At 33.0% G+C, this 144,179-nt stretch overlaps 2 long non-coding RNA genes across 2 annotated transcripts; both read left to right on the top strand.

Annotated features, from left to right (window-relative positions):
• Window positions 1–29,410: 29,410 nt before the first annotated feature.
• LOC120242496 lies at window positions 29,411–33,141 on the top strand. Its single transcript, XR_005531094.1, has 5 exons — window positions 29,411–29,440; window positions 29,572–29,685; window positions 30,142–30,366; window positions 30,531–30,709; window positions 32,770–33,141. It is a non-coding gene; the product is annotated as an uncharacterized LOC120242496 (long non-coding RNA).
• A 16,539-nt stretch (window positions 33,142–49,680) lies between these two features.
• On the top strand, window positions 49,681–131,885 carry LOC120242497. Its single transcript, XR_005531095.1, has 3 exons — window positions 49,681–50,280; window positions 53,163–53,359; window positions 131,839–131,885. It is a non-coding gene; the product is annotated as an uncharacterized LOC120242497 (long non-coding RNA).
• Window positions 131,886–144,179: the final 12,294 nt, after the last annotated feature.

The raw sequence follows: 144,179 nt of genomic DNA, 5'->3' as shown, positions 1-144,179 counted from the left end.
AGATCATAATGCTTTGAAACTTGAAATCAATCACAGGAAGAAGCCTGGAAAACCCCCAAAAACATGAAGGTTAAAGACCACTCTACTAAAGAATGAATGGGCCAATCAGGCAATTAGGGATGAAATTAAAAAATATATGGAAACAAACGAAAATGAAAACACAACAATCCAAAATCTATGGGATCCGGCAAAGGCAGTCCTAAGAGGAAAGTACCTTGCACTCCAGGACGATTTCAAGAAACTAGAAAAAGCCCAAGTCCAAAATCTAACAGCTCACCTAAAGGAACTAGAGGCAGAGCAACAAGAACGCCCTAAACCCAGTAGAAGAAGAGAAATAGTAAAAATTAGAGCAGAAATTAACAACATAGAGACCAAAGAAATAATTGAACAGATCAATGAAACCAAGACTTGGTTTTTTGAAAAAATAAACAAAATTGACAAACCTCTAGCCAGGCTTCTCAAAAAGAAAAGAGAGAGCACTCAGATACACAAAATCATGAATGAAAATGGAATTATTACAACCAACCCCTCAGAAATACAGGCTATTATCAGGGAATACTATGAAAAATTATATGCCAACAAATTGGACAACTTAGAAGAAATGGACAAATTCCTAAACGCACACCCACTACCAAAATTCACACGGGAAGAGGTAGGAAATCTGAACAGACCCATAACTAGTGAGGAAATCAAATCAGTGATCAAAAATCTCCCAACAAATAAGAGCCCAGGACCAGATGGCTTTTTTATTTCCTTGTTAAATTTTTTTAATGTTTTTATTTATTTCTGAGAGAGAGACAGCATGTGTAGGGGAGGGTCAGAGAGAGCGAGAGATACAGAATCTGAAACAGGCTCCAGCACTAACAACATGACTCCTACTCATAATGCTTACTAGCCAGCCAATACTACATATCAAAAGAAATTCTTGCTCGAAAAAAATTATACATCACAATACTTATCCTCCTACAACTATTCCTAATCATGACCTTTACCGCTACAGAACTTATCATATGCTATATTCTATTTGAAGCCCTCTGAGCTGGCAGTCAGCACAGAGCCCAATGCGGTGCTCAAACCCACAAGCCGTGAGATCATGACATGAGCTGAAGTCAGGCGCTTAACTGATTAAGCCACCCAGGTGCCCCTAGAGTTTTATTTCCTAGTATATTATAAATTCCTTGCCTTTTCAAAGGTCCTGCCAGGTATAGGAGTTTGCCTGAAACCCAGTCTTTAGGGGGGTCCTGGGTGCTATGGATATTAAAATTCAAATATTTTAAAGTACTTTGAATTTCTTTTGGGCTGTTGATTATTGTATATACTCTTTCAAAGGGCAGAGGAAAAGTGATGGCTTTCTAAATTTCTGATTTTCAACTATATATATGTTCCTTCTTTTCTTCTAACACATGGAGTCTCACCCTTGAACTGATCAAGGCATTGTCTCTATCTCAGCATTGGACCAATATCAATGATGGGGAATGTTATGAGTGAAGAGAAAAGAAAGATAATTAGAGTGACATACAGTAGCCTCTCCTCTGGTGTTGATTTTTAGGGAGAGATTGCTAAAAAAAAATGTGAATTAATCAAGAATGGTAAGGCCTCACTGTTCCTTTTGGAAGATCTATTTTCCGCTTTTATTCCAATTATCCTTGTCAAAATGCTTCCTCCTTTATACCTGATTTTGAGCATTTTCAATCACTTTCCACAAGCTTTTCCTTTTAAACATAATTATGCTCAATTTTTTTGCATCTTAAATTATATAGCTATCATTCAGACTTTGATTTCTATCACACTGTTCTCTATACATTTGAGCTAAACATGAGTTTGAATTTAAATACTCATACTGTAAACATACATGTAAATATATCTTCTTAAAGTATTAAAGGTCTGACAAGACAGAATGGACACAGTGGGCCAAAAACTGTGTGCATATATAAAGAAGAGAAGTATAACTCACTTACCCTGACAGCAATGCTGTTATCCGGCAAACTTCAACTTTGTTTTTCTCATGGAATGTAGTGGGTAGAAGACCAAGTTCAGTGTCCAAACAAGATTAAGACTCAAAAGGGTCAGCAAAAAATAACAGAGCAAGTACCTCTGAAAATTTTCTCCTCCATAAAAGCAACAACAAAATGGCAACAATTGTCAGAATTAACACTTTTCAAAACTCTGGAAATCAACTAAAAGTTTGAAGCAATCTAAGATAAGTTTTTTCAAGAAAAAATATTGGTAAATCTCTGTAAGAACAAATAGCTTTATGGTGTTTTAACATCCTATTTCCACTGTTCCTCTCTGTATCTGCTGTAACCTTAAATTCAACAGCTGCAACTATAGCAAAATTCCAGCACCTTGGCAAACACTGGAGATGGCAAATTTAGGCTGGGGCTCCATCTTTACTCATTATCAGAGAAATGTCATTATTTGACTAGTCTGTTGGTTCCCTGAAAGACTCCCCTTTCATCTAGAAAGACTGCCTTTATTTGATCTGACTGTAAACTCACCCAGTGTGAAGAGTCTTTTTCCCTGGGGACATTGATCAAAATTAAGGATGATTGTTTTACTTTTCAGCTGCCTGAGATAGTGGATAACAGTAAACTATAAAAAAAACACAGAAAATAACAAGTTTTGGCAAGAATGTGGAAAAACTGGAAACTTAATCCATTGTTGGTAGGAATTTAAAATGCAGCCACTGTGGAAACCACTTTGTCATTTCTTCAAAAAATAAAACATACCAAACTTACAGGAATAAAAATTAGTACAGTAACTCAAAAAATAAATTTATATTATCTAATATGCTGAAGATGTTGGTATCTAAATCCATAATCTATAATAGAGGTCTATAATATTTATTCACATATCTACTGAAAGAGTTTTGCACATTATATATAACTACACAATTGTTTTTTACACTAATATCTTAAATTTTCACAGTAAGTATAAAATTATTCTCATTTATACACTGTGATAATATATTAAACATTTTTATAAATGTTTATAATGTTTATATATACATTATATATTTATATATATTATATGTTTATATATAATTTATTTATATATGTTTATGTATAAATTTATTTATATATACATAATTTATTTATATATATTTATTTATATATTATATGTATTATATATTTATATAAATTTATATATTTTTATTATATTATTATATATAATAAATTGATATATATTTATATATATTTTTATATTAAAAATATATAAATGTATAAAATGTTTATAATGATAAAAAAACATTTTATAATAAAACTATGGCTTTTAAGAAGAGAGATTTAATTTTGTTTTGTCTTTTAGTTACGAATTCATTAAATGACTCTGGCTGCTGCATGGAATAACTGAACTATATGAGGCAGGATGAAGACTATTCTATTATGTCACCATTATTAAACAATAAGACATTGACAGTGGTTTACATGAGTTGTATCCCTAATAAATTTTCATTATATTGAAGACAGCATTATTTCTAACATGTCTTCATATCTTTAAAGATACATATATCAATTTGATAAATTAATTAAGTGAAAAGAAAATAAACTTTACTCATCATTGTTTGGAAGTAAACTATTTCAAACTTAAGTGCCTGTCAAGTATGAGGAACTGGTGGACATTGGCTTAGGTATAAATTTGCTTATATTAATCAATATCATACATTTAATTTTATTTCCTCTCTTTGATTTTTGGTGGTGTTATTCAAAGAGAAAAATTATAGTTTCTGTAATCTGAAATTCATTTGTGATGATTATCTCAATATATCTTATTGGAAAATATGTGGGGGTAATTTATGTTTAATTGTTGGAATGTATTAATAGCAAGTAAGTGTGTCTCAACCAAATAGCCACATAGGGGAGCTCTAACATAGCAAAAGAATAAATCACCTGCTCAATAGGATACCACAATATTTTTCTTCCTTCACAAGAGAATTGAAGGAGAGTTTTAGCAATTTGTACGTTATTCCAATTACATTTTTTTTTTGCCTCTCAGAAATAGGTTTGCCTGAAGATTATATAAGTCACATTCAAAATAAATTACAGCAAAGGGCAGGGTTTTTTTTTTCCCCTTTTCCAACTAACCAGTGTCACATTCTGCATTAGCATGGAATTACTTGGAATGGCTTGAGATTTAACTTCAAAGCAATTGTGCTTAATGAAAATGACTGAATTCAAGCAACTGCACTGATAGGCTGCAGTAGCTGAGGAAAGGGAGGGCCTGTAAATTGTGTAAAGATGAAAGCAACAGAGCATATCTTTAATAATGCATATTTAATTGCCTTAGTAAAATGACTTTTTTTTTTTTTTAACTCTCTGTCCTATATGGGGTATATATTTTAACAATCCCTGTCACTGCGGTAATTTTAAATAAACTAGAATGTGTTTGTTGCATTATACAATGAAATATAAACTGAGTGACTTAAAACATCATTATATACATTTATTTTAAATGACTGAAAATCATCTTTTAATGCACAGAACATTTAACAACTTAGTATTTGTTAGTTTTAACTCATTTTATTCCATAAGCATTTCTAAATGATTTCAGCAAAATATAGATTAAAAAATACTATTGGGGATTACTTTCTGAATGGAAATGTGAGATTCTCCACAGACCCTCTCAAGAAAATCAACCATAACTTGTGGAAGTTACTGAAAATTAAAAACCTGTAAAAGTTTTCGAAATTATCCTAAGAGCATACAGCAAATAAAGAAACATTTATTCAAAACAAATATAATAAAACTTGATAAGAAGAGTGAGAGTCTGGCATTTAGGCTATAAGCCCACCGCCTAGTTCTGAATCATCATGACTAAAACTTCACCCCGGCTTGATGTGGCTAGGAAAAATGTGGCTTCTCCTTGTCTCTGCTTCTCTTCAAGGGTTACAGTACCCAATGGGTAGGGAAATTACAACTATGATTTCTTTTAACCCCCAACTCTATGTTTCAGAGGCTAGTTCCAGGTAAGCTCAGCCAAAGGGCTGGGGGCTCCCTTCTAACCAGCTCCAACTTGTATGACTGAGGCTTTACATACGGTTAGCAGCCAAAAAAAAAAAAAAAAAAAATAGTGGGGTTAGCTCTAATTTCCACTGCTCACCCAAGTTGGTGATACCATGTCAAAAGGCACAGGCTATAACCATCAGAGTCTACAAACAAACAAACAAACAAACAAAACAAGCCCTCATCAAACTCCAAAGAGAGGGAAGATTATTTTCCAGTTTGACATATTATTTAACTTGTCTAGTTTTTGACGTCAACAACAAAATTCTAGGACACATAAAGAGAGGAAAGTAACCTTACACAGGAAGGGGCAGGAAGAAAAGAGAAAAAAGAAAAGAAAAGAGGAAGAAAAAGAGGAAACTACTTACTAAACAAAATACATATATTTGAAAGCAAATATATTTAAAGAACTAAAGGAAATCATGCATAAATAAGTAGAGGAATTCATGATGACAATATATCACCAAATACTGAATATCAATAAGGAGATATTCTTTAAAAATTAAAGTCATAGAGTTTATTAGAATGAGAAAAAAATACACTACTAGAGAGATACTAAAAGTAGATTTCAAGGACAGAAGAGTCCTAGAACTTGATGATAGATTGTTAGTGATTATACAAGGTATACAAAAAAGGAAAAAAGAATACAAAATAAAGAATAAAAATGAAAGATATTAATCACACCAACATATGAATATACTGAGTACTAGGAGGAGAGGAGAGAGAGAAAGGTACAGAGAAATATTCAAAGAATTGCTGAGAATTTCTGAAACTGGATGAATAAAACTAATTTTCCAAGAAGTTCTGTGATCTAATTATCAGGTAAATACAAGCAGATCCACACCCAGTCACATTATATTAAAAATTATCAAGGGCATTTACAAAGTAGAAAATCCTGAAGTGAAAAAAAAAAAAAAAAGACTCCTCACACACACACTGGAGCCCTTTCATAAGATAAAGAGCTGACCTAGGAAAAGCAAGTGAAGCCTGAAGGCAGTCAGATGACGTCTTTGAAGAGATAACAGGAAAGGAAAAAAATACTCACAAAAACTGTCAACCAAGAATCTTATATCAAACAAAGTGTTTTTCAGAAAAGAAGATGAAAAGATAAAGACATTCAAAAATAATTTTGAAATGAAGGTTATTTATTACTAGCAGACCTACCTTACAAGATTGAAAATAAGTGACCCACAATAATAATCTGAACACATGCAAACAGAGCAGTAGAAAAAAAATTCCATAATTATGAAAGACAACAAAATGCATGTTTTTTGCTCTCATGTTACTCAAGTTAAAAAGCAATAACATAAACAATATAATTGGATTTTGGGTCCTATAACATAATGAAATGTAACATCTTTGACAATAACAAATAAGGCACAAAGAAGGCAAGTGAGAGCAAAGCTGATGTGGAGTAAATAAAAAAAAAGGAAAGAAAAATACAGATACTAACTCAAATCCATAGGAACGAATGTGAAGGATAAATGGTAAATGAGAAAGTTAATACAACAAATTCTATAAAACATATTTGCTCTCAATTCTTCATTTGTTTTACTAAAACACATGAAATTATATAAGGTAATAATTACAACAAAATATTGATGAGTTTATAATATATTTAGATATATTATGTTTTATATGCTCAAAAAGGGGAGGAAGAATATAGCAAAGTAATATTTATCTCTCTACTGGACTATGTCACTATACCTCTGAAGTAGTCTGTGGTAAAATTAAAAACCATATAACAAGACTCAGAACAACCATTTAAGAAAATAACTCAGGAATACAGTGAAAATTCTTAAGGGAATTAAAAAGTTGAACTGGAAAATACTTAATGTAGACGAAAGCAGTTGAACTGGCTAGAGAACCACGAGACTTGAAGCATACAGAAAATAAAAAGTAAATTGACAGGCATAAATCAAATTATTCCAATGATAACATTCAAAGTGAATAGATTAAAAAAATTCAGATGAATGAATGAGAGGGATTGCCAATCAGATTTTTTTTAAAGTACTGTATGCTCTCTCCCAGAGATATGCTTTAAATGAAAAGAGAAATAATTCAAAAGTAAAAGGATGGAAAATATGTATAATGCTAATGGAAACCATAATAAAGCTGGAGTAGCTATACTAACATTAGGCAAAACAGATTTTAAAACAAAATTACTAGAGATAAATATACAATAATGATAAAGAGCAAATCCATAAGAAAGATATAATAATTATGTACATGTTGTTCCTAGAGAGGGATTCCACATATATAGGGAAAAAAATGAAAGAACTGAAGATGGGAAATTGTCAATCCAAAAGTAATAGTTTAATAATAGTTTATCTCACATTAAGTTATAAGTAGAATGAATTGGCAAAAGATCAAAAAGGAAATTGAAGATCTGAACAAAAAACTAATATAAAACTAATGAGACCTGAGTCAACAAAAATAGAATACCAATTCTCCAGTATGCATTTAATATTCTCCAGAATAGACCACATGGTAAGTCATAAAATAAGCTTCAGTGTATGTATTTATTTATTTATTTGATTTTTTTGGTTTATTTATTTTGAGAAAGAGAGAGAGCAGGTATGGGTCAGAAATGGAATCCCAAGTAGAATCCCAAGTAGGCTCTGTGCTGTCAGCATAGAGCCAGACAGGGGGCTTGGCCCCATGAAATGTAAGATCATGACTTGACCCAAAATCAAGAGAGGCATGCTTAACTGAAGAGCCACCGAGACACTTCAGTAAATTTAAAAGGAATTAAGTTCTTTAAGAATTTTTCTCTAATCATAATGAAATTAAATTAGAATTTAATGACAGAAGGAAAGTTGAAAATTCACAAATAAGTAGAAATTAACACAAACTGCTAAATAACCAATGTATCAAAGAAGAAACCACAAGAAATCTAAAAAATACCTTGAGGTGAAAAAAAAATGAAAAGACAACTTAACAAAACTTAAGAGATACAACTAAATTAGTGTCCAGAGAGAAATTTATAAATTTAATATGAATTTTAGAAATGCCCATATTTAAAAAAAGAAAGATAATGAGTATGATTAAAAATACTGTATTGTGTATTGGAAATTTTCTAATAGACTACTTTTTTATTTATTTCAGTATGGCTAATACATAATGTTATATTAGTTTCAGGTATACAACATAGTGATTCAAGATCTCTGTATCTTATGCTATGCTTACCACAAGTATCGCTACCATTCATCACCATACAATGCTATTACAATATCACTCACTATATTTCCTATGCTGTGCCTTTTATTCCCATGACTTCTTCATTCTGTATCTCTCACTTGCCTTCACACATTTGCCAATCCTCCTGTCTCTCTTCTCTCTGGCAAACATCAATTTTTGCTAAGAGAGTAAATCTTACATACTCTCATAATATCCACATATTTTTTAAAAAAACATCTATCATATTATCTTTGGTACACCTTAAATATGTACAAATTTGTCAGCTATAATTCAATAAAGCTGGAAAAAAGACAAGATTTCAAATTAATAACCAATCTTCCATTATAACAAACTAGATATAGACAGCAAATTAAACTCAAGGTAAGGAGAGGAACAAAATAATGATGATTAGTACAGAAATAACAGAATAAAAGATAAAGTCATTGAAACCAAATTTTTTTTCTGTGAAAAAAATGTAGCAGAAAATATGACAAACCTTTAGTTCTCCAGACCAAGAAAAAAAAGGTGCAAATTATGCATTTATATGATTCCATTATATATGAAATGTTCAAATTAGGTGATTGGCAGAAAAATAGACAGTTACAAACTTGATTAGTTTACCTAGAACAAGGTAGAAGAAGGGTTATCAGGAAATTAGGAACAACTGCTATTGTGTGTTTTGGTTTGGAGGATGTTGATGATGATGTTCTAAAATTTATTGTGGTAACAGTTGTGCAACTGTATGATTATACTAAAATGCACACTTTTAATGGGTGAGTCATATCTCTGAGTTGGATATAAAAATATCACCATGTAACTATCTGTCCCAGGCATAATTATTTAGTGTTGTATTAGTTCAGAGAAGATATGGCTATCCTTATCTGAAATAGAATAAATGGATTCCAATCCAACAAGGCAAAGAAAATACATATATTTTATCTAGAATAGCCAGGTGGCAGGGCTGCGGAGTAGCTCAGGCTCAGGTTATGTTCTCAAGGTTCCTGAGTTCAAGCCACGTGTTGGTCTCTGCACTAACAGCTTGGAGCCTGGACCTGCATCAGATTCTGTGTCTCCCACTATCTCTGCTCCTCCCCTACTCATGCTCTGTCCCTCTCAAAAATAAATAAACTTAAAAAAAATAGAATAGTCATGGGCACCTGGGTGGCTCAGTTGGCTGAGCACTGGACTTCAGCTCAGGCCATGATTTCACAGGTAATGAGTTCAAGCTCTGCATCAGGCTCTGTGTTGGCTGACAGCTCAGTCTGGAGCCTGCTTCAGGTACTGTGTCTTCCTCTTTCTCCCCTCTCCCACTCACACTCTTTCTTTCTCTCTCCCTCAAAAATAAATAAATATTAAAACAATTTAAAAAGAGTATATATATTATCAGCCTAATTGCTTGGTGGTGGCAATGCAATTGAAGCAATAATCACAGATGTCTCAATTCTGAAAGTCCAAAATGAAAATGCTGTGTTGTATATTAAATGTCCATTACAGCTCTTTTTACCTCATGCAAAAATTATAAATAAATACAATTTCTGTAGATAAGTATGCAATAGAAATTTCAAAATATTTGAACTTAAATTAAACTGATATATAACTGAATGGCTAGAGTTCTAATGCATTAAATCACTAAATTAAAGCCCCAATTGTGTTCAAATTCAAGATGAAAATATTCTTACTTCTAACATACTTTATAATCTGTATATATACATAGAAAACATAGATAAATGGGTATATTAAAACTTTAAAAACAGTAATTAACGCATGAAGTGACTATTTTAAAATGATATCTAGTAATGCCCAAATTATAAATATCCAAATATTCTGTCAATAATATAATCAGTCTTACATGAAAAGTATCATTTGTTTAGTGCACTATAAATTGAAAAGAAATATAATCACATTACACTAGTGTTTCAAACTATCACTATGAGTTGTTTGTAGCATTTTAATACTAACAGTTACCTTGTTTAGAAATGAAACAATTATATGAAGAAATCAATATTATTATTTGAAAAAAAATGTTTTTATATGAATTGGTTTCATGAACATTACTACATACTGGGCATTGGTAGTTTATGAAAATAGACCCTGTATGAATATCAAGCAGAATATATAATTCAAGGGAATTGTCTTCCCTGTAGCTCTAAGTTTTCCATGGCTCACTTCCAGCACTGAGGAATAAATCAAAGCAAAACATTGCTTTTGTTTGTTTGTTTGTTTTAAGGAAATCATTATCTTAGCTGATTCTAGGCACCAGGGGGAAAAGCAAGGGGTGGAAGTTTATCAACACATAAATGAGACAAGCCAAGGACAGATAGAAATCTAGTCAAGGCTTAGCTAGGCATTCTATTATAGATAATGTCTAGAAACTTATACTGAGATTTGCTGATGTTATTCCTCAGCATGCCTGTCTCCAAATAACTATTCTAATCTGAAAGATTAATTTCTTCATCTTATTTATAGCTGATATCCTGGAATTTCCCTTTCCTGTCAAACAGAGTCCTTTTGCTCCCCCTCTGTGATTTTTGGCTTGGGTATTTGTCATTTTAGTAAGATTCTCCTCTGTTCTGATGTTGCTGTTCAGAAACTTGACATTTTGTTTTTGCTCGTGTGGACAAATCATTACCCTAAACTCCTATACCTGTGGATAAATCATTACCCTAAACTCCTATACCTAATCAACCTCCAGGAACATGGTTACGGTACTCAGACTCTGAGTTCAAACTGGTGTCTTCCATATAAAAACCTTGGCTTTCTCTCCAGATAATAAAAGTCTAGATGTCTGCAAAGAGAGGAGCAGCAGCAGCTGCTCAACGTTGTAGGACAGGATGGGATTTTCTCAAACAGTTTACCAAATCCTCCTTGCCATTCTCTTCACCATCAGGTCCAAAGTAAAAATGTTTCCAGTTCCTATGCATTTTGAAAGTTTCTTTATTGAAATCCAGTACTCATCTTTTTCCACTCATAGCTTCGGTGTTTGATTTTTATTTTTTTCATCTAAGTGCTACAACATTAGTTATTTACTTCACATATGATAAAATTTGTGGCTGTTTCTTCCTTCCCTGCTTTCCCATCTTTGAGGTTTTTGGTCTTTTATAAAAGCTTTACTTTAGGTTTGTGGAGCTTTGATGAGCACATTCAGATATATATTTTTAGTCTGCTTCCTTAACTCAGAAATCACCAAATCCTATTTCTCTCCCCTCAGGATTATTTTTAAATTCTACTTCCTACATAAATATCACAGTAACTCATCATTTTCTCTTTATTTGATCACTATATCCTTTGTTCATCTGCAGATATTATGTAGTACCTGTTTACATGTTATATTTATTGTTCTATACATCTTCCTAGTTGTTGCTATTTTTTATTACCCACACGAGCTAGAAATTTCATGAATGAGAGGTATACAAACTTTTTTATTTTTTAAACCCAAACATGTGTAACAGTGTTTTCATAAATAAATGAAAATTGTGGGTGTTTATTATTATTTATATGAATATTAATAATAAAGGAAGAGCTAAGTTTTATGCTGTCAGGTTATAAATATTAAAAATCAGTTAAAGCTATTTTAGCCAATAAGTATACAATAAAGTTAGATTATTCATTTTAATTAATGTAATTTAGAACACTATATGAAGGTTCTTGATAGTTTACGAAGATAATCTTTTTCCATGATACTACTGAGCAAAAATGCTATTCCCAATTTCTTACAGTGTCCGCTAATAAATTGGCTAACTGATTTAATTTTCCTATCTCATTACAACCCTCAATAATCTGTGACAAGTTCAAAGTAGAGAAAAATAATTATAGACCATGAACAAGTTTGTTCAACAACAGTTAAATTTGCTTTGGAAGGGCCACCTGAGTGGCTCACTCGGTTAAGCGTCCAATTCTTGGTTTTGACCCAAGTAATGATTCCAGGGTTATAGGAGAAACTCTGCAATTGGGCTCCTTGTTGAGCATGGATCCTGCCTGGGATTCTCTTTCTCCCCACTCTCTGCCCCTCCCCCACTCATGCTTTCTCTCTCAAAAATAAAAAAAAAAAACATAAAAAAGGGATTTCTCATTAAGTGTGATGTTATTTAAAATTTTTTAAAGAAATTAAAATAATCTATTGAGATTTTAATATGTACAAACCTTACACATATTATATTTGAGAATCTTTTTGAAGTAAAAGCACCTGTATAGTAGGATATATGTCCAAATACATGAATATTCATTGCAAAATATATTTAACTGAATATTAAAAACAGACGTAATGCCTATCAACAATAGTGTCAATATGGTGATGGCTTAAAATGTATGGTACTCTATTTAGCATCTCTATATATAAGTAACAGTTTACACAATGTATCTATTATCTATCCATCTGCCTATCTAAAGTGATGACTTAGAGTAATGATTTTATTTTATAAATTTTTTAAAATATTTTATTTATTTCTGAGAGAGAAAGAGAGAGAGAAAGCAACACCGTGAGCAGAGCAGGATCAGAGAGAGAGGGAGACATAGAATCCGAAGCAGGCTCAACTCTGAGCTGTCAGCACGTAGCCCGACACCAGGCTCGAACCCACGAACCGTGAGATCATGACCTGAGCCGAAGTCAGATGCTTAACCTACTGAGCCACCTAGGCGCCCCAAGTAATAATTTTAAAAAGGAAGTTATACCAGTAGTAGTCATATTTGTATAGTCCAATACTGTTTGTTGAGAAAAACTAATTTTACCATGGAAATCTCAAAAACAAAGTTAAAATATTTTATTTTCTCAAAAAAAGAGGGAAAAACCATGGAAGATCTTATTTTTTTTTTTGAAAAAATTTTTTTTAATGTTTTATTTATTTCCAGGAGAGAGAGAGAGACAGCGTGAGCAGGGGAGGGTCAGAGAGAGAGGGATTCAGACTCTGAAACAGGCTCCAGGCTCTGAGCTGGCAGTCAGCACAGAGCCCGACGCGGGGCTCGAACCCACGAACCGCGAGATCATGACCTAAGCGAAAGTCGGACGCTTAACCGACTAAGCCACCCAGGCGCCCCGGAAGATCTTATTTTTTAATGTTTATTTATTTTTGAGAGAGAGAGAGCAGGGGAGAGGCAGAGAGAGAAAAAGACACAGAATCAGAAGCAGGCTCCAAGCTCTGAGTTGTTAGCACAGAGCCCAGTGCTTGGGGGTGTTGTGGGGGAGGGGCTTTCAACGAGGGGCTAGAACTCACAAATCAGGAGATCACCCTGAACCAAAGTCAGATGCTCAACTGAGGGAGTCACCCAAGCACCCCAAAAGATCTTAGAAGTAGCTTAATGACGGTTTCAGTGGGAAACCATGTTATCCAGATGGTGAAATTACACTTTTGAAAAGGATTAAATAAATTGGATCTTATTTCTCTAGACTGTTTTTACTTTGTATTCATTAAAATAGAAATAATTCTTTACTCTCTTTCATATTCATTGCAATGTATATATTATTTTGAGAACGGAAACAAACCACTTTTGGTCACTTTGGAGAAAGATAGTTCTGTGCTACCATTCATCATGAAATCAGGTTACATTTGATGAAGATCCATGTTCCATAGGTATCACTAAACCCTATTCTCCTCTTGTGATGAAACTGAACATTGGGTTTGCTAAGGTACTTAATGTATCAAGAAAACCCTTTATCTACACTGTTTTATGAGTCACAGACTCCATCACTCTCATATAATGACAGAAAATCATTGAAACAAAAATGCTTACTATCCTGCAATAGCAATAAAAAACACATTTGCCCTGAACCAATTCATCCTTTATCTTGTAAACTTAAAGATGTAAAGGGGAGATAAATTGAGACTACAAGACTCTTCAGCCTAAGTTATTCGTTCAGTATTTTTCATTGGTATAATTTCAAATCAGTGAGAAGACAAAAATGGTATTTTAGCTCTATTATTCATCATTTCAGCACTGTTTTTAAGAATTTCCATTGTAAGACCAGATAAAAAGATCTGTGGAATGCTATATGCCACATTGATTGGTAGTTATTGTAATCTAAACATAAAGCATAAATTAATTACTTTCTTCAATATAAAGAGAAAATGCAAGTATTAATTCAAAGTAACAAATAAAAACATGAAGACAATAGTTGCATTAGAATTAATGTAATTTTTATAAGTTTACTGTTTTTTGATCGCATTGTTAAATTTTAAGTCAGAACATCATCATAGTATTTCCATAGACTAATAATAGATTGAAGTTGGCTTACATCAAATCAAATTCTACTTTTGATTCAGCTCTAGCTGTAATATGGAAACAAAAGTTATTTTATATTTAATACTTGAAGTATTATCAGTCAATTCACATATAAATGCATATCTATTTATTCCAAGAAAAACTGTAATAATTATTTACTGACATAACTCTTAACTGTATGACTGAAGTGTTAAGAACTTTCAAAAGCTAAATAAATGAGAAAATAAGTAGACGGTTACTATGATTAGTTAGTGTAGTTAGCTAAAAACCACTAAGAATTAAGTACCCTCTTATAGTTTATGTTTCCCTCAGTGAAGAGAAAGATGCCAGGGTTGGCTGCAGATACTTTGTATGAGTCACGATCCTAGGAAACAAGACGGAGGATGAAGGGAGAAGGAAGTAGGTAGAGGAAAATACAATTAAAAAGTTGTTATTGTAATTATTGCTACATTAATGGCAGCTCACTAGCACCAGGTCTTTTTACCACTCCAAATCATGCACCGAAAGGAGGACGGCTGAAGCATTAATCCATAAGTCTTTGTTGGATATTTTCTCCCATCCATTCATTTTAACTACCTTTTATTTCTGATCAGCATTTCTAGCTGAGCATAGTCCTCTGATTTCAATGAAGTTCCTGAGACAGCAATTAGAATTTCTTTCTTTTAAGCTAACAGGTATGTATATCATTTATATAATAGTGCTTTTTAATATTGTTTGCATAACGTATCCTTTCCCATCCTTTTACTTTCAAACTACCTTATTATTACATTTAAAATAAATTTCATGGGGCTCCTGGGTGGCTCAGTCAGTTGAGTGTCCAAATTTTGGTTTGGACTCAGGTTGTTATCTCATGGTTTCATGGCATGGGTTTCAGCCCCATATCAGGCTCTGTGCTGACAGTGTGGAGCCTGCTTGGAACTCTATCTGTCTCCCTGCCCCTCTCCCACTCACACTATCTCTGACTCTCTCAAATAAATAAACCTTAAAATATTTTTTAAAAAATAAAATGAAATTTTATAAATTTTATATAGTTCATGTTTTTAAATCTACTAATATGTCTTTCAACAGTGTATTTCAACCATATATATTTATTGAAAGATACATTTATTGACAGGTTATGTCTAAATCTACCATTTTATTTTATTGTTTTATTTTATACCTCTCTGGTTTTTATTTATTCTCTTTATTCTATATTAATGAGAGTTGCTTGAACACTTTTTAAAAATTCTATTTTAATATATCTATAGGGATTATGTATGTATTGCTTTATAACTTTCAGTAGTTACTCTATGTGTTTTATTATACATACATAACTTATCACAGTCTACCGATACTCACATTTGATCGGTTTGAAAAAAGTGTAGAAATCTTATCTCATTGATGTCCTTTAATTTCCCCATTTATGGTATGATTGTCTTAAAAAATTTCCTCTCCATATATTTAAACCCATATATTTATATATTTATAACATCAAAGGATGTTTTAATTTTGGTTTCGACTATGAACTTTCTCCAGGATATGAGATCCAAGAGACCAAGTTGGTAATGTTATTAATGTCTTTTATGATGTAGTCTAAGAGGTCACTTTTCATTACTTCTTCAGCAATCAATTCATTATATAGGGACAGCCCTATATTGTGCAGATTACATAAGTGCATGAATATCATTAGCTCGGGACCATTCAGGCCTCCATAGAAATCCACTAATGAAAATACAATTTCACTAAAACACCATGTAATTCTGTTTATACTAAAGTATGTTTTGAAGCTTACTTGCAATGAATCTTTACTTTTAAAATTTAGATTTAAAAATACTAGTATAGATCAGAAGATGCAGTTTGTGAAATCATATTTCTGATAACAAAGATAATTAATACATAAAAATAGCATGTGGGTGACACAACAGAGTTGTCCAGGTTTCTTAACTTATATTTAGGAAATTCACTAACAATAATGAATATGCATAAATTACACATTTCAAAAACATTAATAAATGTCTAATATGTTCTACACTCTGAATTATGTCACTTTCAGGAAAAAAGGACAAAGTTTTATTTCTTTGTTAAAATGATTAGTTATGAACAATCATACAAAACTGTAACATGAAAAATAGAATCCCACCTCCATATCATTGTTGACTTCATCTAGATTTTATGTTGCTGATTACAGAATAAACAGATATTATTTCCATGAAATTATCATATATTCATATACAAATAAAATAGAGAAATAACATATGCAATGCTAAATACCCAAGAAAAGTTATCACATAAAGCTTAGATTATTCTTTGAAAATGATGAGTTTTATATCATGACCTTGAACATAATAGAGATTATGTTTTTCATAACATTGGGTCCCAGATGTCTCAAAAATCCGCTAGGATATAGTTATGAAAAAATTATTCAGATTTTTATTCTATGTTCTCTTGTTTATCAAACATGTTTATTTAAAAATATGTGTGGCCAAATATTATAAGAGTACCTAGTTTGCAAATTTAAAATATAATCACAGTATAATGTTGTTGATAAAATGCACATTATTATTATTCCGTACCAAATTACAGAAAATTTATATTCAAAGTCACAGGTGCCCATAGCACATATAAATAGTAATGGCTGTGCAAGGGCTCATAATTATGTAACTGGTGTATAAAGAATATTTCGTTAAGTTCTTCCTTTAGCAATAATCTAGGCAGAGCCTCCTCAAGGGAGGATCAGCTTCTATTCCGAAAGTTTAAGTTTAATTGTTAATTATCATATACAATCCTCTGTAATAATGCTAATTAATTTCTCAGTGGCTGTACAACTATCTTAAGAACTGTCACCTTGCCAGTCGACAAGAAAGATTGTGCTATTTTTAATGTTCTATGAGTACAACAGTGAAGAATACATGGTGAAGAGAAAGATTGTTGAATGGCAATTGGTAATTTGGAACCAGACAATCTTTTCACTTCTGTTCCGTTAAAATCTTCAATACTGTTTAATGAAGACTATAATAAAATTTTTGGAAATGCCTCTATAAAAAAGCATTCAGTACTCTATTATAATTTGGTATTTCATTATACTTGATTATTTAACTGCTTACTTTCACATTTATTTTTGTAAATTTTTATTTTAATCACCCACTGATCACAAGAATACTTCTTAATCCCTATCATTTATTTCACCCATTCCTATATTCACCTCTCTGATAACCATCAATTTTATTCTCTAGTTAAGAGTCTGTTTCTTGGTTCATCTCTCTCTCTTTTTTCTTTGGCTCATTTGTTTAGTTTCTTATATTTAACATATGAGTGAAATCATGTGGTACTTGTCTGTCTCTGACTGACATATTTTGCTTAGCATTATACTCTCTAGATCAATCCACCTCATTGCAAATGGTAATATTTAATTCTTTTTAAAGGCTGAATAATATTCATACATACATATATATATACATATATACACACATATGTATGCATGTATTTTGAATAAGTTATTTTGTATTTTTGAAGTAAATACTCAGTAGTGCAATTCCTAGATCATAGGGTGATTCTATTTTTAATTTTTTAAGATAAATCTTCATACTGTTTTCCACAGTGGCTAAACCAGTCTGCATTCTATGCAAGAGAGTTCCTTTTTCTCCACATTCTCACCAACACTCTTTTCTTGTGTTTTTGCTTTTAGCCACAATAGGGATGAGGTGATATCTCATTTAATTTTGATTTGCATTTTCCTGGTGATGAGTGATATTGAGCATCTTTTCACATGTCTGTTGGCCATCTTTATGTCTTCTTTAGAGAAATGTCTGTACATATCTTTTGCCTATTTTCAATTGGGTTATTTGTTTTCTGGATGTTGAGTTTTATAAGTTCTTTGTGTATTTTGGATACTATCAAATATGTCATTTGGAAATATCTTCTCCCATTTTGTAGGTTGCTTTTTAGTTTTGTTGATTGTTTTTTTCACTGTACAGAACCTTTTTATTTTGATGGAGTCCAGATAACTTATCTTTGCTTAGTTTCCCTTGTCTCAGGGGACCTATCTAGAAAAAAGTTGCTATAGCCGATTCCAGAGAAATTACTTCCTGTGCTCTCTCCTAAGGACTTTTATGATTATAGGACTCACATTTAGGTCAATCTTTAATCCTTGAGCTTATTTTTGTGTATGGTTTAAAAGGGTAGTCCAATCTCATTCTTTCATATGTTGCTGTTCAGTTTTTTTAAACCATTTGTTGAAAAGACTGTCTTTTTCCCATTGAATATTCTTTCCTCCTTAGACAAAGATTAATTGAGCATACAACTGTGGGTTTATTTCTGGATTTTCCATTATCTTCTATTGATCTATATGCATATTTTAGTGCCAGTATCATACTATTTTGGGCACTACAGCTTTGTAATATAAATTGAAATCCAGAGTTGCAATGCCTCCAGTTTTGCTTTATTCTTTTCCAAGATTGCTTTGGCTATTCAGAGTATTCTGTGGTTCTGTATAGATTTTAGGATCATTTATTGTAGTTCTGTGAAAAATGCCAATGGTATTTTGAAAGGGATTGCATTAAATGTGTGATTTCTTTAGGTAGTATAGACATTTTAACAATATTTTTTCCTGCAATCTATGAGCATGGAATGTCTTTCCTTTCTTTGTGTCATCTTCATTTTCCTTCATTGGTGTTTTATAGTTTTCAGAGTACAGGTCTATCAGCTCTTGGTTCCATTTATTCCAAGGGATCTTATTATTTTGAGTGCAGTTGTAAATGGTGCTGCTTTCTTAATTTTTCTTTCTGCTGCTTCACTATTAGTATATAGAAATGCAACAGATTTCTATACATTGATTTTGTAAATGAACTTGAACTGTACTAAATTTGTTTATGAGTTCTAGCAGATTTTCTTTTTTTTTTTCTTTTTGGTGGTCTTTCAGGTTTTCTATATAGTGTCATCTGTAAATAATGAAAATTTTACTTCTTTTGTACCATTTTGGATGTCTTCTATTTATTTTTCTTGTCTGATTCCTTAGTCTAGAACTTCCAGTGCTATTTTTAATAAAAATGGTGAAAGCGGACATCCTTGTCTTGTTCCTGACCTTAAGGAAAAGGCTCTCAGGTTTTGACCATTGAGGATAATGTTAACAGTAGGTTTTTCACATATAGCCTTTATTATGTGGAAGTACATTCCCACTAAACTGACTTTGTTGTTGTAGGTTTTGATCATAATGGATGTTACACTTCATCAAATGTTTTTCCTGAAATGATCATATAGTTTCTATATTTTCTCTTACTGAGGTGATATATCATGCTGATTGACTTGAGAATATTGTACCACTCTAGCAACCCAGGAATAAATCCCACTTGATTGTGGTGAATGATTTTTTAAATGTATTGTTGGATTTGGTTTTCTAGTATTTTGTTGAGAGGTTTTGCATTTAATGTTCATCAGAGATATTGGCCTGTAGTTCTCTTTTATGTAGTGTTTTTATCTGGTTTTGGTATCAGGGTAATTCTGGCTTTATAGAATGAATTTGGAAGTTTTTCTTCCTTTTCTATTTTTTGGGAATATTTTGAAAAGAATAGCTTTTAACTCTTTTTCAAAAGTTTGATAGAATTCACCTGTGAAACCAAATAGTCCTGGACTTTGTTGGGAGTTTTGTGATTATTGGTTCAAGTTCTTCCTTGGTTATCAGTCTTTTCAAATATTCTATTCCTTCCTGTTTCATTTTTGGTAGTTTTTGTATTTCTGGGAATTTATTCCTTTCTTCTAGGTTGTCCAATGGGTTGGAATATAGTTTTTCATAATTTTCTTTTATAATTTTTTTTTGTATTTCTGTGGTGTTGGTTATTTTTCCTCTCTCATTTAGGATTCCTTTCCTTTGAGTCCTTTCTTTATTCTTCTTCATAAGGCTGGCTACATGTTTATCAATTTTATTGATTTTTTAAAGAAGCAACACCTCATGTGATTGATCTGTTCTATTGTTTTTTAGTTTCTATATCATTTACTTCTGCTCTAATTCTTATTATTTCTATTATTCTGCTGGTTTTAGGGTTTTTGTTGTTGTTGTTGCTGCTGCTGTTGTTCTTTTTCTAACTCCTTTAGGTATAGGGTTATATTTTTTATTTGAGATTTTTCTTGCATATTGAAGTTGCCCTGTAAAGTTATAAACTTCCCTCTTACAGCTGTTTTTGCTGCAGCCCCAAACCATTATGTTTTCATTTTCACTTATTTACAAGTACTTTTTTATTTCTTCTTTTATTTTGTAGTTGGTCTATCCATTGTTTAGTAGCATGCTATTTAACTTCCATGCACTTGTCTTTCCAGATTTTTTCCTGTGATTGACTTTTAGTTTCTAATGCTGTAGTCAGAAAAGATGCATGGTATAACTTCAATCTTTTTAATTTGTTGAGGTTTGTTTTGTGGACTAATATGTGATATATTCTGGAGAATGTTCCATGTGCACTTGAAAAGAACCTGTATTCTGGTGTTTTAGAATGGAATTTTCTAAATATACCTGTGAAATACATTTGGTCAAGTGTATTATTTGAAGCCATTGTTTTTTTGTTGGTTTTCTGTTTAGACAATCTGTCCATTGATGTAAGTTTGTATTATTGTTATTGTATTACTACTATTATTTGTATTATTATCAATTAGTTCCTTGATGTTTGGTATTAATTGTTTTATGTATTTTGGTACTTTCAGGTTGGGTTCATAAATATTTACAACTGTCATATCTTATTTTTCTATTGCTCCCTTTGTTATTATATATTGTCCTTCTTTGTCTCTTGTTGCTGTCTTTGTTTTGCTTTACTTTTATTTACTTATTTATTTATTGCAGTTTTTTGTTTTAAAGTCTATTTTGTCCAATATAAGTATTGCTATCCTGGCTTTGTTGTGATGTCCATTAGCATGATAAATGTTTCTCCATCCTTTCACTTTCAATCTGCAGGTGGTCTTTAGGTCTAAAGCGAGTCCCCTTGGTCTTTAGGTCTAAAGCGAGTCCCCTGTACATAGTATATACATGTGTCTTATTTTTTTAATCCATTCTGTCACCCTATGTTTTGATTGGAGAATCTAGTCTCTTTACATTCAAAATAATTATTGACAGATATTTTATTACTTGTTTTGCCATTGTTTCTGAAGATTTTTCTTGATCCTTTCTTGTCTTTCTCACTTTCATGGTTTGCTGGTTTTCTTTAGTGATATATCTGTATTTGTATTCCTTTATTCTTCATATAGGTGTACTCTGGTATGCTTATAAAATGAGACCTATTGCCACCACCACCTGAACAAAGGCCTTGCAAAACTCCTCGGTCAGGAGACACAGTGTCAGCAAGGGTTTGGGCAGGTCTTCTGGGACATGGATCCCACCAAGTTGGGACTGAGTCAAACATTACTGGGAAGGACAATTCCACCAGAGTGCAGAGGGTGGGGTGCAGTGGGGCTTAATGTAAGCAATTTAGGTGGCAAGTGTCCATTCCATGCTGGCTTCTACAGGTGGCTCTGCATTTATGCTGAAGGTTAGAGGATGAAAATGGTGCTTGGCAGTTCCTTTCTTCTGGGGGGGGGGGATCTCCCTGTGATTGATGCCTCTCTGGGACACACTGTTAGATGAGCAACTAACCTACTCACAATTGCCCCAGGTCCTCTTCATATTGCTGTTTCGATGCTATATGTCTTTAGTATGTTTGCCCTGCCTTTTCTCCAAGAGCAGCCTCAATACCTTCTGAGCTCTTTCATAGCCAAGCACTCTGACCTTTACAACTCCAGACTTGGGGCACCTGGGTGCCTCAGTTGGTTAAGCATCTGACTCTTAATTTTGGCTCAAATCATGATCTCAGGTTTTCTAAGACTGAGCCCTGCATCAGGCTCCACACTGACAGTGCAGAACCTACTTGGGATTCTATTTCCCTCTCTCTATGACCCTCCTTTGCTTGGACATGCATTCTCTCAAAATAAATAAATAAACTTAAAAAAAAAAAAAAGTATAAAACTCCAGACCTTAAACCCTGCTGGTTTCAAGAACTTAAAATCAGACTGCCCCCAACTCAACTGCTATGGGGATTCCTTTTCACTATGTGGGCTCCTCTATTTGCTGGTCCATCTCTTGCCCTTCTCTGTGACTGTAGCTCCCTCCCCACAGTTGCCCTGATAGGTCCTCTCCCAAATCATATCTCTGCATTTCCTACCTTCTTCAATGTGGCCTCTTCTCTACTTTTAGTGGCAGAGTTTGTTCTGTCAGTCTTGAGATGAATTTCTGGAATGATCTGATAGCTATCTGGTTGTGTTCATGGGACAAGGTGAACCGATGATCCTCCAACTCTGCTGCCATTATCCCTCTAAACTCCTTACTTTTCACATTTTAAACATTGCTTGCATTTATTTTTCAAGAAATTTACCTTAGAAGAAAAGTCTGAGCCTATATACTTTTAGAATCTAATATGAATGTAAAAACTGCCTATCTACTTATTAGAAAAACAATAGATTTAAAAATTATGACAAATTATTTTATAACTATAGATTAAATCAGAAGCAAGTAACGGTTGGGGTGCCTGGGTGGCTCAGTTGGCTAAGCATCTGACTTCGGCTCAGGTCATGATCTCGCAGTTGGTAGGTTCAAGCCCCGCGTCGGGCTCTGTGCTGACAGCTAGCTCAGAGCCTGGAGCCTGTTTCAGATTCTGTATCTCCCTCAGTCTCTGATCCTTCCCTGCTCATGGTGTCTCTCTCTCTCTCTCTCTCTCAGAAATAAATAAAATATTAAAAGAAAAACAACAAGCAAGTTAAGGGCAAGTTTTATAGACATCTAAACTGATGTAACTTTCAAAATTTATGTTTTAATAATTCTATGCTTTGCCTAGAACTATAATTCATATATAATATAATATTGATTAGGATGATAATGGATAATTGAATTAAATGATGATAAAGGATTGAAAAAAAATGTCCAGATGCTAGATACTGCACTAACCATTAAATAGAAATCTAATTCACTTAGACTTTGTCAGGACCCAAATAATGAGCTAGATATGTAGTAATCCTGTACATCCTAGGCCAAAAAGTGAGCCTAAAGTTAACTGACAATGTGTTTCAATCAAAAATATGCTTGTCTTTCATTTCTACCATCCATATGTCCTGGAATCAAGTAAGGATAGAGAGAGATATTCTAGCTATGATAATTTAATTTATAGTCCTGGTACCACTGGACACTTAATTTTGGCAAAGTATGGACACTACATATTTCTTTTCGTATAAGCATATGAACATCTATGTAAGTGGTAAATTGAGGATAGTAAAAATAATTTAGAAGTATTAAAGTTGGAAAATAAAACAGATTGTTTTAATTTTACAATAGATAACATTGGAAACTCCCTTTGTGTCAAAATTTCACGAGATATGGCCCGATGTTGAAAGATATATATCTGGAAATCTCCTAAATTATGTTCTCCTTTTTTTCATAAAAATCATTTCTTTAAAATTATCTTCATTAGGGTATCATTCAAATTTATTAAAATTCACCAACTTCTGTAGGGTTTACAAATATATACAGTAATATCCACCATAAAATCATACTATATAAGAATTCTATTATCTTAGAAAATTCTCTAATGTACCTTGACAGTCAATTTGCCTTCCACCAACCTGGGTGTTGCCCAGGATGGCAACCAGTGCCATCCACTGACCTGCTTAGTGTAACAATATTCTTACATTATGTGCATTCTACAGTGTGTAATCTTTTTTGTTTAACTTTTCTCAGTTGTTATAATTAGAGATTTATTCATACTGAAATTATCATATGTATGGATTTAAATATTTTGTGGTTTTTGGAAAGCATTTAGCCATTATTTCTTTAATTTTTTGCTTCCTCATTTTACACATATGAAAGCCTGTATGATATTGTCACACAAGTCACTGAAGCTCTTGTGCTTTCAGACTTATTTCTGTGCTCTATTTTCAAGTTTACTGATTATTTTAACTTGGCATGGTCTAATATGTTATTCATTTTGTCTGTTGTATTTTTTGCAAATATTTTATCTTTCATCTTCAGAATTTCAATTTGATTTAAAATGTATTTCTCTTTGGCAAACCATGAGAAACTCTTGAATGGTGAGAACAAACTGAGGACTGATGGGGGGGAGGGGTGAGATGGGCATGGATGAGGGCACTTGTGGGGATGAGCACTGGGTGTTATATGGAAACCAACTTAACCATAAACTATTTGTAAAAATAAATAAATAAATAAAACCTAGGCTTTGATGTAACTGAAAAAAAGATATTTATTTCTTTTTATTAAAACCAATTTTCTAATTTATTAAACATACAAGGAATACTTATAATATCTATTTAAATGTTCTTGTCTTTTATTTATATCATTACTTCATTTTTATGTTTCTAATGTTTGTTTTTTTAAATTTTTTTATCATGATCATGAGTCATATTATCCTATTGCTTTGTGTACCTGATACTTCTATATTGGATGCCAAGAATTGTCAATTTTATATTGTCAGATGCTAAATTTTGTTTCATTCCTTTAAATAATATTAGATATAGAATACAAAGTTATTTGAATGCTTTTTTGCATGATTGACTTTTAGGCCTCATTACAGTGAAGTCTTAGAGTTCTTAGCTTAAATTTTTAGCTTGATTAAAGTTATATTAGTTCCCCTACTAAGTTTAGACACATTTGAGGGTATATACCTAACACCCTTTGTATTACAAACTCTCTCTGTTTGAATTGTGAAAGCACAGCCTCTTAAAAGACCTGTGGAAATCTGGGAATTATTTCGCTTACTACTTTCCTTTGGTTTTATCCCTGGCCTCAGGTGGTTTCTCCTTAGACCGGCCCAGATACATGCATCCACCTTGGCTTCTCTGATGTTAACCTTTGTCTTCTTTTATTCAACGGCACTGTTCCTGCAGTGTTGCATGGAAACTACAACTAGATGCCAAGCCTGAGCAATCAGAGAGATCACATTTATTTTCTTTATCTCATAGATTATTGCCACGTACTGTGTGTTGTCTAATTTGTGACCACATTGATTCATATTTTTCTCTGCTTAAGGAAAAAAATTAAGGCAAGAGTTTAAATCTTATCTCATTTATTCCATTATAGATGGAAGCAGAAATCAAGTTATTATTATGAATCTATTTAATTGCATAGTTCAACAATTCAAACACAATATGTATAATTTTTATACATCTAGAAACCAATCAACTTATGCAATGTGATATTTGGGTTACAGCATTCTTAGTGAAGTTAATCTGGTTCCTAAAAATCAATATGTCCTTTAAAAAGGATTTAAATGAGGCTATTTTAAACTTTTCTCAGATCTTGCTGAATGATTAACATTATCTTTACTAATTTTTAATTTGATAAATTCACATGATTTTCTTTTAATAATTAGAATTGCAGTTGCTTACTATTGTTTGTATATCTGTTATTACCAGCAAACATCTAAAACTTAATTGGATAGACAATTTTATTTCCATTTCCATTCATTATCTGTAGGACTATTTTCTGGAGAGAAATATATTCGATATAAATATTTAATTCACATGTATGAATATTGAATTCATATGTATTAGTTATATATTCTACTTAATCTTGTTACCTCATTCATATTTAACATATTTCATAATATTATTTGATTTACCATATATAGGCCGATAATTATTCTTTTTTAAATGTTTATTTATATTTGAGAGAGAGAAAGAGAGTATCAGCAGGGGAGGGCCAGAGACAGAGGGGGACAGAGGATCCGAAATGGGCTCTATGCTGACAGCAACAAGTCAAATGAGGGGCTCAAACTTAGGAACCTGTGAACTCATGGCCTGAGCCAACGTTCAACCATTTGAGACACCCAGCTGCCCTAAAGGTCAATAATTATTCTTGAGAACAAAGACAGAATCAACAAAACAATGCACAGTTCCTTATTCTCAGTGTTATATGCTGACATAATTTTTCCTAAAAGAGGTAACTTCTTTTTTAAAATTGTTTTTGTATGGAAATATGTTTTTAATTTAAAATTTTAGACTACAGATATAGAGGTTTATTTATCTTACTATTAAGTTCACAATATATCATATACACAGATTCAGGTAAAACCCTATATGATTTTATTTTTTTTCCATTTCATTGTTTCCTTTTTTCTTTTAAATGTTTATTTTTTTATTTTTGAGAGACAGAGAGAGACAGAGAGAAAGAGAGAGAGAGAAAAAGAGAGAGCACAAGCGGGGGAAGAGTGGAGAGAGAAACAGAGAATATGAAGCAAGCACCAGACCCTGAGCTATCAGTGCAGAGTCCGACACAGGGCTCAAACCGACGAACTATGAGATCATGACCTGAGCCAAAGTTGGATGCTCAGCCAACCAAGCCACCTGGGCACTTCATTCTGATTTCCTTTTATTTTCCGTCTACCCCCTCCAGGGCTGCCATACACACTTACTCTGACATCTTTGACAAAGTTCCTTAAGTATGCATTTGTCTATGCTAAATACATAATGGTGTTTTTGTTCCATAATTTTACTTTTGCATAGTTGGCTTTGTGCATTAAATTTAAAGATATTTCTATGTTTCTCTATGGACATATATGATATTTTACTAGATGCTGATTATTTCTTATTGATGGTCACTATGTTGCCCCCTTGCTAACACAAATAACATGAAACAGAGCATAGGTATACCTCTTTGGACCAGGATTGGCTCATTAGGTTAAAGGGCAATCATAATTAATTTACTTAAATATTTCAAAATTGTTTTTCAGAGTGTTCCAACTTACTAACTTTCTAAGAGTTTGTTATCTTTCTAAAGATTCTATATTTGTAAACTGTTCAATTTGAAAGCAACATTTTGATATACTGTTTACAGTCTCATATATATTTGATTCATGGAATTATATATGCTGTCATTGATTTTATCTGCCTTCTGTATTACAGTGGTTTAGACCATCTCTTTAAGTTGCTGCAGTATTTCAGAGCAATACTGAACAATTTCAGTGTTCACCTTCTGTGGTGTGAATATACTATTGGATTTCCTGAACTATCTGATTGGATTTCTATTCAGTTTATGCACTCAGTTTTCATTTCTATGTCAGTTGAGTACTTCTTTAATCCTATTGTTATTATTTCTTGTTTCCAATTTTTATAGTATCATTTTGGATTTCAAAATATTATTATGCATTTCTGTTCAATCGGTTTTCTCCATTTTTGTTTCATTTGTATAGGTTGTTTTTTTTATTTGACCATTTTCATTTTTATGTCCTCCCTAATTGTATGCTAAGTTTTCCCATGTGAACTCATCTTGATTTGCTTAATATTCTCCGTATTTAGGCTAGTGACACCTTCCTGTAGCCAAAAGTAGAGATGAAAATCTTAGTGAGACCCTAAAATGTGCTGTTCACATTAGTGGAGGAGGGGTGTAAATTTAAGATTTCAGTGAGTCCCACCATTCCATGTAAACCTTGCCTTGTATTGCTTCCAAATCACTGCATCATAGACCTTGTTCTTTAGCTTTAAGTTCAGTTATCCTCTTAATAATTCCCCATATTCTGGATTGGGTGAGTTTAGAGATCTGCAGGAACAGCCACCCCGAAACTCTTGTTTCTTTAGCCTAGTAATAGGCCAGCATTCCCTTAACATTACCCTACCTATTCGCTCTACTGGGTTGCTGCCTTCTTGATATGAATGGATCTGGCAAGAATCTAGGATTATAAGATCTGGGCCAGTGGTGCAAAATAAGTAAATTATTTTTTTATTTATACATTATGCTATCTTATGAGGTTTAGGGTACCATGAACATCCCCAGTAGCTTGCAAGTGTGAGTAAAATGTGGGACAGATTTTCAGCTTTAACCTCATAATGGCTTTGTCATACCTTTAGTTTTGGGCTTGCAGAGTCACAACATTAAAGACAGAAGGGAAACAATCCAGACTTTTCTTTCCCAGAATATTCTCAACAATCAAATCTCATAGTCCTCTCCTGATAAGGTTCCATCTCTTCCAACAATTGTTACTCTGTTTCCCATTATTTGGATCTGAATTTCATCAGAGTTCAAATAGTTTTTTTCTTTTCATTTCTAGATTTTTAGTGAGCAACTGGAACTACTAGCTAGTTCCTATTTGTTCTCTTATTGCACTAAACATTTCAATTCTGAACTAAGCAATAAATAACTCAAAACTTTTGCCTTTACCAGCCAATGCTAAGAATTAAATCACTGTCTTAAAAAGCTAAATCAGTCATGACTGATGAGCCACTACACTGGTCATTAATTTTACTTTCATCCACTCAAATTCAGGAACTGATGGGCCTTGGAGTTATTATGCACTATCAGGTCATACTTAAATTTTCTGAGAGATAAATTTCTCACATATATCTTGTCTTTGACTAAATGTGTAGGGCTAAACTTTTCTCCTTTTCCTTACATTCTCTTTTATTTCTCCTTCCTGAAAATTTTATTTTACTTAGCATGATGTTTTTACCTCAAGTCAACTAGAATGATTTTTATGGAATATGTTTACGTTCTCTCTCGTTAAAAAAAAATGCCTCATACCTGGTACACAGTTTACGTGATTAAGAAATCTTTATATATATATTTATATATATTTATATATTTATATATATTTATATTTATATATTAATATATATCATATATATATGATATATCATATTTTAATTTTTTTTGCTTATTCTAGAGAGAGAGAGAAAGACCACATATAGGAGGGAAGAGGGAGGGGGAAAGAATCTTTTTTTATTTTTAAGTTTTATCTATTTTTGAGAGAGAGTGAGCACATGAACAGGAGGGGAGCAGAGAGAGAAAGCAAGAGAGAAAATCCCAAGCAGCTTCCAAGCATTCAGAGCAGAGCCTGATGTAGGGCTCAAAGTCACAAACTGTGAGATCATGACCTGAGCTGAGATCAAGAGTCGGATGCCTAACTGATTCAGCCACCCAGGTGCCCCTAGAGAGAGAATCTTAGGCAGGTTCCATGCTCAGAATGGAGCCCATTGTGAGGCTCAATCCCACAACCCTGGGATCATGACTGGAGCTAAAATCAAGAGTCAGATGTTCAACCCACTGAGCCACCCAGGTGCCCTGGTTAAAAAATCTTTTTTAATTTCCTTCAATATCTTTGTCTTATTTTTAGTCTAAGTTTGAGTTCCCTTCTGGCTTCTAAGAATTGTTTATTTTTTTTAAATAAATTTATGTTCCATTCAACAGGTTTTTATTCCATTTGGTAGAATTCATTCAGTATATTCAGGAGGTTAAAGTTACACATGAGGAACTGGCCTATTTCATGGATTTCATGGATGAAGAACAATGGTCCTTATAAATGTAAGTTATATGTTTGAGTCAAGGCCCTAAAAGAATATGAGCATGTAGAAAAATCGGCTGAATATAATTTGGCTGGAACAAGGAATAGTTATGATTATACTTCAGTCAGTAAAACAACTAAAATTTACAATAAGTATCACTTGGTTTAACATTAGTATGAAAAAAATGAGCCTTCTAGCTGACAGAGGGTCCATCAGTGTGTTGCAAGTCCCAATAATGTATGCAATTTTCACTCTTTACTCAATATGTAGAATAAGGAAGATTATTATAAACAAGCTTTTGTTTGTTTCTTTCTCTGAAGTGTTGTCTGTCAAGGATAATGTACCAAAGATAGTGAAGATCAAAAGATTTGTCCAAAAACAGAAAATTTAAAGAAAGGAAAAAGCCATGTAAATATCATGCTTGTTTTCAAATAGATGAAACATTGTTTGGTAACAATAACTTTTATTTCCTCAGTGAAAATAGTCTACAATATATAAAAAATATATATATATAAGAAAATTTGACAGGATCCTGGAAAAGAAGCAACCAAATCAGGAATTCAATCGTATAAAATGGGATAACAAGGGATGACATGTTTATAAATCAGGCACAGAAACCTCAATCATGGAATGGATAATCATGGTCTGTTGCCCAAATGCTACTTCTGAGTAGGGAGAACAAAAACAGCAACAAATACAGGTATGAATCTAGAGGTTGGTCATGCAGCATTGTTTTCAGGAGGTCAAAATTTGAAAGGTTTAGATCAATCTGTGTCATCACAAAGGAAAAAATAATCTATGACATGTTGGTCATGATTATAGGAAAATAATATCAATGTAAAGGATGTTTTCTTTCTCCATTAGAGTAGTCATAACACTATATGATTGTCTGTGGAGTCTGAATTCTTCATACCTAATTGGTGGAGGAGAAAAGAGGAACTAGAGTTTCGGTACTACTTTGCTCTGCGTCTACACTGTCTTAAGAACTACAGGGGACAGACCCTACAGTAGGAACTTCTCTGAATCCACTTTGAAAAACAGAGGTAAGGAAAATGACGGGAAGCTGAAAATATGTGTTGATTTTAAGGCTATTAGTAAAAATACACTGCAGAATTTCAATATCTTTGTAGCTATAGTAATCTGATGACTCTACCACACTCATGGTTACTTTCCCAAATTAGCTTAGGCTCCTGCATGACACTTTTATTCTAATTGACTAACCTGTCATCATCCTTCCTGATATCGAGAGCTATAGGCAGCCTATTAAACCTGGCCTCACAAATCCTTAAATTAATTCACTGAAGCAATTTTCACTGCAGTCCACTTTAACTTCATATTCCATTGCCATACCAAGACGTTACCATAATCAGAAATCTGTAATCTTTGAACTCTTAAACTGCAACATTCTAAGTGGTTTAATATTAATCTATTCTCATCTAAGCCCTTAAGTTAATTCCCTTTCTATACTTACTTCTTTAATGCATTTAGTGGTGGACTACACCATATATAAAAATATGTACAATGTAAATGAACAATTTAAAGAGAAATAATATGAAAACTCAAGCACGCAGGAACAAGTGTCTATGTATGTGTGTGCAACTAGTATTTTATCCATACATGTATAGCATTTTGTATTTAAAAAGTGTATTTTGTACATTTCATATATAGTAATCTATAAAAAGAAATAAAATATATGTGTATATATATGTATGTACATGTGTTTGTATATGTATGTTTACATATAGGCATATGTACATGTACATCCACGCATATGTATATATCCAACATTTTGGAAAATACTTATACTCCACCTTATCACATACCTTTCTCCACTGATAATTGCTACTTTATTCTGTACTTTCTATATTCCAAGCTCTATTATAGACCTAAAAGGAAAGAAAATAAAATCAGTAGAAAAATTGAAGAAATACTTTGCCTTTGTTGATCTTACATTCAAATGTGTGCCTTTCAGAGCATGGGAAAGCATACAACAATTACACAAAAATACTTCGCTTTCTAAATGTCAATAAATACAATGCAGAAAATAAAGTGAACAGTCTCATAAAGATTGTTGATTGGGAGGGACTGGTAATTTTAAATGTGTTATTCAGAGACATTTCACTGAGTATGAAATGGGCCCTTCCACTTTTCATTCATTAGTCAGAGAGAAAAAAATTACCCACTCAGTTAACAAAAAGACTAAGAAGATATGTATTTGCAATACAAAATGCAAGACACTAAATTAAATACAATTTGAATAGATTCCTTGCCTATAGGAGACAAAAATTGAGATTGAAAGAGAGACAACAAAAAATCATTTGTTGTAAATTGGTATTGGACTCAACCAAATGTTCCCATGTACTCTACTTATATTTATCCAATTTAATTATCTGTTTCCTAGTTTCTCTTATCAGGGATGTTACAAACCATTTTTAAGTACAGAACCTAGTATCATTTCTGAAATGTAGCAAAGAATAAAAGAAGTTGTTAAATTGATAGACAAATGAACAAATTTACATTAGTGATAGATGAAACTAGTGTTTTAAAGTATCTTCCTCACATTTCATTTTGAAATCATGAAATATTGAAAAGTTGTTCCCTTTCTATTGTGTGTATATGTGAAAGAGAAAATATCCAAACCATTTTTTAAATTTATTTTCTCTGGACTTCAATTCTGGAAAAAAAAAAACAAGTATACTTCTTATATATGTGTTATATAAATTCTTAAGAGGATTATTGAAGTAGGCTAATAATTTCTGTTTAGATTTCATGCTTTCTTTGGCCACAAACATTTTTGAGCCTTCAGGGATTTTAGATGAAGATATCTGCCACAATTCACCACCACCCCCCCCCTCAAAAAATAAAAGATAAAGAGGATAACTGCTTAGCTTTGACTTGTGAGCGGAAATTGCTCTGACCACTCAGTGACACAGAACGCAATTGCTGAAACATTAACAATAAGAAAGGCAGCTGAGAAAATTACTAGAGTGGACAGTCACAAAATGCTTTTCCAGTCCATTAGACCACAGCATATTCAGCTAGATTTTAACAGATGTTCTGAGATTCATGTAAAATATTAAAATGTTCTTTAATTCAATCATAGCATTCCAACTGAGGAAACAGCCCGATTTATTGCACCTTTTTAAGCTAATACCAAAGATCCATTGAAGAAGTAGTGAAAGCACAAGGAAGCTCAGGGAAGCTCGGCCCCTCTGGCTACAGGCCAGAGCCTACTAGCTTGCCACTTGGAGTTATTGCGATGCAAATGCCTGGAAGCCAGGCACTCACTGAATCTGAATTAATACTGAAGGGGAGAGAGGAAGAAACAATAACAGCAATAAACAAAAACACAAACAGAATCACTGTGTGGAAAAAAAGCTTGGCATTTTGAGCCTATAATAAGAATCTAAATTGGTTCATTCAGCAGCACCAAAGAAAACAGGGCATATCAAAAGTACCTGGAGGGATTCTTGAAGTGATGATAACTTGAAAAAATATTTGAAAGAATAAAAGGAATATTTACTTCTTCTTTATTCAAATAGCTCATCTTACAGACTTTTTAAAACATTAAAAGTGTTAAAAAGGACATTGGTGGGATGCATCTAAAAATATAAGAACTTTACAAACGAAAACAGAAACATATTGATTATTCCAAAGGAAACTTGATTACTATATTCCAGGCAAATCACATACTGCTAATGTTTTTTACAAAAATACAATTGTCCAGGTTTAACTCCAGATCCCAAAGTAAAATGTTGTGTTTTTGAAATTTTAAGGATATGTTTTAAACTTTATGGATATGACAAAATGAAACTCCTGCAAATTTACAAATTTTACATCTTCAATTTTTCACTAACTACTCAAATATCACAAAATTAAATTTTTTGTAAAGCTTTATTAATAGTTGAAAGTAAAAGAGAGTATGTATTGTTAAAAAATGATGCTGAATAAGTCCTGGACTTTATTTGTTATGTATAGATCTTCATACTTTCTTTTGTGCTATTTATATATAAACAAACAATGTATTAGATATTAATGCTGTCCATCAAAATTTCTGGGTCATCACTTCATCGAAGCATATGATGGTGTTTCTCTCTCCCTTTAAAGTTAAGAATCAACTTGTGACTTGTTTTGGGCAATGGTATAGCAGTTTAAGTGATGGAAGACAATTCTGGGCAGAATCATCAGTAGCCATAACACAGCGCTATTTATCTAGTCCCTTTCTCCTGCCTTAGTGATCTTTGAAGCACTATCAAGATGAAAATGGGAATTGGTCTATATCCTCTTTTATATTCAAGGCTAATATGCAACAAAACAACTCATTTTGGAAAAGTAGTATGAATATGTAATAACTTTTGTTTCACTATCCACTGAAACGTGGAAGCAGTTTGCTAACTCCATGCAAGTGACCCCATCCTGATATGAACAGAAATAGGTAGTAACAGAAGGAAATACTGCTGTTACAGATAAGTACAATATGGGACATATTCTGAAAGTCCTACAGTGAGCAAAATGGGAGAAATTGTTATTGCAGCATGGAAAAATAGTGATTCAAGCAATATGGTGACAAAGAAACTAGTAAAATGGTTACTTCTGATAGCAAGGAAGACAGATCATGGATGTAATGACATTTTATCTTTTGAGTAACAGCTTGAAAAACAAAACGTTAGTAATGTGTGCCATTAGCTACTGACTCCAAAAAAGAAGTCAGAGATTAATTTCAGGTTTGCTAAAAAGAATGAAAAGGGATGGAAAGTACAAAACCATGATAATTTGAAGAAGCACATGCTTCTCACACCCATTTTCTAAAATCAAGAAAGCTCTGGCACCCAAAAACATTTAAAACTCATCATTACACTGATTATAAAACCAACTGTCTGCATATCACACTTATTCAAACTTCTGTCCAGATTATAAGGTTTCACATAAAGGGCTACTAATAGTGTGGTATACAGTGCTTTGTTTCAGTTGGACATTCTTCAGAGAAAATATATTAATTATTTATCCCATTCTAGCATTGTGGGCTTAAGCTATCTGAGTTTAAATCATAAGGGCTGTATAAAGTAAAAATGAGTATAGATATAAGAAGTAAATTATGTAAATTATCGAGTATAGTTATTATTGTGGGTGCTATTCTAAATAAAGAATAAATATGAAGCCGATTAAGTTTTAAAAAAAGTTATATTGATCAGTTTGTATTAATGAAGAGGCTAAGAATTTTAGAGATTTAAAGTTGCCTTGGGCCCCCCCTAATCTACTGGCAGGAAATAGGATAAATATGTTTTTTTTTTTTTTCTTATCAAGATACTAAGGCCAAAACAGTAAATGAGAGATATCATAGAAAGTGGAAACAGTGATTCTGGATAAAAACAAACATGTAAGCTTTTTCCAGAAAGCAGAACTAAGTTTTTATCAAGTGTCCCCCTTCTTTCATGAAGACACAAATCATTGTTCAGAGATTCTGGACTCTGAGTTCAGTCTCATAACTGAATAGAAAATTTGTCTTATTTGGGAACATTGTGCGTAAGTTGTTTACAGGGAAAGCAGATTTTTTTTTTTTTTTTTACAAATAGTTTATTGTCAAATCAGTTTCCACATAACACTCAGTGCTCATTCAAGAGCCTCTCATGGTTTGCCTCTCTCCGTTTCCCCCACCATTTACCCCCTTCTTCTCCAACTTGTTCCTCCGTCAAGTTCCTCCTAATCCTCCTATACGTGCAAACATATGATATTTGTCCTTCTCTGCCTGACTTATTTCGCTCAGCATAACACCTCAAGGTCCATCCATGTTGCTACACATGGCCAGATTTCATTCTTTCTCATTGCCATGTAGTATTCCATTGTATAGATAAACCACATCTTCTTGATCCATTCATCTGTTGATGGACACTTAGGCTCTTTCCATGTTTTAGCTATTGTGGAGAGTGCTGCTATGAACATTGGGGTACATGTGCTCCTATGCCTCAGCATTTCTGTATCCCTTGGGTAAATTCCTAGCAGTGCTATTGCTGGGTCATAGGGGAGTTCTATTGTTAGTTTCCTGAGGAACCTCCACACTGTTTTCCAGAGGGGCTGTACCAGTTTACATTCCCACCAACAGTGTAGGAGGGTGCCCGTTTCTCCACATCCTCGCCAGCATCTAGAGTTCTCTGATTTGCTCATTTTAGCCACTCTGACTGGCGTGAGGTGGTATCTCAGTGTGGTTTTGATTTGTATTTCCCTGATGAGGAGGGATGCTGAGCATCGTTTCATGTGTCTGTTGGCCATCTGGATGTCCTCTTTGGAGAAGTGTCTGTTCATGTCTTCTGCCCATTTCTTCACTGGGTTGTTTGTTTTTCGGGCGTGTAGTTTGGTGAGTTCCTTATAGATTCTGGATATTAACCCTTTATCTGATATGTCATTTGCAACTATCTTTTCCCATTCCGTTGGTTGCCTATTAATTTTCTGGGTTGTTTCCTTGGCTGTGCAGAAGCTTTTAATCTTGATGAGGTCCCAACAGTTTATTTTTGCTCTTGATTCCCTTGCTTTTGGGGATGTGTCAAGTAAGAAGTTGCTGCGGTGGAGGTCAAGGAGGTTGTTTCCTGCTTTCTCCTCTAGGGTGTTGATAGTTTCCTGTCTCACGTTCAGGTCCTTTATCCATTTTGAGTTGATTTTTGTGCATGGTGTGAGAAAATGATCTAGTTTCATTCTTCTGCATGTTGCTGTCCAGTTCTCCCAACACCATCTGTTAAAAAGGCTGTCTTTTTTCCATTGGATATTCTTTCCTGCTTTGTCAAAGATCAGTTGGCTGTATACTTTTGGGTCCACTTCTGAGTTCTCAATTCTGTTCCATTGGTCTATGTGTCTGTTTTTGTGCCAATACCATACTGTCTTGAGGATGACAGCTTTGTAGTAGAGGCTGAAGTCTGGGATGGTGATACCTCCCGTTTTGGTTTTATTTTTCAGTATTACTTTGGCTATTCGGGGTCTTTTGTGGTTCCATACAAATTTTTGGATAGTTTGTTCTAGTTTTGAGAAGTATGCTGGTGCAATTTTGATTGGAATTGCATTGAATGTGTAGAGTGCTTTAGGTAGTAATGACATCTTAACTATATTTATTCTTCCTATCCATGAGCATGGAATGTTTTTCCATTTCTTTGTGTCTTCTTCAATTTCCTTCATAAGTTTTCTATAGTTTTCATCATACAGATCTCTTGTATCCTTGGTTAGGTTTATTCCGAGGTATTTTATGGTTTTTTGTGCAATTGTGAATGGGATCAGTTTCTTGATTTCTCTTTCTGTTGCTTCATTATTGGTGTATAAAAATGCAACCGATTTCTGTACGTTGATTTTGTACCCTGCAACTTGGCTGAATTCTTGGATCAGTTCTAGTAGGCTTCTGGTGGAGTCTGTCGGGTTTTCTATGTAGAGTATCATGTCATCTGCGAAGAGTGAAAGTTTGACTTCCTCTTTGCCAATTCTGATGCCTTTGATTTCCTTTTGTTGTCTGATGGCTGATGCTAGGACTTCCAGCACTATGTTAAACAACAGTGGTGAGAGTGGACATCCCTGTCGTGTTCCTGATCTCAGGGGGAAAGCTCTCAGTTTTTCCCCGTTGAGGATGATGTTAGCTGAAGGCTTCTCATAGATGGCTTTGATGATGTTTAAGTAGGTTCCTTCTATCCCAACTTTCTCGAGAGTCTTTATTAAGAAGGGATGCTGTATTTTGTCAAATGCTTTTTCTGCATCTATTGACAGGATCATATGGTTTTTATCTTTTCTTTTATTGATATGATGGATCACATTGATTGATTTGCGAATGTTGAACCAGCCCTGTAACCCAGGAATGAATCCCACTTGATCTTGGTGGATGATTCTTTTTATATGCTGCTGGATTCGATTTGCAAGGATCTTGTTGAGAATTTTTGCATCCGTATTCATCAAGGATATTGGCCTGTAGTTCTCTTTTTTTGCTGGATCTCTGTCTGGCTTGGGAATCAGAGTGATGCTGGCTTCATAAAATGAGTCCGGGAGTTTTCCTTCGATTTCTATTTTTTGGAATAGCTTGAGAAGAATTGGGATTAATTCTGTTTTAAAGGTCTGGTAGAATTCCTCAGGGAAGCCATCAGGTCCAGGGTTCTTATTTGTTGGGAGATTTTTGGTAACATTCAATTTCTTCACTCTTTATGGGTCTGTTCAGGTTTTCTATTTCTACAGGGAAAGCAGATTAATGAGTGTTCATCAACTTAGATCTTGGACTGACTACTTGAACAGAGCCCCTTGCTAATATGCGCACAGTGGTAGTGAATAATAAGCCCTTAGTTACGTTACACTACTGTAATTCTGGAGTTGCTAGCAAATTTACAAATCTAGCCTTTAGTATGTGATAATGAACAAATATTCTTTAGTTTTCTATTTAAGAAATAAAATAATAATAAAAATAATGAATTGTGTTCTATACAAACTATTACTGTATAAATGGACTAATGAACAAAGCTAAAGCATAAAAAATAATATTGGGCACATTAAGTTGATCCTTTAGTTCTACTCATCAATTCTTATAACAAATTGCATTATCCAGTTATATTTTTTTCACTATAGCTTGGGACAAAAAGAGTGCACAACATAGTTAACAAATAACAGTACATTGTAAAAGGATGCAAAGTGCTATTGAGAGTAGGAGTGGCTCTGGTTCTAACAACATAACAAAGTAGCTAATCTGAAATTCTTATTGCAAGAACACCAAAAATCTGGGGTTGAAATAACCAAGCAGTCTTAAATATGCTGGTTAGTTTGCAAGAAAATAAGTACAAGGTTAAAATGCATAATTTTATGATGTGACACCTAGGGGAGTTTGCCCATCTTATTAACAAAAAAGCTTGTGTTGAATACCTATGACTGTATACCTATGATGTGTTTGCATGCCGGGGGTAGGGGGTGGGGATGCAAGTCAGGAGGTAAGGTTTTGGGACAAACTATGATAGGGAATTGTGTAACAAGGGTGGGAATTATAAGAAGTAATTATAAAGTATATATCTCTCAATTAAAGAGTGGTCTAGAGAAAGGAAACTTGCCTGTCTGCTTTGATTCCATGGGAGAAAACAAGAAATCATCACTAAGCAGGTATGTCTATTCAGAATCCTGTAACTGAGCAATTAATATACAAAGCAGTTACATCCTAGTGATGCACTTGATGTTCTAAGTGATGCAATTGACAGCAGAAGCTGTCACAAATGCACTTAAGTAAAATGTTACACAACTAATGATACAAGAGTCAACTCATCTGTCAGTATGATAAATACATACATAGATAGGTGTTGGGTATTGAGGAAGGCACTTGTGATGAGAACCAGATGTTATACATAAGGGATGAATCACTAAATTCTATACTTAAAAGTAATATCACACTGTATGTTAACTAACTGAAATTTGCATAAAAACTTGGGAAAAAATTTACATACATATATAAAAATAAAAAAAGTGAAAGGAAACAAAGTACACAAGTTTAGACATCGAGATATAAAATATGTATTTCTAAAATACTTAAATTAATTTAAAAAATAGAATATAACAAAAAAAGTACCTCTGTAAAAATAAATAAGTAAATAAGTGAATAAGTAAGTAAGTAAGTAAATAATATGGATTTGAAAAAGAAACACATCAAAATTAAATGTGCAATAGTGAACTGAATAGCAAATCAGGTATAATAGAGAATTGGTCAAATGCAGAAACCTCACAGAAACATTAAGAAACAGAATGAGAAAAGGTTATGAAAAATGAAGTACGTAATAGAAGTTGCTTCAAAAGAATGAGTAAAACCACCTTTAAACTGACATGCTAAGCATATTATAGATAAAATGAAACCATGTACTTTCAGATTTAGGAAGCACAGTTAATCTTGAGCGTTTTAAAAATAAACCAGCACCTATGCATCATCATAATTAATTACAGAAACACAATGGAATAAGAGACCAAATGGTATGCAAAATAAAATAATAACAATAATAACAATAATACATATTTTCTCCAAAGAACGATAGCTTGGCTGACAACTTTCTTGAACAAGAAAAATAAGAAGCTAAAATACAATGAAAAATCTCTTAAAATTCCTGAAAGATAATCATTACTATCTCACATTTCTATATAAAGATCAACACTAATTAAGAGTTAATTAACACCAAAATAGAAAGTTTAGCACTGGCAGAGTCTCATTTTAAGAACTAGCAAAAAGTGTGCAGGCAGAGAAAGAAATGACAGCATATGTAACTACTAACTCTTAAATGCTTCCTTCACAAGTAACGGTTGAGGGATGTATGAATAAAAGATCAAGTTATTCAAGTAGAAAGAAAATGAAGAATAGAGTAGGCATGAAAAGAATCATATTTCTGATAAATGAAAGATTATCCTGAGGTTGGGAAGTAGGATCATAGGGCAGACCTAGAGGATATATATAGATTCAGAATGATAAGCAACATAGCAGCCATATTCCAATGTCTTACATGTTGTTCCAGGAAGGTGTACTATTATTAACCAGGCAATGGAGAGGTAGGAAAAGGTCTTAAATAGAATACTGACATCCAGGTTGTTACCAAAATCAACATTACAGCAGGTACTGTAGCAATTTTATGGATAGATTTTAAGGGGAAGCAAATACACATGGAAAGCAAACTCTCAAAAAAAATTCCTAGGCAAGAGTAACGAAAGTGGGAATGAAAATTTTATAAATTTGAAAGAGTAAAGTTTTGTGAATCAATTTGAAAAAAAAAAAAGAAAGAAAGAAAAAGAAAGAAAGAAAGAAAGAAAAGAAGAAGAGGAGGAGGAGAATATGATGTCATTCATTTGGCCTGAGTGTCTGAGAGGGTATTAATCAACTTTACTGTGGTAGGAATTAACCAAAAGGAAAAAAATGTGGGATGACTGAATAGGAATGGGGAAAATGCTTTTACTGTTTTAAGGAATGAGTATATAAAAAAGAATGATAAGATCCCTTTGTTTTGAGGGAAAGGTGACAAATACCAAATTTATAATCATATAGCATCAAAGGCTAGTTGTTTTATACAAAAAGCACAATGTGGATAAGAGTCTGAAAAAAACAGGAATTTGACAAAGTAAAGCTTCATTAGGTTTGTATTCTTATTAAAAGCATTGAGAAGTCAAAGTTTTCTTTTCTGCCATACATACATACAATCTTAGCAAAACATAACCATAGTAATGATATTTTTATGTCTTTTTTAAACATTTTAATTATGGCATGATATAAGATAGAATAATATATCACATAAAGGAAACAAATAATTAAAAATTATTTTCTTCTATACAGATGCCCTATGAAAAAAATAGCTTTTAAAAATATATTTATCATTATTTCAAATAATTTACTCACACAGAAACCACCAAGGAAAATGACTTAGTGTTTTGGATGCTGCATATACACCTTGGTTACCACTTCTTTGCAATGCTTAGAGGTACTAATTCCATGTTCTAAGCAGTGACAGCAGAAACTCTTTGAGTCTCTTATCTTTCTGAAATGTAATCTCTATCTTACACGGATTGAGGGATGCTCAAGTGTAATGGAAATCTCTGGACTTGTTAGATTTAATTTGGCTGATGGGCTGAGCTCACTTTTACTAAGGTATACTGACTGCTAAGCAAAGAAAAAAAATTGTGGGCCATATCCAAAATGAAAAAAAAGGGGGGGGGGAGAAAAGCATTTCTTTGTAGGGAAATTGACATATATAGGCTATATAAGCATCACCTCCCACTCTGTTAATGTTGCCTAATACAAACTTAGGGTTCCTACTTAAGAACGGATCATGGTCAAATGGGAGCTACCTCACCCAGATCTCCCCTAATGCCTGAACGACACAGGGATAATCAAAGGGCAGTCCATTGCCTCAAGGTGGTAAATTGTACAATCTGTGTTCCAGAAATTGTATGTGTTTCTACAGCTAAAAATACACTCTTGTTCAACTTTCTTCTTTTACTCTTTCTTGCTTTTTCAATTCTCTTTCTCCCAAAGTGTTCCCCAAATAATATCTGAACTAGAATCCTTGCCTCAGGATCTACTCCAAGAAAATAAGTGACTTAAGTAAGCGTTTTTTTTTTTTCCCCTTTAAAGTGAGTAGTCTTGGGGCGCCTGGGTGGCTCAGTCAGTTAAACATCCGACTTTCGCTTAGGTCATGATCTCGCGGTTTGTGGGTTCAAGCCCTGCGTCGGGCTCTGTGCTGACTGCCAGCTCAGAGCCTGGAGCCTGTTTCAGAGTCTGTGACTCCCTCTCTCTCTGACCCTCCCCTGCTCACGCTGTCTCTCTCTCTCTCCTAGAAATAAACATTAAAAAAAATAAAAAAAAATAAAGTGAGTAGTCTCATTGAACATTATCACATTTAAATAAAATCCTTCCAGTCAAACAGGACAGAGCTTCCTGAGTTAAAACTCTTTGGGTTTTCTCACTCATAACTTTACATAAGAAATTGCATTTCTCCAGATTGCTGTCACGTCTTTGAGAACCAAATAGACATTGGTGCAAATGCTTCAGAGCTATGACAATGTCTGAATATCTCTGAAAGAGCAAATATTTCAGGGAGGTAACATCTATGTATCAACTCAAGTAACCCTAAATTTATATGTACAATTATTCATCTGAATGAAGCTAAGAAAGTCTTTTGGTATAGCCAGTGCAATGGAAGATTGGGTGTTAACCATCACATTTTTTGTTTTTGTTTTTGAAACATCTCTTGAGTTAATGTTATGACTGAAATAAAGTCCATTATTTTTTTAGAAATGTGTTAGTCAATTATGTAAAAATAGCATTTGACAAAAATCCATCACCTATCCATAATAAAAAGTCACAGTAAACTCTTTTCTCAACTTGATAAATAATATATGCCAAAATCCTACAGCTAATATCAAATGTAATTGTGAGAAACTTTAAGCTTTCCCACTAAAATCATGGAGTAGGCAAGGATATGCCCTCTTACCACTGCTTTCAACATCATATTAGAAGTCCTAGCTAATATAATAAGAAAGAATTGGGAAGGAAAAAATACAAGAGTATTTCTTGATAACATAATTTTCTATCTGTAAATCCAAAAGAATCTACTAAAAGTCTCCTGGAACTAATTGACTATAAGAAGGTTGCAGCATACAAAGCTAATACAAAAAGTGAATTGCTTTCTTATATATCAGCAGTAAGCTGGTAGAATTTGAAATGAAAAACACAATGCCATATACATTAATCTCACAAAAAACCAAAGTACTTAAGTATTAAAAAGTTTGGGCAGAATCTATATGAGAAAAATGATATAACTTTAATAAAATAGATCAAAGAAGAACTATATAAATGAAGGGATATTCCACATTCATGTATGGAAAGATTGAATACTGTTAATATGTCAGTTCTTCCCAGCTTGATCTATAAATTCAGTGCAATTCCAATCAAAATCTCAGCAAGTTATTTTGAGGATATAAAAAAATAAATGATTCTAAAGTTTACAAGGAGTGGCAAAAAACCTAGAGTATCCAAAACAATATTGTAGAACAAAGATGGAGGACTGACAATGCCCAATTTCAGGTTATACTATAAACACACAGTAATCAAGACCAATTGTACTGGCAAGAGAACAAAGAGATCAATAGAACATAACAGAGAGCCCAGAAATAGGTCCACATTAATAGGTGCAACTGATCTTCGACAAAGTAAAATGCAGTGTATTAAAGATCATCTTTTTAACAAATGCCACTGAAACAACTAGACATCTACATGCAAAAAAAAAAAAAAGGAAGAAAAAAGAAATAAAGAAGAGAAAGAGAGAAAGAAAGAAACTAGACACAGACTTAACATCCTTCACAAAATTAACTCATAATGAATCAACAGACCTAAATGAAAAACATAAAAGACAACATTAAAGATATGATCCATGAAAGAAAGAATTGATAAGGTGGAGTTTCTTAAAATTAAAACCTCTAGTCTGAAAAAGAAAGCATCAAGAGATTTACAAGACAAGCCACAGGCTAGGAGAAAATATTTGTAAGAGACAAATCTTATAAAGGATTGTTAATCAAAATATACAGTGAACCCATAAAATGAAACAAAAAGAAAGCAACCTGATTAAAAAATGGGCCAAAGACTTAATGACACTTACAAAATAAGATATAGATATGATAAATAAGTATATGAAAAGATATTCCACATCATATACTATCAGAGAACTATAAACTAAAATGACTATGAAATACCTTTAAGACTGGCAAAAATCCAAAAGAGTGACAATATTAAACGCTGGCAAGTATACAGAGCAACAGGAACTCTCATTCATTGGTAATAGGAAAACAAAATGGTATAGCCACTTTGGAATACAGTTTGAAGGTTTCTTATAAAACTAAACATACTCTTACCATAAGACCCATCTATTGATCTCCTGATATTTACCCAAAGGAATTTAAAACTTATGCTCACACAAAAACAACAAGATGTCCTTCAGTAGGGAAGTAGATAAGCGTGGTAATGCCAGATAATGGAATATTGTTCAGAATTAAAAAAGAAATGATATGGAGAAAATTTAAATGCACATTAGTGATTGGGAGGAGCTGGTGCGGAAAGGCTACACACTGTATGATTCCAACTATGTAACTATAGAGACAATAAAAAGATCAGGAATTGCCAGGGTTTGGGTGGGGTTAAAGGTGAATAGCTGTGGTGCAGAAAATTTTTATGGCAATGAAATTGTTCTGTATGATACTGTAATAAAGAATGCATGAGAAAATAAATAGCTCCATATCCTTATTGATAGCCTGTACAAAACCAAGAGTTGGTTTGGAGTGATAATGTGTCAATGTAGATTCATTGATTGTAACAAATGCACCACACTGGTGGCGGATTTTGATAATGGAGAAGACTATCCATGGAGGGGCAGGGGATATATGGGAACTCTATAACTTCCTCTTAATTTTGCTATGAACCTAAAACTACTCTAAAAATAAGTTCTATTAAAACAAATAGGAAGAGAATATATACCATGAGGAGGCTAATTTTCTTGGGTTATTACAGAATTTAGATTTGGGGGAGGCATAAAATACATACAAATATTTAAAATGATCAGTGTAGTAATATGGCAGCAAAGAGAAAGTGGTAATCACAGAAAACCAATCGATGTCAAATGCAGCTAATATGCTGAATGAACTGTAAAGTGAAACTTGTTATTAAATAAGCACAGTAGCTTCATTCTACTGTATGATAAACTCAAGGATCTGGCCTGGATTCAAGAGATTTCAATAGAAGAAAAAGAAAGACCATGTGAACTGAGCACTCTTTTTGATGATTTACTATATCACAGAAGCACATAAAAGGATATAGTGGTGCTTGGAGGAAGATATTAAGATTGTTATTTGTTCAATTGTTTTGTGTGACATATAATACAGTGTTTCCTAATGTTGATATGAACTGCTATTCAGGAAGAAAGGGAAACTTGCAAATCGGAATTTTTTTTTGTATAGATGCACCAGTGGGATTCAATGCACAAGTGGAGAATCTAATCTTGGATGGAAGCATTTATGATTCATCTAGTGTAACAGGGGAAAAGATAGAATAAAGAAGTTTAATAAATTTGGCACTGGATAGATGTGGGAAACTTCTTGATTGCCTGAATTAGCTCAGTGGTATAAGAAACAAAATTGTCAACTGACTTAGGACTGGGAAGATTTGGAGAATTAGTTTCATAGAAAAGTAGAAAAATGAATTCATAGGATAAGTATAGGAGACCCCACTTCAGAGTTACATTGATTTTAAAAAGTTGTGTGTGTGTGTGTGTGTGTGTGTGCGGCGTGCATGCATGTACCCCGCTATATTTACATGCTGCTTTACAAAGCAGAAAGTTTAATTCAAGTGAAGTTGTAGTCCACATACCCCAGCTTCAAGAGTTTAATCAAGAGAGACAGATCAAACTGGAGGGTACATGCAAGGGGATAATTAAACATGTGGACAATTGGTTCTAAGACCTCTCTGCAGAGAAGTGAGGATGTGAGAGGCTGATTGATGAAAAATGAAAAAATCAGTAGTTTGTAGGTCATGGAGAAGTCTATTAAAATTTTAGAATCAAGGCATTTGAAAGATTAAATTATAAAAATAGAAGGTGATAGGGAGATAACTGAAATTGAGATTCAGGAGGTGGTTTGGTTATGTTAATTAAAAATCTGGGGTGCCTGGCTGGCTCAGTTGGTTAAGCGTCCAACTTCAGCTCAGGTCATGGTCCCACAGTTCATGGGTTCGAGGCCTGTGTCAGGCTTTGTGCTGACAGCCAGCTCAGAGCCTGGAGCCCATTTTGGATTCTGTCTCTCTCTCTCTGACCCTCTCCTGCTCACACTGTTTCTCTCTCTCAAATAAATAAAAAAATTAAAAAAATTTTAAAAATCTACGTATGACAATTAGAATGTCTGAGGGAAGATAGAAGAAAAGTTCATTAAAAGAGAGGTGGTCAAGGGACGCCTGTGTGGCTCAGTTGGTTAAGTGTCTGACTTCGACTCAGGTCATGATCTCTCAGTTCATGAATTTGAGCCCTGTATTGGGCTCTGTGTTGACAGCTTAGCCTGGAGTCTGCTTCAGATTCTTTTTTCCCTCTTTCTGCCCTTACCCCACTCATACTCAGGCTCTCACTCTCTCTCTCTCTCTCAAAAAATAAATAAATAAATAAATAAATAAAATAAAACATTAAAAAAATAAGAGAGGAAATGCAGAAAGTATAGAGAATAGATAATATGTTTATACTGAATGATCATAAATGATAAAATATACAATTGGTGAAATACAATGAAATGCACTAAAACCCTCACTGAATGAGGAGAAATATTAAGGGAGGAGATGACTTCAGACAGGAAGAAATCAAGTTATATTATGTGAAGGCATAGAGATCAATCAACGTGCTGGTCATTTTGAGTGTCCAGATGTTAAGGAATTTGGGAAGCTTGAGGTATTTGTGGGAACTCAGAAAACCTAGAATGTAGGACATGATGAATCTAACTCCCTAGCTAAATTAGAGAATTAGTCACGGTGGTCATGTTTATGTGGCTTACATTGCTCTTTATAGTCTCCTTTATGGCAGTGGCTCTTCAGCAGAACATTTAGGTGGAAGTAAAGGAAAGTATAAGTCTCAGCAGGAATATAAGGAGTTCTCTGGGTCTTACTTCAACCATACTATCTTACTGTATGAAGGCAAGAAATGAAGAGGCTTAGAGAGTAAATGCTAGAACTTTATGAAAGCAATGACATCTCAAGCCATCCCATCAATTATTTAACAGAGCAAAGCTTAATGATAAGTCTTTCTTAAGCTAGTATTATATATGATAGGGTGTTGGCCGCATATTATTTTTATTAATATTTTTGAATATAATAATGACCTTGAATACTCACTGATTCATTATTTCAGGCATATCCCGATGTTATAAACATGTCTTCTTTGGGGAAACCAAGCAACTAAAAATGCAAAACAAAAATTTCAAAATTATTGAACATTCATAAATGAAGAATTGAACTTATCAAGTATCTTTCATGGTTTAGGAAATATTTTTTTGCACTAACTTTTTACTCTTCTCAAGCACCTGGACAATTTTTAAACAAGTATGTATTCCTTTTATTTCTTTTTTGTTTAATAAATCCAAAACTATTATGATGAGTATTACTTTAGTATAAATATATCAAAGAAGTACTGTGTTTCAATTCAGAATTTTTTTAAAGGTAGTTGAAAAGTTTCAATATTTAGGAAAAGAGAAATATGTATAGAAGGATATCAAATGGAAAAGCAATAGAAGTTGGACCAAATTTACAATTTATCTGAGTCACTCAAATGCAATGTTGTAAAAATAATTGATTTGGAAATACTACAACAAACTGTTCTTGGTAGAATAAAAACAGAGTTTTTAGAGTTACTAGCTCAGCCATGCTACGACTGTGACAGGTTCATTTATTCTCAAATATTATAGCTTTTCTATTCCCAGTGCCTTTGGGAAACAAGAGTAGGGATGCATGAAAATTTTATAGAGTATGAAATACAAGATATAACAGTTCTTTTAGGATATGAGTCTAAATAAAGGTTCAATTTAAGTGAAATAATATTAAAATCATTCTTTATTAGCATCATAGTTTTTGCTATGTAAAAAACTTATAAAAGAGGAGGATATTAATATGGCTGGTAAAAGTGCAACAAGGATCAAGTAAGTGTGAAACAATATTATAAGAGAAATGAATAGAACCATGTTTTCCTGCTTAAAATATTTTTTGATTCTATATCTTTTCATAAAATTGCAGTATTGGGATATAGGAATCAAGCATACTCATCTTAATTCAATTTAGGGGGTTTACTTCAGTTATGTTTTTAAAAGTTTATTTATTTTGAGAGAGAGAGAGAGAGAGAAAGAGAGCGAGCGAGTCAGCATAAGCCCTGGAAAGGCAAAGAGAGAGGCTGAGAGAGAATCCCAAGCAGGCTCCACACTGTCATTATAAAGCCGGACACAGGGCTTGAGCTCAGGAAATGTGAGATCAGGGCCCGAGCTGAAATCCATAGTTGAACGCTTAACCAACAGAGCCACCTAAGCACCCCATCAGCTATTTTGAATATAGAAAAGTTTATTGCCAAGAAGACACGTTTATTACCAAACAGCTATTTTTACTCTTTTTTTAAATATTACACTGAAAAAATACATATAATAATATTACTTTACTATTATTAGAATAAAAATAATTCCAGAAACTGAAAAACAAAACCTTTGGTTATTGGGTAGATTAGTTTCATTAAAAAAAAAAAAAATAGGGGTAATTTAGTTGTTTCAAAAAATTATTTGAGAGGCTGACCTCATAGTTTTAAAATTCCATGTACTGGGGAGTTCAGGGACTTAAGAAACAACACACACATGCATGCACACAGTACTTCTCCGGTAGATTTTTATACCGTACAGCACTTATCACTATTGCATTTATTATTAGGCGGGCTTTATTAGTCCAAAACATACCAAATTATAACTTGGGAGATTTGTGTCCTATTTCTGGCTCTTGCTAGTTCTGTTCTATAACCTTGAACTGACCATTACCCTTTGAATATTCTTTTCTATAGCAGGGATAATAATGATGCCCTCATCACATGCATATTATAATAGCTTAAGGAGCTTGGGAATGGCCTACAGTATAAAAATACAAGAGAATATTTTAACAATTATGAAACGCAATAGAAGTTCCAAAAACAGACCTTTGCCTGCTCCTGAATTGCCAGCATTCCTCTAGAGGGTTTTATTAAATGTCAAGACTTTAGGCATTTAAGTTTTATGTAAGCCTTGTGGTAACCAGAAAGCAACAACCTATCATGGGTAGTACAGGGTCTGTATGGAGTTGTTTTGGGCACTAGTCCTAACTTACAGAGAAACTTTTACACCGGCTGGAGTCCTTAATATCTGTAAATGGAGGATGTCCTCACGTTTCTTGCAGCAGACACCCACTTACGGAGCCCCAACTGTAAGGGCACAAGTTTAAACCAGACTGACCCCATAACAGGTTTTAAGTTTCCCCTCTAAGCTAGAAGGCCTAAGTTTCAGTTTCCCTGGAAGTATCAGGCAGCTACACATTGCCCAAGGCCAGAGAAACCGCCCACCACATCACTCCACCACACTACCCTTGCAACACCCAGTCAAGAAAGGCCAGCAACTATAGATACAACTCTGTTACCTACTGTTAAAGTTAACCCATTAGGCGCCAAACAAGACCCCAGGCTCGCTCTGTAATTGGTTGAATTTAAAAGCACTCTAAATGTTGTAACTGGGTCTCGCCAAAAGTAACGAATACTCTAGACAATGTGTATGGTCAAACCCGCTGTCAGTGATGTTGTATAATTATGGTTGGATCACTGTTCCCACGTCACAACTTCTGTAACTCCCCCGTCACAAACCCCATAAAAACCCTACTCTGCCCTTGCTCGGGGCTCTCAGCACGGATCCACGGCGCAGGTGAAGTCTGGGAGCCCGAGCTCGAGCCCGTAATAAAGCCCTTTGCCTTTGCATGCGTGACTCGGTCCCCCAGGTGGTCTCTGGTCGGTGAGGATACTGCGATGTGGGTATAACACAACCTTAACTCCAAAACGGAACAATCATCTACAAAAGTAAAAGTAACGGCATCTATATTGTAAATCTGAAGAGAACCTGAGGGCAGTCCGTGCTGGCAAGTGGAGCCACCGCTGTTGCTGGAAACTGGCTGATGCTCGCGTCGTGTTCTCGAACACTTGCCAGCGAGGTGAGCTGGCCTTTGCGGCTCTCGCGGGAGCCACGCCTGTCATTTCGCTGCTTCGCTTCTGGAAACTTCGGTAACCAGATTCAAGGAGCCTCCCGTGCTGTGACTTCTGGCGGTAACCACTCTAAGGACCGACCGCTATCCTCTCAGAGGGGCTTCTTACGTTAGCCCGCCTATCCCTGCTCTGTGTAACGGGGACTCCGCGTTATCTGAGCGCAGCTCCCCTGTGTAAGGAGAGCCCCGGCGCCTGAGGGAGGCCGCCTCCGAAATTGTGCGCATGCGCAGCACCGTCTCCCACGGGCCCCCACGGAAGACACGCCTGATTTTCCTTTGCAGTAAATCCTGAGAGGCTCGCAAAGGAAAAGCAGGACCCAGGTAAAAGGGCTGTGAAAAGGACGAGTTTTGGGGCGCCTGGGTGGCTTAGTTGGCTAACCGTCTGATTTCGGCTCAGGTCATGATCTCACAGTTTGTGGGTTCGAGCCCCGCGTCGGGCTCTGTGCTGACTGCCAGCTCAGAGCCTGGAGCCTGTTTCAGAGTCTGTGTCTCCCTCTCTCTGACCCTCCCCTGCTCACGCTCGCTCTCTCTCTCAGAAATAAATAAAAACATTAAAATTAAAAAAAAAAAGAAAAGGACGAGTTTCAGGGAGAATGGACTGCTCCACCTCCCGAGTTTACTGCAACTAAACCTGTCACACAGAGGGTTTGTAAAACAGATATTTGTTTGTTTTTGTTTATTTTTAAAGCTGGCTTCACGCCCAGCTCCAGGCTTAAACTCATGACCCTGAGATCAAGACTTGGGCTGAGATGAAAAGTCAGAGATTTAAACAACTAAGCCACCTTTCGTTCCTAACCCCCCCACCCCAACTTAGAAGTTTTGTGGGGTTTAACGGAGGGGGAGGGTTAGTTAATTATTTTGAGAGAGAGAGAGAGAGAGAGAGAGAGCGCTGGCGAGGGCCTGAGAGAGAGCGTGAGCGAGAGAAACCCAAGCAGGCTCTGCACTGTTAGCACAGAGCTAACATGGGGCCCCAACTCAGGAACCGTGAGATCATGACCTGACCGGAACCAAGAGTCAGAAGCCTAAGGGACTGAGCTGCCCAGGCTCTGCCCTCCACCCCCAGACAGATTTTTAAACAGAAAGGAGAGGGTAGAGTGCTGTGCAACTTATCAGTGGCCTCCATGTTGTCTTTCACAGCATGGCATTTTGGGGTCTCATCCCTCAAATGAAAGTCTTACAAATTGGGGCACTAGCTGTGTGTTTCAAACATTTTGCTTCCCAGGAAGAAGCTGAGAGTTGGGCATTCCCTACTCATTTTATGGCGCTGTGTCTGGGTGGGGGTTATGGTTAACCTTTCCTACCTCTTGTCTAGTGGGTATATTCTCATTTGCCTAATGGGAAGGACTCCTTCATCCAGTTACCGGATTTCAAATTGCTCCCTGTGAAGCTGTACATTCAGTTCATTCTTGGGGGTCGGGGGACTGTTCAAGAGCCTTTTATGTCACCCTTTTAGTCCCTCCCTCTTATTCTATTTTAAAAATAGGTAATTCATCAATTCTGGATTTTGTCTCCAATATTTTATTTTATTTTTTAAATATTTTATTTTTAAGTAACCTCTAAACCCAACATGGGGCTGAAATTTACAACCCCTAGTCAAGAGTTGCATGCTCTATTGACTGAGCCAGACAGGTGCCCCTCCAAGATTTGAGATGTTGACTTATTTGTTAAAATATTATGCTGGCCAGGGGCACCTGCGTGGCTAAGTCGATTGAGCTTCCAACTTTGTCTCAGGGTTCAGGACTTAAGGCCCCATGTTGGACTCTGTGCTGACAGCTCAGGGCCTGGAGCCTGTTTCTCATTCTGTATCTCTCTCTCTCTCGAGACCTTTCCTCTGCTTGCACTCTGTCTCTCTTAATCTCAAAAGAAATAAATAACAACATTTAAAAAAAGTATTATGCTGACCAATAAACATATCTGACAAACAGATTTCATTCTTGGATTCCCTTACATCTCTTAGAATAAAATTTGCTTGGAAAAGTAATAGTAAGTCGAAAGGTTGCAGTAATAATAAACATTTTGTTCAGGGTGTGATCTTCTGTCCTAGGACTACATTTACTTTTTGGTGTTACATTCTGTCCTTGGTAATTAAGATTCCTCAAAAGTTCATAACTTCTTTGTTTAGCAATCTCTAATTTACAAATCAGATTACTTGAGACCATTCTGCTTTTTCATAATTTCCAAGGATAAAAGATCAGCAATGAGAGCTAAGTAAGCGTTTGATGCATAAAGGTAGTTAACTTCTTGGATATACAGTAGAAACATGTTACTTATAACTAATCAGTCAAGTAGCAAGCCATCTGCAAAGTGATATTTGAACTCAAATACCTCACTGACCCCAAGAAGTTCAAATTTTGTATATTTATTACAGTTTTTAAAAACAATGTCAATCATAGTTTAAATTAGAAATTGCTATTTTAAGCTTCCACATGGGGCCAGGGTGATGAAAAAATAAGGAAGACTGCTAATTTGAAATTTTCTCTAAATAACCTTATATATCCTTACATGCACTTAAGAGAAAATCCAGGCATCCATCAAATTCTTTATTATCCTGAGAAAGGAAATGCAGAACTAGAACTTCTTGCGGAATTAAGTAACCTTTCAAGACTTGGCAAGAACACCAAAATGTTAAAAAAAAAAAAGCAACTTATTTTTGGACTGGGATGCTCTACTGGAAATCAAAACAAAATATACACATGTTGATCTTAGAGATAAGAATACCTGTGTTTAAATATCTACTTTGGCATTAAATAGCTATATACTCATCTTTATCTATTGAAACTTTATTTTTTTAGCAAATTATGTAAAATAGCAAACTAATTATTGTATTAATTTATATTAAACTTTGTTGTTTTCCTACATTATTGAAACAATCATCATCCTTTAAGATAATTCATTTGTAAAACTCTATTCTTGAAGAGACCTTGACTGAGATAAATATGCTATTTCAGGTAATTCTGTTGTTTTTTAAAGCCTACTGAAGGAAAGCATATTGTAAGAATGTGTGTGTGTGTGATGTGTGTGTGTGTGTGTGTGTGCGTGTGTGAAGTTGTTTACTAGTATTTCACTTAAATCTAAGTTTTGGAACTTACCATCATCCATTTCGTATTATAAATAGATTGGATTGTTCCATTACATATATTATTCATGCTGAAAGCAATTACCTATGTATTGATACCAAGCTAAGTATCATCTTCATTTTACAGAGGAGAAAACAAGGGCTCAGAGATTCAAGCTTAATATCCTGCTTTTCATAAAGTCAAAACTGCACCAAAAGAGAACTCAAAGAACACTGAACTGAACTCCAAAAGAAAACATATTACTTTTCTGAGACCATTACTTATTCACACAGCCGACTTGATAAGAAAAAAAAAAAATGACATGCTATCAAATCTTCATTTATGTAAGTATGTGATTTAACTACTTCAGACATAAAAACATTTGAGTAAGAAAATATAGTTCTTTTTTCTTATAAAGCATTTCAAAAATCTTCATTGTTCACAGTGCTTGAGTTTAAATTTAATGTGGACTCTTGACTTTTGTTCACTGAAGCATTTCCTATTAGCATTCTAATTACATCAAACACACATACTGGATCTGTTATTTTGTGCTTATTATTTCCATATAGGTTTCATTGAAAATTAGGCTCTAACTTACATTATCTCAAAGGAGTTCCAGAACATGACATTTAGTACTTTAGAAATCAAAGTTGCATTATTTTTTTATGTTGTAACCATATTGGATGTATGTGTGCCTCTTGTCTTTCAAGCCTGAAGTTAATTTCCTGAAATGTGCATTTTAACTGTATGATAAGCATTGAAGTCCAAAAAAGAGTTTGCTTCAGTGAAGAATAACTAAGCTATAGGCATTGCTTTCAATCTTTAATAGAATGCAGGTTACCCATTAAAAAGCAAATCCTTCATTTCATAAATTGAATAGAAAAATTATTGAAATAATTATAACTGGTTAAAGTAGGTCACTTTGAAAACTTAAATATAAGTATCTCTCCAGAGGGCTTGTAGTATTTTTATTTAATTTTGAATAGAAAATATTTTCATTTATTTTAAACAATGAGTGTTTTGTTCTCTTCCCTAAAACTAGAATTGATTGGCATGAATAATTCAGCATAAAGTCTTTATTTAAGAATAAATTATGAAAATTTTATTAGTTTTAGATAAACACATCTTCAGTATTCATTGAGATTAAAACCCTTACAAAAAATATTTATTCTTCCACTTTGCTAGCAACTCAACCTTATGATACATAGTATGGACTAATACTCTTGAAAAAAGATAAAAGTATAGTGAAAATGTTAAATGTTAAAAGAAGAAAATAAAAGCCAGCCTGAAAGTCTGTATCTAGTGAAATTATCCTTTAAAAAAGAACAAATATTAAGAAAAATAAAAATTGAAAACTTTTTTTAGTAGAGCTGTATGAGGGATATGTTAAAAGAAGTTATTTAGGGGAAAGGCAAATGATACAGTTCAGAAATATGGGTATATCTAAGAAAATAGTAGTATTATAAAGGGATTAATTATAGATAAATTAAAATATTTTATTTTCTCCTTTTTAAATTTATCTAACAGCTAAGATTTTATTTAAAGTAATAATAGTAACAATGTATTAGGCGGTTATAGTATGTAGATAAATAGAACTAAATGACAGATAAGTTGTGAGAGACAGGTGGGAGAATTTGGGAATATTCTGTTATAAGGTGTGTGTACTACACATGAAGTCTTGCAGTGCTATTTGAAAGGAGATTTACGTTAATTGTAAATTATATTGTCAACATCAGGTAAACGCTAATAACAACAAAGAAGTATAATTAACATGCTGAGAGAATAGAAAATGAAGTTGTGAAAAGCCGTACTTCCAGCTGTTCAGAATTTCTTGTTGTCTATTGTTTGTTTTGTTTTGTATTATTGCCAGCTTCTTTTTGGGGTTTTCAACAAATGAGGACAGTTGTATTCATTATTTTATATCTTTATGTATTTTTTTTTCTTACTTTGACTAGCTAGACTCTTCTAGTACTTTGTTGAATAGAGGCTGTTAAGAAGAGGTATGTATCATTGTCTTATTGTGAATGTAGGGAGAAGCACTCACTTATTATTAATTATGATGTTAGCTGTAGGTGTTTTGTAACTGTCTATTACTAGTTTGAAGAAATTCAATTTTATTGGTAGTTTTCTAAAAGCTTATAAAAGAAATGGATGTTGCATTTTGTGAAATGTTTTTCCTGCATTTATTGAGATTATCATGTGTAAATTTTTAGATTTGTTTGCTTGTTTTGTCTTTCTATCCTATTATACATAGAAGTAGATAAAGTTTTTTATGTTCATTGATTTCTGGATTTTAAACTACTGAATTTTCCTTAGATAAACACCACTTGGTCATGGTGTATAAAGGTTTCTATATGTTTTCAGATTTAATTTGTTAATATTTTAAAAAATATGTGTGTATGTTCATGAAAGATATTATTTTGTAGTTTTCTTCTTTTTTCTTTCTTTTTTTGTCTTTATTTTATATCCATGTTGAGGTAATAAAAAGAGTTGGAAAGTCAGCATAGGATTAGGATATCTTTTCTAAAGTGTTTGATAAAGTTAATTCAGTTTTATTTATGGAAAGATTTTTAATTAGTTCACCTTGACTACAAATTTGATAGATTCTTAATTCAGTTTTGGTGATTTTTGTCTTTCTAGGAATTTGTTGATTTCATCTCATTTGTCTTATTCTGTAGCATAAAGCTATTCATAATATATTTTTAAAAATTATTTTAACATATTAGAATCTATAGAGGTGTTCTTTTTGATTTCTGTAAATTGTATTATAATGACCATATACACTGAATATGTTTCCCTTACAATGCTATTAGAAAAATTCATAATCAGTGCATTATGTGAAAATAAAGTGTTTTTATAATATCATACACATAAGTTCTTAGTCTCAAATAATTCAAAGAAAAAATTTATTTTTAAAATTTTATCTCACTTTTTATATTTCTGAATGTTTACTAATAACCTATTTACTCATTCAGTTACACTAAACTTTTTCATTCTGCTATTTTAAAGAAGTTAGGTAAATGTTAAAGAAAAAAATGGAAAAAAACAACTCTGATCTTTAAGAGTTTTTCACTACAGAGTGCCTGGGTAGCTCAGTCATTACGCATCTGACTTCAGCTCAAGTCATGATCTCACAGTTCTTGAGTTCAGGTCCCACATTGTGTGTACCTGAGCCATGCTTGCGGTGAACATGCACACTGCCTCCGATGAGCCCTCCTTCTCTCTTCCTCTCCCTCTATCTCTCTCTCTGCCCCTCCTGGGATTCTCTCTCTTTCTCTGCCCCTCACTTGCAACTTCTCTCTCTCTCTCAAGGAAGGAAAAAAAAAAAAGATTTTCTTACTACATAAAGGATTCTCAGAATTGTAGCAGCCATCTTAATTTTAATGACAATTCACATTTCATACCTAACAATCTCCTACTATCCCATGTGTTATATGTTATGTTTAGCATATGACATATTGTCATATATAGCATAAGACAGTGTTTCTCAGGGTGCCTGGGTTGCTCAGTAGGTTAAGTGTCCGACTCTTGGTTTCAGCTCAGGGTATGATATCACAGTCATTGAGTTCAAGCCCCCACATCTGGTTCTGTGCTGACAGGGTGGAGCCTCCTTGGGATTCTCTCTCTCTCTGATCCTCCTTGCCTTCTCTCTCAGAAATCAATCAATCAATCAGTCAAACTAAAAAAAGATAATATTTCTCAAACTGCAGATTTTTAAGAACCTTGGGTCTGCACAAATTCTGACTCAGCTCCTGTTCAGCAACTTCAGGTGATTTGATGTGGTGGCCTAACATACTCTTAGTGAGCACTGTTCTAAGAGAACCATGTAACATTGATGTCTATGCAGATCAATATAGAGTTTCTTTTTATTATTTTCCTCAGTAATAACTATCTATTATCCATACTTTGCGCAGTCAGGCAAATGTTTGATAAATACCATTTGGTATAACATCAAAGTCTGGTTGAATTTAATTTTTATCTTCATATTTGTTATGCAGTTTACTGTTTTATAATTCTTGAGAATAATACTGAATTTTATAGAAAAATAGAGAAGTTTCCAATGTAATCTGATCTTTAAAAGGCTTTAGTAGTATAGCACAACTTTCAAAATAAAGAGACATACCTGGCTTGATGTATGCATTTTTCTTCATGTGTAAGGTTTATTGACCAACATATCCTCCTCATAGACCTCAAAGCAGACTTGTTTCCTTCCATGTTTGGACTGTATTATTACACATATATGTGTTTCTGTCTTAAATGGTCATTTGTGTAAGTTAATATCCAAAATGCTGTTTTTGTTTGTTGTATTTGCAGCTTGATTGTGAATCAAGAAATATAAATTTCTCATCTCATTTTTCATTAACATTAATTTCAAAAGTAATGATTAAGACTGTAATGTGATTTCTATAAAAATAATGATGACTCAACATTTCAAAATTGTGAAATACATGTCAAAAGAAAACATTGTTTTAAAAAACAAAACTGCCAAACCACTTGATAGCACTGACAGATATGATGGAATCATGTTTCCAAATAAGTATGTGTACTAATCCCCAGACTGATGAATATTATCTTACATAGTATAGGAGACTTTGTAGATTTGATTAATTTAAGGAGATATGTGGGTGTGTCCTGTGAAAGCACTAGGTTTCATAGAAGTGGAAGAGACAAGCAAGTGAGAGAGATGGAGGGAAATGTGACCACAAAAGAATGGTCAGAGAGATGCAGTGGTGTTGATTTTAAATATAGAGAGGCTACAAGTGAGGAATCAAGCTGCCTATGGAAGCTGGCAAAGGGGAAAAACAAAAAACAAAATAAAAAAAAGATTTTATTCTAAAGCCTCCAGCGTTAAAGGCAGTCCTGCAAACAGCTTGATTTTAATCCAGGGAGACTTGCATCAGACTTCTGGCCTATAGAACTACAAGATAATAAATGTGTGTGTATGTCAGCAACTAAGTTTATGATAATTTATTATACCATCAATAGAAAACTAATATAACATGATGAAATATTGTAAGCATGAACTATCAGTGAGTGACTTTCAGACCAAACTTTGCAAAACACTAGAAAGGTCATAAATTTTGACAGCAATCAGAACCATTAGAGATGGTCATTTTATCAAGGTGTAAAGAAATAAAAGTTGGACAATTATTAAAATTAAATACTTGAGTTTATCCACTCAAGTCGACAAAAACACCATGCTTATATTTACCATCATCATTACTGCAGTAGAAGCAAAAGCAAGCCTTACTTACAAGTAGGTTTTAATGTATCTATTAAACCTGATTTTAATTGATTTTTATTAGTGATGCATTCTAATCAGAATATCAAAAGCTTATTTGACTTCAGGTATAAATATGTGTCAACTACGGAACTCCACTGTTGATTGTGGTGTTTATGTCTTTAAAGCATTATAAAATTTGTGAGGATGTTTTTACTGTTCAGAAAATCTTATTGCTAGATATTTTTTTGATGTGTTCTATGACTAATATATGCAATTACTCTTCAGATATTACTTAATTTAATCCTTGCAAAAGTCCTGTGATATAAATTATATTATTTCCATTTTAAATAGAATCTAAGATAAAATACTTAAATTTCAAAATTCACCTTTGATAAGCCTCAGAGTTGTAACAAAATTTAGATGAAGTCTACACCTCTATCTTAAATTAATATACTATATGCAAACCCCCGCCCCATTTTCCATATTGAATCACTTTATTTTTTTCTTCCCTCTGCACACTATACTTATATACCAAGGTGTGGTTAAAGATTGTCATTTGTTTTACTGAATTTAAATATATAATAAATTTATGTATTGGTTTATAGCTAACATCAAATTTTCATTTCCTGAATATATATGCTTCTGCAAAATAAAACTAGAGTTGGGCCATGGAGCAGATAGGAAGCCATAAGACAGGTTTAATTACAACTGAAGAAATGTTTAACATATATTGATGCACACCTTTGTACATTGTGGATTCTCTTTTAATAGAAAAATATCCCAAATGTCACAGGACTGTTCTTATTTAATGTGATATAAGCATCACTGAAGTACATTTAAAACAGATAATTTCCCATATCTTCCATTGGGTGGCAGCATAGTGTCACTATTTGAATCTCCATTTGCCATTTTAAATAGGCAACCTGAGTGGTAAAAACACAAGAACATAGAATATTTTAGAAAAATTTGGGGAGGGTATAAATATCTTTCTTCATGATGAATATTATAACAATACCTCATTGTTATTTATGACTGTAAGTTATATTTAAGCATAGGAAAGGTAAAATTCAAAATTGTGATTAGTTACCCTTCAAATTATAACTTTTCCCAGAACAGTCTTGAGCATATAGTAATTTTCTTTGAGAGAGTATTATTCCTATTTAATATATTATTATTTAAAAATTTTTTAATGTTTATTTATTTTTGAGAGAGAGACAGAATGCAAGCAGTGGAGGGGCAGAGAGAGTGGGAGACAGAATTCGAAGTAGGCTTCAGGCTCTGATCTGTCAGCACAGAGCCCTGTGCAGGGCTCAAACTCATGGGCTGTGAGAGCACAACCTGAGCCGAAGTCAGACGCTTAACTGACTGAGTCACTGGGGCGCTCCTACTGTTCAATAAAAATAAAATAAAATATGCTCTAAAAATCTGCTTGCCTTAATTGGTGAGATGTAGATTATTTATTGTATATAATTCTAAAAACTACTTGGACATTTTAAAACTTTAAAGAATAAAACATGGCATTAGAATTCTTTCTAGAATGTCTAATTCTGTGCAGCATAAGGGCAAAGAAAATATTTCTATTATCTCTGTTTTCCAACTTAATGTCATCACTGTCCAACTGAGTTTATCAATCCAGTAAAGTCAATTTTTTCAAGCTGACCGTCTCCTTTTACCTTATTCCATGCATCAACTCTTATTCTGTCTTACCAATTTACCACTTAAATATTTATGGGATCTGTCCAATCCTCTCAATTCCCCTGTCACTCCCCTGGTCTGAGCCACCATATCACCTAGATAACCCCACAGGCCTCATAAAACACCTATCAGACTTAAGATTCACTGTTACTAGGTATCAGCGTGAGAGAAATCTCTAAGACATAAATTGCAATATACCATAACTTTTTAATATACATTTAAAGTTTTCTCCTTCCTCCTAGGATATATTTAACACAACAAATGAAGAGAAACCTGTTAGGTACTTGAGACTAAGTATTAAATAAAAGAGAAACTGTCCTCAAATGTGGAGTTTAAATGGTTCAGATAAAATAAATAGAAAATAAATAACATTAAAATCATGACTTGAGGGGTGCCTGAGTGGCTCAGTTGGTTAACCATCCTACTTCATCTCAGGTCATGACCTCACAGCTCATGAGCCCCTTGTAAGGCTCTGTGCTGACAGCTCAGAGCCTGGAATCTGTTTGGGATTCTATGTCTCCCTCTCTCTCTCAGGTCCTCCCCTGTTTGTGTTCTCTCTCTCTCTCTCTCTTTTTCTTTCTTTCTCTCTCTTTCTCTCTCTATCTCTGTCTCAAAAATTAAAAAAAAATTGAAAAAATTAAAATCATGATTTGAAAAAATTATATTTTGATACTGTTAGAAAATTCAAGATATTATGGGAAAATAAATTTAAAGGATATGACCACAGAAATTTTCCCTCAGAAATGACATATATTTTTAGGTAGATGATAAGATCCAGGAGAAAGAAAAGAAAGAATGAGAAAGAGTGTCTGGAGACCTTGGAACTGTCTGGGGATTCTCTGTTCTCCCATACACACTGAGGAGGTTCTAGACTGTATTGGAACTTTGTAGTCATTGAATCATTGATGCATGGGAAAGTCTTTCATCACATTTGTATTTTAGAAACTCCAATTTTATGAGAAGAATAATTTATGGCTGAGAGGAGAATAAAAGATGAATATGGAGATAAGTGAATAGTGATTTTAAGGCCTGATTTAATCTCCTTATTCATTACTGGTTGAACCGATTTTTTGTTCATGATTCAGTCTTAGTAGGTTATATGTTTCAAAGAATTTGTCTATTTGCCTATTTGTTGGCATATGGTTGTTCATAGTAGTCTCCAATGAGCCTTTGTATTTCTGTGGTATCAGTTGTAGTATCTCCTCTTACATTTTTTTTTGAGTTTTTTCCAGCATCATATAAAAATATGAAAATTCCTGATATTTCCTATTTTAGTCTCCTTTCCATATGCAGTGAGGTCCATGATCTAGGCTTCACTGGTCAATCACATATACCATGGACTTGAATTAGTGTCTAATAATATGAGGAATCAAAGACCGCAATGAGGCTATATCCAGGTCCTATAACTGCAGTTGTAGCTGTTTGAGTGACAGCATCAGTATTCATTGTGGATGCAGTGATGCACTCTGTATTGTCTGTTTCAGTAGAAATGAGAAGGAAAATAAGTTCAACCCATGAGCACACCATAGTGTAGCGTGCCGTGCTTGCACCTTTTACATGCTCCAGGTGGTTTCCACTAGGTAGTATCTATATCCCTGATATTGAAGGTCCTTTTATCTTGGATTTTGAAAAAGCTACACAGTGCTGGAAGCAGGCTGATTTTAGCATCCTTGAGTAGCACTCAACCAATGATGCTTATCCCATAAGTAGAATAAATAAAATAGGAATGTGCATTTGCACTCTTTCCCAGAATTTTCCTAAAAGACGAAGCCTGAATAGCATTTTACGGTAGCTCACTTAATACCACACTTATTACTGATAGTTATTTCTTCTCTTATCAATCCTCAACTTCTTGAATAATTTAATTTAAAGCTAAAGAATTTCACTTGAATTCTGAACTCTGAGTCTGGTTTCTTGGTTAATACAAATTGAGAATTGTGACGTTATATCAGTATACCTTAAGGAGAAACACAGTATTTTACATAGGTAGGACCAACAAAGACTCAGATCCCCTAAAAATGAAGATATGGATTACCTTACAGGGCAGGAACTGTTAACATTTAAGTTGCTTGCTGAAGTTACTGGACACATGGTATGATTATGAAATAGAGAATTTGTCAAAACAACTGTGATTTATTGACAAGTTGAAAAATGGGTACTCTAGCATCTATCCATATTTCCTTACTTGCTCTGGCATATGCATATGTGTACAATATATATAATTTCCTTTCATTATATATTTCTTTTTTCTGCTGTTGATAAAGGGTGTGTTTAATTGGTACTATCAAAATGAGAATTTTGACAGAATAAGATTTTAATGCATATGATTGAATGAGTATGGTCTTTATGGCCTTAAATTTGTATGCTATAATTCATTACAATTTAGTTTAAGCTTTTTCATGGGAATGTTAAAGTGTATTTGACTGTACAAAATATAATTATATTATGTTGGGAAAATGGTTAATTTGGGGAGAGTTATTTTAGAAATGAAGATAAGTGAAGAGATAATCATACTGATATTGGACAGCCAAAAGTGTTGTTGTTGAAGGTTTTTATTATTACTTTTAGCTCCTCAGTAAATTAATGCCATATATGTGTTTGAGGAATCTTTTCTGCTATGAAAATGTCCCTGCTTTAAACAGCAGAATTTTGTATTTTCAGATTCTTGCTTTCCAAATCTGTCTTGCAGAAAGTGTGTGCACTTTCTTGCAAACCAGACCCATCAATCCCAGGCACCTATTCCAGACACTGAGACAGAACCAAATAAAATAAATAGCAATGGTCATGTGGGATTTATGGTGAGGTTCATGGAATCAGTAGAATCCATATCCAGTTTATAGGATTATCAGTGGCAACAGGTTCATATGGGGGTATCTGGTTCAAGAGAATGATGAGGTCAGCATAGTCCACAGTGTCTGTGCCTGGTAGCAGTGGCAGTAAGATTTTCCCTAACCATTCCTATACTTGACTGGGATTATTCTTCTGGACTATCAAGTATTCAAGCCAACTTCTCTTGTCTTCCTGGAGAGCCTATGAGCTGTCCAATAAACCCTTAAGTCATTACTTATATTTATCAGACAGAATTATGTTTCATTTAACAAATAATCTGCAATTAGGACAATTTTTCATTATCATGAGTGTAATCAGATACTTCACTCAAAGATAGTTATATTTTACAGGAAACCCATTGAAAATAGGGGCACCTGGGTGGCTCAGTCGGTTAAGCGTCCAATTTCGGCTCAGGTCATGATCACATGTCTCATGGGTTCGAGCCCTGTGTCAGGCTCTGTGTTGGCAGCTAGCTCAGAGCCTGTAGTCTGCTTCAGATTTTGTGTCTCCCTCTCTCTCTGACCCTCCCCTCCTCACGCTGTCTCTCTCTTTCTCTCAGAAATAAATTAAAAAACATGAAAAAAAAGTTAATGTCATAAAATATAATAATATATCCTGATTTCTAATGAAACTCTATCATTTGCTTATGTGACAAATAGAATTGAGAAATATTTTCACCAGAGTTCAATTCTCAGTTTCTTCAAACCAAATTATGCAGGCAGTAGTCTTCCATGGCTACATATAAATGTTTTCATATGTACTCTCTCTATATATAATATATTATAACTGGTATATATACTTATATATTATAATATATAACAATAATATAGGTAATATATAGATGTTAAAATATATAGATAACCAGTTCTTTTCTAATGGTAAAGCCCTATCAAAAGTATTTGTATTCATTAGTTTTTCAGATGATAATATAAAATAACAATCCTCCCATGTTTTATATTCTGTTATTTTATATATTATACAAGCCTAAAATAGCTGAAATAACAATGATATTCTAGTTTTCAAGAGAAATTCAACAACTAGAATTTTCAATTGCTACACTATAGGAAAAACTACAGTTCTACGTGTAGAAAAAAAATTTTTAGGTTAGTTAGAATGAGGTGACAAAGCCAGTTTTAGATATGGATTCTTGTCATCTGTTTAAATAACAATAGAAATTTAGGAGGAAGTGAGTAAGGCTTTCATTATACTAGTAATTTATCGTTTTAGGACAACACTGTCTTTCCTTAACTCTATTCACCCCCACCAATCCCGTCAGAATTATCTATCCTAAGTCAAAACAAGGGGGAGATGTGAAACTAACATATACATAACATATAGTTTTTATTGGATAAAGGTTCAAATTATATATCTGTTAGTAATCATGGTTTACCCATAATGAAATATGTGGAAACTAATTTGACAATAAACTATTTGTAAAAAAAAAAAAAAAAAAAAGATTGATGTTGATGAAATTATTCTCTACCGAATCTGAAAGAGAGCTTCCACTGCTTTCTCTGATTTGAAAGATTGTGAAAATGGACCCAGGATAACCTAGGTGATAATAGACATTTTACACCATCCACATATCCTGAACCACTTTAGATTCAGACAGTTCTAGGCAAAAATTTAATGGTATTTTTGTATCTTTATTTCCTTATACCTTTCATAATGGGAAGAATAAAAAGGTTTCTATTATAACTTTTTAAGCCAGTTCCCATAGATACCCCATTTACTGATATTTTACAAAAATTATTTTGATTATGACTGGAGTACTTATCTTTCCTCAGAGAAGGATCTCTGTTATTATTCACATTTATATTTTTTGGTGTTTCATGAGTATCTTTTTTCAAAAACCATAATTTAGAGAATCAGTTTGTTTATTAGAAATACATCTTTACGGATGCCTGAGTGGTTCAGTCAATTAAGTATCCAACTCTTGATTTTGGCTCAGGTCATGATCTCATGGTTTGTGAGATGGAGCTTTGTATAGAACTGTTTGCTGATACTGTGGAGCCTGCTTGGATTTCTCAGTCTCTCTTTCTCTCTGACCCTCCATCACTCACATTCTCTTTGTTTCTAAAAACTAAATAAACTTAAAAAAAAGGAAATGAATCTTTAAAAACCATATCTACATCTTAACATTGTATCATCATAACATTACATCATATTATTGTATCATTTCAATAACTTAAAAATGAAATATTTAATGTATTATCAAGTATACTAATTGATGATGGATCCATATAAATGGATGCTTTTAAAAAACATAAGTATAAAATGAACAAATATAAACATATGTTATATATGATGCTTATTTTCAAAGCATATTATATTATTCTATTCTGTTCTTTCATCAAACCAACTATAATTCTGGGCCTATTTGGGCCACTCTCAAAAATGCCTCCTATCTGCCATGCCATGAAACTACCAGAAAATTGAAAGTGAGTGGATAAACAAACTACAGCTCACCTATACAATGGAATATTCGTTAGTGATAAAAAGAAATGAGCTCCAAAAGAACAAAACAACTTGTAGGAAACGTAAATGCATATATCTTAGTATTAGAAACCAGTATGAAAATGCTGTATATTGTATATTGTATAATTCTAACTATATGACATTCTGGAAAAGGCAACACTTTGGAGATAGTAAAAATATCAGTGGTTGGAGGGGGTTCTGTGAGGAAAGGATGAATAGATGGGAAAAAGGGGAATTTTAGGACAATGAAACTTTTTTGTGTAATACTGCAATGGTGGATGTATATCATCATTTTGCAAAACCCATAGAATGTAAAAAATGAAAAGTAAACCAAAGGTAACCTATGGATTTTATTTAGTGATAATATATCAATTCAGCCAGAAACAAAGAATGAAATCTTGTTATTTGTGACAAGGATAGACTTTGAGGGCATAATGTTAAGTGAAATAAGTCAGAGAAAGGCAAATACTATTTGATCTCACTTATATGTGGAATCTAAAGTAAAATAAACAATAAAAAAATGGAAGCTCATAGTTGCAGAGAACAGAGTTGCTAGTTGCCAGCGGTGGGGACTGGATGACAGGGTAGGAAAAATGGATGAAGGGGAGCAAAAAGTTCAAATTTCCAATTATAAAATAAATAACTCATGGGGATGTAATGTACAGTATGGTGACTATAGTTAATAATGCTGAGAGAGTAAATCTTAAAAGTTCTTAATCACAATATATATATTTTTTGTTACTATGTAAGGTGATGGATGTTAACTATACTTTTTGTGGTGATTATTTTGCAATGTGTACAAATACCAAATCATTATGCTGTATACTTTAAACTAATATATTATTATATGTCAATTATCTTCCATTTAAAAATGTTAAAATTAAAAAAAATAATGTATCAAAATTGGTTTATTAATCAAAACAAATGTACTACATGAAGGGAAGGTACAATAATGGGAAATTCTATATGGGGAAGAGCAGATATATGGGAACTCATTGTACTTCTCATTAATTTTTTCTGTTAATTAATAGTGCCCTAAAACATAATGTCTATGAAGTAAAAAAGCACAACAGAATATAATACTCCACAAATACACACAATTGAAATTGTAGGCTGGATGCAGTTTCAGTTTCTGACTATACATCTAATCTCTGAATAGGGTTAAAAAGCAAGGTGTAATTAAAGACTTTAAGTTAGTGTGAAATTTTATCAAATTAATACTTAAACATATTTTGAGACATCAGAAGGCACTAAAAGGTATTAGGAGGGGAACAAAAAAAAATTTGTCTGCCCCAAATCTTGCTGTTCCTGAAACCAGTACACCAGAAAACAACTCTCCAATCACTTAGCTCTTGATATTTAACTCAGTAATGGTAAATATAGTTTTATTTTGCTATTAAAAATATAATGTTTATTTATTTTTGAGAGAGAGAGAGAGACATGCCGCGAGTGGCGTGGAGGGGGGCGGGACAGAGAGAGAGGGAGACACAGAATCTGAAGCAGGCTCCAACTCTGAGCTGTCAGCACAGCTTAACTGAGCCACTCAGGTGCCCTAATCATGCAATATTTTTTTGTTTAAAAATTAAGCATATTTGTTTTGCTATCAAAGAAAAAAATGTTTTATATCTTTTTAACACTTTTTAGCATTTCAAACGAATAGACACACACATGCACCTGAACACATATACACAATTTTCTTTTCCAGTCACTTCATTAAATTGCTATTTATTTTCCCATTTACAAATACATAATAGTTGGCAGAATTAATTCTTTATAGTTACATCTCCCATTTTTTTCTTTTTTAAATTTAATTCCCAAACTTACTAATGTATTTCGACTTTTGCTTAATTTATTAGGTAACTGAGATTGTTTTCTTCTAAAATTTCTAAAGTAATGTCAGTATATATAAATATATGTAAACATAAAATCATCTAGCAGTTTTATTTCTTATAGTTATCTTTCATAGATAAGGTGACTTAGCAAATAAAAATAAAAGATACTCAGTTGAACTTGTATGTCAAATAAATAACTATTTTCTAGTATAAATATGTCCAATGAATTATTTGGGACATTTTGTACTAAAAAAATAGTTTATCTGAAATTGAAATCTCACTGGAATCCTCTGTGTTATTTATCAACAGTACCCTTAGGTGTTTTTGTTTACCTGCTTTGATATAAACTTTTTGTTGCTGGTACTGCTCACTTAAGTGGTATCTTTCAATTTTGTTCTACCGTCTTCTTGATAATTATCTTTATCTGTCTTTTGTCATGAACTTTATAACTTCTGCATTGAATGTTTTCATTTTTCAAGATTTCATTGAAAATATCAATCTTCTGGTAGTTTCATGCATGGCAAATGGGAGGCATTTTTGAGAGTGCATATTTAATATGTATTTGATTATTAGTTTGGCTAGACATAAAGTTCTAACTATAAATATTCACTTATATACAAACACACACCTATATACACACACACCCTATAGAATTTTCCATTTTTATTAGATTCTAGTTCTGCTGTTGAAAATTTCTTTACCATTCTGATAGTTGATAATTTATTGATCTTTTCCTGCGTTTTTTTCTTTTAAATGTTTTAGAAATGTCCCTTAATACCTAATAAATTTTGTGTCAATATTCCTTGATAGGAGTATATTTTATTCACTGTGTTTGGCCCTCGGTATGAAAACTAAAGGTACATAAAATCCACATTAGTAAATGACCACAATCAAGAGAGAAATTGTATAGTATAAAATCTGATGACATGAGATTAAAAATTGGGGTAGTTTATGGAGAAACAATGGAATTTATTTTAAAATCTAGAACAAGGGGACAAAAATGTATGTAGTATAATTCTGGGCCTATTTGCATAAGAGCTGGGAGGAGGAAAAACAACAAGAAAGAAACTCTGCCACATAATAAAAATTTAGAGATATCATTGTCTTTGGGGGAGAACTGGGCATGTTCAGAGACGAGGTTAATGATTTAAGAATTTTTTTGATAATGAATGTTGAATTCTAGATTGCATATTGGAAGAATTTTCAAAATTAGGAAGTATAATATATGAGGAAATAAAACCAATGCAGAGAAGTATTAAAAGTTTTGACAATGATGAGAAATAATTGCAAGTGGGAGATGTGCTGAGACCTGGAATTTGGGATCTTTAGGGGTGATTACATAAACAGGGATAATGAGCATAATGATGCTAGGCATGATGTCCTTAAGAATTTTAATAGTGGCAACACTTCTGTTGTTTTCTTTTGTTTTATATTGTTTTATTTATGTCAATAAAAATGTACTATTATAATGGAGAAAAAAGAAACTTTTATTAAATTATTTTTTTTTTAATATTTTTATTTATTCCTAGGAGAGAGAGAGAGATCGTGAGCAGGGGAGGGTCAGAGAGAGAGGGAGATACAGACTCTGAAATAGGCTCCAGGCTCTGAGCTGGCAGTCATTACAGAGCCCGACGCGGGGCTCGAACCCACGAACCGCGAGATCATGACCTAAGCGAAAGTCGGACGCCTAACCGACTAAGCCACCCAGGCGCCCCACTTTTATTATTATCTATAATACATAAATATATACCTTTTTCTTTATTTTTATTTTTTATTTTTATTTTTTTTTACGTGTCTCTTATACATTTTCCCTCAAGATAAAAGTTGTACCAGGCATTATTTTAGGAAGGCACTGAAGTTTTAAAAAGTGAGTAAAATATCTCAGCCTATTTTCAATAATCTTAGAATTGTGAAAGGGAGAACTTTAAATAAAGTGCAACACTTGTCAGTAATGAATAATGTGTCTTGTTTTATATTGCAGAATGTATGAATTTACTAGAGTCAAGAATAAAAGAAATAAAGCTCCCTAGCTCAAGGGTATGTTAATATAAAAAGGCTCTGTCTCCTAATATGTATTGAAGATATTTTTCTACATGCCTTTCCTAAGAAATAGAGTCATAATTCAAAATACTAGTGTTATGGGTATCCCAGGTTTCTTCTTTTATATTGCAATAAGAGATCACACACTTGAGCTTTCTAGTAAAGTGTATCTGGATCTACATTCATAGGTGTGGTGATAGGCTAATGGAATGGCTATTTTAATATGAGAAACACAACTTTCTCCTTCTTTAGGTCACCTATAAAAATAGAACAAAATATACACTCATAATCCCCAACTGTCTAAATTACCATACAGATAAAAGGATTTTGGTAGCTGGTTTTTGACATGCTCTCTTGTCATGAATGTGGCAGACAATAGATACTGAAGTCATGATTTCTCTTGACTGTGACAAGACTTCTTTAGTGCCCAATATTAAAGCTGAAGTTTGTCTGGGAAAGGTTACTAAAATGTAGAATCAGATATGTAGATATAAGTCTAATAAAAATGATCGAATACCCTAGCTTGTGAATGCAGACTGACTAGATATATGGTTTTATCCACATCATTTTTTAGTACAAGGAGATTGTTTATTTCTACTTCATTATCCCCTAAATAAAATCCCCATCACCAGAGGGGACATATTCTGGCAGTACCAATAAATTTCTCTATATTGCATAAATATCTCCCGAGATTTGTTTGTCATGTAAATCATTCCTTGTTCTACATCATTGCTACCTTTCTTTGTTGATTACTTCCTGAGGCCTTGTACCTGACTTCTTCATGTTTCTGACCATGACAAATAGAGGCACACGATCTTCTCTTAAGTTCTTGAAACACTACAACTATTAGTGTTCCCCAAACCAGCACAGGGACACTCCTTCTGCTCTTTCCTCTCTTTCAGGGTCTGTCACCACATTGCAGAAAGCATCTAGCCTAACTTGTATTGTGCATGTACTTGTAACCACATGCCCCCTTGTGCAGTCCAGCTTCCATCGCATGTAAGGAGATCCTCCTGTACAGCACCCCTGTGCAGCATAAACTGAATGTATTTTAACTTATTGTTTTAGATTTCTCCAAGAACAGTAACTAGAAACTTCCGCTATTTATGTATGTTTAAATTGTGCACAGGGCACCTAGGTGGCTCAGTTGGTTAGGTGTCCGACTTTGGCTCAGGTCATGATCTCATAGCTCATGGGTTCGAGCCTGGCGTTGGGCTCTGTGCTGACAGCTAGTTCAGAGACTGGAGCCTGTTTCAGATTCTGTGTCTCCCTCTCTCTCTGACACTCCCCTGCTCATGCTGTCTCTCTCTCTCTCATAAATAAATAAAAACATTAAAAAAATAACTGTGCACAAAAATGTACCATACCAAAGAGAATGCCATAAGCCAAAATTGTGATTTCTACCCTAAAATAACTGTTTGATTGCTTCAGAATTTTGTATCCAGAGCTTTTATAGGAATTCACTTATTCATAAATATTTTGCAAAAAATTGAGGACAGGTTGTGTTAGAAAACTCTGTCCAGATGATATTTTAAGTGGTGTCCAGTATATAATTTTTCCTTATTTACAAGGATTTAAACATAAACAATGCAATTTATTTCTGTGGTCACTGGCCCTTTCTGAGCAGAATCTCCTAATTTGAATATCTTTTGGACTTCTTTCCAAGTTTCTTTGAGCTGTGATTTGGGAAACAGATTTTCTATTCTATTTTGCCTATCCTAGGTTCTATAACAGAAATGTTTGTCTTCTTTTTTTGTTTTTACCTCATGAGAATTTTTATTTTAGCCTTTCTAAATGAGGGAAAATTTTAATTCAAATATGGGAGGAATTTTTTTTCCCTATTAAGATACTGGCTGTGGATCAGCAAAAGTGTCAATTTAGTATATTTTGTAATTCCTAACCTGGAGCATAATTTAGTGTTGAGCTGCTTGAGTTTGCACTGTCAGAATTAAACATTCATGAATTTAATGAGAGAAAAAGCCTGAAATGTCCCATAAGAGAAAATTGGCAGGAGGCTTGTATGGTTGGAAGATCCACCATACTGCCATGCAAATTTGATTCCAAGGGATGGAGAGAGATTAGGAATGTGTGTGAAAGACTCCTAGATTGTTTTTCAGTCTTAGAAATGTTGGACACGGTGGCTGGTGAGTTCTGGAGCCAAATTTGGCAATCCAATGAATCCTATCTTCCAGAAATAGGCCAGCTTTAGTATCCTTGCCATTCTTAGTCATTATCTGGGAGCAGTTAGTGAAAAACTTGGCTTTGATGCAAACACAGTTGATGAATTTCAGTGCACAGAATCTAGGGCTCTTGTTGAGTTGTGCTCCCATTTTCATTGCCACCAGAGTACACCTCTTGTGCTGAATAGATCAGTGTCTCCACACATGAATAGGGTAGCTCTTTTGTGGTTTTCTGTATCCTGTTTGTTGTTGTTGTTGTTTAAAGAAAAATTTAGAAAAGTGTTACTGCTATGAATTTTAGCATCCACTGATGCAGTTGAATTTGAAATTACAACTGATGCCCTCTCCAAATACCACTGTCCATTCTAAACCCCTCTCAATCTCAGTTATGTCTTCAGAGTTTATGCTGGCTTACTTAGTAGTATAATCCAAAACTTCATTCTGGATGGGCCTGATTCCTTGATAATCTTACCTTTCTTCTCAGCTCAGGCTTGCTGCATGTGTCTATACACAGTTAAAATGGGGCATGGAAGTACAGATGGAACAGAGGTTATCAAAGTGGACCAACTGGGATCTATACATCTTCCTCACTATTCTGTTGTCTAAGAACAGCAATTCTTTCTCCTACTCATCAAGATCAATTATATCTGACATAATTCTCTGTGCTTGACTTCCAGTATCCAAGTACATGGATTCTGAAGTGACCTTCTGGTGGGCATAACTGATGGTTAAATTTTACCTTTGTTGTGTCCTCTACCCAATGCTACTCTGTGTGGGATCCCAAGCCTGTGGATTAAGTATTCTGTTAGCTTCTATGTTGTTGTGCTGGCTGAAGCTTTGTGTGTAGCAAAAGCAAACCAATATCTGGAGTAAATATCTATCACTCTGATGGAAAAAAAATCTGATCCTTCCAGGACCCCATTTTGGAATTCTCCTAGAAGTAAAGGCAAGTGAAATTAAATGTGATTAAGTGTGCAAGAATTTTATTAGGGAAAATGCCCATGATAAAAGTATGGATTGAGATCTGGGAACTGGAACAATCAAGGAGAACCATTGATGGATGATGGATGATACATTATCATCATTATCAAATTTATTGTGCAAACTGTGTGTACAGAAATATAAATGCTACACATAGATGAACTCTTATGTTATACTGACAAGAAGTCAATACAAGAGGTAAGATATGATGTTCATGCAATTCCATACATATTGTTTTAATATAACTGATATTTTAGTATTTAATATGTAAAAGAAACTGGAGTATATTTTGTGAACAAACACATTAAATTTATTATGACAACTGGGGCGCCTGGGTGGCTTAGTTGGTTAAGCATCTGACTCTTCATCTCAGCTCAGGCCTTGTTATCAGGATCATGAGTTCAAGCCCCACATTTTTTTATTTAATAAAATTTTTTTAACTAAAAAAATTTTAAAAATAAAAAATAAAAATAAATTAAAAAGTAAGAAAATGACAGTTTAGTATTACAAAATAATAAATTTATTATGACTTTATTTTGACATTATTATGACAACTTTCATAAACTATCAACCTGTATTTTACAAACAATACCATCAAATAGTATTATGAAAAGTTATTAGGGACATCCTTTGAAGAAAGAAAATTGAAGTTGGGGCACCTGTGTGACTCAGTCGGTTGAGCATCCAACTCTTTTGTTTTTAATGTTTGTTTATTTTGAGAGAGAGGGACAGAGGGTGAGCAAGGGAGAAGCAGAGAGAGAGAGGGAGACAGAATTTCAAGCAAGCTCTGCACTGACAGCACGGAACCCCACATGGGACACCCAATTGTAGGATCGTGACTTAAGCCAGTATCAGGAGATGGTTAACTGACTGAGCTGTACAGGCGCCCCAAGCATCCAACTTTTGATCTCGGCTCAGGTCATGATCTCAGGATTGTGGGACCAAGCCTTGCGTCAGGCTCTGCACTGACAGCCTGGCAATGTCGACCTGCTTGACATTTTCTCTCTCCCTTTCTCTCTCTGCACCTCTCCTGCACGTGAGCACTTTCTCTCTCCCTTTCTCTCAAAATAAATAAATAAACAAAAAAATTTGAAGTACATTTGTAGATCCCCTGCTTACTCTTCTCTCTGGAACTTTTGAAAAGTGTTGAGAGACCACACATACTACGTGAATCACTTTACTTTCATATATTCTGATCGACTTATTTTAGGCTGTGTTTTCTTAATATCAAAGGAACACCTGCTTAAATAATAAATCCTTCCTTCTGATTGCTTGTATGTTTGAGTAGAAAGAGATCATTTTCATGGTTGTATAAACATATTAGTATAAAAAAACATACATTTGAAAAATGTGATATATGTAAATGTGTGCTATATAACAGTTTATTTATTCTTTAGGAAATTTCTTAGAGAAACGTAAATGTAAAACTAATACACAAGAACTAATCTCTAATATTTTCAAAGCTGTTTTGCATTATATTTACTATATCACACATTCCCCTCAAATTTCACTAGATGGTGCTATGTATTAAATATAATAAATTTTATGTTTAGTAAAGTATAGTTCATCTTAATAAACTATCTCTTATCATTATATTATATTTATGACTATTAAACAGGAAACTGTCATTAGATGACTCTGTTTTTAATGGCATTTATGGACCTCATTTACAGAGAGACATAATTGGAACAGGTGATGAGAAGGCAAAATGAAAATATGCAAAAGTCTCCTCCTAACATGACTATTGAGGCTGTTTAATGGTGTGTGAGAGCTTATCCAGTCTGTCATGGTTCACACTCACCTTCTGTGTTATCATATCTCTTTTTTTGATGGATAATTGAGTTATAATTTATAAATTCCATGTAAATCTTCTTTTCCAGAATGTGCAGTAATTATTGATGTACACTAATCGACCATTCAGAGTGGATCTGATGAGCCATAAAAAAAAATGCAGGCACGTCCTTTGAAACTGCATATCACAGATGTTATTAGGCAAAGCTTATTGCGATTTCTTTCAAAGAGGTCAAACGAACCTCTGAAAATGACAGAAACATAGTCATTACTTTGTAAAAATAAGTATATTTTAGGCCTGTGTCAGGAAACCATCCTTTTCTGATATATACAAATTAGAAAACTTCTAGGATGTCAGCTAATATGACATTACACAGCAAAAAAATTTAATTACTCAGTATTTAAACACCATTATTAACTGAGATGCAGTATCTTCTAAAAGGCAAACATGTCACATGTTTATAATCAGTATGGAAGAAAAACAAGCCTTTTAGATCAAAGAGGATCTTGTATTTTGTTTTGTTTTGTTTTAATTTTCCTTAGGATTTAGCTGTAGAAGTTATTTTTAAAATAATGTATAAAGGAAAATGGCTGTGTCCTTTATTGTACATTTTTTATGATTCACTGACCATAACCTTTCCCTCTTTCCCAAGATGGCTCTGTTCTTCCTGGACCTGCCAACCACCCTGAACTAATGTGCTATCATCTTTCTGTGTTCACACTGAGTCCACTGCACACTGGCCCAACTTTGGAGAGTTCTAGAATCATATCAGTGTCATATGCACTTTCCTTCGTTTGTACCAGTTGGTTCTTTCTGACCAGTAAACTTTTTCTTCAAATAACTCCATAACTTTGCTATTTATTATCTGTCATATCCTACTAGAATGTATACTTCAAAAGAGGAGGAGCCTTTTGTGTCTTGTCCAAAGAAATGTTTCCTGAGCTCAGAATATACAGAGAACTGAATAGTCATTTGTGTTTGGAAGTATCAATATATTAGCTGAAACCAAAGGAGGCTGGCCGATACGTATTTTAATTATAGCAAGTGAGTTAAATTGAGGAAATACTGTTGAAAGTGCATGTATCTGCATATAGAGTGTCTTTTTTTTTTTCTAAGCAATTTTTGAGAAGATTTTTTTTCTCTTTGGAACCAGGATATTGAACTACTCTTTCATATTCATCTGGGTTTCAATAGAAGCCTTACTTTAATATTCTTTTTCTTCTAGGGGTATGTGTGTGTGTATGTGTGTGTGAGAGAGAGAGATTTTATAAGTTTTAATTTTATATTTTTAAAATATGAAATAATTTCACAATCTTCTATGGGTTTTTTAGTGTATGTTTTATTCTTATTATGACTAACTTTTTTTAAGCACCTCTAGTTTATACTATGGTATCTACAGAAAGAGATCAATTTTTATTTAGATTAAATTGTTTTAGTATCAGTACTGCTATTGATGATAGGGCATAAGATGGACAAAGGATTATGAGTATGCCAGTATCTAAGTGAGAAATATCACATTTCTTGGGTCTACCAATTTAGATGTGATTGTAATTATGAATATAAATGCACTCTAATTCACATCTAACCTGATTAGAGCTGAATAAACTTTCAGAAGTTAATCAATCAAGTGAAGTGTAAAACAACTGCCTGAGTAGGTCATTACCTTTAGCAGGCGTTGGATATAATGTGTGATTGCACTTCTTTTAGTTTTTCCTAAAATCAAATTGTTAATGCATGAGCTCTTGTCAGTCCACTTATCAGTAGTTAGTTCTACTTGGTGTCAGCTACATGTTGTTTTGCAAATGACATTGATAAAGTTGACCTCCGACTGGACTAGTTATAATCCCATTGTATATATATAACTTACCAAATGACATTCCGACCTTGGGAAGGTTCTCATTCCTCTCAATGTCCCTCAGTGATAACACGTTTTCAAATCACCCTTTGGAATTGTTAAGTAATTACAATTTCTGCCTTGTGTCTTCAAGGCTACAATTCATTCTGGCTCTGCTGATAGTATGGAGAATGTTGCTGGCATTACTGTCACTAACATAAAGAAATGATTAGCATTGAAGTTTTTTATTATAGTCTACCTCTACTTCTATATGAAAATTTATAACATCTCCTCTACTATCATTGGTATCAAAATAATCATTGAAACCTCCCTACTTCTCAGAATCTGGTCCCCAGAGAAGGAAGGAAAGTCTTCCTTGTCATTAATATTTCCTTATTGGCCTTTTATTTGTATGTAAGAAAGTAAGAATATCCATTTTGCCATACAAAAATCAGTAACAAAATGATATACAGGATATGATATACACATATATATGTGCAAAAGTGTATATGTAAATATATATTTCCCAAATATTTAGAAATTAAATAAAATATTTCTAAGCAACCCCTAGTTTAAAGAGAAAGTCTCAACAGAAATTAGAAAATATTTTTAGTTAAATTAAAAATATAAATATAAAATATAAATATAAAAATTTGTTCAGTGCTTAGACAAAAACTTGTAACATTAAATGTGTATATGAGACTAGAAGGCAAATCTCAAATAGATCTGACTTACACCTTTGGAAAATAGATGATAATATGTTGAGGTCATATGTCACTGAATAAAGGAAAGCAAGAGAAAAGTGGTGAAACAAAACTTGGTTCTTTGAAAAATGTATTAAACCTTTAGCAAAACTCACCACAAAATAACCCCAGAACACAAATTACTCATTTCAGAATGAAAGGGAGAATATCCCTGCATACTACATAGGCATTAAAGGATAAGTAAGTACTGTGAAAAACTATGATTATTAATTTGGTAATTTAAATGAGAAAGAGAAAACCCTTAAAATTCCCAAGCTACCAAAACATACTCAGAAAGAAATGTATAACATGATAACACAATATCTAAGTTGAATTCTTAGCCAACATCTTCCAATAAAGAAAACCTCATGCCAAGAAAGTTTCACTGTTAAGTTTTATAAATATTTAAGGATTTAATAATATCATTTATTAATCTTCAAAAAACTATGAGAGGAGGAAACATTTTCCAACTCATTTTATGCAGTCAGCATTTCTTTATACCTAAACCTGACAAATTATAAGTAAAGAAAACCACAGAACAATGTACTTTATGAGTAGAGTTGCACGAGTTCTTTGTAACAATAAAATAGCATACACGTACAGACACACACATGCACATATGCACAAACACATGCACATGCCCAAAGCATATTAGATAGGTAGAGTTTATGTAAGGTATGAAAGGATAATTCTATATATAAAATTCATTGTAATTCACCATATTTACAAAAGCAGAATAATACTCATATGATCACTTTAGCAGATTTAGAAAAGCCTTTGCTTAACATCTGATCATAAGAAACTGTCAGGAAATTAAGAATAGGGGGCAAATTCTTTAACCTGGTAATGCAAATTTGCAAAAAAAACCCTACAGATAACATTATTATAAATGTGAAAGGCTGAACAGTTTCCCTGAGAAATCAGGAGCAAGGCAAGGATGTCCAGTCTCACTCATCCCATAGACCATTATATTGGAAGTCATAGTCAATGTAATAAGGAAAGAAAAAAATACAGTTTGGAAAGTGAAATTTCTTCTAACATTTGTTTATGTTAAAATTCCAATGAGAGCTACACAAAATTGAGAAATAAAGTGAGTTCAGCAAGATTTCTGGATACAAGGTCAATATACAACAATTGTAATTCTAATGACTGAAAATGAACAAATCTAAAATTTATATGAAAAGGCAAAAGAATTAGAATAGTGAAAGTAATTTTAAAAAGAATAACACCCTCATGATTGATTCCTGTCTTATAATTATACACATTTTATCTCAAAAGTTAGTAGAGGAAACCAGTTAATAATAGAGGCTTTTCTGGGCATTTGGTCAATAATTACGAAATTAGTTTAAGATGATTAGTTTGCCTTCATATTTTGTTATTGTTCTGATTTATTTTGAGAATCCGTCTGAACTTAAGAAAACATAACAAATAACAGAGCACACATGGATATATTTATCTATCATGGGAAAATCATCATGAGAAGATTAAAAAATATATATTACTTTAAGATTCTGAAGTTCTTCTTTTAGTGAAGATCAAGTAATCCAGGAATAGAAGAGATAGATCTAGTTATCAATGTTATCCCATACATTTGTTTCCCTTAGCTAGGGATGATAATTACTGATTATGTTGTGAAGTGGCAGCTTGTTATAAAAGATTTCTAAATCATCCCTAGAAACAAAGAATTTGCAGGGATCTTAGTAATTCCTTACAATTCGCATGCACATTCATTCCAAAAACAAAGCAGTGAAGCTGGAGCCATTCCCTCATGAGCCCCACTTTTGCTCATATACACATACCATAAAATTACATATCATAGAGCTCCAGGGGTAATGCAATCCTAGCCTCCAGCCCAGAAGCCATAACTTTAAGTTGCAACTTTCAAAAAGGCAAGCAAATAGTCAGTGTACATATTATAAATGCCATGGATTTAGTACTTTTTTTTGTTTGCTTTTTTGTTTAATGCAGTGCTGATCTAATACATTGTTTGTAAACATCTCTGAAAACATCTTGTTCTATGTTTTGGAAAAACTGGACAAAAGCTGAAATATTAAAATACTAATATTTTAAATATTTTTAAAATATTAAATATTAAAATACTAGATATAAAATGAATAGATTTATAACAGAAATACTTTTACAGCTTTCACAAAAGTCGGGTAACTGTGGCACAAAATAAGAATTTCTTCATTTAAACATGAATAATAATTGTCTTGAAGGAGTTTATTAATAATACTAGTTTTTAATATGAATGTTAACTTAATGCAAAATTCTCAATCTCAGATTCAAATGGTGCTGTGGTTTAATGATATGCCAGGTGGTATTCCATAATACAATACCTAGATTTATCATTGTTTTTGACTTCAAAACAACAAATGTTAATTTAATTTTTTGTTTCCCTTTTGATTATCAGTTTCTTGTAACAGGGACTGTTTCTTTACATATTTGGTGTCTAGCTATCATCATATATCTCGCATAAAATGGATAATTAATAAACAATATAAGAAGAGTCATCTTAGGTAGACATTCACAACTTCTGAAATTTAACTGAGTTTAGTATCTTAGACTTACTAAATCAAAGTTCTTCTAGTTGCTCTTATCTGAGCATTTGACATTTTGAAGCTTATTTCCTCATTTGAATTCAGATATTAATGAGCACAAATATGTTAACTATGTAATACTGGACTTAACATTACCAGAGTAGAAATGATTGCTTTTAAAAGGGTAAAACTGAAGTTGATGATACAAGAGAGTTAAGGAAATTTGTCTATTACTCACAAAAATGTACTTGACTCACTTTTTTTTCCTGAAATGTTGATTAACTTAGAAACTTATGAAGATTGGCATAAAGCCATTTCTGACTTTTTATAGATGGCTGAACTCATATTTTTCTTTCTAGTTCCAGCATTGGTATAAAGCAGGATAATTTCCATCACTTTTATTAACTCCTAGTGCCCTGACTCACAGTGACATCCATTCAATGTATATAATGAAGGTTTAAATACAGCGTAAGGGGCACCTAGGTGGCTCAGTTGGTTGACTTTCCAACTCTGGATTTCTCCCATGTAATGATCCTTATGATCACGAGATCAAGCCCTGTGGCAAGCTCCACACTTAAGATTCTCTGTTTCTCCCTCTACTCTTCTGCCTCTCTTGCACTCTTTGTCTCTCTTTCAAAATATACATATATATTTAAAGTAGTTTAAGATTATAATCCCAAAATTATAGAAGGCAAGCATCAAATTCAGTCATTTGATGCTTGCTGTGCCCTCTTGACATTAATTTGTCTTGATGGGTAAAACAGTTCTATATATATGTTAACTTATAAAATCTACAATCAATGAGTCTGAAATAGTTTTAGTGTTTTATATGATGTTATTTTGTAGTCTTTTTCTCTATTTTAAAAATCAGTCAGTATTATCAGTTAGGAAGATCATTTACAAAAAGTCATTTGGCATTAGAGAAATTCACACACACACACACACACACACACACACACACACACAGAGTTTTACTCTAAGGTAGCAATCTTTAATAGGAAGTGACATTTCTAACAAAATTAAAAATTTGTTACATATGTAAGCAAAAAATGATTGACCCTGAATCTGAGTTAGTTAATGCCCTATTGTTAAGATACATTTAAACGAAGAATTATTTCTAATTTAAAATGGATTGTAAAAACTAGAATTATTCTGCATGAATTGCTTATTCCTCTTTGGATTTTGTTAATTTGGGTCTGAGCAAGTGTTGAGAGACTTGACCCATAGGATTAAAATCTTATTCTTCAAATCTCCTCAACTCTAAAAAATGTTGAGATTAGTCAATTATTATTATTTTTCAATCAGTGGAGTTATACCGTGCTTTATTTTTCATTACCATAGAAAATTGGAACTACAGTGGTTTCTGATAACCTTTACTGCGGTAACAAAGAGAAATAAATTCTAAGAACAAACAACTATTTGATTCCAGTCATCTAGATATGGAGGGCACACAAATGTCTGATAAACAGCTGAAGAGACAACTCATAAAAGTGCTTTCCCTTGTCGATGTCTATTACAAAAAGATCCACTTGTAATTGGTGAATTATAATTTTAAAAAGTTTGATTTTAAAAGCTTCTTGAAATATGGTATGTGAGTCACCACTTGCATGACTTTATGGTTGAAGGTTCTATATACAGCAGCCTGAAAACATACTTATTCAATGAATCATCAGTGGATGGTAGGGATGGCTTATAAATCTATCTCATTCACATTGCAGAAAGATAAATCACACTGAAGTTTATAGGCTTATAAACTATTGTATCACATACTTCTTATTCTAAAAGCTTTTTGTTGACATCACTCTTACAAAATATGCTATGCCAGTTACTCTCTTTTATCAGTTGGCGTGGGCACCATTGCTTTTCTGTGGAATTTACTTTTAATAGAATACCTTACCTCTGATTGCAATAACAGTTTTTTTTTTGTTGTTAAAGAAACAATTGATTTGTTCTTAAAATCTTGACAAAATAATATACTGCTGCTGATGAGCTGGCAGCTTGCGTTTTAATTATTTACCATTTAAACTACAACTTTCACCTAAATTTGGGTTAGTTTTGTAATACAAGGTAAGTAAAAGAAAGACAAAAAGGTTAGTTGATGGGCAGTAATGGCAGGGTCTAAAATGAGTAACAAAGCTTTTTAGAGATCAACCTGACAGACTTCAAAGATATCGTATTCTTAAGTACTTATTATGTAGATGACTGTAATTTGTGTGGAATTAAGTTTAAAGAAATTGAAAGTTACTGACATTATGTTTATAGAATTTTCCAGGATTTGAGAAAATGCTAAGAAATTACAAATTTCTCTTCTCAATGCTTGCTTAGGTTTGTTTATAAAAAAAAAAAAAAAGAAACCACACACACACACACACACACACACACACACCCCAAAAGGAAAGAAGCAAAGAACACTGTGAGGTCCCTTAATCCTTATATATTTATGCCTTTGTTTCATCTGTGGATATTGCATAATTGCCCAACTGAAATTCAAAGTGTCACCATGTATCCAGTAATTAAAGTAATCTTAAACTGAAAGGAATAACAAATTTATGTACTTTTGATATAGATAGTAAAGGAAAAGGAGCAAAGTCCCTGCTCATCCTCTAAAAGTGATATCAATTCTTTAAGAAACTATTATAAGATCTCAGTAGCCTGGAATGAATGAGATCCCTGGGAAATTATATTGAAAATAAATAAGCAAATTGTGGTTAAAAGACGTATGTATGTCAAAGTATTTAAAACCATGTTTGAGCAACATAACTGAAAATGTTTATTGTCAATAAAGTTTTAAAAAATTAAAAATATTTGCTGATGAAAATCTATATAATCATTACCAATTTAATGAAAAATAAAAGACAGAATGTCTTAAGGTCTTTAGAATGATAGAATACCAAATGTATTTACATTTTTCTTTTTTTTCCTTGGTCTTTCTTAAAACCCTCTGTTTAAACAATAGCTTTATTGATTATTTACATATCATAAAAATCACCCTTGGGGGAGCCTGGGTGGCTTAGTCAGTTGAGCATCTGACTCAACTGACTCAGATGAGTCTCATCTGTGATTTTCAACTCAGGTCATGAACTCAGGGTTCGTGGGTTAGAGCCCCACGTCGAGCTCTGTGCTGACAGCCAGCTCAGAGCCAGAGCCTGTTTTGGATTCTGTGTCTCCCTCTCTCTCTAACCTTCCCCTGATCTCTCTCTCTCTCTCTCTCTCTCTCTCATATAAACATTAAAAAAATTTAAAAACACCCTTTAAAAGTGAACAATTTTGTGTTTCTTAGCATATTCATATAGCAGGCATCACTACTACCTAGTTTTAGAACACCTGAAAGAAACTGTATACACATCAGCAGTCACACCCCTTCCTTCCCAGCAACTGGCCAGTATCAATCTACTTTTTATTTTTATGAATTTGACAACCTGTACATATTATATAAATTGGATCATAAAGTATGCAGTCTTGTATCTGGCTTCTGCCAGTTAGCATAAAGTTACCAATGTTTATAAATGTAGTGATATGTATCAATACTATATTATTTTTATTAGCAAACTATATCTCATTGTATGGATGAACATTTCATTTATCCATTCATTTAATGATAGATATTTGAATTATTTCCATCTTTTGGCTATTAGGAATAAAGCTGCTATGATCATTTATATACATTTTCTCTTGGAGATATATCTTCTTTTTTTTTAACTTTTTAAAAAAGTTTAGTTACTTTGAGAGAAAGAAAGCACGAGCAGGGTAGGGACAAAGAGTGGGAAAGAGAGAATCCGAAGTGAGCTCCACACTGGCAGCACAGAGCCCAGTGCTTGAATCATGACCTGGGCCGAAACCAAGAGACAGACGCTCAATTGACTGAGCAACCAGGTACCCCTGGAGATATATGTTCTTATTACTCTTGGTTATATAACAAGGAATAGAATTACTGGATCATATGATAATTCTGTTTAGCATTTTAAGGAACTGCCTAACAGTATTCCAAAGTAGTTACAGCAATGTAGTAAGTTTTGAAATAGGGCAATGTGATTTTGTTTTTCAAGATTTTTGGGGGAGGGGAAGCTAATATGGATACCTTGCATTTCCATTTAATTTTAGGAATGTGATTTTCAACTTCTGCCAAAATAATTATACAGCTAAGTTTTTTATAAGGATCATATTGAATCTGTAGATCAGTTTGGGGGACACTGCCATCTTAACAATGTTAGTCTTCTGTTCCATGAATACAGGTAGTCTTTCCATTTATTTTAAAATTTTTCTTCCAGCAGTGTTTTATACTTTTCTGTGTAAAAGTCTTGCACTATTGTCAATTTTTATAACAAGTTTATTATTTTAATGTTACTATAAATTGAATTATTAATTTCATTGCTTAGTATATAGGAAGAAAATTTATTTTTATATTGATTATTTTGTCCTATAACTTGCTGAACAAGTTTGTTAGTTCAAATAGTTATAGTGGATTCCTAAGATTACATCATCTTTGAATAGAGCTAGTTTTACTTTTACCTTTGCAATCTGTGTGCTTTATATTTACAAATATTTATTCTCAAATTGGCCCAGGTACAACCTCTAGTGTAATGTTAAATAAAAATGATGATAGGGGTATTCTTGCTTTCTTTCTAATTGCAGTGTTTTCTTTATCTTAAGTGACCAATGATTAGCAAAAATAATATGCAGTTTCAGAATCAAGTATCGTAACTACCTTTCTCAAAAAATATATTTGTTAGACAAATGATTTGCACAAATATACTTCATTAATTTTACTTGTCTACACATCATTACTTGAGGAAATTGGAAGTATATATTATGTTAAAACTGGTCATTTCTGTGAATAGAACACTCAACATGATAGAACAAAAACTGTAATAAAATTTGTAAGCTATTATTAATAGTGAATTTCAAATGTTTGCCACTAATCCCATTGATTGTTTTGTAAATCAGTTTTAATCCTCTAGAAATATATTTGAAAGGTAGAATAGAGCTCTACATTTCATAGCATTTATATTTTAAGAAAAAACTAAAAGTATTAAAGTGTACTACTTTTAGAAAAAAACAAAGTATTCACAAAATTTTCAAAGTAAAAATTTGCATAAATAGATAAATCAACAAAAATTAACCAAATATTTACTTCTAAACCTTTACACATATGTTCTTTTATTTTGTACTGTTATCCATTGAGAACAGAATCTTTTCTTTTATTACAGGAATAATTTTATTATTAACATCTGTTGTTATTTAATTTGGTGAAAATATATTTTAGAATCCATTTACATTTAGCTACTTTTGCAATCTCTCTTTGTACTGTAGATTATACATTTTTGTCCTTAGTTGAAATGAAGATCAATTGATATAATTCTGTAATAGTCTTATTATAAGTGAACCATGTTCTCATTTCAGGATCTTTGGGAAAATACTAAATATTCATTCTACCTCCACAGATACCTCATTAGAAGTTTTTATGAGTGACATCATAGGAGTAGTAAAGTATCTGATTTAAGCCTATATACTCTCTTCCTTATATTGAGGTTTCCTTGTTTCTTTAGTATCATTTAGAATCATCAGGGGCATAATTTGAATGTATTCAAAACTCCCTTAGGAATAATGCTGTTTGTTCAGTCCGTACTACTCACAGTTCCTTAAATTCCTGCACTCACCATTCATTGCTTTAAAATGGCTTTGTTCATTTTAACTTGCTGACAAGATCTGGTCTTATTTGTTTGTTTTCCTCATTTGTTTAGAAACCACTGACTCTGTGATCCCTTATGATATAGCTATTGTAGGCATTCACAGTACTTTCCACATCAAGTGGTCTTCAGCGTTCTTGGTAGCTGTTTCTGGGCTCATTCTAAGTGCCATACTTTCCATTTGGGACTTGTGTTCCCTCCAAAGTTTAACTCTTCAGAATTGTTGGCACCTAATGAATGGTAGATTTACTATCAGAGGCATATTTTTTGTTCTACATATAAATTCTGTTTCATGTCAGCCAAAAGTCTACAAGGCATGTTAATACTTCAGAACAATTGTGATGTTATATTTCACATTCTTCTTAGGAGACTTTGCTTCTGTGACCGTAGTTGATACTATAGCTACTGGGTAAAGGGGAGATGGAATCTGTCTAACTCCATATAATAGGCATTTGTGCATGGCAGCTGTAGGTCAACCAGCATACAAATACCTCAATTTGACTCTATTAAATAGTGTTTTTAATAATAATATGACTAATCAGAAGGGGGCTCCTAGGTGGCTCAGTTGGTTAAGCGTCTGATTTCAGCTCAGATCATCATCTCACAGCTAATGAGTTTGAGCCTCCTCATGACATCTCAGAGCCTGGAGCCTCTTCAGATTCTGTATCTCTCTCTCTCTGCCTCCCCCCCCCCCCATTCTCACCTTTTCATTCAAAAATAGGTAAGCATTAAATAATTTATAAAAAAAGATTAGTCAGAGATGTTAAAAAGGAAAAAAATCATTAACCTTAATGTTCATCTATATTTACTCTGAGAATATACCAATATTTATTTAATAACTAACTCTTTGAAATTTTATATTGAGTTTAATATTGTTAAAGGAAATAATAAAGTTTTCTTGTATTTAAAATTTAGAAAATATATTAAATGTACTTGGGATTGATTTCTACTAGTGAAATTATTGGGTCCCAATGTATGAGGGACAAATAAATAGATTGTGTACTTCCAGAAACCTCTCATCACATTCTTGCTAACATTTGATGATTGGGAATCATATGTGATATTATTATATCATTTTGTGGTTACCATTTACATATGGATATTTTATTTTTTATGTATTGACTATTAGTGTTTTTTCTATGATCCATCTTTTCTAGTCGTTGCATGTTGTACTAAATTTAAATTTCTCTATTCTTTTCAATATTCTACTAGAGCTTCTTAAATCTACAATCACAGATTTTGTTGTCTACATTATATGAATAAAATTATGTTCTTCTGCACTTCCAGTATAGATTTTAATGTTGGTATTATGTCTTGGGTTTCACAGCAGTTCTTCAAAATTTTATCCCTCTGCTGCCTCTTCTCAACCTCTTTCCTTAGTGTTTTCTGTCCCAGTTCCCAATTCCTTAGGAGGCACTGGCCTTTGTCTACTGCTGAAGAGGCCAAATCATTTCCTGTCATTTATAAAGTGAAATACTGAGAATGAGGCTTTTTCTGTAATTATTCAAAATATTTTTACATTTTCTTTTTTCTGAAAGTTTTTTTTTTTTTTTTTTTAAGTAATCAATTCAGTTTCTTCAGTTTATCGACTCTACAGCATTTGGCATATTTGATCATATGACCATCTTGGTGCATTATTATCACTTTATTATTGTATCTCACAAGACAGTCATCCCAAATTATTATTTTTTGGCTGTTCCTCCGATATGTTCTAAATACTGAAGCTTCCCAGGACTGAGGCTTACACCTACTGTTTACCTATATCTATATTCATTATCTTCGTAATGATATGCAAGACTCGGTGTTAAAAATTTTCTACATTTGTATTTCCTAACCATATTTTTCTATTTGACTTGGATATTGTCTTTTAGGATTCCCTAAAAGGAATTTGAGAAGAGAATTTACATGCAAGGAAGTATGTAAAACCTTGGTTTGTGAGCATAATTCATTCCAGAAATATGTTTGTAATCCAAAGCACTTGTATATCAAAGCGAATTTCCCCATAAGAAATAATGCAAACTTAGATGAGTCATTCCACAACCCAAAAATATTCATATAAAAATGGTTACAATACTGTAATATAAAACAAGATAATAAAGAAAATATAAAATATAAAGAAAAATAAGTTAACCTGCACTTACCTTTGAATACTTTCATGGCTGGTGTAAGGGAGACAAGAAAGAGGAAAATGTAGGGCGATTTTCACTATTACTAATGGAATCACTTCTATCTGTTGGCTCAATGGTATCTTTTTCTGCATGAGGACCATTGTACATGCTCACATGGATGTTGACTTCAGTACAGTATTGACAAACTCTTGTCATATAGTGTAGTGAATGTAACTGGCAGGAAGCCAGCAGAGGAAAGGGTCTATATCTGCAGGCAGCCTGGCCTAGATGAAGCAAAGCATTCTGAAGCTTACTCTTGTATGGAAAAGTAAAGGACTGTCCATGGGTGCTTTGAAAGTGACAAAAAATGCGCTAAAGGGCACCCTCCAACATTCTGAAAAATCACTGATTTCTGCCACACACTGCGGCCTGAGACTTAGCCTCTGAGCATGGAAGACCATCACCCATAACCACCCCCCCCCCAGAGAGAGAGGCGCATTTGTGATCATGTGACATTTGGTGTCATGTGCTACTTGTATTGCAGGTCATCACTCATTTCAAGTTAAAATTTATCAGAAATGTTTTCTCGGTTTACGGAACACTCGCAGAGCAAGTTACTTGCAATCCAAAGTTTTACTGTATTGTCATGAGTAATCTAAAAGAACCTGAGGAAACAGAAGAAGCCCAATGAAGATAAGCCCAGGGTGATGGTGTACCTTGAATCATAGAATTTTCCCACCATGAGGAAAAGAATATTGGCTTTTGTTCTTCATTTGCTAATGCCCTGAAAGAAACTGTTTAATGTGAGGTGTTGACAAAAGCCCAAATGCAATGCATGAGCAGGTGTAGGCAGCAGCGCAGGCAGTGTATGCGGCAGCTGGGTCAATGGTAGCGCTAAAGCAGTCAGCGGGAAAATAGGACAGTTGGGTGGTGCACCACCAGTGTTTGCTCCAATGTCAACCTGTCTACTTCATATGTATGCTTTAATATCTAGGAGTCCTCCAACTAAACCAATTTTAAAATGAAGTTTTCTTTCTCCTCATACACACTTCTAGACTCATAATTGACATCTTCCCTAACTATAAAGTGATAAAATCTTTTATTTGGTTACCTAGACCAAAAGCTTATGAGACTTCTTTTATTAATTTGTCTTGCTCATATCCTGTATTCAGGCTTATTGTAAGACCTATTACTCCATATTCAAAACTTTTCCTAATTTTCATAATATTTTATGACCTGATGCGGGTGAGGCCTGGGCAGTCTAAAAATACATAGTTTTTCTGTCAATTCATGCAACTATCTTGTCATCTGCCTGTTAAATATTACTGAGCAATTAGACAAAGAGCAAAAAAGTGGAAAAAAATTCAAAGCAGACTACTAAAATGAGAATAAATGTTTGGTAGGTGGGCTAACTTGGTGACTATATCTAAGTATTGTCATGTTCCTGCTTAGAGACAGGAAATATCTTTTGTATATCAAAGAACACACTAACTTAAGTACTTAAAGGATATATCTCTTATCAATTATCATAAATAAGCTCTGTCAAAATTTAGGGTCTTTGTTGAATCTTTCTCCTAGTTGAGTCATCTTACAGAGTGATCTGACAAAGAGTTCTAAGGGGAAAGGTTTCCATTCCAAGTCTGTAGCTTTTGTTGATTTAGTCCTATGCCTGCATCATATTTAAAGCTTTCAGTTGCTACAAGTCAAAGGTTACTTGTCAAACTTTAAAATACTTGGGTGGATTTTCAGTTCTGTCTGTATTTAAGTGAAATTTTGCAGGTCTCCTGACTTGTTTTAATGCTTATGTGACTCTTATTGCTGGAACACCAAAGGAAGCTGAGACTTTTATGCAGTGAACCAAGAAATAAAGGGGTGTATACTTACATGTGTGCATAGATATGTGAAAGATATCATAATCGCAGCACAAATTCAAGCAATTAAAAATTCAGATATACTTTTCACAAACTTACTTAATATGGTGATATATTAGGTCTTAAACACATATATTCATTTAGGTCACAAAAAGACATTGAGCTGATCTTATCCTTGGCTTTAAGTCTACTTTCTTTGGAAGTAGGACAGCATAAAAATTTTTACTTCCCTAGGACTTTTTCTCAGTTGGATGTTTCAAAGTAGCCTATTTATTTTTAATGATTTGATATTCTGTCTTCACTGCCTTTTACAAGGTTATGTTACTTTTACTTTTATATTACTAAAAATACTGTTCAAACTAAAGTACTAAAGTCTCAAAAGCTACACATATAAGCAGAATTAATGACCAGCAGACTGTGTTCTTCATTTAGTCTATCCAAAATGCAGAGTGCTGCTTTAGCTTTTAACCGTTGTGACTACTGTTGCTATTATGGGGTCTCTGCACATATTTGCTGCTTGGTAGATCTCAGCAGGATAATAAAATATATGCTCTTTGTTAGAAACTAAGATTTTTAAAGCCTTTAACACAAAGACCTAATGATGAATACTTTTTCTAGTCTCTGTGGTTGGTAAAATTCTGTTTTACAGGGAAAATATTTTTGAAAAAGGCCAATATTGTTCAAGTAAAAAAGCTACTTCCAAGCCACATTTTGTTAAATAACCATACCTAAGAATTAATTATTTAAGTTATTATTTCTACTTGAGACACCAGAAATAGAGTGAAAATAGTATCTTGGCTTGCCTCATTTTACACAGAGACCCAGTATGGAAATTTAACTAAAAAAACCAAAAACTGTCATTACAATCTCCTTTTCTCTATTTTCAGAAATGTAAATGTTAAGGTGTTATAAATTATTAAAAGAAATTTCTAAAAAACAAAATAATGATAGTATATTTTATCTTTGTTACTTTTAGAAACCAAATATTGTAGATATGACTAAATTGCATTCAAGATCAAAAGGGAGTCAGTATCATGTGCCTGATTTATTAATCATAATATAATATATAATTATAAATAATATAATATAATAATAATATAATAATAAAAATTATTAATGTAATTTTTCATATTTTACTTATATACAGGACAAACATCTATATATACATAGAACTGTATATATATAGAACTTAGTATATATGTCATTTCATGTATTATGAAAAAATAGATACATAATCTGCCTATTATTTTATTTTTCACTTATAACTACATTTATGATCTACTATCACTTTCATATATGTTTCAACTCCAAAGTTTTTGAATTTGTAAATAGATATCTATTAGCTGGTGACAAATTTCTCTTAAGATCATAATAGCAATTTACCTTTTCAGAATCAATTAAGGAAAATAATTTTATCTTTATTCTTGCCAATATTTGAATCTATCATCCCACTTTATTTTTCCCAAAATTGTGGTTTGAAATAATAGCTTTAATTGCTTTAGTTTATAATTATCTGGTAGCTTGTAAAATTGAGCTCCTTTTACATATCTTTAATTGTTACAAATAACTTGGGTTCTGAGACTTCTTAATTTCTGTTCATGAACTTTGTTCTAAAACTTACAAGTTTTCTTTATCTATGTTGGATACTATATGTCTTCTATTATGTTGAATTGTTCTCTCCATCTATTGTTTGAATATGTTGCTTGGGTAAGAACATTATCAGACCTCTGTGTTCTGGGACACCTGGGTGGCTATGGTGGTTAAATGTCTGACCCTTGGTTTCAATTCAGGTCATGATCTCATGGATCCTGAGTTTGAGCCCCATGTTTGTCTCTGTTGTGACAGTGTGGACCGGCTTGGGATTTTCCCTTTCCTCCTTTCTTTGCCCCTCCCTGCTCTTGCTTTCTCTCTCTCTCTGTCAAAAATCAATAAATAAACCTTAAAAAAAAAAAGAACCTAGTGTTCTAAAATCAATCATGAGAAATGGTTTAATTTTAAATAAATTAATTATAAAGACAAAGGGGGATGGTAGATTGCACCAGTATAGAAAAGCATATGACTTTGGAGCACCTGAGTGGCTCAGTTGGTTGGGCATCCAACTTCGACTCAGGTCATGATCTCACAGTTTATTGATTTGAGCCCCACATCAGGCTCTGCGCTGACAGGTCAGAGCCTGGAGCCTGCTTTAGATTCTGTCTCCCTCTCTTCCTGCCCCTCCCCCACTCACACTCTGTCTCTCTCTCTCTCAAAAATAAACATTTAAAAAAATTTTTTAAAATATATATGATTTGGTAGATTATTTCTGCATCTATTACTTGTAAAGGGGGAGTTGGTCAAATGCCTTTGAAAGGATAATGTTTTGCATTGATCAGTTATACATATACCAAGCAAGAATATGTATTGTTCTGGTAAAACAAACAGTATCAAACCTCCTATAAGATTTTAGATTTTATTTTCACTATTTATTAAAATCCTTTTTTATCTAAGATAAAAATGAAAACAAAGAAAACATTGTAAGAGTTAGAAAACAATGCTAGGGGAGAAAACTTCTGAGATAGAATTTCCTAAGTTACAATTTTCAAGCAAGGTTAACTTTATTCTGCTACTGGCCTGATTTCTTTTCAGAGAGGTACATAACCTCTCATCAAACAGTACCATTTCCTCCTGCATTTTTGTTAAATTTTATTAGATTTAAATTGTCTACAGTAAAATCATTCTTTTTAATGTGCAGTTATGTGAGATTCGAACAACACAGAGTTGTGTAACTGTAACCACAGTTAAGATATACCCTTACGAACCCAAATTCCCTCATACTCACTTGTAAACAAGTGTTGTCCTCACTTGATCTCCTAAAAACAGATGATCTGACAACTTTCACCTAATCCACGATGGTCATTAAAATATGCTCAGACAGAGTATAGACTTTTGGGTCTGTCTTCATTCCTTTAGTATTATGAATGTGACATTAATCTATGCTAATGTCTGTATAAATAGTTTGCTGCCTTTTAAATGCTGACCAGTATTTCATTGTATGGATCTGCTCTTCATTGGTCACCAGTTCACTAGGGAAAGACAGTTGGGGCAGTTTTCAGTTTCTGGCAGATTTGGATAAAGTTGTTATAAATATTCACAAGATATATTTGAATGAATACAATATTCAAAGCTTTTGTAAATACCAAAAGTGTTTGCTGGCAATTGCTGGGTCTTATGCTAAGTGCACGTTGCTTTATAAGAAACAGAGGAACCATGTTCCATACTGACTGTGTAGCTTTGCCTCTGCAACAGAAATCTATGAGAGTTCTACTTTCTCTACTCCCTCATCAACACCTAATAATGGCAAGAGGGGGATCTTGGCCATCCTAGGAAGTGTTTAGTGGTATTTCACTGTGGTTTTAAATTGATTTCACTAGGGACTAATGATGTTAAGCATCTTTCCATAGTCTAATTTGCCTTTGTTTCATAATGAAATTTAAATCTTTTTGAAATCGTTTGCAGATTTTTTGAGTTGCTTGTATATTTAGTGAGTTTTAAGAATTCTTTATGCATTCTGGATGCAAGTCTTTTATTAGTTATCTATTTTGGAAATATGTTAAAATTGCCTTTTGCTTATGGTTTTATTCCTTATACAGTGTCTTTTGGCAAGCAGTTTTCAATTTGATAAGACCCAATTTATCATGTTTTTCTTTTATTAATTGTATTTTTGGAAAAATTCACACACCCTAAAGAAATAATTTTCCTATTTTTAAAAAATATTTTTTTTGTAAAAATTATGGTTAGTTATATATAGTTAATTGTTTGCTTTTATGTATGGTAGAACAATTATATTGAGCTCCAGCTTTTTTCCACATGAATGTTCAGTTGTTCCAGTCCGTTCTATCTCAGAAGAGATAAAATTCTCAAATCAGTGATATGAATGCCAGATTTTTACACAACTGATAAATTAATGTCAGAGAGATGCTTTTTGTCTATATATAAAATTTGCAGAGTTTGTGCTCACGAGTATATAGGCTGTGTCTTTCTGTCCATGTGTTGTTGTCTGTGTGTGTGTGTGTGTTTGAAAGTGGTGTCAATGATAAATAAATACATGTTGAACTCACTCTAATTAAGCTTTCTTGATAATACTTGAATTTGGGTGAATTTTTCTTTTAGATGAAACAGTTTCTTACAACTATAGTCTTAAATAGTTTTAGATTTGCTATTTCCAATGATAAAGGAAGTATGACATGTACACCATAGAAATGAACTATCGTATCATGTTTAAAATGTTGACTAAACATATTTCCAAATCCTTAAATATAACTTCATGCTTTTTACGTGTGCTCTCATTTATACTTTTTTAATGTCATTATTTTTCACAAGTATATATTTTTTTAAGTTTATTTATCTATTTTGAGAGAGTGAGAGAGTGTGTGAATGGGGGAGGGGCAGAGAGAGAAAGAGAGAGAGAAACTCCCAAACAGCCTCTGCACCATCAGTGCAGAACTTAATGGGGGGCTTGAACCCACTAACTGCAAGATCATAACTGATTGGAAATCAAGAGTCAGAGGCTGAATCAACTGAGCCACCCAGGTGCCTCTTGACAAGTATATTTGTCATTCTTTAGAAGTAACAAGAATTATAGATACAGTAAAGTTATTGATACAGTTCATTTTAATTTTGATGAAAAACAGTCATAATAAGAATACATTTCTAAAGCAGGTATAGAGTAAATCCAAAGTAGAATTCTGGTGATAGTCTATTTACTGCTTACATTTTCTCCATAAGCCTATTAAAAATGAGTATTGTAAATAAAGTAAAACTATGAGAACTTGTATACACTCTCTTAAAAGTAAGAGAAAAATCTTGAATACATAGAATTTTAAAGCAGGTTCATTTCTCAGTAGAATGTGAGAGAAAAGGAAAAACAAATATTCTTGTACAAATATGTTCCAATGTGCCTTCCTAAATACCTATCCTACTAAGAAGTTATGTATTTTATTTTCTATTAAATTGAAAGGCAAGTTTCAGTGTTTTGTGTGTAAGGGCAATAATATCTGGATGTTAAAATTTTACTTCTGTTTCTAACATGAGATCAAATATAAAATATTAAGAAATAAAAATATTCCAATGTTCCATAGCATGATAAAAATAGATTCTGACTTAAAACTAGCCCATAGTGCTGCCCATGTGAATAGCATAACTCTCTTTTATGTGACATATGGTGACTTAACTACCTCTTTAATTTCTTTTCTAATTTACTGGTAATGAAGAATATTATAGTAAATAGTAATTTTATTAGTTATATTCAGCAATCTACACCTGTGCCAGTCATTATAAACATATGATTAATGTGATAAAAGTAGCTCATTTCATCACAGAATGGCATTTTCACTTGCTTTGACACTCCATTGTGGCAGTCATATCCAAACATAAGGTCACAGCTGTTCTGTGACATTTTTACACAATGGAAAATCAACCTGTTCCACAGAAAAATAAAAAAGAAATTTAATAACCTGACATTTGAAAGCAGAAAAAAAAGCATTTCAAATACAGATAATTTTGCACGGATCTTATGTGAAAACAGCATCAGTGTTAACGAAAAAATAAGACTATTTCCTTAGGCCAATTACAATACATGGAACTAACAAGGCCATCATTGTGAGTCATTTTTCCAGTGGGCAAGATTGACAAGCTTATGAAATCTTTTCAGCAACTTGTATCCCTACAAAACTCTTCAGTTGTTATTGTACGTGGAAAATTGCTTTTTATTTCTAGTTTAATAGTGATTTTATAACTTTTTATGTGTATTTATTTTTATGTAGAATTTCCATACATAAGTACATCTCTTTCTTAAAATTACACATTTTAATTGCAATACAATGTAATGAATATTATTACATTATTGCAAGTGCTTCTAGCCTCTCTTTTTGGCCCATGAATTTATCTATTCTACCACCAGTGTCAGACTGTTTTAATAATATGAATTGTTCATCTCAAATTCTAGCCTATCTATGATATACTTGCTAAAATTTTGTTTATTATTGTTAAAATTTTGAGAATTGCCTTAATAAAGACTAAGACATAAATCTGTGTGCTTGGATTTCTCATACTGAATATTGATATTGTTTCCTCATTTGTGAAAATATCTCTACCTCAGAAACTGTAGTTTCAGGGCACCTGGGTGGCTCAGTTGGTTAAGCGTGCGACTTTGGCTCAAGTCATGAACTCACAGTTTGTGGGTTCGAGCCCCGCATCGGGCTCTGTGCTCACTACCAGCTCAGAGCCTGGAGCCTGCTTCAGATTGTGTATCTCCCTCTCTCTCTGACCCTCTCTTGCTCACGCTGTCTCTCTCTCTCTCTCTCTCTCTCTCTCAGAAATAAATAAAACATTAAAAAAATTTAAAGAAACTGTAGTTCTCATTATAAGGCATTTGAGCTATTACCTTTGATCTAACTTTAACATACATTCAACTGTCAAGTATGGTTTCCAATAAAGAATATAAATGACCACAATTAATCAATATTTTGAATTTTGATTTTTAAAATTTTAAATTTTATGGACATTTGACTCCTAGTTGTATAAAACAATTGAAAACAGTGAGTCTTTTTACCATTTTGCATTTTGTCTTATTATTTGAACATGCCCCAAATTCTATATACATAATTCTTTTTCCATTATTTAATCTGTTTCAGTGTCTTTAAAGCCTTATCTATGCTGGTGACTTGAATCTGTAGCCCTTTCTCCCATCACAATAGCCTGATATATATTTATATCTATATTGGATTTGTAATGTGGATCTCATGTTTAAAACTAAACCTATCAAAATTGAAGCATATTTTTTTAATCCCACCAAACCCATGCCCTACCATCAAGTATTTCCTTTCTGTGCATAACATCAGCAGTTTGCTCACACAGTGATAGAGGACTTTTCTTGTTTCCTCTCATTATCTTCCATGTTCCCACAACCAATCAGCAGCAAATTATTCATTTATAACTCTAAGATTTTGTCTAAGTCCATATTTGCAATTACCCCTAGTCTAAACTATTTGCTCAGACTACTGTAAGTGTCTTAAGTAGTTGGTCTTTTTTTGTTTTGGTCTGTCTTATGGCTCCACTATTAACTTTTTTTTTAATGTTTTATTTATTTCAGAGAGAGAGAGAGAGAGCATGAGCAAGGGAGGGTCAGAGAGAGAGGGAGATACAGAATCTGAAACAGGCTCCAGGCTCTGAGCTAGCTGCCAGCACAAAGCCCGACATGGAGCTCAAACCCAGGAACCATGAGATCATGACCTGAGCCAAAGTTGGAGGCTTAACCGACTGAGCCACCCAGGGACCTCATAGCTCTACTTTTAGACAGCAGTGTGGGAGCCATTTATAGAGCATAAATCAAATAACGTAATTTCTCTCTATAAAACAGGCCAATAGTATCCAATTTAAATCAGATTACAATCCAGACTTCTTACCACATGGCTTACCAGGTGCTATGTGACCTGGCCCAAATCTGCTACTCTAATTTCATCTCCCACTGCTATCTATATCCATTAATGGGATTCAGAATTCCCTAGCTTTCTTTCCCTTGAACACATCAAGTTCATTTCAGTTTCAGAGTCTTTGATATTCACTTAGAATTATAGTACCCCATTTCTTCAATTAACTATTATCTTTTTGTTGTACAAGTTTAAATTCAAATATCTTTTCATCGTAGAACATGTCTTTGTCATTTCAGCTAAACTTCAATTAATTTCTGTCATATTACCAAGTGTATTCCCTTTATAATACTGAATATTATATTAAAAATATATACATTATATTTTATCCTGTCTTTCCAGTAAGGTAGTATTTCATTTGAGAGCAGAGATTCAAATTATTCAATATATTGTGTTCTTGCAAAGCAGTATAGTTCCTCGATTATTCAATAAAGATTTGTCAACTTACTAATATGGACTGAATCCTTGTGTCCCCCAAAATTCATATGTTGAAACTGTAGTACTCACTGTGATTGAATTAGAGATAGAGCCTTTCAGAGGTAATCAGATCATGAAGGTGGAGACTTCATGATAGGATTAATGCCCTTATAAGATATCTCTGGGGATAGCTTTCACTCTTTATGTCACATGAAGAAACTAGGAATAGAGTCCTCACCAAATCAAATCATGTTGACATACTGCTTTTGGATTTCTAGCCTTAAGAACTGTGAGAAATAAATATTTGTTTTTTAAATCTTTTTTTTTTTTTTATTTCTAGGAGAGAGAGAGACAGCATGAGCAGGGGAGGGTCAGAGAGAGAGGGAGTCACAGACTGAAACAGGCTCCAGGCTCTGAGCTGGCAGTCAGCACAGAGCCTGACGCGGGGCTCGAACCCACGAACCGCGAGATCATGACCTAAGCGAAAGTCGGACGCTTAACCGACTAAGCCACCCAGGCGCCCCTATATTTGTTTTTTAAGCTACCCAATCTATAAATATCCAAATCTATATTTGGTGTCACAGCCCAAGGAGACTAAGACTTCAAATTATTTTGTAATTAGAGCAAGAATATTTTCAAAAGACATTTTAAGGTACTTATATAATTATTGTATCATTTAATCTTTATTAAAGAGTATACACATTTTCCTGATCTATTTTCATGTTTACTTATTTATTTTATTCCCATGGAACTGATTTTTCAAACATATCTGATAGTTATGTTAACCATCTTCTGTGGACTATAGGATACAATGATGAAATAATCACTTTCCCTGTATCAATCTAGTCATTTGTTCAACATTATTTATGAAATTCCCACTACATGATAGGCAGTATCCAGGGTGTCCAAGTCATTGCCTTTATAATTCTACTGTTCTAATTAGGAGACAATCTCAATAAATAGAAAATAGGCATATTATTATGGCAGTGAGGTACAGTGCTTTGGGGAAAATTAAGCAAGGTAAGTAAGATATGATGTGTTCTAAGAAAATATTTACATAGTGAATTTGGGAAAGTATGTATTGACATAAACTTTGAGCACTGACATCAAGTAACTGAGGCCAAGACCCATAAGATATCTTCAGAAGAAGCATTCATGATGCAGAAAAAAGCTAAGGACATGGAGATAAAAGATGTTGTATTTTGGGAAAAGCAAAGATTCAAGAATTGCTATAACTGAGTAAGTAAAGGCGAGGGCTAGGAGCAGTGAGAGTGATCTAAATCTCGTTGAGTTTTATGGCCAAAGAAATGGTGTGTGTGTGTGTGTGTGTGTGTGTGTGTGTGTGTGTGTGTGTGATGGGCAGCCATAAGGAGGGATTCGTGCAGAAGAATGATAAGATTTTATATATTCTTTGAAATGGCCACTTTCATACAGGATACAATCAGGAAGAACAGTTAGAAGACTGTTGTAATTATCTAGGTGGAGTATATTGGATGACTTGGGAAAGAATAGGTGGTAATAGAGAAAGTGGTCACTTGTGAGGTATGTTTGTTTATTTGTCAAAGGTCCTTGGGAGATATTGGATTTCTAATGTCAGTTGGCATGTTTATTGGATATCCAATAGGAAAAATCAAATACACAAATTCATATATAAGCTTGAAATTCAGAGATCTGGGCAATGGATGTATGAATACAAATTGATGAAACCAGCTGAGATACTGAAGAATTGCATATATAGACTAGAAAACATTCCAGTAGCGAGTCCTAGGGCATGTTTAATTTAAAAGTAGTCCATTTTTTAGGAAACATCAGAAGAAACTGGTGTGTCCAAGTAAGTATAGGAAGAGAAGGAGCAGAAATGTTAGTGTTGACACCCTAGGTAAGGAGGTGTTGCATAACTGAGAGCTTAGAAATAAAACTTTGCTTCTGGCTGTGGCAGGGTAAGTGGTACTGAATTTACCTTCCTGGTGAAAACAACCAAAAAACCGGACACAATGAATGAAACAAGTATTTTTAAACATTGCACTGGTTCAGAACTTTGATCCTTGTGGGAAGGAAAATCATCAGGTGACACTCAGGACCAACATGTAATCACCTCACTCTTTCTCTGGTGTTCTGCTTGGAAGGACTTTATGACAAAAATGCAGGGAGAAGAATCTCAAGCATAGCAGTAATCTTGCCAAGCTGAGGAGGTTGAAGACTGCTGAAGTAGTTATAATTTGATGACAAAGTGCCAGAGAAGAGAGTGTTGTACAGAGAGAGAAATCAGTAGTCTTTGTGCAGGGTTTTAACTGAAGGCCTTGCTGGACATGTACTGATGAAGACTCCAAGGTCCAACTCCACTTTCAGCATAGGTGTTACAACAGCAGTCACAGATACCTTCCCATCTAACACAAATAAAATCTGGACGAACATTTAAATAAAAGCCTCTCAGATGTTGGACATCAGATTATGAATATTAGTCATTTCTGAAATATAAAGCATATACCAATTGAAACTTACAGTTAACCAAGTTTACTGTCTGGAAAATGTTCCCAGGTTGAAGCAAAGGGAGGAGGAACTCAAACCTCACTGTTTGATCTCCTTTAATTGAAGATACATATGGGGAGTCTAGAGTATGCACCTGTAATTTGCCACCTGTTTGACAGAACACTGGAGACCGGAGAGCTTCAGAGGCAGAACTCCAAAAATCTGCAGAGTTCCTTGAGTATTCTTAAGGGTATATGTATGTAAGGAAATGTCTCAAGGAAGGCAACGAACCAATCAAAGGATTAGAGGAAACAATGCCAAGAGCCTACACAGAATCAGGAATAATGCCTATTTTCAACAGCCAAGGTGGAAAGCTTCATGATAATGGGCATCAGTTAGAATACAATAAAGGTTCCAGCCTCAGTCCTGAGGAAAATTAACCCTATATTAAACAGACATAGTTATGCATGACAAACATTACAGGTAAAACCCAAGATTGTCCCAAGTAACTTAATCACATTCCAGAAAAGGTCAAGAATATACATAGGAATACAAAAAAATAAACAGCAACAAACAAGGTAAAAAAAAAGTCAGAAAATTAGGAATAAAAGGATATTCTGCAAGTTGGTAATGGACATCTATGAAAAGCCTGCAGCTAATATCATATTTAATAGTGAAAGAATAAATGCTTTATGTTATACTGTGATCAGGGCAAGGATTTTCACCCTGATCACACTGTTCAACAATATACTGTAGCATATTGTCAGGGAAATCAGGCAAGGGGAAAAAAAGCGATCCAGACAAGAAAAATAAAATGTCTTTATATTTCAATGATGTGATTATTGGCAAGAAATCCCTAAGGGATTTAACAAAAACAAACAACAAAAAAATTATTTGAACTGACAATCAGGTTTAATGTGGATGAAGATACTAAAAGATATTATCTATTCTACTTTACATACTGGTAAATTTGAACATTTGAATATTGGAAGACATGAAATAATCAGTATAAATGTGACCAAAGATTTTCAAGGTCTACAAACATGTGCTATGGAGGACTAATTTAGCAAGCATGGAATTGATCTGAAATAGTTTGCTAAATAAACTGTACCACATTGACCTCCATCAAATCCTGAAACAATTTGAAAAATAATGTTGCTTTGTAACCATGGGTTTGGGTTATATGGAGGAGTTTACATAAAGTTGTCACATTACCTATTGATAACAATGAAATTGAAAATATGCATTCTGTTGACACAGACCTGGTGACATTTCCAGGTGGGCTGCTTATATAACAAAAGCTTCTGTATATGTGCAACATGGTATGAGAATCCTTAGCTGAAACTGCATTTTGGGTTCTCTGATTTTCATGTATTCTGTACACATATCAGTAGTTTTCTGACTCAATAGATAAGTGTATCTTGATATTGCATTTGTAAAAGGAAGGTAATTGGATTTTAAGATTGACCTTACTGAGTCTTATGCTCTAAGGGAGTCTTTGGCCTTCATGCATATGTTTATTTCAGTCTTTTACTAGCACATTATTCTTTTCCTTAAAAAAAGCTATAGGGATATCTGAGTTAACCAACGTCAGCTCAGGTTATGATCTCATGATTCGTGAGTTTGAGCCCAGCATTGGGGTCTGCTCTGACAGCGTGGACCTTGCTTCGGATCCTTTGTCTCCCTCTCTCTCTGCCTCTCCCCTACTTACACACTTTCTCTAAAAAATATAGAAATATTTAAAAGAAAAAAAGCTATAGATTTGTAAATGTCATTATAGCTGTTGTGTTTCTCTTTTGACAGTCAAACCCTGAATGTCGTTTTTAGTGTAAGAAGATGAACTACTAAACATTGCTGAAGGAATTTAAATAAGATATGCATAACCAAAGAGATTCACTGTGTATGTGGATTTAAACATTCAGGATTGTTAAGATGTATTTTTTCCCCCAAATTGATCTGTAGGCTTAATGAAATCACATTAAAATATTATCAGACTTTTTTATAGAAGCAGACAAACATATTTGAATTGTCATATTGAAATGCAAAAGACTTAATATGGCTAAAAGAAATTAAAAGGAAAAAGAGACTTATAGGATTTATACTATCTGTTGTCAATTGTATAAAGCTACAAGAATCAAGGGAGTAAAGTAATATGTCAAGGTAGACAAATAGATCAAGGCAAAATAATATATTTGAGAAATAGACTCATTCATTCACAGTCAAGTGATATTTTTACAAAGGTGCTAAAGTGATTTAATGAATGATAGTCTTTACAAAAAATGATCTTGATAAATTGGATACACATGTTAAAAAATGAACTTCCACATATTTTGTACCACATACAAAAGTTAATTCAAAAAGCTCACTGATTTAAATGTATAGTTATTTTAAATTATAAAATATCTCTAAGTGAACATAAGACAGATCTTTGTAATCTTGTTCCCTCTCAATGAATGTCCTCTCTTGCTACTGATATATGTGGTATTATTCTTTTCTCCCAAGTCAGACTTAATATACTCTTTATGACAGAAAGGCATAAAATGGACCACTCTTTTCACTCTTCACCCAAGGGACCACCTTCACCCAAGGAAGGGCCCTTTTTCCACCCTCCCTGCTACTGGTGATATGTGGAAAGAATGGGTATGATCAATATTGGAAGAAATCATAAGCCAGAAGTGTAATGATTATAGTCTAAAGGTTTCAAGAGAATCAATGACTGGAAACATGTTCTATCCTTACACAACAAAATCCTGAACACAAATTTACTACAATCTTAAAATGAAAGATTGTTTCCACTTGCCTACATATTCTGGGTGAGATTTGCCTTTGTGGTCATAATCAGTGGAACATACAAACAACAGTTGGGATGTCCCTGAGCCAAGTATGTATGGGGATGTGTTGTATGATGCAGCATCACGAGCAATGATGTGCCTGGCAATAAATAAGTGGTGTTATGAAGCAAGCAAGGGAAGGTGATCTCTATTGGTTCATGTATGCTGATCCCAAAGGGCCATGCATGTGACTAATAATGGTGTTACTATCGTGTTTTTCATGTTGGGATATATTAAATCAGCTACCAATGGCACCTTTGGCAAATTAAAAGATTAAGAGAGAGTTCTTAGATCTGACCAAAAGGTGATGATGCTTATATACTATGAAGAATTCTCATATGCAGTTTGAACAAAAAAACAACAAATACTCTTTATCCATTATTATAAATTATCATAAAATTATTATATGCACCCATAAATTTTCTAATACACTTTAAAGTAAATTATGTATATAGGAAAGGGAAAATAAAAATATTTTCTTTGAGTCCTACACAACTTAAGAACAGCTCTGGTATCAGTACTGAGTTTACTGATCAAAACTGTACTGTTGTTAGTAAGAAAACTATCTTGTGTGGGGAAAAATATACATAGAAAAACTCAGGGAAAAGGTCTCATTGTATGAAATTTTCTCCCAAATTATTCTGAAAAATATTATACATAAATAGACACACACACATATACACTCACACACACTCACTTGGAAATGTTTATATTCTTAATACTTCACCTTTTTATTTATTTGAATTTTTAGAAGTATAAGGTAAACTAAATAACTGCTTTTTGACAATGTTAAAGTAATTTTGAATATCAGATATGTGTAGTTGCTACCTTATGTTATTCCATTTTACTTTAATATACCTGATTGTAAATTGATTTTATTTTCCAAACTATGGTGTTAATAAGTAGGATGTAGAAAACCCTGGCAAAATGAAACCATAAATATGTCTTGTTTTAATCAAGAGTATAACATATCATATAAATGCTCAGGAGTCAAAAGATTCCCAAGATAATTTATGATTTTAAAAATATATTTTGTCACTTCATGTTCTATTTTTTCCAATTCATCTTTAAAGGAACTTAGTTATCTCAGCTAGAAATGAGGCTGCGACATGCACAGGCTAAGAGACTGAGAAGTAACTCCACTTCTGACCTCACTTCTTTGTTAATGTTGTATGATTATGGACATGAACAAAATAAGTACTGAAATACTCAGAACTAAATAATTCAAATCCAAAAAGATTTCCACCTCTAAGTCAATAAAATATCATGTTTCTAATGATCTCAGCAAATGCCAGTTAATCATACTGGTAAGCAGTGATAGCCACAATGGATATTATTCTTCAGAATGTCAAGACTTAATAGACTTAACAATAATGAAAGTGATCAATTATACTCTGTCATATAACTCCTTAATTTTATGTCAGTGACTGTAATAATAAAATGCTGGAGTCCAGAAAAAAAATTGGGAAATTAAAATGAACATGGATTTGCACTTGGATTCTTCCTTTTACTGCATTTTTTCTCTTTTTAGACATAAGAAAATGTTTTTTCAGATAAAAACGGACAGTATAACCACACTGATTCTGTTTTTCCTTTTAGATAAGGAAAAAGTCAGAATTTTGACTGAGCCTAGTATTTTAGATTCTCTTTGGTCTTTGACACTTTTCTGCAATGGTCAGTTTTCAGGCAAAAAGTACTATGTATTTGCTAATTCTTCAATTTGGAAATACAGAGAAAAGGTGAATTCTATTATCTAACTCCACTATATTGTTCTTAAATATTTGTTATCCACCTGCCATTTGAAAATACTTAATATGAAGACTTTAGGAGTCCATATGGTTATCTGTGTTTCAGTTCCTCAATCATTCTGATGTAATCAGAAATTCTGAGAGGATTTCAGATCATGATCTTCTAACTCCAGAGCTCTACCCACTCTTCCTTTAATGGTTCTGCTGCCCAGGTCCAGGGTCCAACTTGCACTGATTAGATGAAAACTCAATAGATGCATTATTTCTTCAGTTTTAATGATGAGACACATATTATGTCTGTCAAATGACAAAATATAACAATGTAGCAACAATTGTGATATCCTTCATTCACAGGGAAACATCAAGTGGATTGAGGTACTACAGAGCCTCATAAGCAGTGGCGCACTTTTCATGAGGATTTGGGGAAAGAGCAAATTTTATGAAGTGTTACAAGTGTCAATGCAGAAACAAGGCATGAATGGCCAGGAGGTCAGGAATTTCCTTAAAAGGCCAGCAAGTCCTATTTTCTAGAGTAAGATAAGATAAGATAAAGGTTTCCCATAAGTACAGGCTGACTTAGGTTTAGATTTGGGGCAGCCTCCCTTTTATGAGTATCGATATATGAATTAATTTTGTCATATCCTTGAAATGATAACTCTCCAAAAGTCTCTTTCTTTTTTTCAAGTATAATTGACATGTAGTGTGATGTTAGTGTCAGTTGTGAAATATAATGATCCCACAATTCTGTATGTTACTCAGTGTTCATGCCCCTTTTTGTATTTCATCCACTACCCACTCCTCTCCTTTCTGGCATCCAGCAGTTTGTTCTCTGTATTCAAGGGTCTGGTTTTGTTTGTCTCTTTTTTTTTCAAGAATGTTCTTTTGTGTGGATGTTCTATATTCCTAAAATTAATGTACCTTTGCAATCTTTATTTTATTCTTTTTCTAGTGATTTAATAGATCCAAGCTATAGAAAAATGGTGCCAGAATAATACTGCTTCATGTTCATAAAATGCCTTATTTTTCCTGTTGACCTTCTTCCTGCCATGCCCTTCTCTTAAGCTTTTGTCCTGTTTCTGGTCTTTTCAGAATCTGCAACTTCTATAAAACTGATATTGTTTGGTTATAAGTTCCAGTGATTTTGGAACTTTTATCTTCTCAATTTACACAGGTAGAATTTTTCTGAAAGTAAAAATTTAATCTTTATTTCATATCTTTATCTGTATACTCTCTTTAATTTTGAATAATTCATTTAAAGTAAAACTAGCTATTAGCTATAAAAACGGACTAACCTTTAAATGAACAGTCATGTTCAAAGAGCCCTCACAGAGTGCTTATAGTATCTCCCCAGAGAAACCTACTGATCATGTAACTGAGTGATATATGTATTCCTTGCCAGGCAAAGAATGGTATTTTTTTCTGGAAACCTATGTGTTGGCTTTATTTTCAACCATCTCTATTAGTTTTATATACTACATAACACATTATGAAAATCTTAACAGCTTCAAACAAAACATATTTGTAACCTCACAGTAACTGTAGGTCAGAAACCCAGTCATGAATTGGATGGATCATTTCTTAAAGTCTCACCAGGCTGAAATCAAGGGTCTTCCAAGGCTCGTTTTCAATCTGGTCATTCAACCAGAGAAAGATCTACTTCCCAGGTCTGTTAGGTTGTTAGGAGAATTCATTTCCTTACAGTTGTAGGAATCCTGGCAATTTGCTTCTTAAGCCAAGCACATACAGATAAAGACTAGGGTGATTCTCTAGCAAAATAAGTCTTATTTAACAATTCAGTCACAGGAGTGACATACCTTTGCTGTAGTCTATTATTTAGAAGCAAGTCTTGGATCTTTCTCATTGTAAAGGAAAGGGAATTACACAAAAAAGCACAAAAACATAAACAACAAAATGCTGGTATCATGAGGGCCCACTTTCTAGTTCATTTTGAGTGCTAAGTATCTATAGCATCTTAGTGTCAATTCCCAGAATCTTGTTAATTTTCCCCTCTGAATATTAAGGTAGGATGATGAATTTACACTTCACAGAATAATTGCAGCTGAGATATACGACTACTAGTACTACTATTATTATGATAATTTTTTGTTTTTATTATTGTGTTTATTGGATGCTAATTGCTGTTATAATGATCTATCTACTCTTGCTTTGGAAAGGAATATACCTAGTAGCTGGTTTTATTCTATGCCACAATTTCTTGAAATTCTTAACATGGCCACATTTAGTTATATTATAAAAATAAAAAAAAATTAAATCATGGTAGAAACTTCAGAACAGGTATCATGTCAGTTATTGTTCTAAAATAGGAATATAGAATTCCTTTTGTATACTTAAAAAGTTAACTCCATTATTGACATTGTAGCAAACAAAATTTTTAATCAATATTCTAAAAACATACATTCATTTTAGAATACTATACCACACATGCTACTAAATATGAGATGTTTCTCATGTTTTCATGTTTTCTAATCTCTAAAATTCTACATTATATGCAAATTTCAGTATTTAGAGTAGGCTTTGAAAAATATGTCTACATAAATTAGAAAGAGTTGTCAAAAGATCTGCACTTCTTTATAAACAGCTATTCTGTTTATAAAATAGTTTTCCATATATCTTTTAAATTTTTATGTAAACTGCGGTGCCTGGGTGGCTCAGTGGGTTAAACGTCCGACTTCAGCTAAGGCCATGATCTCATGGTTTGTGGGTTTGAGCCCCGCGTCGGGCTCTGTGCTGACCTCTAGCTCAGAGCCTGAAGCCTATTTCGGATTCTGTGTCTCCCTCTCTCTCTGACCCTCCCCTGCTCATCCCATCTCTCCTTCTCTCTCAGAAATAAATAAAACATTAAAAAATTAAAATTTTATGGAAACTTATTTCCTATACCACTCGAATATAATTAAGCATATAATAGAGAATTTAAATTTATCATTCTTATCAGAATTCTGGGAAGGAATCTAAATAGTTTTACCCTCTGCAAAGCTAATACATGCTAATGCACTCATTGGAACCCTTTTATGTATTTAATTTTAGGAAATATTTGAAAATCAAAAAGCTTCCAGTATTTTAACTATCATTAAGACATACACATGTCTATGCATATTAGTAGATAGATAATCAATCATTCATTATCATGCAATAATAACTTTTCTCATGATTATCTAACAGCACTCCTATTTATTTGGTTAAGTTGGGTTTTGTGAATTTTATATTTTTTACTATTCTTTAACAGTGTTTCACAAAAAGCTTTTTCATTCTGTTTGACAGAGTCAAAATTTAAATTTCTAATGTACACCTAATTGCATGTGGATCTTGCTTTAATATTGTCTTGCAAATAAATTAAAGTGACTTTTATTTCATGATAAGAAGTTCATTAAGGTGACCAAATAATATGTCACATATATTACTGCAGTAGTCTCAAAGACAGTTAAATTTAATATTCTTAACTAGAATGAAGTCATTGCTCCCTAGAATTGTGAGGTAGAATATTTAATACTTGGCTCTCTTTTTTATAAAGATCTGGAAATGGGTTTTAACTATAAAAAAAGTGATACAATTCTAATGGTCTAAAAGGTACAAATGAGCCCCAACATCCCATCACATATATTTTGTGTTATTTATGTAAATTATCATAATTTTCTTAGCTTACTGTTTACTATATTTATCTCCGGACAGATTGAAGAAAATAATGTTCAGTAATCACCATAGCATTGGTAAGTTTTTAAAACTGATTTCAGACAGTGTGATTTTTCTATTTGTGAATTAGAACAAGTCAAAGCAATTGATATTTGAGGGAAATATGATGAAGAGAGAAATATCTCTATAAACAAAAATGTTGTACTTACAAGTGATTTGAAATGAAAATAGATGGGGCACCTGGGTGGCTCAGTCATTTGAGCGTCCGACTTCGGCTCAGGTCATGATCATACAGTTCGTGGGTTCAAGCCCTGCGTCGGGCTCTGTGCTGAGAGCTAACTCAGAGCCTGAAGTCTGCTTCAGATTCTGTGTCTCCCTCTCTCTCTGACCATCCTCTGCTCACGCCGTCTCTGTCTCTCAGATATAAATTTAAAAAACATTAAAAATTTTTTAAAAATAAAATGAAAATAGACACAAAAATAAAAATTAAAGGGATCTTAATAATGATTGTCCTAAGCCAAATAGTTATATTTGGTTGATACCCTTAAATTTGATACAATAACCCTTCCAAGTACCCAATTTCTTCTCTTCTCCAAAGACAGTACAGCTGGCCAGTGTAACTAAGTTTCATTAACATTTTGGATAGCTTTTATGCCAGCTAAATCCACAATTTAATAGATTTTCTAAATTGTGAACTTTTGCATTTGATTTAATTAACACATTATTTAACTTTAAAATACAAACAAATGTATTTATAACTGCTGGGAAAAGAGGCATAGCGAAACACATTTATCATTGAATGGATTCTTATTCATGATACAGAAATATTTATGTTTCTAGTTTTTTACATATAATATGGTATATCTCAAATGTATATGAAATAGAGTGGTATGATGAATCCTCATATGTCAATCTTTAAGCCTTAGTAATTACCAAGATACAATTTTGTTTCATCTATATCTCTGCCTCTTCACTCTCCACCCCAGATAGTTTTCAAACAAATTTTAACACTATGTAATTGTATTTCAGAAAATATGTTTAATGAAGGTTCTTTTCAGCTATTACCACAATAACATTAACACACCTAAGATTTTAATATAGAGACTTGTCTTATCAATCCATATCTAGTCATTTGCAAACAGCAAATGGTTATAAAATTTAATTGGTTGTTATGGCTTCTCAAGTATCCTTTATTTAGTATAGATTTCCTCACCCTTGTATTTTTCTAAATGTATGTTTATGGGAGAAATAATTTTATTTTAATAACATAGGCAGTCTGGCTCTTGATGTTTGCATACCAGTGGTCATTTTGCATATTCTTCTCCTGAATTGCTTGTAAATTAATGGTTAAATCCAGAACCTAGATAAATTCAAATTTAATATTTTGGCAATAATTTTGTTCAAAAATTATTTTGCCCATTACTTTGATCATATTGTCTGGTTGTCTCTCTTTTAGTGATATTCAAAATCACAGACAGTTATTTCTTTATTCCATCCATTCATGAGGACTTGGAAAATGTTAGCATTCTTATTTTGTATAATACTTTAATACTTTTATAAAGAGATAGTGTCCCAATCACATGTGGTTACCCTGAGATACAGTCTATAAAGCAGGGACAGGATAATCACTTGAATTTTTTTCTAAATTAACTTTTTTAACTATAATGAATTGTTTTCATATAGTTCTTACAATAACTAACAATTTTACTTCCATAAATGTTACTATGAACTTATGCAATGAAAATTATAGAAACCTTAATTGTATTAATTAAAATATATTAAATTCATCAGGTGCACATAGTCTATCTACATAAAACATTTAAAACTTTGATATATGCACTCTGGTGACAATAAATCTTATAAACACTCAAGTTTTATTCTTTTTTCCTCTGACAAAATGATCTGAGAGTTTTGCTTTATTCCAGTTTTCAAGATAGTGGTAAATTATTTAGGAAACTAGGACTACTGTACGTTCTTGATCTTTCAGATAAGAGTGATACACACTTTTGTCTGACATCATCATGAAGAGTTTCTACTACATAACCTAATAGTCTCGATTACTAACTATTGCTACTATGAAGCATTGACACTATTGTTCAGGTTGCAGGATAAAGCAAATAAGTAATTATGTTGGTGGTTTTTGAGAAGCTGGTTTTTGACTTGGTGCAAAGATATACTGTTAAAAGGTCACTAAGGTCAAATGAAAATTAGGTATTTTTAAAACAAGATGTAGTATCAAATGTGGTTGATAAATGTAAGGTCATAATATATATATATATATATATTTTTTTTTTTAATTTATTTCTAGGAGAGAGAGAGAGAACGTGAACAGGGGAGGATTAGAGAGAGAGAGGGAGACACAGACTCTGAAATAGGCTCCAGGCTCTGAGCTGGCAGTCAGCACAGAGCCCGACGCGGGGCTCAAACCCACGAACCGCAAGATCATGACCTAAGCGAAAGTCGGCCGCTTAACCGACTAAGCCACCCAGGCGCCCCTAAGGTCATAATATATTTTATCTTTTAAAAAACATAACCATGTTAACTTAAAAGCCCAAGATACAACAACAAGCCAGCTTGGGTACAAGATTGTAGACTGTAAATGTAATTTCTTACTAAAAGAAATCTTGGGCAAATGTACACTTCCAGACATGGAGGAGGAGATATGTGTGATTATTATTCTGTAGTATCTTACATAGCAGAAAGCAAAAATGGGATCAATGATTATTTGAATCCTGTTAGGAGAATAGGAGTCAACTTGAGGATACCTCAAAGTTCCAAAAACAAAACAAACAAAAATCTAGTCCTAAAATTATTTGAGTAATACAGAAAATATTTTTCAATTCATTGTCTTTATTTTATATTTAATCGATGTTTTAGCAACAAAATCAAATGAAGGCCACATGATTACAGCAATTATTTTTGTTATAAAGAAATGGAAGCCATAAATAAATACTGGAAAACAATAATTTAATTAGGTAGACATGAGAAAATAATTTTCCATGACCCATGTCATTTACATGAATGAATCATAATAGTTCCGTTAAATGTCTTGGCCGTATAGTAGCAAATAAGTGCAAAACCTTTAGTGAACAATATTTTAACGCACATAAATATACCAGTGGATCCAAATGCAGTGTTTCAGGATTAATCTGTCTATACTTAATGAATCTTCAATCCAAACTAAACCTCAAGCTCTAGTTAGAACGTAGTTCACTATTAAGGCATGCCAGTGAAATTAAGGGTATCCATGAAAATAAATGCATAGGAGCTATTTCTTTTTTTTTTTTTTTAAATGTTTTATTTATTTCTAGGAGAGATAGAGAGAGACAGCGCTAGCAGGGGAGTGTCAGAGAGAGAGGGAGTCACAGATTGAAACAGGCTCCAGGCTCTGAGCTGGCAGTCAGCACAGAGCCCGACGCGGGGCTCGAACCCACGAACCGCGAGATCATGACCCAAGCGAAAGTCGGACGCTTATCCGACTAAGCCACCCGGGCGCCCCATGCATAGGAGCTATTTCTGTCCATTTAAAAATATATCCTAAATTCAAAATAGGCAAAAACCAACATCCTGTTTGTATTGTTCCTCGACTTTCTTCATACCAGGCCACCTCATACTCTGCCTCAGATTCGAAAGCAAATCAACCTAACAGGATTGGAGGTCAGCACTTTACCAAAATTTATTTTTAAATAAATTGGTTTTAAGCATATTGTACCATGATCTAGACGCCACAATAGTAAGTAACCAATAGAGCAAATAGTTCTTCTTTTATAATTTTATCAAATCACGTAACATCGATACTATGACCAGCATCATGATTACTGTACTTATTTTAAGTTTTTTCTTTTGTTGTCTACACTTCTACCATAAACTATAGTATCTTTAAACGTGTAAATTGTTTATCTTTTAAAATGACTGAAGTAACTCTTTTCAGTTAAATATGTATACACACGCAAGTACACACACACACGCACACACACACAGAAAGAACCTACACAATTTTATTTCATAAACTAAATGGGAGCAGTTTGTCCTTATATTTTTAGGAAAACAAGAATAGCTATGGTCTCTTCTGCAAGAACATTGTTTTAATAAGTGCAGATATCTATAAGTAGATTTGAGTTTCTGGTAATAAACTTATATACTGGCAAAGAGATGATATATACTACTTTTAGAATGTTTTGATAAAATTCACTTTTTCAAATTAAAAAACAACTCCAAATCAGTTTTTACGTCTTGGCATTGATTGAGATAGTCTTTGATATTCTTCAACATTTTAAATACATTCCATGAAAAGCAACAACTATAATACTCTGATATTCCTTACTTGTTTCTTTAATGAGATGAGAAGTTCATTTATCAATTTCAATAATAGATACATTAGTGATGACTTTTATAAACATTCTAAACTAGTATCCTTGACTAGTTTGATAGATGCATTAGAAAACTAAGGGAAAAAAATCCAAGCCTGATTTTGTTTTTGAATTCCACTATGGATAAATGTGAATTTGATCAAATACATAAATTGTTTCATCTAATGCAACTTATGAAGTGTAAGGAACTAAACACAGTAAGTTGTTTTATCAAGTTCCCCTGAGTCTTATAGCCATGCTGTTCTATTTATGTGTTCCTAGTATAAAGAGTACAGAAGAAAAATCTTTATTATGCCTCCTCTTTGTTTTGCTATATGAGTATATTCCAGTATTCATACATAGTTGTTTAAAAATTGAAATTGATAAATTAACATTGCTATATAAAATATATTTGCCTATTGAAAAATATGTAAAGAAAAAAGTATATCCATGCAGAAACTTTTTCTATATTTCATTATTCTAAGAATTTAGATAAGCTACTCGGGACTTATTTTTACATAGGGATTCTTGAAGCTTCCCTTTGCTGGAACAAGAATGGGTAGCATCTGGGGAATACTTATGTAGAGGAAATCGGAGTCAAATATTCTTAACGTTGATAATTGAAACTCAAAAAAGAATAATATAGTTCATATTTCTCTAGAGTAAGTGATAGAGGAAAGGACATATTGGCATTCTTCTGTAAAAAAGAACTACATTAAATTACAATAAAATAATTATTACTTTGTAAGTATTTTTCTCATGAAACAAAGTTACATATATATTTTTTTCTTTTTTGACCTTTTATCAACATATTTTCATTATTGTTCTATTTCTTACTTACATGTATCTTCTTATGTTTCCAGTGACTTTCCATGACTGTTTTGAACCCCTTGACTACCTTAGTTAGAACTTTCATACTCTCTGGCTATAGGATCTTGGAACATCTTGCACACTTCAGCTGAGAAATCTTAACTTCAGGAAATTTTTTCCAGACTCCAACCACTCCCTATCCTTCTAGAGGTTGAAGATCTTTAGTTCTCTCTAATTACTTCGGCTTAGAACTACTCAAAGTGTATTATGGTCTTCGGCTTACTTTGCATGCCTCCAGAAGTGGACCATGAGCATCATCTTACTCATCTTTAGGTCCTTAGCGTTTACATCCTTAGCCTGCTCTAAATTATTGGCACATATGGCTTCTATTTGCAAAATTATTTTTTACAAAGATTCATACATAATACACTACAGAATCCAAACTTACTCCAATATATTAGTAAAAATACTGCAAACATAGTAAGTTGTCAAACTTACTGGGCTACTAGCAATATAGAAGGAAAAATTTAACAATTTTGATCTTCAGTTCCCTTCTGTCTGTAACATTTGGGAACATGGCAACAATAACACTTACTCCTAAAGTAAATCAAATTCTATGTATTTAGTAATTTCAAGTCATTAAGACTGAGTGTGACTACTTTAGATACCTCATATAAGTGAGATTGTACAGTATTTGTCTTTATATATCTGGCTTAATTTATTTCGTCTGAGATCTTTCAAGTTCATTCATGTGGTCGCAAATGTAGAATTTCTTTTCTTTAAAGGTTGAATAATATTTGTGTGTGTGTGTGTGTGTGTGTGTGTGTGTGTGTGTTTCCCTTTAAAAAAAGCGTTTATCAGTTGACAGATTGTTTCCATATCGTGGCTACTGTGAATACTGCTGTAAGAGACATGGGAGTGCAGACTCTTTTGAGATACTGGTATCATGTCCATTGGATGTACCCAGAAGTGGGATTGCTGAATCATAGACTAATTTATCTTGTTTTTAGAGGTGAGCAGGGTAAAGAAATACAAATGCTTAAGTGAGCTACAGTGAACATTTATTTCTCTATGTTTTATATATACATATGTGTTTTGGGAGACTCATTTTTTAGTTATTGAATAACTAGAAAAATATTTTAAAATATTATAAAATATTGAGAAGTAAGTATAAAATATGGAGGTATGTAATGTATATGGAGTTTAGAAATGCATCATTTTTATATTTTCATTACCTAGTCTGTAGATGGATGTTAGTTAGTTCATTGTGATTTGAACAGATCTGAATAATTATATCACCCAATTAACTTTGAACAGATCTGAATAATTGGATCACCCAATTAAGTTTGATCACCTAAGATAAAAAAAAATGCTATTTTATGGAGAATACTGATACCAGCTCTATTTTAGTATTATTTGTTTTAGTGAGAATCCCTAATTCTTTGCATTAAGGGTAACAAAAAAAACCCTAATTGATATTACCCTTAAATTGAAAGTAAGATTTAGATCATCAAGCAAAATCTGGGGTAGAAAAAAATTTCGCTTTTTGGAGTTAAGAAGTTAACCTCAGATGCCTATGGCTATGCCATTTAGGAGTTGTAAAGATCTGGTTCCAGAGCACCACTGAATATTATTTTATTTTTATTTTTATTTGGAAAGAATTTTGTTCTGCAATTAACGTGGCAATTTACATGTAAAAATCTTCTTTAAACTTTAAATTTTATAGTAATTCAGGCTGCAATTTTATTTTATTATGAAGCATATCTGGACCTGAGTGTATTTTTTAAAATAATATCCTTCAGGCACACACACACACACACACACACACACACACACACACGCATGCACACATACACACACGAACCTGGGATAGATTATTTTTTAATAAAATTATATTATTTGAAATGGTTAATGTTATTATACTTTCTTAAATTAGTCTGGGAAATAAGTAAAATATATCGTAAAAATAAGCAATTAATTATTTGGCAGAATCCTTTTACTACCAGAAATCTGTATGACAAAAGTAGAAAAAGAAATGAATTAATTCCCATGGGAATGTTCATGGAAAGCAGCAGAACACTGAAAGTCTGGATTTTCTGAGAAGGTAGCTTGTAACCAGAACGGCAAAAAGAAAATAAGAGAAGAGTGATGTATAAAGTGGAATGAAAGAGGGAAACATGTTTGTATCAATTCTCATTGACAATTCTCATTGCATCAGTAATCAGTGGCTATAACACTCTTAAGAGGAGGCTAGGGAGATATTTTATGTATGGGAACTAGATGGCAACCAATTTTCACTGTGTCTACCATCCTTCCAACTGTACTAATGATCTCCAATAGCTGACTAGGCTTTGGTGACAGGGTATTCTGTTTGATTTCATGCAGTGTTGAAGAAAGTCCACTTCAAAAGTGTAACATTTAGGGTCATAATGAACATTGGGATTAACATGTGCAATCAAAGAGAATTTTATCATTAATCTGGATCTGTAGTGTCCAATATGTCAAGCACTAGTCACTTGGTTATCAGGCATTTTGAAATGTAACTAGTCTGAATTGAAATGTATTCAATGTACAGTACAAAATAAATTTTGAAAACAGTAAAAGAAAAAGAATAAAAACTCTCAGTGCCTTTATAGATTTACATGATAAATGATAACATTTTGAATAATAAGGTTAAATAAAATATATTTCTAAAATCAATTTCACTTGTTTCTTTTTAGCTTTTTAATATGGTTACTAGCAAATTTAAGATCATATATTTGGTTTAGCTATAATTCTACTGGATTATACGGATCAAGATTTTAGACAGAAATAACTTCCCCAATGTGCTCTGACTGTTAGACATATATACAAATGAAAGTTTGTACGTAGGAGACAAGATATTATTATTAATTCAATAAATTCTCAAACCAAAGAGATTGTGATGTTTACTCAGAGGTTAAAAGTATAATTTAGGAAGGATAAACATTTTTATATTTAATATGCCAAATTGGGAAAGGAATTAATGTATTTTATGAACATTCATTATAAGGGGAGTCCAAGAAATGGCTAAATGAAATTTCTAGTGGGAAAGTAATTGTAACTCATCTTTCATAGATAATCATATTCTTAAAAAAAAGAAGTTATTTATTGATTGAGAGTCAAATGAAGATTTTGGTTCTATTCAGTTAGTAGTAATTAGATAACCTAGATTTGGTAGCTGCTGTTGTGGAATTTACAATCCTGATGATTTTGGAAAAACTGTTGATGTCTATTTTTTACCAAAAGCATGTGACACTTGCTAGTAGGACTTAAGGAATGTTATTCATCCTATAGGCTACTAAATGTCACTAAAATGCAAGACTAAGGATTTGGGAAATGTCACCTGTAAGAGATTGTCATGATGTCTTTCATATGAACTCATAACCACCAGAGCTTTTACCACCTGCTTTTGTAACAACTAATGTTTGGGATTCTAATTCTTTTCACTCAAAAGATAAGCCTCAGCTGTCAAATATTGTCTTACAATTTTTATAAAACATATCTCTTTTTTTTATCTTTTAATTTGAGTATAGTTGACACATAATGTTAGTTTAGTATCAGGTGTACAACATAGTGATCTGACCTTTCTATATATTATGCTATGCTCACTACAAGTATAACTATAATCACCATAGAACATAATTACAGTATCATTGACTATATTCTCTACACTGTGCTTTTATTCACATGATTTATTCATTCCATAACTGGAAGCCTACATTTCCCACTCCCCTTCACATATTTCCTGCCTCTCCCCGATTAGATTAATACCCTCTAGTTCCATTCATGTTGTCACAAATGGAAAGATCTCATCCTTTGATACAGCTGCATAATATTTCTGTGTGTGTGTGTGTGTGTGTGTGTATGTGTGTGTGTGTATACACCTTCTTTATCCATTCATCTGTTGATAGACTCAGGTTGCTTTCATATCTTGGCCATTTTAAATAATGCTGCAATAAACATAGGGGTGCATATATTTTTTTCAAATTAATGTTTTCCTTTTTTGGGGGAGGGTAAATAGTCATGAAATTATTGGATCATATAGTATTTCAATTTTTAATGTTTTGAGGAATCACTATGCCGTTTTCTACAGTGTTGTTATAGCAATAAACATAGGGATGCATATATTTTTTTCAAATTAGTGTTTTCCTTTTTGAGGGGAGGGTAAATAGTCATGAAATTATTGGATCATATAGTATTTCAATTTTTAATGTTTTGAGGAACCACTATGCCGTTTTCTACAGTGTTGTTATAGCCGCTGAAAGACATTTTTTTAATTCTTACACTCTTTTCTTATTATTTTTGGTTGAAGATATTTATATGTCTTCAAATTTTCAGTGGATTGTCTACACAATTTTTAAAACCAGGGAAAGAACAGATTTTAATAATATGTCTCTTCACATAGACTGAATTCAGTAAACACGATGTGCATAATAGAATAGAATCTGGTTTGTACACTTGTGAAGATTCTCCAGTAACAGTTTTATTGTTATTTTCAGTGTCCATCTCATTTTTTGACACTTAATATATAGTCAAAAGTTTTATATCATTCTGATATCCAGGATTTCTCAAGTAGGATATAACTTAGATTTTTAGAGGCACCCACAATACTGATGTTCATACAAAGAGGCTGTGCCCTTTTATGTGAATGTTTAAGAATACATTCCAGACCTGTAGGAAGGTAAAAAATAAAGAACTAACTTTTCCAGCTTGACAATTTCAGAAATCCGTCATCTGACTACTGCAAAGTAACCTTATACAAGAAAGTGAACCAATTAGCCCTGTCACTCACAGACAGCTAAGTACAAAATGGATTTAAGGTTAGAACTCGAGATAGATTTAATGCATGACTTAAACAGTATGTATTATGGTGAAGTGCTACAGGAATGAATGGAATCTTTGGCACATTTCCGACAAAGTGACTGATGATTGGCAGTGAGCTATAATGGGAATTTAGGTATGATAGAAATGGGTCAATGTTCAGTTTTGTTCCTCCACTCAAATAGAAACAAACTCTAGAAAACTGTCAGAGCTTTATTTTATTTTATTTCTCTTTTATAACTTAGTCTTAGTTTAGCCACATTGATATGGTTAGTTCAAGCCATATCAGCAGTTTGATACTAACAAACCTGGAAGAATGTGGTCTTCCTGGTAAACTGTTGTAGACTACGGGTCTGGAGTTCTCTCTTGTCCAGAGAGAGAGCTGTAATGTGAAATGTAATGTAATGTAAATGTAATGTAATGTAATGTAATGTAATGTAATGTAATGTAATGTAATGTAATGTAATGTAAATGTGAGAGAGGCTAATGTCCGGAGGAAACAAGAGCCCTGAATAAGGGTCCTTGCTCTGATTTTATTACAGTTAGAAGGTTTACAAGTGTGCACAAAGAAGCAATGAGACTGTGAACATTAATTGAAGGGTGTGAGGGATTAATGGGAATGTTGAAGATATACCTTGTTAGGGGGTTGGGTCAATACAAAACAAAGCCCTGGCCCTGGACAGGTGGGTGTTTACAGCAGGCCAGAGGAGGCACCTCTGTTTACCTAAACTGGCCCAGAGTACAAGAAAGACAGAGCAGCTACCTTAAGGTCAACAAGGCACCTTTTCTTGCTAATTAGCTCCCCTCTGGGAGTCTAATAGCTATAGGCCTGTTTACCTCTTTACCTAATTTGATCCTTCTCTCATGTGAAAGCAGCTTTGTACTATGTACTAAATTGGGGGATGTTACTGCCCTGAGTACCTAATCTTGTTTAGGTATTTTTGATACTTTCATCCTGAGGGTTTTCTATGCCTGTATCTTTGTCCTATGCTGGGGGCCTTTTTTTTTTTTTAATAGTTTATTGTCAAGTTGGTTTCTATATATAACACCCAGTGCTCATCCCCACAAGTGCCCTTATGATGGGGGCCTTTGCCATGTTTACTTAATCTTGTTTACCTAATCTTGTTTACCAAATCTTGGATGTTCATCCTGTGGCTTTCTATTTCTTTATGCCTTGTTAACCTATCTGTGCAAGCTCAGGGAATACCTAAGCTTATTCCCCAGAGCAAACTATGAAGAAACAATTTTTCTCAACATCTCTAATGAAACAAAGTATTGAATAAGACCAGAAGACCTGGATCCTAATCATAATTATTACACAAACTGTCAGTGTGATATGAAGTAACCAGAGTCATTTGTTTCCCATTAACAGAAATTTAAAAAAAAGTGAAAATGACTAAATCACCACGAAGTTTCTTCAACTTAAAAAAATAAAAAAATATCATTCTGTTTTAATTGCTTGTTTTTGTAACTCCTGTTGCTACATTAAAGAATGAACTTTCGACAAAATTGTTCATTTAGTTCAGTTTTGAGTTTAAGGCCATGAAAAGAAATTATATGAACAATGAAAATTTGGCAAACTAAAGTGTTTGCCTTTTTTCAAGAACATAATAACAAAGATATTTTTTGGAATATGAAGATTATTCATTATAGGTTACATTAGTTATTGAATCTATAATAATGTTTGACTAAGAGATATTTTGAATTATAATAAGACAATATCCGTTTTTTAAATGTTTATTGTTTGTATGTGTGTGTGAGAAAGAGAAAACACAAGCGGGGGGAGGGTCAGAGAGGGAGACTAGGAATCCAAGCAGGCTCTAGGCTTTGAGCTGTCAGCACATAGTCCCATGTGGGGCTTGTACTCATGAACTGTAAGATCACAACCTGATCTGAAGTCAGACACTTAACTGATTGAGCCACCCAGGCGCCCTGACAATATTCTTAAAGTGAAACAAACAAACAAACAAACAAAACGCTACAATATATGGGCAGGCTATATTTGGTTTTGCTTTTTTTTCACATAGCATCCTACATCATTAATTAAATCTTCAAAACAACACTCAGAATATACCAAAATACTAGTTCACTTTGAGTTACAGTTTAATTTTTTTTTTTTAATCACAAGGGGTCTGAATAATTATTTATGCAACCTAATGGCTTGGAAATCTGTTTTAGATGAGGTTTAGCTATCCCTTTTCCCATAAAACTGAAAATAATTATTTTTGAAACTTAAATGTTCAGATTTAATCAAGTTTTTAAATGAAGTATGACAAAATAACAGTATTGTAAAAATTGAAATAGAATGGTATTATCTAAATATGCTGGTTGATTGAGCAAAAAATATTATGACAATGATCATATACAGAATCTATGTTATCAGCCAACAAGAGACAGCTTCTTGAAATAAGAAATAATGAGTTTTGATAGAGAATAATAATAGTTGTATATACATATATATATGTATGTAACTGAAAGGAATGTACATATGTCCAAATTAGGTTAAAAATTAGAAGAGATATTGAAAGGTAGAAGAAAGGTTATTCATAATGAATGGAATATTTTCACTTAATTGTTTTATTGAAAATTAGTCACTGCTTTGATGTAAAGTGTTATAATATTAAAACTTTTTTTTCTGAATATCTCCAAGATCTTCTAATCTGTTCTACTATTCATGTTGTACACATTCAAGTTCATTTCTTATCCTGTGAATCATTTTCATAATTGTAATCATTCAAAACTTAAAATCACATTTTATTATTTTTTTTACTTAAAACTACTCAATAATCATTGTACATAAAGAAAAATCAAACTCCTAAATCCTTTTTTATCAGACCCTATTTCTTTCTTTAACTTCATGTCTTAACTGTGTAACATTCTAAGGTCCAATTATACTGAACACTTTTCAGTTCCCAATTATTATTCTCTATTCTGAGCAAGTAAGTACTTGCTTGTGAAACTTCTCAATCTTACGTCTTTCTTAGATTAGTCTATAAATCTTACAACCAACTTTATCAAATCATTTTGTTACATTGAATGGGAATTTAGTGTTTTTAGATAGCTAATAATTTGGGAGCTTGTTTGCTTCTCTTTTCCCCATTATTTAACCTAGTGGTTAAGTCATAATAGGTGCTAGATACAGTTAGATATAGATTAATTGTAGACATTTACTACTTTCTGATGTTGGTGTACTTTATATCATCATACATTGCCAGAGTCCAGCTCTGGTGAGGTCCAGGGGTCCCTGCGGGGTGGACGGTGTTGGCGAAGGAGGGAGAGAGAAAGCCACGAGAATCTTTCTGGTCACGAGGCAGGCATCTCTGCCCTGTTGGTTTTGGGGTCTTTATTTAAATAGGTCAAACGTTAACATGGCATCAGAAAATGGAATTTTTACAATGGATAGTTCTCTTTGATAAGATGTTATGGAAAATGTACAGAAACAGGTTTTACAGAAGTCTTCTTGCAGAACTGCCCCAATTAGAGTGAGGTTGAGTAACTAAGAAAATAACAGGGTGAAAAACAGGATAACATACACATTTTAATAGCGATAAGATTAAGTCATAGGTTTGTAGATACTCTTATCCATCCTCATCACAGCTGCCAGGGTAAGGGAAGGTGTTTGTAGAATGTAGGCCTTAAGGAAGGGGCTGCTATACACCACCAGTTAGCAAAGGTATATGTGGTAACTTTTGCTCTGCCCTTATCTATTCCTTCTCTCTAAGTTAGGCTCTTTGACTCTGGGCAACACTTGATTTTCCAGTTATATGCTTTATGGCACCAGAGAACCAAACATACCTTTAAGAGTTTAGCTCATATCATGGGGCGCCTGGGTGGCTTAGTCGGTTAAGTGTCCGACTTTCGCTTGGGTCATGATCTCGCGGTTCATGGGTTCGAGCCCCGCGTCGGGCTCTGTGCTGACTGCCAGCTCGGAGCCTGGAGCCTGTTTCAGTCTGTGACTTCCTCTCTCTCTGACCCTCCCCTGCTCACGCTCTCTCTCTCTCTCTCTCTCTTCTAGAAATAAATAAACTATATAAAAAAAAAGAAAAACATTTAAAAAAAGTATGTTATTACATCTGTATGACATTGCAGGATAGTTGAGTATGATACCTTCTATGAGCTTAAACTCATGATAAGATTGTGCAAAGATAAATAGAAATNGTCGGGCTCTGTGCTGACTGCCAGCTCGGAGCCTGGAGCCTGTTTCAGTCTGTGACTCCCTCTCTCTCTGACCCTTCCCCGCTCACGCTGTCTCTCTCTCTCTCTCTCCTAGAAATAAATAAAACATTAAAAAAAAAAAAGAGTTTAGCTCATATCCAATACATAGAATAGCCTCATCAAGTGCATTTACCTTTGTGTCTAGTTTTATGATTTCTTGAATAGCTAGGGCATGAGAGACATTTTTGGTTAGTTGATTTACATGTTGAGCTGTATTAACTTCTTGGACTAATTCAATTTTAGAAACAGTATTGTACATGTAAAGGTCAATCTTTTATGAGTAAGGGTCATTAGCCTGTTCGTAGCTCAAGGGAAAGTATGGAGGAAAACAGGACCTGACAGAGACACGATTTCTGTTCCCATAATCGAAAGAAGTTCCCACGATAAGTTCCTTCACAAGGTGCAATTATTATACCAGGGCCAGAATAAGGGGACAAGTCGCTCCCAACACCGATCAACAAGGTACCTTGGAGGCTGTATTCAAGCAGAAATAATTGAGTAGGGGTGGATATCGGTCGTCATCTGATTGGCAAGAGACCGTGCAAACTTGCTTTAACCTCACCAGGAGCCCTCTTGACTAGTGGGCTCAGAATGGCTCCTAACAATACATAAAGTAAGGGAAAGTGACTGAACAAGTAGTGATGGTAATATAATACATAACATATAAGGAAATATTTTCTATTATAGATCAATGTATATTTTATTCAGATGTACATGTGCATGCATTTATTATTTTATATTCCTTATAGTCAAACATGATTGAAATATATATGTATCCTAGTCTAAAATGAGACAAGGTAGATCCACTGATTATCTTTATCATTTTGCTAAAATTTTTTTAGCTAAAATGTATAACAGATATGCTATTTTGAGCTGATTAAAATAATCTGGATATATAATGAAATCTAAATTTTATCAGCAAATTTAGGCTAAAATCCAGATGCAATTACTTAACTAGTCAATAGTAGGCATGACTATTAATTTTAATATATAAATGAGCTAGAGAGGAAGTAGTAAATTTGACAACAAAGAATATATCATATATAAATAGGATGCTTTTAGATTTTGACTTTTAAAGTTATAAAATTTTGTTTTTAATTTTAAAGTTATAAAACATTGTTTCTATATTTAATATAACTTTACTGGATTCAAAAAGGCCTACCTGGTATGATCTGCTACATGTATGTTTCCAATATGATTAAGAGTATAAAAATGAACATTGCAGGATATACAAGTAACTATAAAATGTGCATTGTTAACAGTTACTTTATTCCCATTATATTCACATTAATGGTATGAGCATTTTCCTGAGATTCAGGCCATTTGTCTCCTAAACATAGAAGTAAACTTTTTATCTTTCTAGTTCTAATCATAGAGAGTGTTAATTATAGAAAATGTTAATTAAATGGCTTTTATAATTTACATCTTATCCAGTAAGATGCTTGTACATTCTCTGCTTCTAATAATTTAAACTGAAAAAAATTTTAAGTGCCTTTATCTTGCTGTATTTGTTTTTTCAAAGCACTCATCAAATTTTTCTTGACCTTTGGGTATGTCAACTAAATAATTGTATGCCAAAATTTCAGGTAGATGTTCTGACATATTTTCTGAACTCTAGCTTGGCTGTGTTTATTCATGCTAGCTTTTTAGTCAGCATGCCTCCAAATATGCATTCCCACGATGTCAGGGAAGATGGCATAGATATCATCAAGGTATGTTATGACTGCAGAATGTGAACTATTGTTCTCATGCTGCTGAGAAGTGACATTCAAAATATGTATTATTCATTCCTCACAATGAGCAGATTTAATTATATATTTTGATTCAACATTTCAAATGGATTAAAGTGGAACAGTATTCCTTAAGTATGGGATTTAGCCTTGAAAATCCTGATGTGATGAACTCACTTCATTATATGTGAACACATACTTATTGCATAATCTCTAATTCTCCTGTTTAAAAACATAAATGAAAAAATCTAAAATAACCCTTTGAAAATCCACAGCAATACATACAAATATATTTGTTAATGCGTTAGAGTATAGGTTCATTCTTTTCATATCACCTTCTATCTTTAGCCCAAAGGTGAAGAGATAAATCTTCATTACCACCGTACAGTGTTGTTTTGTTTTCTTTTTAAATCTGACGTTATAAACTTGATACTTTAAGTATACCAGCATATCTAAAAATAGATGAGAATTTCTTTCTTCTCTCTAAATGTAAGGAAAAGTTATTGGGAAGATTTTGTCTTTCTGATGAAACAGCATTATAAAAAGAAACATTTTTGGGAACTGTCACAATTGATATCTTCTTTTTCTTCTTGAAAACCATAATTTGAAATTAAAAATGCTACTAAGAGTGCACATAGTCTAACCAGAATTTTATTTAAAATATCAGAAAATCTACCTATAAATTTTAAATTATTCAGTTGATACACTTTAATATTAGTCAAACCTTAAAGATACCCGGAGACACAAATTAAGCAGGAGAAAAGCACTAAAACATTTTTGTTTAATAGATTAACATAGCATTAATTAATTTCCTCACCTGAATAAAATCCACATGGAAATTTCCCTGAAGTAAGACATATATCACATCTTTCATTATGAGAACTGTGTTTAAAAATGTTTTATCAAGGGGAGCTGGGTAATTCAGTCAATTAAGCATCTGACTCTCGATTTTGGCTCAGGTCGTGATCTCACAGTGTCATGAGTTCAGGTCCCACAGTTGGGTTTTATGCTGGCAGCATGGAGCCTGCTTGGGATTCTCTCAATCTCTCAGTCTCTTTCTCTCTCTCTGTGCCCTTCCCCAATCTGTGCTATCTCTGTCTCTCTCAAAATAAATAAATAAACTTAAAAATGTTTTATCAATAGCTTAAGACTGATGACTTTTTCTACATATTATTTTAATTATTTTAATGCTTAATATATGTTCTTTATTATTCTTATTATTGTTATTTTTATTATAATCAAATACATACTTTTTGCTAGACATTATGATTTTTTATATCTTTCCAACTATGCCTGTAGGCATTACCATAAGTATTTTAGTCTTTTTTAAATGTTTGTTTATTTATTTATTAGAGAGAGAGAGAGAGAGAGAGAGACAGTGGGGAAGGAGCAGAAAGAGAGAGTAGGAGAAAGAATCCTAAGCAGGCTTTCTTGGTGAAAGCAAGAGTTTGATGCTTAACCAACTGAGCCACCCAGGTACCCCTGGGTGCATACATATTTTTGCATCATATATCATGAATTACTGTAAGATTTTTTCAAAAATTTAGATATGCTATTAATTAAAAATTCAGCATTTTCCATTGCAATTTAAAATATTTTATATATTCACACATTGACTTAAAATGTATTTTTCCAGAAAAAACAGGCAAAGCATTTCTTTAATAACATAACTTTTAAATTCTATTGCTTTTCTATATAAATTTTAAGCTTTTCATGATTTTGCACATCCCTAATTTCTTTTTATAACCAATATTGTTGTAACAAAGTTGAGAGGAGCACAGTTAGTGATACAGAGAATGAATCCCTGAGGAAAATGTGATTCAATTTCATGCTTGAATGTTTACCGAACAACTAACTTTTAAATAAGGAGAGGTTTAAAATGGTTCAAATGTTAAAAAAAATAATCATATCTCAAAGTAAAAGGTAATTGAAAGGGAAGTGTATCGTCCTTAATCAGGTTTTTTTTTTTTTTTTGGCAACATTAGTGGGATATAGTTATAGTTATTTTCTTAAAACTTTCTTCCTCTAAAATATATCTTAACAAGTATTTTCAAAAACATTGAATACAGGAAACAATAGACTTTATATAATGTCACATCTTCCATATTCCATTTACATACTTGGTTCTTTCTATTTACATGTTGTTTTCACTGCCACCTACTTTTCTCCTCTCTCCTCTCTACCGTAAATATATCAGCAATATCAATCTTCTGAAGGATTATTGGAATAAAAACTCAGAAATCGAAAAAAAGCACTTTAGTGTAAGAAAAGGTTTGTGAATGTCTAGGACAATAATGTCTAGGAGTGCCTGGGTGGTTTGGTTGATTGAGTGTCCAAGTAGATTTCAGCTCAGGTCAAGGTTTCAGGGTGGTGGGATTGAGCCTCGCATCAGGCTCCATGCCTGCTCAAGATTCTCCATCTCCCTCTCTCTCTGCTCCTCCCCTGCTCCTGTGCTTTCTCTCTCTCTCTCTCTCTGTTTCAAATTTAAAAAGAAAGAAATAAAAAGAAAGATGGTTAAATAAACCACCCTAGCCAGACAGTGATGTTTTAAATGATTATAATACTAATTTTAAATTTGAATGTGTGAAATTGTCTTCTCTCTTTAAAGAGTGAGGGCTTTGGAAAACTTTTAAGGAGTTTGATGTTAAACATTTTCTTGATGTTTTGTGCAAATTATTTCCCATTATTTTATTGCAGAGAGTGAAAATGATCAAGCTGATTTTTTTTTTTTTTTACTTTTTCCATTGGAGGGAAATTAGGATAAACTTAACAAATTTGGGGGACATTTGTTATTTCTACTTCATACAAAGGCTTTGTCAACATAATAGTAAAGTGATTATGCCTTGAAATTAATAGATTTATTTAGGAAATAATTATAAGAAGAACTTCTTACTAACATAATTTTACAGCTTCTCAAAGTAGGTCTCTTACAAAGCTTGTGAATTATGCAAGATATTTTGTACACCACTTTACTGATTAGGAAATAGAGGCAAAAATATGTAATTGAATTATTCATGGCTATGCATTTAGTAACTTTCAGGAAAAAAGAATAACTTGACCACAGTCATCTAAGGACCATAGATTGCATTCATTCATTCATTAAACTAAATAATTTTCATCTTTTTTTTATGTTTTATTTATTTCCGAGAGAGAGAGAGAGATAGGCAGTGTGAGCAGGGGAGGGTCAGAGAGAGAGGGAGATACAGAATCTGAAATAGGCTCCAGGCTCTGAGCTGTCAGCACAGAGCCCGACCCGGGGCTCAAACCCAAGAACCATGAGATGATGACGTGAGCCAAGTCGGACGCTCAACCGACTGAGGCACCCAGGTGCCCCTAAATAATTTTCATCTTAAAACTAATAAATTCCTTATTAATTAGCTCTCTTCTTTTATTTTACTTTAGCATCTTGATATTATCTTCCACATAGTATTTGCTAAACATTAAATAAGAATAAAAGTACTAGGTGTTAAATGCTCATAAGAGTTACTGGCACATAATAAAAGAATATGTACTTACATTATTATGTTTTATAATATTATATTATAATGTTAATTATATTATGTGTTATATATTATATATCATCTGATGAATAGAAATATTTATTGTTCTTAAAATTTATAATGATATATTTCACATAGAAATAATAAACCACAGGTCCACAAAGAAACATTCATTTCAGACAGCTTTATGGAGGATTTGTGTTTACATAAGCTTTGAGAGACAAGCAAAATCTTTTTTGGTAGGAAATATTGCCTAACTAAAAGTACAATAATAATTACGAGCTTAGGCTGCATACTATAACTTAGTTTAGTCAAATAAAAATATTGACAAGCAAAGCTGATTCATCTCTTTCAAATCACTTAAAAGACAATTAGTCAAATGTAAGGGTTTTTAATTTACAGTTATTGGCTTTAACTTTATGATTCACAACCTTTTGTCAATATCAGTACTTAGGTTTTGCAGAGTTAATAATTCTGTTATCTTTAACAATTATAAATGGGATTTCTTTTCCATAAATGTAATATTTGGGGGTATTTTTTATAGATTGTCTTTGAATTTCCAAGTAATTATGAAAAGTAAGTATAAAACTGGCATTTTAAATTTACTCACCCATTTAATGGAAATACAGTAATTTTTCTTGCCTAAGTATAATCATAGTTTTTTTATATGCCTAAATGGCAAAATAAAATATAGAATAATATACCATTATACAAATGTAGTTAAAATAAAACTAGTCCCAAATTATATTATTTAGAAATTTTCCTTGCAAAATCATTTTTAAACAATAAGAAAATTAACTGTGAACCAGCTTTATTTTGTTATGTATATTCTAGTTCTTTTTGCCAATACTTTTTTTCTGTCAACCTGTATTTGCCTTTTGTTGACTTTTACCCTCTTTCCAGTTGCTTGAGAGCTGAAATAATTTTGGTGGCATGTTTCATTTTTTGGTATGATTTTGCACAGTAAAATTGTTGGAACACTGGCAAAATTGCTTGCTAAAGCTGAAAACTGTCACCTAAAATTGACATCCAGGCAAGATTTTATGAGTGCTTTTAGCACTGGGAAAATTAAAAACAAACCAAAAAAAAGGTATTCATAATAATATGATAAATTTCTCAATATCAGCCCTGAATTCAGGACTTTTTACTCAGAACATTTTTCCTATCGAAAATAGCTATTTAGTAAGTTTGAATGACAATTATTCTTGAGTTTGTCCTTAAAACCACACTCAAAGTTTTGGCTTTTACAGTCTTAATTATAACACCAACTTGGTAGTATGAGTATTCCTCTGTTGAGAGTATCAGGAAAAATTAAGAGACAAAAAATTAAAGAAACTAAAATTTTACTCAAAGGGTATTTGTGATTATAAATGGCTTTCCAGAACTATACATGTGAATAGGTAAATACTAACTATATGTAAATATATATAATTTTTCAGCTATTGATAAATGTTATCTCTACCCTATATGTTGAAAAGAGGGATAAGATGTTTATTGTTTTAAATCTAAATACACTAATAAATTTCAGAAAAAAACTAATAATCGCATCAGAATCTGTTCATTTTTCACTTTCTATTATCAGATTCTACATTTATTATCTTTGGGCACATTTAATATATATGAATTGAAGAAATTTATGTGAAAATATTTATTTACCATAAGATTTATGGTATTAAAACTACACTTAAAGTCATATATTCATTATTAGAGTTCAGATAAATGTAAAAGTTGTATAAATGTGAATTTAAATTTAATGATTTTTTTCATTTTTATTTCACTTATTTATTTAAATCATGTTAGTTAACATATAGTGTAGTACTGAATTCAGGAGTAGAACTCCATGATTCATCACTAACATTTAACACCAAGTGCTCATACCAGCAAGTGCCTACTTAATGCGCATAACCCATTTAGCCTATTTTCACCTATTTTCCCACCCACCTCCCCTCCAGAAAACCTCAGTGTGTTCTCTATAGTTAAGATCTATGAAGGTTTGCTTCCCTATATTTTTATCTTATTTTTCCTTCCCTTCTCCTATGTTCATCTGTTCTGTTTAGTAAATTACACATATGAGTGAAATCATATTTGTCTATCTCTGATTGATTTATTTCTCTTAGAATAATATAATCTAGTTCCATCCACATTGTTGCAAATGTCAAGATTTCTTTCTTTTTCATTGACAAGTAGTATTCCATTGTGTGTGTATATCACCTCTTCTTTATCCATTCATCAGTCAGTGGGCATTTGGGCTCTTTCCATAATTTGGCCATTGTTGATAACACTGCTATAAACATTGGGGTGCATGTGCCCCTTTGAATTAATATTTTTGTATTCTTTGGATAAATATTTAGTAGTGCAATTGCTGGGTTGTAAGGCAGTTATATTTTTAACTTTTTGAAGGACCTCCAAACTGTTTTCCAGAGTGGCTGAACCAATTTGCATTTCCACCAACAGTGTAAAAGTGTTCCCCATTCTTCACATCCTCACCAATATCTTTTGTTTACTGATTTGTTCATTGTTGTTAGCCATTCTCACTGGTGTGAGGTGGTATCTCAATGCAGTTTTGATATGTATTTCTCGGATGATGCATGATGTTGAGCATCTTTTCATGTGTCTATTAGCCATTTGGATGTCTTTTTTGGAAAATTATCTATTTATGTCTGTTATCTTCACTGGATTATTTGGTTTTTTGGGTGTTGAGTTAGATAAGTTCTTTATAGATTTTGAATACTAACGCTTTATCTGATATGTCATTTGCAAATAACTTCTCCCATTCTGTTGGTTTCCTGTTAGTTTTGCTGATCGTTTCCTTCACCGGGCAGAAGCTTTTTATTTTGATGAGGTCCTAATAGTTCATCTCTGCTTTTGTTTCCCCAGCTTTTGGGGACCTGTAAAAAGTTGCTGCAGCCATGGTAAAAAAATTTTGATGGATACCTGTAAGATTTTGGTGGGTTCCTGTCTCACATTAGGTCTTTCATCCATTTTGAATGTATATTTGTGTCTGGTGTAAGAAAGTGGTCCAATTTCATTTTTCAGCATGTCGTTGTCCAGTTTTTCAGGACCATTTGCTAAAAAGACTGTTTTCTTTCCATTAGATATTCCTTCCTGCTTTATTGAAGATTAGTTGGACATACATTTTTGGGCCCACTGCTGGGTTATATATACTGTGCCATTGATCTATGTCTCTGTTTTTGTGTCATTACCACACTATCTTGATGATTACAGCTTTGTAATACAACTTGATGTCCTGATCTGTGATACCTCCAGCTTTGGTTTTCTTTTTCAATATTACTTTGGCTATTCTGTTTTTTTTCTGTTTCCATGAAAATTTTAGAATTGTGTGTTCTAGCTCTATGAAGAATGCTGGTGTTATTTTGATAGAGATTGCATTGAATGTGTAGTTTACTTTGAGTAATAACCAACATTTTAACAATATTTGTTCTTCCAATCAATCAGGGAAATATTCCACTTTTATAACTCTGGTGTAAGATATAACTTCCCTTAACAATCTTGGCATTAAAAATGTATATGTAGAATATTATATAGAAAAAATGTTCTGTAAAACATTTAACTCAAAAAAATAACCATTAAGCCTAACGTAAGACTTTAAGTCAAGGTTACAAAATGCAACCAAATGTAAGAATTTCATAATAACACATTTTTTGTCACTGGACATGACTTTAAATGGAATTAACATGCACTGTCCATATATTTTAATAAAAGTTGGTTTAAACATATACAAAAGACTTTTAAATTAGATTGAAATATAACAGAGGAGAATAATTATCTCCACCACCCCAAAACATGCCAAGAAAATACTAATATTTTTCATACATCTTCCAACTTCATTTAAAATATGCTTCTCTGGAATGTGGGGGGCTGAACTGTTCTCACTCAGTGGAAGATTCAAATACCTTCTTTTACTTCGAGGAGGAAAAATTAAAGTGAATAGAATAGGAAGCTTGATACTGAAACTGAGAGACAGGGATCTCTAAAGTTGAGAAATTTAGGTGGCATGATGTCTCTATGCATTAACTTCAGAATAATCCAGCCTACATAATGGTAGTTATAGCAGAAAGTATGCTTCCACAAAAGAAAAAGGTATGCTAGAAAATGAAGGCTTCTAAGAGGAATAATTTTGTTTCCTATTTTAAATTAGGAAGATATATCATCAAACTAGTGCTTGGTATATATTTAAGCAATTATGAACTTCATTAATTGAAAATAATATTTTATAACCCATAATCTCAAGTGAATTTAATCACAGAACTCTTTTCACAACAACACACAAACACATAAACATGTATATACACAAACACACATCTATACTAAAATCCAGTCCATCAGGTGACTGTTCATATCTATGTAGCACTATACACATAAGCACAAATAGAAACAAAATTCTAAGGAACATGGAATATTATTGGGAGATGGAATAATCTCATATTGTGGAGTACAAACTGTAATTTATTTATTAGCAAATAATGTATAAATATTAGTTGCTAAAGTGTTTAAAAATATTATTTGAGCCCACCTCGGCAGCACATATACTAAAAATATGATTTGGAAGTATTCCATCTAATTCAAAGTTTAAGATACTAAATATTAATATAAGATTAAATAAAGATCTAATTTAGCAAAATGTACCTTACAATCATTGAATTAAAAATAGAGAATTAATTCATTTTTTAAAAAACATACTATGCATGTAAAACACAATTTTAAAAAGTACTAAATTAATATAATTACATCTATCTGGATAAATTTGTTTACTGGCTTTATCTTAAGGTTTACTCATCAGAAGCTTATTATTACATAGAAAATATTATCTTACATTTTCTTGAGGGAAACGTGTGCCTTTTAATTATAATTAATCCAATCTAACTCAAATAATGAAAAATCTAAATATTGCTATAATTATTATTTAGGTGTAGTATTTGACAAACCTTTTCTTTACCTTGCAGCCTAAAGTACGGTTCAGATGACTTCATAACTATCTCTATGATAGAGTAAGTTTATTATTATTAACATTTATGTCAATACATATTTTTCGTTTTTTAGTGTGATAATTTTTCATTTGTCAGCTATTATAGAAATGTTAATAGAACATGTGTGTAAGCCACTAAGCACTTTTATTTTCTATTAATTTTAGGACTGTCTGCAATATTAAATTGAAATGCATTTATTAAATCAATAATCACTATATTGTCAATTTCATATCCTCTCAATTTCATCATTTACTTAGAATAAATGACTAAGAACCATAAGTAACATATTTCTCTCTTAAGTGGTATGACGATATTTATTTTTATATTATTTTATGTATCTAAATTTAGTTATTAATATTAGAAAGTGTCAGTATATGTTATACATACCTTATACATATACATTTTTTGGTTAGCTCAATTTTATCCATAAATGGGGATGGGGAAATGTGTTGTTGCAGTCATTCTTCTTGTAACTACCGTATTTGATTCAAGGAAAAAACTTAACCCTCTTTCTTTCAGGAAAAAATAAAAAAGACATATGAAGTAGTGCTTTTCTGCTTACCTATTGCCTTTACCATTGTTTATCAACTTCTGCATTATTGACATTTGTTGTGAGGGTTGTTCCGTTTCTTGTTGGATTGGCAGTATCTCTGGGCTCTATTCACTAGATAAAGTCAAACCCCCAGTCATGATAATAAGAAAAATTCTCCAGACATTTTGTGTACTCCCTGGGGGCACAATCACCCCTTTAACTTGTCTACAAGTAAATACAGGGCATTGTTAATAAAAATACTGTAATGCAATTATCCCATTGCCATATATTACCAGATTCTTCACTAATGTAAAATAAAATAAAGCACAGTGTCATTTTAACAAGTAACAATAGGATGGAGTATAGCCTGGGAGTCTGATTCTTATCTTCAGTTAAAATATCAAAGTAAATGGGAAAAAAATGAAATGGAGGAAATTAAAAGTGTTTTTTTCCTTTCTCAGTGCATTTTTAAACTGTGTTAAAAAATGACAATTTATATATTTTCTGAAGTATGTTGTTTTCAGTCTTCTACATTTTCATGTTATATCAATTAGACACAGTTTTTTTTTTCTCTTGAATTGTGACTAAGATTTGGTTAATTTTTTTTGATAAATCAGAGTGGTTGATCCTCCCAAATGCATAAGGCATTTTCTGGGTTAGAGTGTCAAAGCCCTTTTAGGTATAAAAAAAATATACCTTTTATGGGGCGACTGGTTGGATCGGTCGGGTAAGTCTCTGACTTCGGCTTAGGTCATGATCTCATGGTTCGTGGGTTCGAGTTCTGTGTCGGGCTCTGTGCTGACAGCTAGCTCAGAGCCTGGAGCCTGCTTCAGATTCTGTGTCTCCCTCTCTGACCTTCCCCTGCTCACGCTGTCTCCCTCTCTCTCTCTCTCAGAAGTAAATAAAACATTAAAAAAACATATTTTAAGTGTATTTGAATATATATATATTCAATATATATATATATTTGAGAGAGAGAATGCACAAGTGGTGGAGAGAGGCAGAGGGAGGGACGGAGAGACTTCTAAGCAGGTTTCATGCTCAGCAGGGAGCCCAAAGTGGGGTTGAACTGGAATCATGATCTGAGTGGAAATTAGGGGTCAAATGCACAACCAACTTAGCCAGCTAAGAGTCCCAAGAAGTTATTAATGCTTTATCATAGTGCACTATTCTCAAATTCTTTTTAAAAGTTAAGCAGATTTAAATGGTGACCATGATTATTATAATTTAAGAGTAAGGATGCCTGGTAAATATATCACCTATACTATTACGAATCCTGTAGTTCTGCACTTTCATCCAAATAATGGAATATAGAGAAAACTGATAAATAGAACACAGATTATCCAGTCCTGACAAAAGCCTTTGGTTACTTTCAGATTTAAAGTTTTTCTTCTGAGGAATTGACTCATTTTATCCACTATAGCTGACTCTTTTAGCTCAAGAAGTTTAAATTTACAATAATTTCTTGAATGAGTCAGTATAAAAATTCTCTCTCTGTCTGTATATATGTATATAACAATGCACAAATACGTATTTGCATATGTTCATATACATACATTATACATACAAATATCATTATGTGCTATATGTTATACTTATATGTATATGTATGAATATACATATATATGAAGATGATAAATTGATAATTAATGATATAGTAATTATAAGTCTCCCCTAGAAATCAGTGCCTAACCTCAAACAACTTTGAGGCCCTGGATCTCAAAACTGTAGAACTTCTTCCTTTTGCATCTTAATTTAATGCCTAGAATTCTAGCAAGAGATTTTAACCTCAGAAGAGGAATCTTATGAAAATATTATTGGAATATAATATGTAAATATAATATTTAAATTTAACATTTATGAAGTATAGTTATGTTAAACCCATTTATTAAATTTTTCAGAAATATTGTATTTGCAAGGGAAAATCAGATCATAAATCTTATCTGTTTTATGTAATGAATATTCCTCAGATGACTTCACCAATGAAGGTGAAATATTACATTTAAAATAATATCCCTAAATTAATAACTCTGATCAGTTCAATGAAAGATTATGATTCATGCTATTTAAAGGCATATAAAGAACATATGTTCTAACAAAGAAAATATATGTATGTATATACTCCTAAAGTTAAATCGCATTACAGATATAAAGCACAGCAAATTTTACCAAAATATTTTTATATGGTACTTGCGTGTATATATAAAGAAGGAATTCATATGTTTTAGATAAAATTGGATTATTTGAATAGTGAATTACCTCCCATTGAAGTTATTTTTTTTCTTCTTAGCCTCTAGAAGCTGTTACTCAAACTTTAATTTTGAATCAAGTAAATTCTTAAATATTGACATACTGAGGCATAATTAAACTCTTAAACCATATCATACATTAAATTTTGTGTAATAAATTAGAATATCAACCTAGAAAGACCCTGTAGCAAAAGAATGTAGAAGATGCCAATGTCAACAAAATGGGGAGTGGTTATGAGGTCAGGAAGATCAAGATCACAGCCTGAGAGGGCACTACTGGCCACAATACCAGTGGGAGACTGGTGACTGGATATAGCATAAGAGAACCACATACCTTTCTTTGATTCTGTAATTCAGCAAAAGTTCATGAGTAGCATCTTAGAGGTTAGAAATTTTAATTCTTATTCAAGAATATCACTTCAGTTTGCTGTGCTACAGAAACAAATACCAAATGTAAAAAAAAGATACTAGCCTACTCATCAAAACTCATTTCTTCAGTTGAAATTGGGACACATTTTTTTATTATGAAAAACACATTCTGTGGTCTTGTGGTTTACATTCTACTCAGCAGATACTTGAGACTCAGTTGGAATATATTTTTCATGTAGCAAGAAACCAAAGCAATGGTAAACAACCAAAATTCTGTTCTGAAAAATTTTTATGTGACATCAATAACATTGGCCTTATAGTTAGTCCTTTACAGAAACATTGCTATTGACAAAATGTAACAATTAAATTTAGTGGTAAAAAAAAAACCAATTACAAGAATTTCTAATTAAATTCTTATCAAGATGTATATTTCTGAAATACCCATTCCTTTTCAACAACAACAACAACAACAACAAAACTTGGAAACAGTGATCTTGCTGTTAAAGAAATAGTGTCAGGAAGATTGCACATTTCTGTCAAGTGAGAAGAAAATAATATATATTGGAAAGAATTTAAGAAGTAGATTATTCCCAGGGTGCCTAGGTATCTCAGTTAGTTGAACGTCCAACTCTTGATTTTGGCTCAGGTCATGATCTCAGTGTTGTGAGATCAAGCCCCTACCACTCCCCCCGCCACCACCACTCAGTGGGCTCCTTAGGATTCTCTCTCTCCCTTACTTTATGCCCCTAAACATGCACTTTCTCTGTCTTGCTAAACAAACAAATAATAAAAAGTATATATATTCTTGATACTTTAAATATGTTTTGTGCTCTAACTATTGTACCTATTGGGCTACTCAATCTATTGATCTTACCTCATTAAAAAGACATTTATGGGGGAAAAAGATAAAATAAATGAATTAACTAATTATTGAAGTATCTAAGGGAAAGCATTCAGAAGGAACACCTTTTCAAATGTCTGCATACAGAACTTTGTTTGGCATGTGCAAGGGTCAGCAGTGAGTTCAGTGTGACTGGAGTGAAGTGTGGGGAAAAATGTGTGAGGCCAAGTAGGAGATGTCATGGAGAATCTGTTTTGGTAGGGCCGTATAACTCATTCACTAAAGGCTTTGAGTTTCATTCTGAGCAAGAAGTGAAACCATTGGATGTAGGTGTTCAACAGACGCATGATGTGACTAAAATTGTTTACCAGAATCACTTGGTCAGAAGGTCACAAGGGCATTTGTTCAGTCTCTTAAGACAGTACCCATGAGAAAAGGCTATTAAAATGTAAAGGAGGATGTGATCATACTCAAGGGGAGAGATGGTTAAGTTTGAGAACAGGGTGGTGACTGGGAATGGTGATATGTGCTATAAAGGCAAAGTTTACATCATTGGCTGAAAGACCATACACGGAGTTAAGAAAAGGGGGTGGGGGGAAGAACTACTGGAATCTATAAGGATTTTGGCTAAGCAAATGAAAAAAGAGAATTGGCATTTACTGAAATGAGAGAGATTTTAGGAAGAATAAACATGGAGTTAAGAAATTCATTTTTCATGTGCAAAGTTTGCAATTACTATCGGAAATACAAGTGCAAAAGTCAAATTGGCATAGGGTATTTGGAACTTAAGTTCCAGAGAGAACTGCATAAAATACAAATCCATGAGTTATCATTTAGAAGGTGAGTAAACTATCAGACTATATGAGATAACTTAGAGAGTGACAATAGATAATACAAAATAATCATGTGAAAGGATTGACACTCCCAAGTTTAGTGATGAGAGTTGTGTTCAACAGTACAGTGAAGAAAGGACCTCAAGAAAAAAATGGAGTGATATGCTGTATGAAATGCTCCAAACTAGCCAAAGTGAGATTACTGCAGTTTACTGTTGAAACTGACAACATAAAGGTCATCGGTGACTTTGAAAAGGGGAGTTTTAGTGGAGTTTGTGGACTAAAACCAGGGCAAGGAGTCAATATGAAGCCAACAATTATCTACACTTTCAAGAACCTTTCCTGTAAAGAGTAAATAAGTGGAGCAGAATTTAGAGGGGAAAAGGGATTGAAGGGGAATTTTAAGATAAAAGAAAGAATTTATTTATGCACCGGTTTGAATAACACATAATAGAGAAAAGAAAGGGAATCAATGCAACAATGTCCTTAGGAAGATGTGATGTAAAAGCAAGGAGAGGGGGGATATTTAAAGAGAAACATGACATTTATTATTATTGTTTATGCACAAAAAGTAAGTTAGTAAGTAATGAATTATTTATTTGCTTTGCTCATAGGAATTAAATGTGTAGAAAATAAAAGATTTGATTTTATATTCCTCATCTCACGAGTCTATAAATATGTCTGAGCACTGATATCATTATGGATAGATTTCTCCTAGTCTGAATCCCACTGGTTCTTTATGGAGATTCTGAGGAGAATAAACCAAATAAGTTGAGATTCAGCTGCTGTTCTTCATTGTTTATGTTTTGTGGTCCTGTTTAGATTCAAAAAATGTAACATAATATTTCTATATAGTTTCCTTATTCTCACTAATGTTACATTTCTCCTTTATAACAAGGATACAAATTTTCTTCAATTTTAAATTCGAAACTGTCCACTTGAAAAAGCTTCTTATAAATTACAGTTCCTACATTTTCCTTTCTTCTCCATATTGTATCCTTTTCACAGGATCCAAAAGTTAATGCAGGAACTACTCATCCATATCACATGCTATTTAGTCAAAAGTAGAGAAAAGTTGAATTGTATCAAAGGTTCTCCATGGCTTCTAACCATATATTTATTATGACAGGTAGTATACTGTGACCTGCTAAATGTCAGGGAGAACCATGAAAGTTCAAGTAAAAACATGGATCATCTTACAAAATATTTCCCTTGTAATCTATATCACCCACCTGAGTATTCTCTAGATAAACGTTTTATTATTTGTGTATTTTATTGACTGCTACTTTAGATCATTTTCTAAGAGTGTTATACAAAACTATTCGAATCCTAATAGACACTCATAAATTAAGTGGTGGATATCATTAGTAGCCTTTTTTTTGAAATGCTTCAAGTTTTATTTATTTAGTTTGAGAAAAAAGAGAAAAAGAGAGAGAGAGAGAATCCCAAGCAGGCTCCACACTGCCAACATAGAGCCTGATGCAGGGCTTGAATCCACCAACCATGAGATCATCACATGAGCTGAAATCTAGAGTCGGACACTTAACCAGCTGAGCCACCCATGTGCCCCTAACTCTTTTAACAGATATAGAAACTGGCGAGTAGAGAGCATGAGAAAATTACTTCAGTTCATGTGCATAATTAGATGATTGATAGGGTCTGGATTTGAAGCTCTGGAATCTCCTCCATAGAACTTAACATCCAGAACACACCCACTACTATATGCAGACTTATTCTTCACTGTGAGATCTTAAAATACATGGATTCTATTAGAGAAAGCTTTATGAATAGGAATGTCTTCCTCTATATCTGATTTATATGGTTTGTTTATTTTGTTATGTAGTTTGATTTATATAGTTTGTTGACTAGCTTTGAAGTATTGTATGTGTACTGTGGGTTTGATAATTTTAAGAATTTTATATTGTTCATTTTCTTTTTATTGTTTTCCCTATTATGGTTTATATTATCTTGTATTACCATGCATTCTGACATTAATATAGTACCAGAAGGCATAACCTTAAAATGAAATAAAGTTGATACATTTTTCTGTTTTTAACCATTAAAATCAGCTCTTTTTAAAAATGAAAATGAATGAATTCATGCGGGGAAAAAACAATAAACACAAGTAAAAATAATGGTCAATAATACAGATTTTAATTTTGTTGAAACACTTATTTTATGTTAGTGATAGGAGCCCATTATTTGAAAGCTAGTCCCTACAAATAACATTTTTTTGCCCTTAAATCTATTTATAGCATCTGATGGTTGCTTCTAATTATGTCAAAGACAGACAGATAGGTAGGTAGGCAGATAGATAGGTAAGTACACAGATAGATAGATGACAGAAAGATTCATACATGTGTAATGATCATTACATTAAATATGTTGTATTAATTATCATTGAAACAATAAGAATAAAATTTGGATGATTTGAAAATATTTTCTTCTTCTTTGCGATGCTATAATAGTAAAAAAAAAAAAATGGCGTAACATGGCAGTCTTTGATGATGAAAGCTTACACTGGGAGCTTCAAACACAGTCTTATTTCTTTTGGCTATAGATAAGAATAATTGTTTTATGGCAGATTTTCCCATGTCTACACACAAGATAATCACAGTCTCTTTATTTTCTGACCCAACTATGTAGGATGTTACACATATCATAAATTTTAGGATTTTTAAATGACACCAATATTTTAAATAAATGAATAAAGATTAATTTATAATTTAGAAGGAATAAAATTATTCTAATACTTGTCTGATTCAGTAATTGAATATGATACTGATATGAAGTTTTATTCAAATTAAATACAAACTGTGGGAAACTTAAAGAAATCTATAATAAGGCAAGAATGATCAACTTAGGAGGGCACTTGGTAAGATGAGCACTAGGTATTAGATGTAAGTTATGAATCACTAAATTGTACTCCTGAAACCATTATTATACTATATGTTAACTAACTTGGATTTTAAAGGAAAGAATATGCACACAAATGATAATAACACTTCATTGCAAAATAATGCAATAAATAAATGGAAAATAAAGGTAAAATAGGCTTAGGTTATTGCTGACTTCTGTTAAGAGTTTGGGAATTTTATGGCATTGCTGTTATAATCCAGAAAATTATCATTAAATATATTACTTGTGCCTGAGATTTCACAATACACACACACACATTTATTTATTTATTTATTTATACACACAATATATAAAATGATTTTAAAGATAAAAAGGTATCTTCTATATATGATTCATAAGATTCTAGTCAATATCCTTTTTCTAGTGTATAATAAAGATTTAAAAACATGGAAAATAGGAAAACTACTTTGAGTTTTAATTAGACATCATCATAAGAGTACTGCTATTCTTGGGGAAATATATTTATGAATAATTATAATTATGTCCATATTTTGTGTGCACTTGTATGAGTGCACACCTATTTCATAGCATAGGTTTTGAGTATATGGATAAAAGGCTGAGAGACTGAGAAACGAACTCTCAGAAAGCAGAAGGAATACTGGTAAAGATCACTTAAGACTAGTATGGACATTATTAGAGATTATCCTCTTACACACAGCATTAGATAAAACCTCTTTCCACCCACCCCACTCCCAACAAAATTAAAGTAATAGGAGGAAACTATCTACATGCATTTCAAGATGGAAAACAATTTAAGGACATGGATTTATCAATATAAGAACTCAGAAAAGATGAAAATAAAATTAAATGAAAAGGCCCAAGGCAGGGGCGCCTGGGTGGCTCAGTCGGCTGAGCGTCCGACTTCGGCTCAGGTCCACTGAGCCCTGAGTTGGGATCTGTGCTGACAGCTCAGAGCCTGGAACCTGTTTTGGATTCTGTGTCTCCCTCTCTCTCTGAACCTCCCCTGCTCACCCTGTCTCTCTCTCAGAAATAAATAAAACTTAAAAAAAGAAAAGAAAAAAGAAAAGGCCCAAGGCAGAGGAAACTAATATTACTAATGATGAATCAATAGAAATCAGAAAGAAATACAAGTGGAATTACTAACAGAAAATAAATACAAGGAAACCACAGGAAATACAGATGAAAATATTCCATGACAGATTGCAACATTGGTCTGATCTCTTTGTCCTGTATTTACTCTTTATTTTGCAGTTTCTCCCTTTAAAGATGCTGAGATTGTTTTCCTGTTCCTTGACTCCTAGGTAAATTTAAGTTTAGATTTTAAGGTGTCTTCCATGTTTCAATACTTACCTTCTTGGGCTTCTTACCATCACCATGAGAAGAATATGTCTCATGCTCCACTAATCTCAGGAGCAGGATAAGATCACCCAAATCAGATCACCAACCACCAGCCAACTCACAGAAGCATGAGCTAAAATAAATACATACTATCGTATTCAATTGAGTTTTTATGGACCCTTTTAATGAAAACAAGATAGTAAGTAGACATTAAATTGCTAAATGTTATCAAGAAGTAGATAATACATGTGAAGGGAAAATATAATCTATGAGAAGAGTAATTGATATAACTACATTAGACAACTTGATAAATAGAACAGAAATCATTTCCAAAGTTATGATGTAAGAAATGATCAAGAAAAAAGTTTGTAATAAATCTAAAAACTGTGTGCATAGACATCTAATAATAATAAATAAAGTGGTGAGATTAAATTAGTCAGAAAGAAGTATAAATGTTCTATACCAGATTGATCATAAGTGTCACAAAAATACATATTAGACATAGAATATTCTATGGCATGGCATTCCTACATAAATTATTAGAACTGAAGAATGAAGAAAATATTTTTCAGTCATCCAGGAAAAATTTTGCAGGTGGTATAAGAAAAGTCATTGTATTTTATTACATTCTTCAAAAGTTGCATTTTCAGGAAAATTTCTTGAAAAAGTCACTTCAGTGCTAAAATGCTAGGGCAATGCTTACAAAATCTTAAGGAAAAGAATGTGTGATCTAAAAGTATAATATAAACACTCAAGAATGTCAAGCAATGTAAAGAGAAAAACATATGGAACCTTGATTAAATTTAAGAATACATCACTCAGCACCTCTTAAAAAATGGTAGGTTATAAAACAACGCCATTAATATAGAGAAGTATTTTTGAATAATTTTGGATTTATGATAATGAAACAAGATGTAAATGTTATAAATTTTATGGTATAATAATATTTACTATATAACTAACAACATTGAAGAGGATAATGAGGAGATTTAGGGAGAAAGATGAGAGTATTAATAACCTCATCTTTTATATAATGTTTGCATTTGAATCCATCTAAAACTGGAACATTATTTATGAAATATAATGACTCTAATCCTGATGGTTTTGTTATCTCTATTCTTAATATGCAAGTGAACTTTTAAAGATATTTTTAGTATTTAAAATACTTTTTTTTAATTTACTATATTTTTCATATTAGGCCATCAACTTCTTTTCAGTGAATTTAAGTAGTGTTTGTCCTAAATCACATTATACATAATATTTCTTGCTTTATTTCTTGATCTGGGGCACAGTTACATGGGGGTATACTGACAAAGAAGTTCACTTATCTGTGAGCTTAAGATTTTGTACTTCATTTTATGTATTTTTTCCTTAATATAAAAGTTTACAAATGCATTTTATCTTTTTTAAAATTTGTTAAAACTTTTTTTTTTGAGAGACAGAGAGACAGAGCATGAGTAGGGGTGGAGGTGTAGAGAGAGAGAGGGAGATAGAATCTGAAGCAGGATTCAGACTCTGAGCTGTCAGCACAGAGCCCTACACTGGACTAGAATTCATAACCTGAATTCTGTGAGATCATAACCTGAGCCAAAGTCGGACACCTAAGCTACTGAGCCACTCAGGCGCTTCAATGCATTCTATCTTTTAAAAATGTTTATTCTAATTGTATGTTCATTTAATGTTTAGGATCGTGAATTCTGAGCAAATAATTGTTAATTTTGAGTAGAAAGATTTATTTTTTCTTTTATTCTTTGTGGTTTTATGCATTGCTTAATATATTTATAGTAAATGTGTTTTTTACACAAACAATACAGTATTTAATATCTCAAGTATATATACAAATAATGACAACTTGAACTGATAATAAGACAGTACATTAACAATCACACAAGAAGCATGTTATGGTCAATCAAACAAAAAATTGGTGACCATAAGTCAATTAGGAAAGAATGACCAGAGAGTGTTATTTGTAAGACTGTGAAAGATGGTCAAGAATTTTACATATAGGAATGTCAGAGAGAACACCCGAGTGAAGACAGTCATAATATTTGTGAATACTTTAACAAAATAAAATAGGTTTTGGACACATACCATGTTCAAAACTCTGTGATGAGCAAACAAACAAATATAAAATGCCTTCTGCCCTGAAATTACTTATAATATAGTTTAAAAAGACTTTGCTATTTGGCCTAGAGATAAGAAGATTAAAAGAACTTCTTGAATTCCCTAAAAAAAACCTTTTATATGCAAAAGGGAACATAGTGGTGGGCTGCCCAGATGCTTTCTTATTTTCCCAGTTTTTTGTAATGTTAACTGCTGAGAGCTTCCCAGTGAATTGCTCTTGCAGGCAGCCTATATCCAGTGACAAAAGCTCATCCCTTTTGCTTCAATCATGAAAACCTTCAAACATGTAATTTCTAGGAATATTCCCCCAATAACTCCTTGCCTGAAAATATCTTCCCTATAGTACGTTTTCTGAGACTCCTAACCTATGACAATAGATACCATGAGTCATCCTAGGTGTCACCTCTAAAATATAATCTTACAGCTGCATAATTGATTGTCTTCATGGCAGTGTGAGTCCTGTAATGGCCATTGGTGTACTTATAGCATCTGGAATGTTGTCCTAGTTCAACTGTTAAAACTTTTACAAGAAGAATAATGAAAGTCTAAGGATGATGAATCACAAATTGGTCACATACTGAAAGTGATAGGGAAAGCCATAGAGCCCACATGACAATGTAGTAATTTGCTAAAGGGCAAAAGCATTGAGAGGGTAAAAGCATTGAGAATCCGTCCCATGATTTAATTATACGGTTAGCAAAACTTAAAAAAAAAGCACGTTACTTTTTAAAATTTTTAAATGTTTATTTTTTTAGAGAGATAGAGAGACAGAGCATGAGCATGAGCAAGGGAGAGGCAGAGAGAGAGAGGGAGACACAGAATCCGAAGCAGGCTCCAGTCTCTGAGCTGTCAGCACAGAGCTCGATGTGGAGATTGAACCCAAGAACCATGAGATCATGACCTGAGCTGAAGTCAAATGCTTAACCAACTGAGTCACCCAGGCTCCCAAAAAGGTTTTTTTTTTTTTTTTTTTTTTTTTTTTTTTTTTTAACTCCAGCAAGTCTGCAACACCAACGTCAGTGACATGATTGAGAAAGAGTGGAACTCTGAGATTTGGGATGGGGAATTTGGTAACTTCTGGTGTTCCCTCTGGATTTGCATCAGTGTGTACTCCTTCCCATAAGAATTTAGAAACATCCTCTCCCTTTATG

This window comes from Hyaena hyaena, unplaced genomic scaffold (genome assembly GCF_003009895.1).
Source record: "Hyaena hyaena isolate Hyena2069 unplaced genomic scaffold, ASM300989v1 scaffold_309, whole genome shotgun sequence".
Classification (NCBI taxonomy): Eukaryota; Metazoa; Chordata; class Mammalia; order Carnivora; family Hyaenidae; genus Hyaena; species Hyaena hyaena.
The sequence above is the reverse complement of the archived record's forward strand: the minus strand, read 5'-3'. Positions and strand labels throughout refer to the sequence as shown.